Consider the following 144,179-nt stretch of genomic DNA (forward strand, 5'->3'; position numbering starts at 1 on the left):
ACAGGTACAGAATGCACATGAAACATTCACCAGATAGACCATGTGCTGGGCCATAAAATGGGCTTCATAAATTTAAAAGGATTGAAATTATAGACAATATATTCTCTGATCACAACGGCATTAAATTAGAAATCAATAATAATAAGAAGCCTAGAAAGTCCCCCAAATATTTGGAAATTAAAAATACACTACTGGGGATGGCCCAGTGGCACAGCAGTTAAGTTTGCATGTTCCACTTCGGCAGCCTGGGGTTTGCTGGTTCGGATCCCGGGTGCGGACATGGCACTGCTTGTCAAGCCATGCTGTGGTAGGCATCCCACATATAAAGTAGAGGAAGATGAGCATGGATGTGAGCTCAGGGCCAGTCTTCCTCAGTAAAAAGAGGAGGATTGGCAGCAGATGTTACCTCAGGGCTAATCTTCCTTAAAAAAAAAAAAACAACACTACTAAATGGCTCAAAGGAGGAAAAAAAAAAGAAACTAGAAAAAATTTGAAAATGAATGGCAATGAAAATACAACACATTAAAATGTGTGGTATAAACCAAAACCTCATCTTAGAGGGAAATTTGTAGCTTTAAGTGTCTACTGTTGTTAAGCTGTTGCTAAAAGAATAAAGGTATTAAATCAGTGTCTTCTGATTCTACTTTAAGGAACTAGAAAAAGAATGAATGAGATCAAGTGGTGGAGCAAAATGGCGGGGTGAGCTGACCCGGGATTCTCTCCCCTCCAAAATACAACAAAGGATTGGAAAAACTGAATTTCAGAGAATAAATCTAATGCCAACACATTAGAGACCTACAATACCAAGAAGGCGGAGATCATAAACCTTGCTGATGCTGGAACGGGTAGAAGAGAACGTCGCTCCCTCCCCTAGAGTCAGCCATCGCTGCTGCGTGGGTCCGGGAAGGAGCGGGGGAGGGGCCGCCCAACTGGGGGATCATCCAGGACTCCTGTGGCTGATTCAGTGGAGACCCACTGACAGGGGAAAGCTTCAGTGCACAGAGACCCCATAAACCCAGGGCCTCGGGAGACCAGAGAACAGAACTGATCTGAGTCCAGATCGGCATACGAAAATAGCAGCCCCTCCCTCCCGGCAAAGTCACTGGGTGCCGCCATCTTGCCCGAAGGCGGAGAGCTCAGAACACGCAGCTCTCAACCCCCATCTAGTGGCGACAGGCTGTAACTGCAACCGAATTCTACCACCATGCGAAAAAACCACTCCTCTACCATCCAGCAATTTATAAAAACCCCAGACAAGAAGGAAAACAATAAAAACATAGAATTAAGTCCTGAGGACGTGGAATTAGGTAAACTAAGTGATAATGAGTTCAGAGCAGCTATAATCAAAAAACTCAATGAGGTAGAGAGAAAGATAGAGAAACAAGACAGTGAGTTCTGGAGTTACTTCACAAAAGAAATTGAAATCATAAAGAAGAATCAAACAGAATTACTAGAGATGAAAAACACAATGGACCAGATAAAACAGAATACAGATTCCCTGAATGCACGTGTAGACACCATAGAAGAGCAAATTAACATAATTGAAGATAGACAGGCTGAATGGCTCCAGACAGAGGAAGAAAGAGAACTAAGAATTTAAAAAAATGAGAAAAATCTCCAAGAGATAGTGGATTCAATGAGGAGTAAGAACTTAAGGATCATAGGAATTCCCGAGAACATGGAAAAGGAAAATGGAGCAGAAAGTGTGCTTAACGAAATTATTGAAGAGAACTTCCCAAATCTAGGGATTGATGGAGAAATGTGTGTAGAGGAAGCTTTCAGATCTCCTAGATTTGTAAATGTAAAAAGACCTACTGCAAGGCACATAGTAGTACAATTGGCAAGAAGGAAAGATAAAGAAAGAATACTCAGGGAAGTAAGAAAAAAGAAGAGAATAAGCTATAAAGGAGCCCCTATCAGACTTTCAGTGGATTTCTCTACAGAAACCTTACAAGCTAGGAGAGAATGGAGTGACATATTCAAAGCTTTAAAAGATAAAAATCTTCAGCAAAGAATACTCTATCCAGCAAGAATTTCCTTCAGATATGAGGGAGAAATTAAATCTTTTCCAGACAAACAAAAGTTAAGGGAATTTGTAACTAAAAGCCCTCCACTACAAGAAATCCTCAAGAAGGCTCTCATACCTGAAAAAAGAAAAAAAGGGAGAAAGGGGTCACAATCCACAGACTAGGGAGACCGATGGATAGAACCAGAACAGGATAGCAAATATTCAACTATAGCATTGGGGTAAAGGTAAGGAAACTACCAAAGCAAGGACAATCTTATCACTCTAACTAAAAATTCATAACATGAGTTGGAATAAGAAATGAAAATAATTATTTAGGAGGGGAAGAGCAAAGGGTCTAAATCAGTATTGGCCAAGTAAGTAAGAGACCACCAGAGAATAGACTATATTATACACGAGATTCTAAATACAAACTTCAGGGTAGACACTAAAATAAAATACAGAACAGAGTCACAAATCATAAATAAGGAAAAATCTAAGAAACCAAGCATAAGAAATTGCAGTATTAAATGTGTAGGCTAAAGCACACAGGAAAAGAAACGCAGGAAAACAAGATAATGAGCGACAGATTGACAGCATTAAGTCCACATGCATCAATAATCACTCTCAATGTAAATGGATTGAACTCTCCAATAAAAAGACACAGAGTGGCAAAATGGATAAAAGAACAAGATCCAACAATTTGTTGCCTCCAAGAAACACACCTCAGCCCCAAGGATAAACACAGGCTTAGGGTGAAGGGGTGGAGGACAATACTTCAAGCTAATAGCAAGAAAAAAAAGGCAGGTGTTGCAATTCTTATATCAGACAAAGTGGATTTCAAAATAAGACAGGTAAAGAGAGACACAGAGGGACAATATATAATGATCAAAGGGACACTTTATCAAGAAGAAATAATGCTTATAAATATCTATGCACCCAACACAGGCACACCAAGATTCATAAAGCAACTATTAACAGAGCTAAAGGAAGATGTTAAAAACAACACAATAATAGTAGGGGACCTCAACACCCCACTCACATCAATTGATAGATCATCCAGACAGAAAATCAACAAGGAAATAGTGGAGCTAAATGAAAAACTAAAACAATTGGACTTAATAGATATATATAGATCACTTCACCCTAAAAGAGCTGAATACACATTCTTCTCAAGTGCACATGGAACATTCTCAAGGATAGACCATATGTTGGGAAACAAAGCAAGCCTCTACAAATTTAAAAAAATTGAAATAATAACAAGCATCTTCTCCAATCAAAGTGCTATAAGGCTAGAAATTGATTACAAGAAAGAAGCTGAGAAAGGCACAAAGATGTGGAGACTAAACAACACACTACTGAACAAGCAATGGATCATTGAAGAAATTAAAGAAGAAATCAAAAAATACCTGGAAACAAATGAAAATGATAGCATGCCATACCAACTCATATGGGATACAGCAAAAGCTATATTAAGAGGAAAATTCATCGCAATACAGGCACATCTTAACAAACAAGAAAAATCCCAAATAAGCAATCTTAAACTACGCCTAACTGAACTAGAGAAAAAAGAACAAATAAAGCCCAAAGTCAGCAGAAGGAGAGAAATAATAAAAATCAGAGCAGAAATAAATACTATTGAAACGAAAAAGGCAGTAGAAAGGATCAATGAAACAAAGAGCTGATTTTTTGAGAAGATAAATAAAATTGACAAACCCCTAGCCAGACTTACAAAGAAAAAAAGGGAGAAAGCTCAAATAAACAAAATCAGAAATGAAAGAGGAGAAATAACAACAGACTCTGCAGAAATACAACGGATTATAAGAGAATACTATGAAAAACTATATGCCAACAGAATGGATAACCTAGAGGAAAAGGATAAATTCTTGGACTCCTACAATCTCCCAAAGCTCACTCAAGAAGAGGAAGACAATTTGAACAGACCAATCACAAGGAAAGAGATTGAAACAGCAATCAAAAACATCCCAAAGAATAAAACCACAGGACCAGATCGCTTTCCTGGAGAATTCTACCAAACTTTCAGAGAGGATTTAATACCTATCCTTTTCAAGCTATTCCAAAAAATTAGGGAAGATGGAACACTTCCTAACACATTCTATGAGGCCAACATCACGCTGATGCCAAAACCTGACAAGGACACCACGAAAAAAGAAAACTACAGGTCAATATCACTGATGAACATAGATGCAAAAATTCTAAACAAAATTTTGGCAACCAGAATTCAGTAATTCATCAAAAGGATCATACATCATGATCAGATGGGATTCATACCAGGAACACAGGGATGGTTCAACATCCTCAAATCAATCAACGTGATACACCACATCAACAAACTGAGGAATAAAAACCACATAATCATCTCAATAGATGCAGAGAAGGCATTTGACAAGATCCAACAGCCATTTATGATAAAAACTCTGAACAAAATGGGCACAGAAGGATACTACCTCAACATAATAAAGGCCATATATGACAAACCCATAGCCAACATCATACTCAATGGGCAAAAACTGAACGCCATCCCCCTGAAAACAGGAACGAGACAAGGATGCCCTCTATCACCACTCTTATTCAACATAGTACTGGAGGTCCTGGACAGAGCAATCAGGCAAGAAAAAGGAATAAAAGGAATCCAAATAGGGATGGAAGAAGTGAAACTCTCGTTGTTTGCAGACGACATGATCTTATATATAGAAAACCCCAAAGAATCCATTGGAAAACTCTTAGAAGTAATCAACAACTACAGCAAAGTTGCAGGGTACAAAATCAATTTGCATAAATCAGTAGCATTTCTATACTCCAATAATGAACTAACAGAAAAAGAACTCTAGAACACAATACCATTCACAATCGCAACAAAAAGAATAAAATACCTTGGAGTAAATCTAACTAAGGAAGTGAAGGACCTATATAATGAAAATTACAAGGCCTTTCTGAGAGAATTGGATGACGACATAAGGAGATGGAAAGACATTCCATGTACATGGATTGGAAGAATAAACATAGTTAAAATGTCCGTTCTGCCTAAAGCAATCTACAGATTCAACGCCATCCCAATCATAATCCCAATGACATTCTTTACAGAATTAGAACAAAGAATCCTAAAATTCATATGGGGCAACAAAAGACCCCGAATTGCTAAAGCAATCCTGAGAAAAAAGAACAAAACGGGAGGCATCACAATCCCTGACTTCAAAACATACTACAAAGCTGCAGTAATCAAAACAGCATGGTACTGGTACAAGAACAGGTGCACAGATCAATGGAACAGAATTGAAAGCCCAGAAATAAAACCACACATCTATGGACAGCTTATCTTTGACAAAGGAGCTGAGGGCATACAATGGAGAAAAGAAAGTCTTTTCAACAAATGGTGCTGGGAAAACTGGAAAGTCACATGTAAAAGAATGAAAATTGACCATTCTTTTTCACCATTCACCAAAATAAACTCAAAATGGATCAAAGACCTAAAGGTGAGACCTGAAGCCATAAGGCTTCTGGAAGAAAATGTAGGCAGTACACTCTTTGACATCAGTATTAAAAGAATCTTTTCGGACACCATGCCTTCTCAGAGAAGGGAAACAATAGAAAGAATAAACAAATGGGACTTCATCAGACTAAAGAGCTTCTTCAAGGCAAATGAAAACAGGATTGAAACAAAAAAACAACCCACTAACTGGGAAAAAATATTTGCAAGTCATGTATCTGACAAAGGCTTAATATTCATAATATATAAAGAACTCTCATAACTCAACAACAAAAAATCAAACAACCCGATCAAAAAATGGGCTGGAGACATGAACAGACATTTCTCCAAAGAAGATATACTGATGGCCAATAGGCAGATGAAAAGATGCTCATCATTGCTGATCATCAGGGAAATGCAAATCAAAACTACACTAAGATATCACCTTACACCCATTAGAATGACAAAAATATCTAAAACTAATAGTAAATGTTGGAGAGGTTGTGGAGAAAAAGGAACCCTCATACAGTGCTGGTGGGAATGCAAACTGGTGCAGCCACTATGGAAAACTGTATGGAGATTCCTCAAAAAATTAAATATAGAACTACCATACGATCCAGCCATCCCACTACTGGGTATTTATCCAAAGAACTTGAAGTCAGTGATCCCAAAAGTCCTATGTACCCCAATGTTCATTGCAGCATTATTTACAATAGCCAAGACATGGTAGCAACCTAAGTGCCCATCAACAGACGAATGGATAAAGAAGATGTGGTACATATATACAATGGAATACTACTCCACTGCAAAACAGAACAAAATCATCCTATTTGCAATAACATGGATGGACCTTGAGGGAATTATGTTAAGTGAAATAAGCCAGCTAGAGAAGGATAATCTGTGTATGACTCCACTCATATGAGGAATTTAAAAATGTGGACTAAGAACAGTTTAGTGGATACCAGGGGAAAGGTGGGGTGGGGGGTGGGCACAAAGGGTGAAGTGGTGCACCTACAACACGAATGACAAACATTAATGTACAACTGAAATTTCACAAGATTGTAACCTATCATTAACTCAATTAAAAAAAATTTAAAAAAAATGAATGAGGCCCAAAGTAAGTAGAAGAAAGTAAATAGTGAAAATAAAGGTAGAAATAAGTAAAATATCAACAAGAGAAAGTCAACAAAGTCAGAAGTTGATTCTTTAAAAAAATTAAAAAAATTATAAACCCTTAGCAACACTGATCAAGAAAAAAAGAGAGAAAACACATAAGCAATTATCAAGAATGAAAGAAGTTACTTCTCTCTTCATCCTACAGACATAAGGAAAATAAACAGATATTATAAAAAACATACAATGAGTTCTACAACTTACTTAGATGAAATTGGCAAATTTCTTGAAAAATACTAATTACCAAAAGTAACAAAGAAATAGCATTATATCTATTAAAGAAATTGAATTCATAATTTAAAAACTTCTAACAAAGAAAACTCCAGGCTCAGATGGCTACCTGGTGAATTCTACAACATATAGAAGGGAGAAAGAATATCAATTCCATAAAACTCTTTCAGGAAATACAGGAGGAATGAACACTTCTGATTTCACTTTATGAGGCTGCTATACCCCTGATCCCAAAGGATACAATGACATTATAAGAAAAGAAAAATTTCAACCAATACCCTGCATGATCATGAATGCAAGAATGTTTTAAAAAATTATTAAATCCAATTCAGCACTGTATTAAACAAATACATGGTCAATTTGTGTTTTTCCTAGGAATGAAAGCTTGATTTAACATATCAAAATCAATCAATGTAATTCACTATCACTACATGAACGGATTAAGGAACAAAAATAATATAATCATTTCAGTAACTGCAGAAAAAAGCATTTGACAAATACAACATTAATTTATGATACAAACTTTCAGAAAACTGTGAATAGAAAAAAATATTCTCAGCTTCATAAAAGGCATCTATGTAAAACCTATAGATAACATTATACTTAACAGTGAAATAATCAATCCTTCTCTTTAACATTAATAACATGATGAGGATCTCTGCTCTCCCAACTTCTATTCAATATTGAACTAGATGTCCCAGTCAGTGCAATAAGACAAGAAAAAGAAACAGGCATAGAGATTATAAAGATATAAACTGTCTATATTTTCAGATGACATGATTGTAGTATGAAGAAAATCTTAAGAAATCTGTAAGAGTACTCCAAAAAGTAATAAGCAAATTTAGCAATGTGGTAGAAAATAAAGTCACTATCCAAAAATAAATAAATAAAATAAACTATTTGAAAATGAAATTTCAAATATTTTACAATAGCATCCAAAACATATGATCCAGCTATTCCACTGCTGGGTATTTATCCAAAGAACTTGAAAACACAAAGGCATAAAGATACTTGCACCCCTATGTTCACTGCGGCATTATACACAATAGCCAAGACATGGAAGCAACCTAGGTGCCCATCAAGGGACGAATGGATAAAGAAGATGTGGTATTTATACATGATGGACTACTACTCAGCCATAAGAAATGATGAACTCCTGCCATTTGTGACAACATGGATGGACCCTGAGGGTATTATGCTGAGTGAAATAAGTCAGAGGGAGAAAGTCAAATATCATATGATCTCACTCATAAGTAGAAGATAAAAACGACAAAAAACCCCACATAGCATTGGAGATTGGACTGGTGGTTACCTTTGGTGAAGCGGGGAGGGGGGAGGGGGGAGGGCAAAAGGGGTGATTAGGCTCATATGTGAGGGGATGGACTATAATTAGTGTTCGGATGATGAACATGATGTAATGTATACAGAATTTGAAATATGATGTACATGCGAAAAAAATAAAAATTAAAAAAAATTTTACAAATTTCTAAAATTAGAAATATTAACAAATGATGCACAAGATTTCTACATTGAAAATTATAAAACATTCCTGACAGAAATTTGAGAAAACTTAAATAACTGAATAAATACTATGTTCATGAATCAGAAGACACAATGTTGTTAACATATCGGTTCTCTCCAAATTTATCTATAGATTCAATGTAACAGCAATTCAAGTCCATAAAAGTCTTTTTCAATTGGCAAGACAATTTTAAATTTTACTTGAAAAGGCAAAGGACAAAAAACAGCTGAAACAGAATTTGACACCAAAAGCAAAGACAACAAAAGTGAAAAAAGATAAAAGAAATTACATCAAACTAAAAAGCTCTGTACAGCAAAGGAAATCATCAACAAAATGAAAAGGTAACCTATGGAAAGAGAAAAAAATATTTGCAAACCAGCTATCTAATAAGAGGTTATATCTAAAACATATAAAGAACTCACGCAACTCAATAGCAAAAAAACAAATAATCCAATTAAAAAGTGGGCAGGGGAACGAAATAGGCATTTTTTTAAAGAACATATACAGATGGCTAACAGATACATGAAAAGGTGCTTAACATCACTAAGCACTAGGGAAACACAAATCAAAACACAGTAAGATATCACCTCACACCTGTCATTACAAAAGATAATTCAGAAGGCTATTATCAAAAAGGCAAGAGATAACAAGCATTGGTGAGGATGTGGAGGAAAGGGAACACTTGTGCACTGTTCTTGGGAACGTAAACTGATGCGGCCACTTTGGAAAACAGTATGGAGGTGCCTCAAAAAATTAAAAATAGAACTACCATATGATCCAGCAATCCCATTTCTGGGTATATATCCAAAGGAAATGGAAATAGGATAGTGAAGAGATATATGTACTCCCTTGTTCATCATAGCATTATTTACAATAGTCAAGATATGGAAACAATCTTTGTCCACCCACAGATGAATGGATAAAGAAAATGTGGTATATGTAAACAGAATATATTTCAGCCATAAAAAAGTAAATCTTGCCAAGTGCTACAACATGAATGAGCCTGGAAGACATTATGCTTAGTGAAATAAACCAGAAAGACAAAGGCAAACAAAACATGATCTCACTTATATGTGGAATCTAAAAACAAAAAAGTCAAACTCATAGAAACCAAGAGTGGAAAAATGGTGGTCAGGGACTAGGAGATGGGGGAAATAGGGAAGTATTGGTAAAAGAGTACAAACTTTCAGCTGTAAGATGAATAAGGTCTGAGGATCTAATGTATAACATGGTAACTATAGTTGACAACACTGCTATTATAATTGACTGTTGTATAGCTGAAATTTGCTGAGAGTAGAACTTAAATATTCTCACCAAAAAAAAAAGAGACAAATATGTGAGGTATTAATTAACCAGATAGGAGGAATCCTTTCAGAAAGTATATGTATATCAAATCATCATGATACACACTTTAAATATCTTACAATTTTATTTGTTAATTATACCTCAATAAAGCTTAAAAAATGCAAAAAAAGGAAAATAGCTAAAAAAGACAAAAAAAAAGAGAAAGATGTAGGACTTATGCTGTCTGACTTTAAGATATTATAAAAATACAGTTACCAAAAGAGTATGGTCTTGACAAAAGGATAGACCAAGAGATCAATGGAACTGAATAGATAGTCTAGAGACGGATCCTTGATCTTTGACAAGAACACTAAAGCTAACAAAGGTAAATCTCTTCAATAAATGGTGTGGAAACAACTGAATATCCATTTGGGATAAAAGAACTTTGATATCTACCTTACACCATACTCCAAATCAAGACAGATACAGATGCACATATAAAATCAAAAATGATAAAGCTATTAGAAGAAAATATGTGAGAAAAATTTTGTAACCTTGGAATGGGCAACGATTTCTTGGCAAGAACACAGAAAGTACAAACCATAAAAGAGAAAGAATTCATTTTTGAAATTCATCACAACTATATGTAAAACCTAAAATTTTTGTCTTTAAAAAATTCTATCAAGAAATAAATTAAGACATCAGCATCATGGTAGAGTGAGCTCTCCCTGTAAACTCTCCCCTCTAAGATACAATGAAAAGGGCATTTATATTGCAACAGAGGACATCCCACACAACACAAAAGACATCTGAGAGACCCGCACAGCCATATGTTGGAAGGTGGAGGTGTTGGAGTCCCCCTTGAGGAAGTGGAATGAGGTAAGAGAAAGCTTCTCTTCCTCCCCAAAGAGCAGCGACACCGTTATTGCCTGAAGCTTCTGAGAGGAAAGAGGGGAGGGAACGGTGGTCCTCCATAGGAACACCATAGATCTCCACAGCCTGGGGGAAAGCCCCCCATAGAGGTGACTAGCCATCACGAGGGTATCTTCATCAAGCCAACACCCCAGGAGAGCAGATAGCAAGGGCAGAGTGAGAAGTCCCTGAGATTATGCAGGAGAAAGAAAGCGCCCCTCCCTGCAACCTGGCACCCCAGCCCATCATCTGAGAGCTGCTCTGTGGATTGCAGTGGCCTCAGAATATATAGTTCTTGACTCCCAACCAGTGGCAACAGGTAGAAGCAGCAATCAAATACCACCACAATGCAGAAGCACAAATCCACATCGTCTGGCAGTATGAAAAAATATATTAAATTTCCAGACTAGAAGGAAAATGACAAGTACCCAGAAATCAATCCTGAAGACACAGAAATCTATAACCTAAGTGAGAGAGAATTCAAAATAGTTATCATAAAAAAATGCAACAAGTTAAAAGAGAATGCAGATAGTTTAATGAATTCAGGAGCTACTTCACGAAAGGGATTGAAACTATAAAGAAGAACTAGTCAGAAATATTGGAGATGAAAAACACAATGGATGAGATCAAGCAGAATCTGGATTTCCTAAGCAATAGGTCTGATATGGAGGAATGAATCAGCAACACTGAGGACAGAAATATAGAAAGGCATCAGGTGGAGGAGGAGAGAGAACTAAGACTAAAAACAAATGAAGAAAGTCTTTGAGAAAAATCCGATTCAATTTGGAAATGCAACGTAAGGATTATAGGATTATAGGTATTCCAGAGGAAGAAGAGAAGGAGAATGGAGCAGAAAGTTTGTTCAAAGAAATAATAGGGGAGAACTTCCAAAACATAGGGAAGAAGATGAAAAGACATGTGAAAGAGACAAACAGATCTCCTAACTATATCAATGTAAAAAGACCTACTGAAAGGCATCTAGTAGTGAAGCTGGCAAAAATCAATGACAAAGAAAAAATACTAAGGACAGCAAGGCAGAAGAAAATAACTTACAAAGGAACCCCTATCAAGCTTTCAGTGGACTTCTCAGCAGAAACCCTACAGGCTGGGAGACAGTGGAATGATATATTCACATCTTTGAAAGACAAAAACTTTCAGCCAAGAGTACTCTATCCAGTGAAAATATCCTTCAGATATGATGGAGAAATAAAAGCTATCCCAGATAAACAAAAGCTAAGGGAGTTCATCACAAGACCCCCCTCCCCGCCCCAACAAGAAATCCTGAAGAAGGCTCTCATACCTTAAAAAAAAGAAGAAATGGTTACAAAACTCTGAGTAAGGAGATAAATAGGTAGACAAACATCAGAAGATTGAAGTTGCCCATCAGAACAGGTTAGAAAATACTCAAGTAAAACAATAGAGATAAAGGGAAGGAAAACACCAAAAACAAACATAATCTTGTCATTTTAACCACAAACTCACAACACAAGATGGAATAAGATGCAACAAAAACAACTTAGGAGGGGAAGAGAAAAGGGACTGAATTGGCTTAGTCTAAGGAAATACAAGTTCATCAGAAAATGGACTATCTTGGGGCTGGCCTGGTGGCAAATTGATTAACTTCACGTGCTCTGCTTTGGTGACCTGTGGTTTGCAGGTTCAGATACCAGGTATGGACCTATACACTGCTTATCAAGCCATCTGTGGCAGGCATCCCACATATAAAATAGAGGAAGATGGGCACAGATGTTAGCTCAGGGCAAATATTCCTAAAAAAAAAAAAAAGAAAATAGACTATCTCATCTAGGAGATTTTGCATACAAACCTCATGGTAACCACTAAATAAAACAGTAGAGCAGAGACACAAATGATAAATAAGGAGAAAACTAAGAAAACCAGCATAAAAAACTACCTAACCAAATTTGTAGTCTAAAATACATAGGATGAGAAACAAAGGAAATGCAGGAGAACCAGAAAACGAGCAAGAAAATGGCAGCATCAAGCTCTCATATATCAATCATCACTCCACATGTAAATGGATTGAATTCTCCAATAAAAAGACAGAGTGGAGGGATGGATTAAAGAAAAAGACCCAACAATATGGTGCCTCCAGGAAACACATCTCAGCTCCACTGACACACATGAGCTTAGAGTGAAGGGATGGAAGATGCTACTTCAAGCTAATGGCAAACAAAAGAAAGTAGGTATTGCAATACTTATATCAAAGTAGACTTCAAGATAAGACAGATAAAGAGAGACAAAGAAGGGCAGTATATAATGATCAAAGGTACACTCCAACAAGAAGACATAACACTTATAAATAGCTATGTGCCCAACAAAGGAGTACCAAAGTATGTAAAGCAACTACTAACAAACCTAAAAGGAGACATTAACAACAACACAATAATAGTAGGGGACCTCAACATTCAACTCACATCAATGGATAGATTATCCAGAAAGAAAGCCAACAAGGAAACAGTGGAATTTTATGAAAAACCAGACTGGATGGATTTAATAGATATTTATATAGAACACTCCATACAAAAACAGCAGAATACACATTCTTCTCAAGTGTGCTCAGAACATTCTCAAGGATAGACCATATGTTGTGAAACAAGGCAAATTTCAATAAATTTAAGAAGACTGAAATAATAACAAGCATTTTTTTCCCAAGCATAATGCTATGAAACTAAAAATTAACAAGAAAAATATGAGACAGAGACAAAGACGTGGAGACATGTTTGGTCAAACAATATGCTATTGAACAACCAATGGATCATTGAAGAAATTAAAGGAGAAATTAAAAAAAAAATGTGGAGACAAATGAAAATGAAAACATATGATATCCAACTCATATGAATCCAACTCATGTGAGATGCAGCAAAAACAATACTAAGAGGTAAATTTATTGTAATACAGGCTCACCTTAACAAACAAGAAAAATCCCAAATAAGTAATTTCAAACTACACCTAACTGAATTAGAAAAAGACGATCAAACGAAGCCCAAATTCAGCAAGAGGGAAATAATAAAAATCAGAGCAGAAGTAAATGAAATTGAAACAAAAAAGATAGTAGAAAGGATCAATGAAACAAAGAGCTTGTTCTTTGAGAAGATAAACAAAATTGACAAACCCTTAGCCAAACTTCCAAAGAAAAAAAGAAAGTTCAAATAAATAAAACTAGAAATGAAAGAGGAGAAATTACAAGGGATACCACAGAAATACAAAAGATTATTAGAGAATACTACAAAAAGCTATATGCCAAAAAACTTGGACAATCTAGAAGAAATGGATAAATTCTTAGACTCTTACAACCTCCCAAAGCTGATTCAAGAAGAAATAGATAATCTGAACAGACCAATCACAAGTGAAGAGATTGAAACAGTAATCAAAAACATCCCAAATAATAAAAGTCAAGGACCAAATGGCTTCCATGGAGAATTCTACCAAACATTCAAAGAGGATTTAATACCTATCCCTCTCAAACTATTCCAAGGAATTTGGGAAGACAGAACACTTCCTAACACGTTCTATGAGTCCAACATCACCCTGATACCAAAGCCTGAGAAAGACAACACAAAAAAGGAAAACTATAGGCCAATATCACTGATGAACATAGATGTAAAAATCCTCAACAAAATATTGGCAACTTGAATACAGCAATACATCAAAAAGATCATGTACCATGATCAAGGGGGATTTGTACCAGGGACACAGGGATGGTTCAACTTTCACAAATCAATCAATGTGATACACCACATTAACAAAATGAGGAAGAAAAAACACATGATCATCTCAATAGTCGCAAAGAAAGCATTTGCCAAGATCCAACAGCCATTTATGATAAAAACTCTTAACATAAAGGGGATAGAAGGAAAGTACCTCAGCATATGAATGGTCAGATATAACAAACCCACAGCTAACATCATAATCAATGGGGAAAAACTGAACATCATCTCTCTGAGAACAGGAACAAGACAAGGGTACCCACTCTCACCACTGTAATTCAGCATTGTACTGGAGGTTTTGGCTAGAGCAATTAGGCAAGAAAAAGGAATAACAGGAATCCAAATAGGAAATGAAGAAGAGAAACTCTCATTGCTTGCAGATGACATTACTTTATACATAGAAAACCCTAAAAAATCCATCAGAAAACTATTAGAAACAGTCAACAACTACAGTAAAGTTGCAGGGTACAAAATCAACTTACAAAAGTTAGTTGCATTTCTATACTCTAATCACGAACTAACAGAGAGAGAACTCAAGAATACAAACCCATTTACAATTGCAACAAAAAGAATAAAATATCTAGGAATAAATTTAACCAAGGAGGTGAAAGATCTATACAATGAAAACTATAAGACACTACTGAAAGAAATCAATGATGACGTAAAGAAATGGAAAGATATTCTTTGCACATGGATCAGAAGAATAAACATAGTTAAAATGTCCATACTACCTAAAGCAATCTACAGATTCGATGCAATCCCAATCAGAATCCCAATGAAATTCTTTGTGGAAATGGAACAAAGAATCCTAAAATTCATATGGGGCAACAAAAGATCCCAAATAGCTAAAGCAATCCTGAGAAAAAAGAACAAAGCTGGAGGCATCACAATCACTGACTTCAAGATGTACTACAAAGCTATAGTAATCAAAACAGCATGGTACAGTACAAAAACAGGCACACAGATCAATGGAACAGAATTGAAAGCCCAGAAATATAACCACACATCTACGGACAGCTAATCTTTGACAAAGGTGCTAAGAACATACAATGGAGAAAAGGTACTCTCTTCAATAAATAGTGGTGGGAAAACTGGACAGCTACATGCAAAACAATGAAAGTGACCATTATCTTATGCTATCCACAAAAACAAACTCAAAATGGATCAAAGACTTGAAAGTAAGACCTGAAACGATAAAACTCCTGGAAGAAAATATAGGTAGTATACTCTTTGACATCAATCTTAAAAGAATCTTTTTGAATACCATGTCTTCTTGGACTAGGGAAACAAAAGAAAAAATAAACAAGTGAGACTTCATCAGACTAAAGAGCTTCTGCAGGGCAAAGGAAACCAGGATCAAAACAAAAAGACGACCCACAAACTGGGAGAAAATATTTACAAATCATCTATCTGACAAGTGGTTAATCTCCATAACATATAAAGAACTCACACATCTGAACAACAAAAAAAGAAACAACCCGATCAAAAAATAGGCAGAGGATATGAACAGATGTTTCTCCAAAGATGGTATACAGAGGGCAAGTAAGTACATGAAAAGATGTTCACTATCACTAATCATCAGGGAAATGCAAATCAAAACTGCACTAAGATATCACCTTACACCCATTCAAATGGCTATAATCACCAAGCCAAAAATAACAAATTTTGGAGAGGTTGTGGAGAAAAGGAACCCACATACACTGCTGGTGGGAATGCAAATTGGTGCAGCCACTATGGAAAACAGTATGGAGATTTCTCAGAAAGCTAAAAATAGAACTACCATATGACCCAGCTATCCCACTACTGGGTATCTATCCAAAGAACTTGAAATGCACAATTCAAAGTGTCTTATGCACCCCTATGTTCACTGTAGTATTGTTCACAATAGCCAAGATGTGGAAGCAACCCAAATGCCCATCAACTGATGATTAGATGAAGATGTGATATATATACATGCAATGGAATACTGCTCGGCCATGAAAAAAGACAAAATAGACCCATTCACAACAACATGTATGGACCTGGATGTTATTATGTTAAGTGAAATAAGCCAGACAGAGAAAGACAAACACCATATGATTTCACTCATATGTGGAAGATAAACAAACACACAGACAGAGAGAACAGTTCAATGGGTACCAGGAGGAAGGGGGCTGGGGTTGGCACAAAGGGTGATGGGGAGCCCTTATATGGTGACAGACAAATAATAACGGACAACTGAAATTTCACAATGTTGTAAACTATTATGAACTCAATTTAAAAAAGAAAGAAATTAAAAAGCCACAGACTGGGAGTAAATATTCACAACACATAAAACTGACAAAGAGAATATATGCAGAATATATAAAGAACACCTGCATCACCTAATAAAAAGACAGACAACCCAATTTAAAAATCATCAAAATGCTTAAACACTTCACAAAAGAAGATATGTAAATGTCAAGTAGGCAATAATTTGTCTAAAAGGTGCTCAATATCATTAGTCATCAGGGAATGTGAATTAAAACCACAATGAGATACCACTGCATATCCACTAGAATGGCTCAGATGAAAAAGGTTGACAACACCGATGTTGAAAAGGATATGAAGCAACTGGAATTCTCATGCATTGAAGGTCAGAGTGTAAAATGCTACAATCACTTTAAAAAATCATTTGGCATTTTCTTAAAAAGTTAAACATACATTTATCCTCTGACCCAGCACTCCTAACTATTCCAATCCTAACTATTTACCCAAGAGAAATGAAAGCACGTATCCACAAAATAGCTTGTACATGAATGTTCATAGCAGCTTTATTAGTAATAGCCCCAAACTGGAACCAACTCGATGATCATCAATAAGAGAATGGATTTTTTTCAAGAACAACTATTGTATATTCATACAACAGAATAATTCTCAGCAATAAAAGGGAATGAATTACTGACACACAGAAGAACATAAATGAATTGTGAAAATATTATGCTAAATGAAATCAGCAGACATAAAAAGTGCATATGTATGATTCCAACTATATAAATTCTGGAATAAGCAAAACTAATGTATGGGGCTATAAATCAGATCAGTGGTTTCTCTAGAGGAAACTGACTAGGAAAGGGTCAGAGGGAGTTTCCAAGATGATGGAAATGTTCTGTTGATTGATAGGCATTCATCAAAATAGACTGAACAGTACACTTAAGATTCGAGCATTTCACTGTATGTAATCTTTGCCTCGATTTGCAAAGGGGGGGGGAACCCCATTGTATTTGCAATGCTAAATTAGCCCTGAACTCCAAGCCTTTTTTTTTACCATTCAATTTTTTTTTATGTGTAGCAATATATTTTATCCTCACTTTACTGGAGAGAATAAAGATACTATTCTGGTAGCACGTGGAAATACTAATATTATTATTAGAATTCTATAATATTATTAGTATTCTATAATAGTATATCTCTAATAAATACTATATATAGTACCTCTATAATAGTATTAGTATTAATGTCAGTATTATACACTTTCAGTATTAGCCCAGTCAATTTACTGAGCTAATACTCAGATGTGTTTCCAAAAGTAAGAACTATACCACTGTGGCTTTTTTTTCTTTTTTTTTTGCCATAAACATTTCCAAAAATTGATGGGAAAAAACACATTTCTTAGCTGACGTTGTCTCTTTCCAGTAATACTAAAATTATATCCCCTCACACAAAAAGAGGCTAACATAATGTGATAAATTGGGACCTTATTATAAAACAAACTATCTATAATGGAAAAAGTATTTCAGAAATAACATGTTAAATCCTCTAATGTAAACAATTCAGTTCAACCCAACAATTCTTGGTTTGATTCAATTTCAAAGAATTTCATGGCCACATCCAGGCAAATTAGTTGGGTGACATTTTATTGGCTGACATTTCAATGGTTCTGGTTGAGTACAAAATATGCACTCTTAGAACTATGCTTCAAGACCTACTGAAGTCAGGGAAAAATAAAATCAGTCCGTTGGCATGGCAGCATTAATTTGCTCAAGAGGTCCATTACTTCTTCAATTTTCATCTTAGCCTTGGCCTCATGTCTTTCTGTCCCTAGGTATTTTCAGGGCAAAGCTCTTAGAGAACTAAAGAGCTAGAATTGTTTCATTCTGCATCAGACGTGCTCAGAAATGCCACCAGCTGCTTAGATGGCTAATGATCAGTTTGCACACTTATCACAGCTTGGTCTATGACCAGGTGATGTAGAAACATGACCTGTGTAGAATACAACCCTGCTGTTTTGAGAAAAGTTATAAGAAATGGTTTGAAACAAAGGCAAACAAATATCCCGTTATTCATTTTCCTCATATCGGTTTCAGAAGAATATCAAGCCCCCAAAAGACAATATTCTTACATTATACTATCAGTGTTTCAGTATGTTTCAGGAATATAACCATATGTTAACTAAGATTCATTAGAAGATGCTAACAGTAACAGATAATTTTTATAAAAGACCTTTAGAAGATGTTGTCCAAATACTATATTCCCAAGGGGCATTTGGTAGAGAACATTAAACATTTAAGGAATTAATGTAATGTACGAGGTCCATTTTCCTTATTCATTTAGTACGAGTAGAGGTTTTGCTTCAGTGAAGGCATCATGTTTAAGAACAAGCACAGAAAATATTTGATCCCTTCAATTAACACAATCTCAGTCACTGTCATATTAAACGTGCCAAAAAATATCACTAATTTGACTCTAAACTGTCTATGAGACGTCATACAGACCATTTATATCTGCTTAAGACTTCTTGCTCCTACGATGTCCTGAATTGCACCATTTCTGGAAACTGAGCACCAAGGAAGTCTTTTAATTTGTTTTAACAGCTCAATTACTACTGCTAGATTTTATAAAAGGCCAAAAGTTTTAAGTGCCCAGAGCAAAGTTTTCAGAATATAAAGTTTTCATTCTGTGTAACAGTTGAGGAATTTACATATTTATGATAGTCCAAGTTGCCTTGGAAATACTTTTTGTTCCCCAAGCCCAAACTAACCTTAGATAGAAACAATCAAGGTCATGGAGTTGCAACAAGCAGAACTCTAGGACCCTAAGGAATTCAAGTCACATACTCTCATTGATTCATTCATTCACTTACCTGTCATTTTTTGAGCACTTGCAATGAGCTAGGCATTTTGTGCTTTTCATTCACACGCCTCACGTTCAATTGAATATATACACAGGGAATTCCCCCATGGTTATAAGCAGACTCTGTGCCCTTCTATATTTGTTTAAGAATTTTAATTCTTATAAGTGGAAACCTAGCATCAGTTCCAAAGTCTTCTCTGTTTCTACTAGGAAGACCAGTGAAATATAAGGCAAATATGAGGCTCATGTCTTATCTCAACGTCCAGACATTCTCTAGACAAGCATGCATATGGAGCAATCCTTTACCGCTAGTTATTCCACTGTAACCTTCTAACAGTAATGTGAGATATGTTAGAGATATCATTGTTCTTTGTTTTACCACAGTACATTTTGGAATGTTTATTTATTGACCAACAAGTTGATTGTTATGCTAGTGGAATTATAAAATAATTCTACTCAAAACTATTTTCAAGAAAGTGAAAAGTCAACACAGAAAGGTAGAAAACATTTGCAAATCATATATCTGATAATGGACTTGTATACAAAAAGTGTAAAGGACACTTAGAACTCAATAACAAAAGGACCAAAAAAACAATTTTAAAATGGTCAATTTGAATAGACATTTCTCACAAAAAGACACACTAGTGGCCAATAAACACATGAAAAGACGCTCAACATCATTTGTCATTAAGAAATGCAAATTAAAACTACAATGTTATACCACTTCATACCTGCTAAGATGGCAATAATCAAAATGACAGACTATAACAAGTGATAGCAAAGATATGGTGAAATTGTAACCCTCATAGATTGCTGGTGGGAATGTAAAATGGTGCAGCTGCTGTGGAAAACTGTTTATTTATGCCTCAAAAAGTTAAACATATCGTTATTATATGATCCAGAAATTCCATTCCTAGATATATAACAAAGAGAAATGAAAAAATATGTCCATGCAAAAACTTGTACATGAATGTTCACAGCATCATTATTCATAATAGCCAAAAAGTGAAAAACACATAAATGGCCATCAATGTATGGACAATTTGATATTATTTATCATAAAAAGTAATGAAGTACTAATACAAGCTAAACATGAATGAGACTTGAAAACATTATGCTAAGTGAAAAAAAGGTCACAAAAGACCACAAATTATATGGTTCCATTGATACGAAATGTTCAGAATAGGTACGTAGATGCAGACAAAAACTTGATTAGCGATTGCTTAGAGCTAAATGTAGGGGAGAATGGGGGGTAACAGCCAATGGTTTCTTTTAGCGGAGATAAAGATATTCTATAATCAGATTGTGATGATGATTGTACAACCTTGTGAATGTACACTGAATTGTGCATTTAACATGGTGAATTTCATGGTATGTGAATTGTATCTCAATAAAGCTATTTTTAAAACTATTCTTAAAAGTTAAAGTATTTATAAAAGAAAATATATCTGTGTATTTTGAAGCAAACAATTTTAGATTTAACACCAAAAGCAGAGGAAATAAAAGCAAAAATGAAAAAGTAGGAATACATCAAACTAAAAAGCTTCTGCACAGCAAAAGAAACCATCAACGAAATGAAAAGGCAACCTATGGAATGGGAGAAAATATCTGCAAATCATAGATCTGATAAGGGGTTAGTATCCAAAATATATAAAGAACTCATACAACTCAATAAGGAAAAACAGAACAGTCCATTTAAAAAATGGGCAGAAGATCTGAATAGACATTTTTCCAAAGAAAACATACAGATGGCCAACAGGTACATAAAAAGATGCTCAACATCATTAATCATCAGGGAAATACAAATCAAAACCACAATGAGATGTCACCTCACACCTGTTAGAATGGCTTATCAGAAAGACAACAAATAACAAGTGTTGGTGAGGATATGGAGAAAAGGGAACCCTTGCACACTGTTGTTGGGAATGTAAATTGGTGCAGCCAATATGGAAAACAGTATGGAGGCTCCTTAAAAAATTAAAAATAGAACTACCATATGATCCACCAATTTCACTTCTGGGTATTTATCTGAAGAAAACAAAAGCACTAACTCAAAAAGATATATGTACCCCCAGGTTCACTGCAGCATTATTTACAATAGCCTAGATATGGAAACAATCTAAGTGTCCATTAAAGGATGAATGGATAAAGAAAACATGGTATATATATGCAATGGAATATTATTCAACTGCAGAAAAGAAGGAAATCTTGCCATTTATGACAACATGGATAGACCTTAAGGGCATTTAGTTAAGTGAAATAAGTCAGATAGGGAAAGACAAATACCATATGATCTCATTTATATGTGGAATCCAAACAAAAACAAAAACCAAGCTCATAGATACAGTGAATAGATTGGATTGGTAGTTGCTAGAGGCAGGGGATGGGAGGGTGAATGAAAGGGGTGAAGGAAGTCAAAAGGCACAAACTTTCAGTTATAAAATAAATGTCATGGGGATGCAATGTACAGCATGGTGACTGTAGTTAATAATACTGTATTGCATATTTAAAAGTTGCTAAAAGAGCAGATCTCGAGTCCTCCCCACAGAAAAAGCAAATTTTTAAACTACATATAGCGATGGATATTAACTAGACTTATTGTGATGATCTCTTTGCAATATCTACAAATAGCAAATCATGATGTTATATACCTATAAATAACATAATGTGATATGTCAATTGTACCTCAATAATAAAAGAAAAAATAATAAAAGCTCCTGGATATCAGTAAAAATGTCATGTAAGGAACTCCAAAAGTCTTCCTCTCTATAAAAGCAATGAAAAAAACTGTCAAAAAATTTTCAGAACTTTGGAAACTAACCAACAGCTTGCAACAACCTGGGGAGTGCTTATTCCAAAAGCAAAAAAAGCTGAATCTCAACAGGAAACCTGAGCTTTGTGGAGTTTCAACTTGCCTTAGTATCATCCTCTGATGCCCATTTCAACAGTAGCCTTGAAATAACAGCCCACATTCCCAGTACCAGAGACAACAGAACAGATTTCATTTGCATAGAATTCTAATTTCTTTCTTTTAATCTGTCTGGTGGCTCCCCGGAAGACTAGCTCGATAGGCTTGTCTTCACCTTACCTAGTTTGGAACTCTCCCAGTGCTAAAGCCTCTACAGTGGGCATTTGTCAAAAAAACTTACAGGCAAATTATTTTGTCACTGCTACCTGAGTCAATGGATTACAGTTGGGACAAGCAATAGACTAATCCCAAAGCCCTCTTACCCATCTTTATAGTGTAAAATAGTTTATATATTCTCCATTTAAATAATCCAACAATAGGTAATCACTAAAATGTCACATAAACAAATGACGAAAGCAAATTTTTTCCTGTTCACTACATTAAAAGAAATGTACTGATATTATATGAATGAAAAATTGCTAAAAAATAAAATTAACCTTTTATTTGGAAAAGTCTGTGCTTATTGTCCAAGAGTGTGACTATGATTCTTTGTTATTGATGAGATCCTTTGGGGAGATCAACACAAATGAACAAAGTTAGACTAGAATGTATCCTTCAGACACTCCAACATTTACAAGTTAGTCTGAGGCAGAAGAACCAACAAAGACTAAGAAAGAGAAACTTACAGAAGGAAAATTGGGAGAAAGTAGTTTCTCAAAATCCCAGACACCCCAAAAACTGATTTAAAAGAGTGAGTGATCATCTGCATTGAATGCTGCTTATAAATTTAAATAAGATAAGGGTGGAAAAACGACCAATGTGATTTTAGCACAAGGGAGGACTTTGATAATCATGGAATAAAGAGAGTGACAATCCAGTTGAGATGGGTTGAGAAAAAAATGGGAGAGGAAGATTTGAAGAAAGTGACCATAGACTCTTCTTTGAAGAAATTTTGCAATGAAAAAGAGGCCAGAACAAACACCAAAGTGGTCCATAGCCAGAAGAAAGATGCTAGAACTAAATACTGAGAATGCTGTAATAAAGCAGAGAAACGCAAGATGCAGAGCTAGGAGGGACTATTGTGGAAATCAGTTTCTTGAGAATGGAATAGAAGGAAGGGTCTCAAACTACATGTGGTATGAATAACAAGTGAAGGGCAGAGAGTGTGGGGACAGATGCAGAAACGATGATAAATATCTTGGTCAGAAGATGAAGAAGCACCTATTTGATTCTTTTTATTTACTCTTAGACTATTAAAATGAAGTTATTAACTAGGTTGAGTTAAGAAGGGGGGTCTTAGAAGTTCGATGAGAAAGAATATGATGTTATTGGTTAATAGTGTTGAGTAATCATTTGTGGTCCTAAATCTACAGTGAAACCAGTTAGGTTTCTGTAATTTTCTCCACATTAATCACTAATCAGACACAGGAATGGAGAAAACAGATTGTTGGGTTAAATCAGAGGTGAGATGTTACAAGATAAGGAGAGTGGAGAGAGCTCCTTGTCACTCACTCTAAGGCTAACATGTTTGCAAAGATCCATTAAAATAATGGACTTTGAAATCTAGGCTAGTTCAGGAGAAAGGTCAGAACATAAAGACCTTATGAATAGTGAAAAAGTGACAGGATCAATGGAAGTCTTGATGAAAAAAAAGCTGATGCATTTGGGTTAGTTAAATAAGGGAGCTAGAAGGATAAGAAATAATAGAGAATGAGAGTGTTTGAAATAAGCATATACAGTTTTATAAAACATATAGTTGTTGATAAAACAGAGACAACCATGAATGTGAGTGGCTGAGGTGTGAGATAAACAGGAAAATATCACTGACTGAGAGGAAATTAAGGAAAAAGAGACCAGATGTTTGATGGGTCCTCCTTGTGAGTGTTCAAATTACCAAACAGACGGGATAGGGTAAAGAGAAAGAATAAGCCAGATACTGAAAGCATCACTGACTGAAGACGGTGAGCAGGTCAGTAGAGGACTGCAGTAAGTAGCATTAACTGGCGGCAAAGACTTTTGCAATAAGCTTTAACTGAATGATGTTTTCGAAGTGTGCATGAGGAGAAATGGTTTGAACGTGGCAAGTAGACCAAAGCATACAACTACCCTAACTTCACACTCTTAAAATTGTAAGGTATGAGGGAAAGCAGCCCCAACTTGAGAAAAATAATAGGGAAGTCATGTCCTCAGGGAACACTCTGGTTATAGTTTAGTGTAAGATAATCAATGTGCCATTAGGAGAGGAGATAACACAGAATTACCTGAGGATACGTTCTGAGTTGAAGAAAGACAGAGGAAGATTTGGGAAGATGGGAAGTTGGAGACTGGTTTGATGAAAGACGTGTAGAGTTGTACAGAGATGAAGGTTTGTCTGGGTACTGATGAATAACCTGGGATGTTTGCCTAGATGCCAATGGTTCTCCAAGTGATAGTTTAGCAGTAGGAAATGCACTATGGCAGGGCTAAAGTAGATATTATGGAAAATTATCTGGATAAAATGGAGGCATGAAAATCTAATCACAGGGAGAAAAATATAGTAAGCTGTCAGGTATATTGAGCACAGCATGAATTATACATTTATTTGGGATTGCAAATGGTAGTTTGCCCCACAGAGAACTACCATATTTATAAAATGCTGTATTTTAAAAAATATTTTTTCCTCTCTTTCATTCTCTTCCTGTATTTTTATGTACATATTCCCACGTGTAGTAAATTAGCCTCCTGGAGAATGCATAGAGATCAATGTACTTCGTTAGTGAGGATGTCTATGGCTTGAAATAGATCCGCCAGAAATCCCAAGGCTTATATACATATTGAGGAGAATCAATCAAGGAGAAATTGCTCTCCCAGTGCTTTTTTTTTTCTTAAAAAGCACAAGCTTATGGGAAACCCTAAAAACCAAGTATGAAAACTGATGTCTAGGTTAGGGAGTAGCAAATTTTTTAGCTGTGTGACAGGCACACTAGGAGAAATTGCCCCTCAATAAATCAGGCTTGCTTTTTACAGTTATATGTACTTCTGCAATAATTTATTGTAGAATTTAGGCCCATAACTCCTTTTAGGTATGCCATCTGTTTTACAGGAGCATGTTTATCCTTCAGAAACAAATCCAGAATTTGTAAACACAAGGTAGGAATGTGTATATTCACTTAGGATATTAGAAACTTGGAAAATACTAGGTTTACCTTATAAATGATTATATTATAAATTTATTAGGTAGAGTAACGGGAAAAGTCGATACCTCAGTTCACTTCTTTAAACATTCCTGTTAACTGAACCAAAGAATGTATGTTGAGTCCTACTAAGAGCTAACGGTGAAAATATACTGATTTATGGTGTTTTCTTTTCTCCATACTTCCCCCCATATTATTAAATAATGCAAAATATTAATCAGATTCCTGTTAATCCAGTGCACTGTGTTAGGCATTGAGAAATAGTAGTGTCTGCCTTAATGTGCTCAAATCTTATAGGGGAGAAGAAAAAAATCCAGCTAACAGTTATTGAATCTTTATGCCAGGCACTCATTGTCTCATTTAATCTTCAATCTATGAGGTAAATATTATTATATCATTCCTCTTGTTTTATAAAGCTGAAATATTTTGAAGTAGCCTATCAAAGTTTTAGAATGTATTTTTGTGCTTGATTTTATGAAAGTCAGGCAGATATCCTGAAGCCCCTCAGGAATTCCCGACTTATCCAACACAATCCAGTTGTATGATACATATAACTGTAAATTCTGAGGAATTCATAAGCTGTTCCCTCAATTTTTATTGAAGCAAGCATGATGATCACTAATTAGTGTCAGTAAAGGTATGGTCAGAAACATTCTGAATGGTTTCACAGTTGAATACAGGATCTATATCAACATTGTGAATACTTCCTTCAGAAATTGTGCCTTCTGCCCTATGCTATTCAGGTTATACTTAAAATAAATGATTTTCTGTGCCAACCATTTAGCAAGCTATTTCACATTCTCAAGAACACATTTCTCCTTCAGAGGAATTGAGGCAGCTACTCCAGGAGTGAGGAATATAGTTCTGTCAGTTGTGTATTGTAATGTAGAATTCAGGTCACATCACCAGTTTGACATTTGGCTTCCCAAGTGTCCACCATTGTGGTAAATGCATCCTTTGCTCATCAAGATACTCAAGAAGACTTAAAAAATTTATTTTTCCTATTGACATTTAACTTTTTTTTTGGATAGGTCATAACAACCAACAAACAAAATAAGTGTAATATTTTATAAATTTCTTTAATAAACCTTCCTAAAATTTACACATTAAAAATAAAGAAAAAAAACTATGGTGTTTTAGAGATAGCTGTAATTTTAAAAAAAGCTGACTGGATGATTGTTTAAAGAGAGGAAAAAAATATAATGTCCAATTCCAGTTGTCTTCTTCCTATGTTTTAAATATATTTAATTTAAGGTAAGATTCCTAAAGATTACAAAATATTTCCTTAAATTTCTAGTGCTACTTAAAGTGTTAAAATTATAAATTGTATTTTAGATAAAACAATGGATTTGAATTTCTTCCATCACTAAGAGAATCTTTAAAGCACTTAGAAAAGTTCCATCAATATTCTGGAAATCATTATAAAAAGCATTCTATGGACGTGGATGTGAAATAATTCTAATGTAAAGTATTTCTTTTTCAAAATTATGCCAAAATATGATTTTAGTTATACTTGGAAGGTGAAATATGGTTGACCCTTGCTTTGAAGTTTAAAATATGAGGTTTAAATTAATCAAGTGTTTTCTGGATTATTTAACCTGTGCATTAGTGTTAATTAAAAAAATCATATACCACCTTGAAATTTCAATAATCTTATGAATAATAAGTTAAATTAAATTTATTTTAAGAATTCTCACTCTATATCGATGCACTGAGCTTTGAGATAGGGAGTGTTATAGATTTTTTGCCCCCATAAAAGGGAAATACATCTCCAATTTGCTACTAATACTGATAGCAAAGCAAATTTCAGAAAATGAAATGTTTATTAATTTAAAAAGCAAACTTAAAAACTGCTTTAAATTAATTTTATAATTTCCAAAGAACAACATTCCACATTTTTGGTAAGCAATATGGTACATGCCAGGTACAGAGGACCTCTAGGATTTAAAAAAATTGTCACATTCAAAAATATTCAGGCATTGCTAATCATGATTTCATTTACAATGTACGATCTGTTGGCTATTTGTTAAATATTACGGTATGGTTCAGAGTGTTCCATGCTGCTCACATCTGAAAAATCCACTGACACATGTTTTACCTAGAGTACTAAGTCAGCATGTTAATAGTTCCTAGCTAATGTGAATGCCTGGAAGCAACACCTTGGGAAAGAGTAACATATGCACATACATTTTTAAAGAGAAAATTCAAGTCTGTGCAGTTCAGTCAGTGCTTCCTTCGTTTATTGCCAGGTCACATGTGTATCATTTTGAATTGGTGGAAAATAAAGCTTAGCTATTTAAAATTTAGAAAACCACCTTATGAACTTGTCTGTTAAAATCTCCTCCTTTCTTTTTTGGGATCCATTAAGAAGTCTCCAGAAAGCAGGTTAAGAAGAGCCATGTGCAGGGCCAGGTAAGTACTATAAATTTATTCCTTAAGAATTAGTTTGAATGATGTTTCTGCCTCAGAGTTCTCATGACATATAATCATACTTTTCTCTATTTTTCCATTATGTTATAATTGATTTTCTCATTATACCAGAAATACATGTTAAAACAGAAAATTTTGAAATTACAAATAATAAAAATAATTTATATTTTAACTCATATAATAATTAAATATGTTAATTAAAGGGAACTAAATGTAGTTAATATAACATAGGCCATCATCCTTCAACACAGAGATAGTATGAAATTTTTATTAAAAATCCTTCATACTTTATAAAAGTCACTGCTTTGTAGCTATAGCATTTTTCTTAGCTATGACAAGCTTATTCTCCCTATTTGTCTAGATATAATCCCAGGTAAACAGTAGAAACTCTCTGGGCAACAGAGAAGCCTAGGCCCACAGAAAACATGTTACCCAACATGCAAGTAGCTACAGATGGGAAGTTATAACATCAAGAGGAAAATTCCATGTTTCCTTCCCTGTCTGAGAATATATCCCAGCTAAACTGGAAAGATGTGCTTTCTCCAAATGGTTTTGAATTTCTTCATTCTTTCTCTAGTAAGAAGACTTGAATTGAATTCCATGGGCACTTCTTCCATGATCCCTTGGTCCATATACATTCTCTCATTTTTATGGATAAATACTGGGTACTCTGATTTTGTTACAATGAATTCCTTTGGATTTGAGATGATGCCTTATGTGACTCTCCAAAATTTGATGAGAAATCTGATATTTAGGAAAGTTACAGAAAAGTGAAGAGAAAGTTCAAGGATCACTTTAGAATACAGTGCTACTTTAAGGAATGAGTTTTCAGGGATTAAAGTTTCCTTTGGATGATGAGATTCAGTGTTAAAAAACCAAACTAGTAAATCAAGCGAAGCAGAGTTGTCTGAATATGGGATTGTGGCAACTTCTTTCTGATTTGGCCCGAATGAAAGGAAACTGGGAATAGCGGTGGAAAAGAAAATAAAGTTGAAATATTTGTTTTCTTATTACCTTTCTCCTTTTTTCTGTAGGATTCCCACTATCAACTTATCCTCCTCACTTTTTCTACCACAATGAATAGATTGTATCTAATAAATCCATTCATGCTTATTCATTTATCTATTGATTATGTTTCAGTGTGATTTTCCCCACTGATATATTAAATTAATCTGGAATTAACATGTTAGGCATTTCAACCCTACTTGTAGAATGAAATTTTTTATCCACCCAATAATAATTTCTGATTAGCAGATAGGAAGCTATTTGGGAGAGCTGGGGGACAGAAATTCTAAAATCATATATGACTTACTCATATGTGATTTCCTAAAGATAAAAACATTCTGGTTTTTCAAGGTGGCTCCATTTTCTGTGTGACTGAGAGGCCCAGGCTCAGGCTATGGTGCTAGAAGGCTATTTTTGGAATTGCCAGTGGCACAAGAAGCATGACCTCCTACCACATGCTTCTGTGAAGACTTGGATCTCCCACCACTGTGGTGCCTCTCTGAGGACTCCCCATGCCTCCAGACCACTTTATCCTGGCATCCCCAGAGCTTGGCATGTGGAAGCTCCTAATAACTCTTCTTAACCTCCTCTTGCTTCAAACATTCCCAATATGCATTTGATACCTTTCCAAACACTTGTGTCTAACAACCTCCTGCCCCCTGCCCCCATGTCTAAGCTTCTTTATGTATCTAATTGAAAGCATCCCCATGAATCCACTGTAGGTATTCCTACAGTTCGTGAGTTGTAATGCATCTCTCTTCTGTTTTTTTGTTGTTAAACAGGCCATGAAGTATGGTGTTTAAAATTATAGACTTTGGAGTCAGTCTGACCAGGCATGTAGTAAACATCCAATAAATGGTGCAAATTGTGTAGTCCTTTTATAGTATTTAACTTACCCTGTACCTTGGATATGCAGAGAAAATGTACTTATTTAGTTTGTCAGTAAACATTTGGTCATTTCTTCTGAGCCACTACTTTCTCGCTAGGTAAGAAAAAACCCCAATCTTTAACTAGTCTAAGCTTAGGCAGATCTAATAATGTTAAAAAAGACTTTAGATAGTAGTGTTTAGACTCTTTTAGATAAAAATTATTGGATTCTCTGAGAATTTCGTTCACCATCCCTGTAGGATGGTTTCAAAAAGGTAGAAAAGAATCTGAGTCCTGGTTATGATACCCTCAGTACTCTTTGGTTTTCTGGATGAGGGTCCACCTGGAAGTGCCTGCCTTACCAGATAATCATTGCTCAATCCTGATCTGGGCTCTCCTGTTTTAGTCAGTGCCTGGTAGTCATTACCCACCTGCCTCAGTCTCAGTTCCCACTGGAGCCACAGACACTTCTAAAGTCTGGCTGGGACTTCCAATGGCCCCAAATTGGTCTGTCCTATAAACCTCATTGCACTTTACTCCAATAATACAACACTCTGGTAAGTGCTTCACCAGACTCTCAGCTGCTTCTATGTCACATGGGAAACAAATATTAGGGGAAGTCCCTCACCTCTGTCTGACCTCTCTGTTCTGCTAAATTGCTGTGGCTGTGCCCCAGGTTGAGACAGCAGCAGCCTATGATAGGACCTTTTGTTTCTAGGGCCCTAAAGACAGCATATGTATGTGTGTGTGTACGTGTGTGTATGTGTTGGAAGTTTAAGAACTCCTCTACTCTTCGTGTTTCATTCACTTATCCAACATACTCTCCCTCTCTGCGCCCAAATCTGGATTACGGGAATTTGAGGGATGAGCCCATGTCTTTTGTTCTCTTTCCCTTTTCTTTTCCTTGCCACAACCAAAAGAGTGGTCTTCCCTCCCTTTCTTTGCTTCGCTTGCCTCCCATAACTTCTTTTGAAGTACCAAAACAAGAAATCAAGGATTTTTAAACAATTCTTTCACAATAAACTAGCTTATTTGTAAAATCTTGTTTTTGAACGTCGGAAGCCAAATAAATGGTACCTTAGTCTTTCATTTTGTATTCTTTCTCTAATAGATGCGAATCTCCATTCAGATGGATGGATGGATGGATGCTTCTTGTGGTCATGTGCTCACTAAGGCAAAAGAAAAAGTACATTGATGCTTTTCAAAATATTACTCCCTTTGCAACTATGATCCTGACCTTCAGGGCATACTAGTTTGTTACTACTGTGGGTTTCCTTTTCAGCATGAAATAGAACAGCTTCATCTTTAGCAGTAAAGCAATGTAGAAACAGAGTTGTTTTTAGGAAAAGCATTTGGCTAGGAGAATTGGAGACCAGATAAATATTCTTTAGGTCACCCTCCGTCTAAAATTCTGTTTCTGTGATTCCAAGAATCAGGAATTCCGCATCCTATTTCTACTCTTACTGATGCAACTGTGTAAAACTGTGCTCCCTTTTCAATTGCTTGCATTGTTGCTCCCATGTAACCTATTTTCCCCATACAGCCAAAATGAACCTTCTAAAATGTAAATCAGATCATGTCTATTCTGCCCAAAACTCTCAAAGGCTTCCCACCTCACTTATAAGAAGGCCAAAAATTTTACTGTGGCTCATAGAGCTCTGCAGATATTCTGGTACAAAAGTTCTGATGCATGCCCACCTCTCTCATTTCATTTCTACCCTCTCTCTCTCGGTCCCTGAGCACCAGGCTCAATGGTCTCCTTGCTGGTTCTCCAAGGTGTCAAACAAACAAACAAAAAATCAGCTTTCTTTTGTTCTGACACATAGAAAGAAATGTAGTTGACCTCATGACTCAGTACACACAAACCTGTATACACAGTGAAGGAAATTTGAAAAACTATGTTTACTTTATGCAATGAACTCTGATATCTTCCTTTCAAATCAATTTTATTCTCTTCTATGCTTTGTTTAAAAAATACTGCTCTTGATGGACTAAATTTATCATATTATCCACAGTTTGTATAGCAACCCACATTTCAAGAACAATATCTTAACGAAGACTTCCCTGACAACTCTAAAACAGCAGCTTCTCTTAGTCTCTAATTTCCCACTCCAATTTCTTTCCACAGCAGTTATTAATCCAACATTATATTTTACATATTTTTGTTTATTTGCTTAAGTTTTGTTCCTTACTTGTTCACGCTAGCATTAACTAGGAAATAAGTTCCAGGAAGGTAGGGGCTTGGAAAATTTTGTTCATTGATGTAGCCACAGTGCCTAAAATAGTGCTTGGCTTATAGAAGGTGAAAACTATAATGAATAATAATGAATAATATAATAATATTGTAATAATGAATCATATAAAATTCATGTAATAGTTAAGAGCTCACAATCTGGAACCAAAGCGCCTGGGTTCAATCTCGGCTCTGCAACTTCCCAGGTACTTTATCTTGGGCAAGTTACATAAACTTTCTGTACTTCAGTTTACCCATTATGGGGATAATAATAAGACATTACTCATAGGTTATTGTACGATTATGAACATTAAATTAATTAATTTGTGTAAAACATTTAGAACAGTGCCTGACATATAGTAAGTGGCAAATAGATATTTGCTATTATTATTGCTGTTATTTACAAAATAGGATTAAGACACAAAGTTACAGATCTGGAAGTCAATTTAGAGCTATCAATATCAATCATCTTAATTAATTAATAATACAAATATTTAAGTGACTAACATGGGCAAAAATTTTGTGGAGTGATTTGATGATAAAAGATGCACCTGAAAAAGACATACCTCAAATAATTAGTTCTAATACGTAAAGCGATAGGTAAGTAAAAATCTACAAGCTCTTTTAAAAAGAGCTATCTTACATTGAAAAAACACAGAAGAAATTAAGTTGTCCAGAAGAGAGAGAGGCCCCATAGGCTCTCAGTAGGTCCCTGCGGAGAAATAAAATTGCCCTCACTTTCTCAGCATTCTGGTAAAGCCCCAGCCTCCTGAGACTCTTCGCATACTGGGAGAATTAGATCTGTAGCCATTTGTCTAGTAAATTGCTCTGACTCAAAAGGATAATAAAACTCTTACCCTGACAAGAGGACTGATGGCTAGCACCTACACTAGGCTTCTATGTTAACCCTCAACATGCCAGGAAGACTGGAACTGCTATCTTTCTAGGTGTTTTTGTTTTAAGAATTAACAAGACCCAGGAACTTGGAGACATTCTCTGGCTTCTGGAAAGGTTTCATTTACAAACCAAAGGGCTGGAGTAAGAAGAAGACCCTTTCAGGACAGGAGTGGACATCTGTCTCCTACCACTTCATAAGCAAAGAAAAAGTTTTTTTTTTTCCTTCTTTGCCTATGGATGAGTCTGGCCATTTGTGTAAGACAATTGGTTTGGCTCGCATCTTGTCACTCTAGGGGTAGGGACTAGGGCAAAGGGAGAATGACTCATCTATTATTTACTGAGAGGTATTTAATAAGAAATCTATCTTTGATCCAGAACACCTCATGTATGCATTCAGGAAATGAATAAATATGAGTATTAAAAACTCAACAGTACCTAAATAATTTTTTTTAGATGAATGAAGGAGCTGGGTCCCTCTTTAAAACAAATTTAGAGGGACAAATTTTCTCTAACAAAAGAAATAATTGTTATAAATACTCAAAAATTCTTTTTTCCAATCACCAGGAGTTTTAACCATGGTGGTTAGAAACAGAGACAGTGGCATTAGACTTGGGTTGCATTCCTCATTGGGCCTCAGTCTCCTTATCTGTAATATGAGAACATTAATAGTATATATCTAATAAAGCTATTGGAAGATTAAATCAGATCCCCAGCTATGTGAGTGAGCCTGGAAGCAGATCCTCCAGCCTTCAAATGATTGCAGCCCTGACTGAGAGCTTTATTCCAACCACAAGAGAGATCCTGAGCCAGAACCACCCAGCTAAATGGCTCCCAGATCCCTGACCCTCAGAAACTATAAAGGATAATAAATGTTTATTGTTTTAAGCTGCTAAAATTTGGTGTATTGCTATACTTTAATAAATAAGTCATACAGATACTATATGTAAAATCATTTTCATAATACTTGACATATATTCCTATACATGTTGGCCAATAGCAGCAGCTGCGGCAGTGCCTGGAGGGAAAAAAATGTGATTACACAGAAGAGGACTCATGAATGCAAAGAAAAGAGCTGTTTGTATTTCAAAACAAAGTCGTTCTATCAACTACATACAAGCCAAAGCCAATCTTCATAGCATGATAATAATTCAGCTCCATAAGCACAGAGATGTTGCAGATGCAATCCCTCGCTCCAAAAGCAATGAGAGTGCACAAACTCTCAGCTGGCTCTCGCCCAAGGAATCCCTTCTTGCAAGTACTTGATACTTCTGACCCACTCCTGAAACACCAAAACAGAGAGAGAGAACCCTTTCTGGGGAAAAGAAGACAATTTCTCAGACCAAAGAGTAAAAACTGAGCTTCCTTCTTCTGTGACAGTAGTAAAAATAATAATGTATTACATATAGTCACATACATATGACATATACCAAATTTGTACAGCAGAGAATCTGTGTTCCAGTGTCATGATTTAACAAGTTCAAATTGCCTTTTATATGCTAATAAGTTTATATTTCCATCTATACACAGAGTAATAAGGGGAGAAGGGATAGAAGACAGAAACCAAACTGCAATTGGAAAATGATAATGCAAAGGCCCATGGTATTTCTTTACATGGCAAAGGCAAAAGGAATAGTCATCAATTATTATCTGGCTAGAACCCCAAGTTAGTAAAAGTGAACAATGCTTGTACATATGTCTCTTTATTTCATAGTGGACTACATCTTTGTGATAGATCATCGGTGTCAAGGAAGTTTGTAGTTTAATAATGAGTGGAATGTTTCCATGCCTGTCAGTAGGACCGTAAGTAATAAACATTTTTTTCCTGTTTACTCATTTTAGAAATTATTTAATCCACCACAGTCATCTCCAATATCCCAAAACAAGATTCAACAAATCATAGGCTTGAACTGCCTAAAATATTATAATGCCTGACATTTATTCATGTTTTAAAGGAATATTTGTGATATATCCTTCTTGGGGTGGTAATCAAGACCTTCTGAAACTGTTTCTAACCTGACTTTCTTACTACCATACCACCTCATGCATCCTATGTTCTAGGTTAATGGAACTGCTTGCCCTTGTTTGCTCTGACTTCATTTCAGCCCTGCATGTTTAAAGACAACCAATATTTCAAGAATGTCACATTCCACCTCTGAACTGCCACAGCATTTTCTTTGAACCAAGCAGACAACAGGATTGCTATGCAGAAAATCCATTAGAATTGACAAAAAAAGCTACTGGAACTAATGAGTGATTTGGTAAAGGTTGCAGGATACAAGATCAATATAGAAAAAGGCAATTGTATTTATATATTTTAACAAACAGAAGTGGAAACAAAAACATAATATCATTTACAAAAGATGTTTAAGAGCTATACACTAAAAACTACAAAACATTGATATACTATATTCTGGGTTCTGAAGACTCAATATTGCTAAATATAAATTCCTTCCAAATTTATTCAGGAATTTAATGTAATCTCAGTAAAAATCTCACCAAGATATTTTGTGGAATTTGACAAGCTGATTCTAAAATTCATCCAGAAATTCAAAGACCCTACAATTAGTCAAAACAATTTTCAAAAGAACAAAGTTGGAAGACTACCTTCACCTGACTTCAAGACAGATTATAAAACTCTGGTAATCCAGACAGTGCAGTATTTGTGTCAAGACAGAAAATATTTCAATAGATCTAAATAGCTTCTTTAGAAATAGACCCACACACAGATGGACAACTGATTTTCTTAAAAGGTACAACTGAAATTCAATAGAGAGAGGGTAGCCTTTAACATGTGGTGCTGGATCTACCGGCTATCTATATGCAATGAACTTCAATCCATACCTTGTATAACATACAAAAATCTACTCGGGGCAGGCTCCGTGGCTGAGTGGTTAAGTTTGCGCGCTCCGCTGCAGCGGCCCAGGGTTCAGATCCTGGGCGAGGACATGGCACCGTTCATCAGGCCACGTTGAGGCGGCATCCCACATCCCAAAACTAGAAGGACCTGCAACTAAGATATACAACTATGTACGGGGGGTTTGGGAAGATAAAGCAGAAAAAAAAAAAAAAAAGATTGGCAACAGTTGTTAGCTCAGGTGCCAATCTAAAAAAAAAAAAAATCTACTCAAAATCTATCTAAATGGAAAACCCAGAAGAAAACAGCAGAAAATCTTTGCGAACTGGTCTGGCAAAGATTTCTTAAATATGACCCCAAAAACATGATCCATGAAAGAAAAAAATGATAAATTGGTCTTCTTCAAAATTAAAAACATCTGGTTTTTGAAACAAACTGTAAGAGAATGCAAACACAAGGAGAGACTAAGGAGGAAATATTTTCAAGTCATATATCGGATAATTCTATCTAGAATACATAAAGAACACACAAAACTCAATAATAACAAAACCCAACAAAAATCTATTTTAAAATTTGAAAGCCATTTTTAAAATAGGCAAAATATTTGGACAGACAGTTCACCAAGAAGACGCATAAATTACAAATAAGTATGTGATAATATGCTCAATATCATTCATCATTAAGGAAATGTAAATTAACACCACAATAAGATACCATTAAAAACCTATTAAAATGTCTAGAATTTAAAAGCCTACCATTCCAAGTTTTGACAAGGATGTGGAGGAACTGATACTCATAACTTCTAGTCAGAAAGTAAAATGGCATGACCAATTTGGAACTAGGTTTGCCAATTTCTTAAGAAGTTAAACATACAACTATCACAGGACTCAGGCTTTCCACTCCTAGTTATTTTCCAAAGGGAAATGAAACCTGCGTACACAGAAAGATTTATGAATGAATATTCATAGCAGCTCTATTTGTTATAGCCTAAACAGGAAATAACTCAAATATTTCTCAATAGGTGAATGGACAAACCCATTGTGGTATATTCATACAATAGACTCAAAGGGACAATTCCACACAACAACTTTTATGAATCTCAAAATAATTATGCTGAATGAAGAAGCTAGACAAAAGAAAGTACATAATGTATGATTTCTTTATCATAGAATCCTAGGAAATTCAAGCTAATTTATAGTGACAGAAAACAGATCAACAGTTGCCTGAAGATCAGGCCAACAGAAGAATGGATTATGAAGGGACGCAAGGAAACTTTTGGGTGTGTTAGAAATGTTTATTATCTTGATTGTATTGTTTTCACAGATGGGTATGTATATGTCCAAATTCACAGGAATTTAAACTTGTGCACTATAGCATTAATCAGTTATATGTCAATAAGGTCATAAAAGCAAAAAAGACACAGACTCAGGATGTATTAAAAAATATTCCGGGGCTGGCCCCATGGCCAAGTGGTTAAGTTTGTGCACTACGCTCCAGCGGCCCAGGGTTTCACCTGTTTGGATCCTGGGCGCAGACAGGGCACTGCTCATCAGGCCATGCTGCGGTGGCATCCCACATGCCACACCCAGAGGCACTCGCAACTACAATATACAATTATGTACTGGGAGGGTGGGGAGAGGGTTGGGAGAAGAAGGAAAAAAAAAAGATTGGCAACAGTTGTTAGCTCAGGTGCCAATCTTTAAAAAAAACCAAAAAATAATCCAACTATATGCTGTTCACAAGAGACACATATAAACATAAAGATATGGGAAGTTTGAAGTAAGAAAGTATAGAAAAATATACCTTGCAAACAATAACCAGAAGAAAGTAATCTTGTGTAGCCATTTTACTATTAGGCAAATTGACTTTAAGGCAAAAAGGAAACAGGAACAGAGAAAACAGTTAAGCTTCAACAATAAAGTTATTTCTTTAACAAGACACAAAAAATGTTTGCATATGTCTGACGAGTCTAAAATTACACACCACAAGGAGAAATAGATTAATCAGTAATCATAGCAGGAGATCCTAACATTTTCAGTTATTGATAGAACAAGCAAATGTAAGTAAGGATGTAGAAAGTTTGAAATATGGCTTTAACTACTTGGAAGGCTGGTGCCAAATTAAGCTCTTCAAAAGCTTATCTTTTGCAATTTTATCCACTTAATCTCATCCACTAACCCATCCTGGAGCAATTAAGTAATAAACAATTGCACCTCCTGGATTAAAAAAAAAGTTTAGCTTATGTCTAACATTTTCTTTCTTATTCTTTTTCTTTTATGTTCTACCATATTTCCTTGTGAGTTTCCATTCCACACTCGTATTGATGTATTCTTAATTTTATTACTATGTTTTTAAAATGTCCAATAAATTCTTCTTATTTTTGTAAGGTGTTCCTTTTAAAAAGAATTCTGATCTTTTTATAGATGTAATATTTTCTTGAACTTCCTGAGTGTAATAATTAAATGTATTCAGTTATTGTCTATTCTCTGAAACATCTGCTTCCTCTATGGTCAACTTTTATTTGTGTTTATCACAGTCTTCTTTTTTAACTTTTGGCTTTCCTCAAATATGTTAATTACTAATTTTCCACTTGGAATTTTCCAAGTCGAAGTGAATTTTCCTGATTCGCTTTAAGAGCGGATCAGATGTTGACTGACTGGGTGTTTGAAAAGGGAAGGTTTTGCTCTGGGTTAACAACACGCACATTTATATATGACCGTCCTCAGACAGTTTATTTGATATCTGTAGAGAAGAATCTGTTGTTATGTTTTGCTTATTTGTTTGGTCAGTCAAGACCTAGATGGTAAACACTGTGCACGTGCTGGGGAGGCTGTCATATCTGTGGGGAGGGGTTTGGATGACTTTTATGTATATAGATTTAAATCAATAAGACCATTATTTTCAGCCACACTTCTTATATCCAACAGCCATCATACTTGCCTTCCCCTGCTGAACCCTCTTCAGCATTCTTCCAGATAGGCTGTCTCCTCCTAGTCTGAAACCCTTACCAGCAGCATTCTAGATGATGGCCTCTTCCAGTATGCTTTATACCTACCATCGTCCAGAAATGTTTTCATATCACTCATTTAGTGATGCTTCTCTCTTCCTTTGTTGTGTGGTTATTCTTTTTTTTTTTTAATTTATTTTTTTTAAGATTTTATTTTTTTTCCTTTTTCTCCCCAAAGCCCCCCAGTACATAGTTGTATGTTCTTTGTTGTGGGTCCTTCTAGCTGTGGTATGTGGGACGCTGCCCCAGCGTGGTTTGATGAGCAGTGCCATGTCCGCGCCCAGGATTCGAACCAACGAAACACTGGGCCGCCTGCAGCGGAGCGCGCGAACTTAACCACTCGGCCACGGGGCCAGCCCCAGTGTGGTTATTATTTTAATAAAAGTTATCTAGAAAAGAGTATATACAATATGTTCTTTGTATGTCCTTATTAAATGAAATCCGATTGACATTCTTGAAATTTAGGATGTCAGATTTTTAAAAAGTTAATTGAAAGATCGTGTTATGTTGGTCATTATAACATTGGTTCATTGCTAATTATTTCTATTTCTGCTCCCAAACTTCAACAGGAAAACTGAGTCCAGACGTGTATCTACCACTTATAATATAATTTCCTTCATATTGTGGGCAGGAAAAGTTCATCTATTTTAAATCACAATTTTCACAGATTAAAGTCACCTAGAGTCTTACATAGGTCCCTGATAACCTATAATCAGCATGTTATCAGAGAGCATATGTGTCATCCTAAAAATCACACATGCAAATGGCAAACTGAAATGAAAACCTTTGACAGAGAAGGGAGTGGCAGCAGACAAACACACAGAGATTGAGTCTACCAGAACAAGTGCTCATTATTAGGAAACAAGAAGTAATTACTTTAAAGTGAAGCAAAGAAAATATAGTTGAAATATTAAAAGTCTATTAAACTACAAGAATACTTCCTCAAGATGAGACTGACATGAGAGAGGCGACGGAATCTGTAACCTTAGAGTTATTCCAGGCAAAGAGGTGACACCTGTCTACTGGGGGAAATAATTAAAAAGTAATGATATTAACGCTGCCCATCCACCGTGTGAGACGAGGCTCCTGAGAAAACTTACACGCCTCAGATGATTCTATATTTATTCACAACTGTCACCTCTCTTCCTCTTTAGAGAATCTCAGGCATCATTGGCTGAGCCGTGTCAGATCGAATCGGCTCCTGATTGACAGATGCCTGTGACGCTGCTTTTGTTTCCATAGAAGGGGGAGAAGTGACTCAGGAGGAACTGCGAGTCCCTGAGTGTGCAAAGAGCTGAGTGAGGTGTCCTGCTTTGCCAAAGTAAAATCTATTGAGCAAGAGGTTTTTATTTCTTTTTTTTACCCTCTTTCCTTAACTACTAACAATGTAACTGTGCCTGGAAGACTCTGAGTGCCATTTTACAGGTGTCCATTTTAATTGAAATTCTCACCTGACTTTATTGGCTCATCCTGAAGTATAAAAATGGATTAGTAATTTTCAAATTCTATTCACCCCAGCAGTAAATGGTTCTGTATAAAATGATGATCTCACAGTAGTGAAAACAAACATCACCACCCTGTATTCAAAACAAGTATGTGAATTAAGAGTGAGCCAAAATTCCATGTGAAAAAAACTGTTAAAGTCTATTTAGAGGAGGGCCCCATGGTTGAGTGGTTAAGTTCGCGTGCTCTGCTTCAGTGGCCCAGGGTTGGGGTCCTGGGAGCGGACATGGCGATGCTCACTAGGCCATGTTGAGGCAGCGTCCCACATGCCACAACTAGAGGGACCCACAACAAAGATATGTAACTGTGTACGGGGGGATTTGGGGAGAAAAAAGCAGGAAAAGAAAGAAAAAAAGAAGATTGGCAACAGTTGTTAGCTCAGATGCTAATCTTTAATAAAAAAGAAAGTCTATTTAGGGGCCAGCCCCATGGCCAGAGAGCTTAAGTTTGTGTGCTCCACTTCAGCGGCCCAAGGTTCGCCGGTTTGGATCCTCAGTGCAGACCTACACACTGCTCATCAAGCCATGCTGTGGCAGCGTCACACATAGAGGAACTGGAATGACCTAGAACTAGGATACACAGCTATGCGCTGGAGCTTTGGGGAGGAAAAAAAAGAGGAAGATTGGCAACAGATGTTAGGTCAGGGCCAATATTCCTCATCAAAAATGGTAAAAAAAAAAAAAGGAAGTTTATTTACTAACTTATTTAAATGGCTTTAAAGTGAATGCTTAAATAGTATTTCAGATCCAGATGGTGATGATTTAGGGCCCAAGCCCAAATTTCCTAATATTCTAAGGGCCTGGAGTTTCAGATAGTACTTACAGAGCATGTCAACAATTTGGGGACAATATATAGAGTGATAATAAAATGTGTTGTAATTTCAGAGGTTGAGATCAAGAGAAGGGGTTTACAAAATGAGAAATACAAAACTGTTAAATAGTGCTTTGAAGGGAATGTTGAAAGCTTTATAAACTGTGATAGCCTAACTAACTTATAAGTAATTCAACTATATTTAGCTGGTTCCATGATATTTACTCATAATCCAGTAAAAACTCAGTATAAAGCATAAAGTGAAGGAATTCTCTTTCTGGAGGAATAAGAGAGAATATCTTGTGAAGCAAAGTTTGTGAAGTAAGAGAATACATCTTACTTTTACAAAATTAGTGGTAGTGACGGAAAGTTAATCCAGGGCAAATAAGAGGAAAGATCTTGTATGGAGGCTTCCCACAAGTGAAGTCACCGTGATGTCAGTGATGAAAATGCTGGGGTATCTGAAATTGATGATGATGATACGACTGGAAGAGAATGCTTAGATTCTTAATCATGAGACTTGGGAAATCTTCCCTGCTTACCTCACAAAATGTCAGCAGAGACGTCTCCAACATTGTTCTACAGGAGGTAAGGCTTTTCCTTCAAATTATGACAAATATTCCTAAATACAGATCTATGAAATTGACATTGTAGAAGTCTTGGGTACAGGCAGTCAGTAATCACCATTAGCTTCTAACACACAGATGCATGCGAGTGTGGTGGGTCTGTGTTTGCACTGGCATAGCTACCTCTAATTATTTTCAACAGGGTATGGCCCAATACAAATCCTGCACACAGATTGTATATACGTCTGTGTGCGCATCAGGCACCTGTGATTCAATTTCCTAATACTGGATCGCAAGTTTACATGCTCAGTAGTGCACACCAACTCAGAGAAGTTGTGTGTAACTCATTCAACAACACAATCAATGAAGATTGCTAAAGAGAAAAAGTAGTATTGGAAGTAAGTGATAATTGGAGCCTTCATTTTTACAGATTTTCTTCTCTCTTTGGTTCTAATAGACATCTAGACTTTATTTGGAAAAGATGGGGCACTCTGTCTACTTAGTAACAGACACCAAAAAATTTTGTTTTAAGGGTTATTAGTGTGACAGCTGCCATATGCACTAAATTCCTTTGGAATAGAATATATTACTGAGTAGCAGCAGCTAGTTATCCTCTGTAAGCTACAGAAATCTACAAATGCTGCCTCAACAGTGGCTCAGTCTACTGCAGGGGAAGGTCAGTCCTGTACAGACACACACACACATATATGCATATGTACAACACAAACATACACACGTATATACATACACACATGCACACACTCACTCACATACCCTCTGTGGTTCAAACTGACTTTGGGTTAAAATGCACAGGGAAATGAATTTCAAACTTGTTAGTTTCCTGGAAAATGCTAGGAGCCAGAAGAGTGCTTGTCCTTTTTCTAGGGTGCTGAGTTAATGCAGGCCTAAAATGGGAAGAAAATATAAGCAATAGTCAGCAGACAGCCTACCTGAAAAGAAATTACTTGGGGCTGTATGATAAATTTTATGTAGAGATATTGAACCCATTCTTCATTATTTTTTTCTTTTATAGCTTGTTCTGAACCAATTAGTAGCTCTAAAAATAACTCACAGAATTATGATATTTTCTTTCATACTTTGGAATGCCTGATATACAAAATAATTTGATGAATTTTTTGTGCGTGTGTGATGAAGATTGTTACTGAGCTTACATCTGTGCCAATCTTCCTCTACTTTTTATGTAGAATGCTGCCACAGCATGGCTTGATGAGCAGTGTGCAGGTCCGCATCTGGGAACTGAACTGGTGAACCCCGGGCCACCGAAGCAGAGCAAGCGAACCTAACCACAATGCCACCAGGCCAGCCCCTGATGAATTTTTTAAGAGGGAAAACTTTACTAGGCACTACTTTTTTTCTCATAATTTAATTTTTTTTAAAAAACAAAATGTTTTTACCACTCATCTGGAGAGAATTACCACTCATTGGACAAAATATTTTCTACCCTAATAATTTTGAAATTGTGTCTTCAAGAGGAATTGGTCATATACAATATTCCATGTCAACACCGTACAATGAGTTTATCAAATCCATTACCAAAAATAAGGAAGGAATATTAAATATTGTTAAAGAAGAATCAGTATTCTGAACTCTCTTGCCTCAAATCATCTTTAGTCCCCTACAGGCACTTTTAATCACCAAAGGACATTAGTGAGATTGTTGGCTGAAACTTCTAAGCAGTAAAACCAGAAATAAATGGCTAAAGGTCTGGCTTGCATTCTCATCATTGCTTGTGCTACCATTTATCACACCCATGTGGGGACCCAATAGTTCATCTTCTCTTGATGTTATCTATAAATATAAAGACGTTAATAGACTCTTAGGGAGCATGTTTATGAAGTAATATAAACTGTTTGCAAAAACATCCCATACACATTATTTCAATTGCACAGTTTTTTTCTCGAGTGAATTTATCCCACCTAGAAGATAGCCATGCCTCCAGGTTCATTTATACTGACAGGCACAAATTGGGGGGTGAAGCCAGGCTGCAAAAGCTGGCACTAGAATGCTGTCTTCAGGTTATCTACACTGTCGTGTTCAGTGGAAGAGCTAAACAGAATCTTATTTGCCTTTGCAGGTTGGGTGCTCACCTCTGAGGTCCAGAAAACTTCCTGAACCTGGGCTCATTAGTACTTATGTCAATCTCCAGGAGAAAATTCTGTGTTAAGTATTTCTGTCAGAATCAGAGTAGAAGTTACTTGACATGTTTTTAAACAGGATAAACTCCCACATCATAAATAATGTATTGCCTAGCCTCCTAAAAAGTTAAAGTTGGTCTTTAGTAAATATCTAAGTGTATTTTTGCACTTATTTTGATCAATTCTTTATAGAAAAACAAAATTATCAATATGGGATATTCTCCTGGATATTAATTTTCATAAACTGATTAGATATTGACAAAGTTTTATTAACTCATACTGGCAAATGACACATCAGCTAATATCAAGGGATAAGAAAATTCACTGACTTTTGGAACTGAATCCTGAAAGAGAAATGGCTCATAAAATTTTAGAATTGAAAGGACTTTAGAGACCACTGGGCCCAGGCTCTTTTTATATAGATGATGAAACTATGGACGTGACAGCCTGAGCACAGCACTGAGCAGCACTCAGGTTGCATGACCTCCAACCTAACACTGAACTCTAAAGTTTACTGACTCCAGGAAAGAAGCCAAGTGGTATCTGAATGCAAAACCTGATGGGCATCGGTTCTTAAACTGTGATCCCCAGACCAACAGCATTAGCATCACCTGGGAATTTGTTAGAAATGCAAATTCACAGGCTCCCTCCCAGAGCTACTGAATCAGAAACTCTGGAGTGGGGGCCCAGTGATTTGTGTTTTCATAAGCCCTCCAGGCGATTCTGATGCACTGAAGTTTGAGAACCACTGTGACAGGACGTTGTTAGTTCAAGAAAGGATATTTTAATTTTTCCTATTCACATTTATAAAGCATTAAAAATAAAAAGGTTAATTGAAATTCAAAAATATTAAGGTTATATTATTTAAAGGTTTATAATTATGTTGACCAGACTATTTTTGCATAAAAGCCGACTAGGGATACTGCTTAAAAGATATGCTAATTTATTTATTTTTTTTTAAGATATTCTAATTTAATTCACAATTTTTTGCTAGAATAATGCCCTAAAGGAAACAAAATTTAATATATCACAGTTGTAAAATAAAATGCCAGTCTTTAAAAACTTGTTTATTTTCTGATGAAGACTCAACTGGATGCTGCGGCTTATTTTGCTGAAGTACCTTGGTACTTTTTACTTTCCTAAGAAGTGTATACTGTGCCACCTTCTATTTTTACCAGCCAGGCAAAGGCACACGAGGTGTCATTTTCTGTTTTTGGCAACTAAAAGAACATATATAAAAACTCCAGATGTCTGAAATATTAAGCAACTTTAAATTTCATCATATTCATTATGCTCAAGGGTAAAATATATCAGAAAATCTATCGCAGTGTAAAAATTTCTAAGATTCATCCATATCGTGCATATAGATATAGTTAATTCATTTTTGCTGTTGCATAATATTCCGTTGTGTGAATATACTATCATTTATTTATTACTTCCTCTATTGCCAGGCATTGGGATTATTTCCAGGTTTTTGTTTTTGCACGCAGTGTTGCTCTGAACACTCTTCTCCATGTCTCCTGGAATACATATGTGAGTTTCTTTTGGGTATATAGATAAAAGTGAAATTGCTGTGTCATAGAATATATGAATATTGAATTTTATAAGAGAAGACCAAACTGCTTTCCAAAGAATTTTATCAATTTATACTCCAATAGCAATTAAAAAAAAGACTGTCAATCCACATATTTCCCAAACCTTATTATTGTTCATACTTCTCAATACTGTTTTAATGGATGCAAAATAGTATCACATTGCAGCTTTTGTTTGCATTTCCCTGACTGCTAATGAGAATGTACATCTTTTTCTATGCTTATTACACATACATTTCTTCTGTGAAATGGTTGATTATGTATTTTGCCCATTTTTAAAAGACTTTTTGTGTAGGAATTCTGTATATTTTTTCCCCAAACAAACACGGCTTTATCCATTTTCTCACTGGCACTGACCTATCACACCTCAAAATTTCCACCAGACTCAAACTTTCATTTCTTAAGAAAGAAAATATTGTAAATTCCCAGTTAGAATTTTTTGTGTTTTTCTATTGTTAAAATTTTTGTTCTATAATGGAATGTGTTTTTGGTTCACTCACTGAAAAAGCTTTAGCTACATATTCATATAGACTTGTCACTAATAAATCTAATAATACCAGAAAAGGAGCATAACTTTGGAGGTTTTAGTGTTCCTGAGCTTTGGTTTCTTCATATGTAAAATGCAAGTCAGCGAAGATTAAAATGAGGTAATATGGTGAAGCAGACAGCACATTAAGGGCACAGTAAAGGATGGTTATTATTTTAACATGAACGGAACTAAACTTCTAATTGAGTAATACCCATAACAATATATTCACCACATAGCTTAAAAAATTATTCACTGTCATCCCCCATCTACTCAGCAGGAATTAAAGCTAGCCTGTTAGGCTGCCTAAAACCACTGAATGTCTGAAGTGGAACTCAACTATATTCTATCCAATTTAACTCTCTCATTTAACAGATGCAAAAACAGAGGACCAGGGAGTTTTTGAAACTTGCCCACAGATAGACAACTACTTTGGGGTTGAGCCAAGTCTAGAAACAGGGCTCTTCTCACCACTATGTGCATCTCTTTCATCTGTGTGGACCATCACAGTTTACAAAGCACCTCCTCAGCTCCATGACCTTCTTTAATTACATCACTCAGCTTATAGTGATGGCTTCTTTTTCCCTTCTTGTCTTTGGAAGACAGTCTTGGGAGATGTTTTGCATTCTATAACTCCAGTGTTTTGGCAGCTGATTCAACATTGAAACTTAAAATGAAAAAATAGATATAAACATATATAAATACATATGTTATATGTTATAATAAATGTAAATATATAATATATACATATTTTCCTTTTAATTTAAGGTTCGATGTTGAATCAGGTGACAAAACACTGGAGTTTGAGAATGCAAAAATTCTCACAAGACTCTCTCCTAACACACACACACATATGTGTGTATGAACATAAATACTTATCAATATGGAAGAAGCCTCACCTGTCTCCTCTGTCATCCCTTGCTGGCCACACCTTGGCAGTCACAAAGAGCAAATGGGGGATGGATTTCAATTTGAGAATTGTGAGTTGCCTTTGATACTTCAGTAACAAAGGGCTCAGAAGTATACATGCTTTCAAAAAGGCATGATACCATTCATATGTTACCTTTTAATGAGTCTGGTTTTGAGAAAGATGATGAGGTTGGCCAGCTAGAATTCATGTAATTTTTGCAGTAAGGCCTTCAAGGAATGAAGAGTGAAGTCAATCTATTTCTCCTTCCAGAATTTTTCCTTCTTAATATTTTTCTTGTTGTAAGGTTCTGATGTTGAAGTACGAGTTTATGAACACTATAAAACATAAAAGAGATCATGTGAGGGATAATAGCCAGACAACAAATCCCCCAAAATTCACAGAAATTAAAAATCAGAACTTGAGAGCAGGGAGGGAGACAACACATTTCCCCCCCCCCACAGAGCTGTTATGCACAAGATGACTGTTCTCGAAAGCAAGACTAGAAAAGAACAGACAGCAACAACTGCAGAACGAAGATTTAGTCTTGGCTTTTTAGCTTTTAATATCTTTAAAAATGGGCTGGGCGTTAAGTGCTCTTTTCGAGAAAAGGCAAAGAAGGATAAATCCAATTTGGATTTTCAGTCAGCTCTGTGGACAGCACTTCATGGAGGGGTACGCTGTCGTGTGAATACACCGAGTTTTTCCCATTCGAATCGTAATGCCGGGGACCACTGGATGAAGAAGACAACCAGATTTGCTTATTTAGGGTCTGCTTGTTGGTCCTGTAAACTCCTATATCTCCACCCAGCTTAATTACTAAAATGCTACTCCCAAATGAGACATCTCAGTGATTAAATTTGTAATGTTTGTTTGCAAGGTTTTCAACAAAGAAACAAGCAACAAAACCACCTTGCTAATGTGTTTAGCATCTCCTCTGCCAATCTTTCATAGGTGGTATCCTCTAGAAAGCCTTGGTCACCCTAAGTTCCTCTTTTCCTCAAACACATCAAATGGACACACTTTTTTGACATTTAGGATCTAGTTAAGGCAGTGGAGGTAAATAAAATAGGCTTGGTCCAGCAAGCAGGCTGTGGTGATTGCAGAGCCAGGTGTCCTCCGGTAGCTGGGGAGTCCCAGTTCAGACTTGGACCAGGTTGGAGGCACCATCCAGAGCAGGAGGCTGGTGGTCGTACACTCCTCAGTGTCTTCTATATTCATTTTTGACATTAGTCTTTTGTTGGTTATATTTGTTGAACATATTATAGTATGAAGTATGAAGTTTGTTTTTACACATCCTTTATAGTATTTTTGCATAAACAGAATATTTTACCTTTAAGATGGTTAAATTGATCAAATTTTTCTTTTAGAATTGTTGCTTTTTAGTGTCCTGCTTAAAATATTATTTCCTACTTCAAAGAAAGAAAGATACTCAACTATATATTCTTACAAAAGGTTAAGTTTTATGTTTTACTTTTAATGTCATATTCCATCTAGATTTGATTTTGTGCATGATATGAAGTTCAGATCCAATTTCTTCTTTTTTTAATTAGAAAATCATTTTTCCACGCTTCATTTATTGAATATTTCCTCCATTCCCCACTGATAGGTCACGCCAACTCTGTCGAATGTCAGACATACTGTATCTTCATAATAAGTCATGATATGTAGCAGCACAATTTCCTGCTTCTCCTGCCCCATCTTCGTGTTCTTGTTCTTCTTGTTCCTCCTCCTCTGCCTGCCCTTCCTCCTCCTTCATGAGAAGTGTCTTGTCAATATTACCGGCTCTTTTACTCTTCCGTATAAGTGTTAGAATTGTCTTCTTGAGTTCCAAGAGAAAAAAGCTCATAAGCTTTTTAGTGGAATTACTTTGACCTTATAGACCAAATTAGGAAAAACTGATATCTTTAGAAGTCTTCCCATCCATGAACATATGATATCTCTCCATTTATTTAGTATTCTTTAATTTTTTTCTGAGAAATTTTATAATTTTATGCATACAGATCTTACACATAGTTGTTAGATTTAATCTTAGGTATTTTTTGACTTTGTTGCCATTAAAAGCTGCATTTTTGAATTTTTGCTGATTTATAGCAATGTAATATCCACCCAGATTTCTAAAATATAGTACTTTTCTGTATGTTATTTTTGATTTTCTATGTAGGCAATTACATCATCTCCTAATGATGGGAATTTTATATTCTTCTTTGAATTCTAATACTTTGAAATTTTAAGATGTCAGTTGGTCTCATTATTGGTTACCTTAACTTAGATCTCTTTGTTAAGGTATATCAACCAGATTTTTCCATTACAAAAGTACCTTAATAGTGAATAAGTGGACTTTGGGAGATACTTTGAGACTTTGTAAGTATCTCGTTGCTCCACAAACTTTCACCTAATTATTTAATAGTCACTGATGATTCTCGCCTGAATCAGTTATTACAACGATGGTTGCAAAATGATGATTGTAAAAAACTCTCTCGTTTGCTTTACCTAGTGATGTAAAGTATCCTCTTATCATTGTACTTTATGTATTTATTTGTTTACTTATATTTTAGTATCAGTATATATGCAGAGTTTTAATCAGTTGTTTATTTTCTTACTGTTGAGTTTTAAGAGTTTTTTGTATGTTTTGGATAACAGTCTTTTATCAGGTATGTCTTTGCAAATAGTTTCTCCCAGTCTATGGCTTGTCATCTCATTCCCTTGATATTGCCTATTGCAGAGCAGAAGTTTTTAACTTTAATAAATTCCAGCTTATCAATTATTCCTTTCATGGATTGTGCCTTTGGCGTCATATCTAAAAAGTCATTGCCATACCCAAGGTCATCTAGATTTTCTCCTATGTTATCTTCTAGGAGTTTTATGGTTTTATGTTTTACATTTAGGTCTGTGATGCATTTTGAGTTAATTTTGATGAAGGGTGTAAGGACTGTCTAGATCATTTTTTTGCATGTGGACGTCCAGTTGTTCAAGCAACACTTATTGAAAAGACTATCTTGACTCCATTGTGTTACCTTTACTCTTTTGTCAAATATCAGTTGATTATTTTTATGTGGGTCTATTTCTGGCTTCTCTATTCTGTTCCATTGATTTATTTGTCTGTATTTTCACTAATACCACACTGTCTTGATTACTGTAGCTTTATAGAATGTTTGAAGTTGGGTAGTGTCAGTCCTCCAACTTTTCCTTCAATATTTTGTTGGCTATTCTGGGTCTTTTGCCTCTCCAGATAAACTTTAGAATCAGTTTGTCAATATCCACAAAATAACTTGCTGAGATTTTGATTGGAATTTTGTTGAATCTATAGATCAAATTGGGAAGAACTGACATCTTGAAAATATTGAGTCTTCCTATCCATGAACATGGAATATCTCTCCATTTATTTAGTTCTTCTTTGATTTGATTCATCAGTTTCATAGTTTTCCTCACTTAGATCTTGTATATATTTTGTTAGATTTATACCTAAGTACTTCATTTTTGGGGGTGCTAATGTAAAGTGGTATTATGTTCTTAATTTCACATTCCACTTGTTTGTTGCTGGTACATAAGAAAGCAATTGACTTTTGTATATTAATCTTGTACCCTACAACCTTGCTATAATCACTTATTAGATCCAGGAGTTTTCTTGTCAATTCTTTTGATTTTCCAAATAGACAGTCATGTCATCTGTGAACAAAGACAGTTTTATTTCTTCCTTTCCAGTCTGTATATGTTTTATTTCCTTTTCTTGTCTTATTGCATTAGCTAAAACTTTCAGTACAATATTGAAAAGAAGTGGTGAGAGGGGACATCCTTGTCTTGTACCTGATCTTAGAGGGAAAGCTTTGAGTTTCTCACCATTAAGTATGATGTTCTCTGTAGGTTTTTTTGTAGATAGTCTTTAGCAAGTTGAGGAAGTTCCCCTCCATTCCCAGTTTACTGAGAGTTTTTATCATGAATGAGTGTTGGATTTTCTCAAATGTTTTTTTTTGCATCTGTTGATATGATCATGTGATTTTTCTTTATTAGCCTGTTGATGCGATGGATTATATTAATTGATTTTTCAAATGTTGAAGCCTATCATTTTTTGAGAACACATACAGATTATATACATACGCCTGTTACTAGTCAACTGAACTTACTAAGGCAAGTTCACGATGTGGTTATATTATCTTTTTGATATACACTTAGGATCATTTGCTTCTATTTTTATAAATATTTTGTATTTTTCCTCAGATCTGTTGATATAATTATACTTTAAAACATATAAAACATTAACACAGCTCCAAAGGTATTTAAAAAGAGGTACTCAGAAAGCTGTAACTCACTTCCCTTTCCCTTATTCCCTATTTCCCCCATTCTCTTTAATTGAGCTATTTTATTAATTTCTGGTTTACCCTTCCTATACAGCTATTTATTAAAAAATGAATCAGACCCTACCTAGCATCATATACATGAACAAATTTCAAATAGATAGCATGAAAAACAAAATCATACCAATATTAATTGTAAACAAAGCTGAATTACCATAACCTGGATGTAGGAAATCGCACTATTATTCTAAATCCAAATTCAGTAAAGTAAAAGTTAAATCTAGCATGATAAAAATTAAAAACTTTGCATGAGAAGAAAAAGCACTAAAGAAAGGTCAAAAGACAAATGACAAATTTGGAAAAACATTTGTTTATATGGCTATTGTCTCTACCATATGAAGAACTGCTAAAAATCAAGAGAAATGGACCAAAAATCCAATAGAAAAAAGGATAAAAAAAAAGTCCCAGCTAAAAATCCATTTTAAAAAATGGGAAAAATGACACAGACAATTCACAAAAAAATCAAAATACTCTCTAACTTATGAATATATTTTTTAATTGCAATTATTAAAATAGTTTGCAATTCTAAGAATAGAAAGAAAAATTAAAATAACTACATATCATTTCTCACCTATCAGATTGAAAAAAATTAAGGGTTTGATAGCACACTCTATGAGCAAATCTGTGGGGAAACAAATATTCTCATACATTGCTGGTGTCAATGTTAAATGTTTCAACTGCTATGGAGAAGAAATAGCAAACTCTAAAAAAACCTAAATGTACATTTATTTTTTGACCCTAGTTTTAGGAATTTATCTTTAAGTTATACCTCCAAAAATATGAAAATACGTATGCAAAATATTTGCATTGTAGGATTATTTGTAATTACAAGATATTAGATAGAAACAATCTAAATGCCCACATATAGGAATGAATTACAGTACATCTACAAAATAGGGTACTATGATGGTATAAAAAGGAATAAGAAAACTCTATCTACTAATATCGAGTGATTTCCAGGATATATTGCTAAGTGAGAAAAACAAAATGCAGAGAGTATAAATTAAACGCTACCTTTTGCGTAAAAATGATGGAAATAAGAACACACACATATTTTTGTAAAACAAAACTCAAAAAGGATAAACCAGAAACATATGAAATTGTTTAACTTATTTCTCCCTTTACAGGGAGTATTTCTAACATTGTCCCATTTAGGAGGATGTTTATCGCAACATTTTCTAAGTACATTTTTCAGAGTAAAGAATCTCACTTCAATGTTAATTTGTTAAACATTTCTACCAGGAATGAGGGTTGAATTTTATCAATTATTTTTCTACATTTGATGGAATTACTTTTCTGGTATGTCCTCATTCTCATACACTGTTGGATTAGGTTTGCGATTATTTCACTTTTGATTTTTGGATACGTTCAATTAATACAACTTGCTAAAATCCTTCTCCTTCATATTTTGAAATAGAGGCATCATTATCCCCATTTCTTTCTAGTTATTCTTTCCCCAATCTTTTGTAATTTCCTTAAATCTATGCACTAATACTCAGCCCAGTATTCTAGGAGGAACATTTTCAGACATTGAGAATTCTCTCTTTCCATTCACCCAAAGGAGATCTATTTTTCATTGTCTCTCTTTCTTGTCTTCTTTTGGATTGGTTGAATCATGTTGTTTATCATTCCTTCTCTGTCCCTCTGTGTGTTTGGAAATGTGCTTTGTTCCTATACTTTTAGTGAACATCCTAGGAAACAAAACATGTATATTTACTTACCAATTTCTGAGTCAATAAAACTTTCAAAATATGCAAGGTAATAATTGATTGTATCAGAATCTCAGGGAGTGAGGCACAGGAACACATATTTTGACAAATTCCCTAGGTGATTTTTATACATGATAAACTAGAGAATCAGATTAGAAAACATTTATATCAGAAAAATAGCCCAAATTAGGCTAAGGCAATTAAACTTAAATTTTATCTGTTTCTTGATAGTCAAAATGGAAGCAGACATTACTGAGTTTCTCATTATCTAGCAGAAGGGAATATACCAAATGACAAGGAGAGGCTTATTTTGTGTTAGCAATGAATTTGAAGTGTAATTTTCTCTTTCAGATTTTAAATACGCATTCAAATAAGTTTTTAAGTAAGGACATTGATCAACATAATGGACTATGTCATCAGGAGCTATTCTATAAAAGATAAAGAAATATTTTTCTAGCATCTATTGCTTAAAGCTAACCCTTTATATTTAAATCACATTTCTTCAAAGATTTTTTTGCACAGCTAAAGTAATTCTTTCGTGTGCCTTTTTGAACTTGGGCAAGAGTAGAAGACAGAAGAATTCGTGCTTATCATGTTACTAATTTAAGGAACAATTTTAGGATTTACTCTGTACTAAATATTATAATGCATTGAGCATACAGAAATGGCTAGATATGGCCTCTGTCCTCAAGGAATTACAATCTAGAGAAGGAGACAGTGCAGTATTCAAAATAGTGCAATATGCTGTGATAAATTCTAACTAAATATGTTTCATAGGCATCTCAGGACAAGTGACTGACTTGACATGCTTCAGTGGGCAAGGCTTCATATAGAGGATGATACTCCTTGCCTCTTGAAGGATGTTTGCATAGAGTAGAGAAATGTTTTGGCCGTTCAGCATCCATTTCCCCTTTTTCTAGAAAGAGAGTTCCTTTATTCCTTATGAGAATCACTCCTCTTCCATCTGGTTGGACTAATATTCACTGAGCCTCGTGTCTCCAACAAAGGAGTCATCATGAGACCACAGCTTCAACGACAGTAACCACAGCTTCAGTCCAGAGGTGGGCATTACCCACATAAGACTAATCAGGGTTTTTTTCAGAAAATATTTTGGATGCAGGGAAGAGTGAAGGCAGCTGGCTCTCCAAGAGTTCAAGAGTACTAAAAAGACGTTGTTTCCCTGGAGCTGTCCAGTGCTATCTTTGCCGCTATTTGGAGACAGCCTACTTGAGAACAGTGCAAATTTTCTGAACCTAAATTCCTAGGTTCACATCTTACAAAGATGAGAAGAAAGACTATTCCAGGAAAACGCAACATTCTGTTTACAACGTCAAAAAATAATTTTGTTTTAGCTAAGAATAGCTTTCAGAGATGAAACTGGAAAATTTCAATAGAAGATCTTGCTATGCCTCAATCGGGGGTGTAAACCTCGTCTTCCCTGTAACAGGAAACAATCTCGATGAGCAATGGTGACCACATCTTCCAGATTATCTCTACTGAAGACAAGTTGTCTCAAGGAGGTTTTATAGGAACAACATAAAGGCAATTGAATGCTGAGATCTTTGCCAAGTGGTGAAGTGTAGACATTCCACATTAATTATTGTGTTATATGCTTTAAGTAGAAAGTGTGTAGAGAGCAAAGACAAATTTCTTAAAAGTTAAAATGGAAAAGACTAATTTTTCTTACTGAGGTAAAAGGTCACTTCTTTGTGTGAATAGGCTACAGGAATACCTACAGACAAGGTCAAGACTTAAGTTCCTATATCCCCAACATGGGTTCAATTGAAAGCCCCAGAATCCCACGTTACAGACTATACAAAATGTCCATGCCTGAAAAAATTCAAGAACAGATATTACCATTTCTACCACAAAAGAGGTTTTCTATGACTCCTATAAATTGTTGAATTTTTCAGCAGGACTCTATCTTTAGGCCAAGCAAGATAACAGTACCAGCAAAGGCATCCACAAATAACTAGTTGGGGAAAGTAGTGGAACAGAGTTGTTTAGTATTACCCATCAAAGGATGAAAGCCACAAGCAATTGCTTGAGTTTGGTATAATCTATATAGCAGTGTTTCTAATGATAATTAGATATGTATACCATAAACCATGTTAATGTATGATACAAAGCTTATCCTCTGTTCACTAATGCAGGACAGCATGAGAAAGTTTATGTAAGTTGTTTCAAATATTTAGATGGAAACTAAAATATAAATATATTTGAGATGTATTTATGTCAGGTTATGATAGGCAATATAAGGATAACTTTAATGTAACAGAATATATTTGATTGTTAATTGGTAAAAAAAAATCCCAGGTTTTGAAATTCAGGTATGATTCTTTTTGTTATTTAAACTCTCTTTCCTCATGTCTAAAATGGATATATTTAAAGTTACCTCATATGTTTATTGTAAAGCTTGCAAAGAGATAATAATATTAAATCTTTTTGTAAACTATAGAGTATTACAAATAAAGCATTAGTATTTTTGTTAATGTATTACTGTACAATTCTACATATTTTAATAGAGAATTGACAATGCTGGATAAAAATTGACGTCTTCCCTTAAAGCTTAATTAACAGTTTTATGACATAGGAAATAGATATAGAAATATGACGAATATTTACTCCTACTTTGCTTTTCAAAAATTAGCACAGGAAGTTTTACTCTTTGCTGCTTTTTTTTTTTGTTCTTCTTTACCCTGCCAAACCACCAGAGCTTAACTGTGTTATGACGATAAATATTTACAATAAAACAGAATTAAAATTCAAAATTGTCAGTGTTTAAACATTTAGATTATCATAGAAATAATAAAAAGTCTGGAATCATATTTGCTATGGTATCCAGTAGCCACTGTGGATCTTAGTTTGGTAGAGACTGCTGGAGACCAATCAAAGGCCAGAACCATTAAAAAGCCTCACAAAGCCATTAAATATTAATTTTTCATAAGAAATTTTTAATGGACCATTATAAGTTTCAATAGAGACTCTGGTCAAAACATTTACATCAATAACTAATGCCAATTCTGGGACTCAATTTTTTTTACTGTGTAATTTCAGTGAGAATTGTTGAAGCACAAATTTCCATCAATAAACAGGTGATCTATTCCATATTATGTTATTCTGAATTCCATTTATTATGTGTGTGTGTGTTTTTAGATGTGAGATTAATTATTTATTATATGTATGCATGGGTGTGTTGAGATCCACCCCTGGATGGAATTTTAGAAACTTTATCATCATATCTCACCCAATTAACCAACTTTAAATGAAAAACTTCTGCCATCTGAACTGCCTATTTATTAAGTAGCACTGACTCATGATTCTAAAGGCACTTAACATGCCGATGTATGAGTGTTGTATTATTATGAGTAACAGTATCTCAAGGTCAACACAAAGACCTGGGTTTGGGATTTCGGCAGCACCAAGAGAAATGACACACAAATATCCTTAAGCAGGCACAACTTTCACCCATTTACTCCCTTTAACAAGCTAAGTGGCAAATGAGAAAAAGAATGGAGAGGGTACAGAAGATAGTAACTCCCTAGTCCAGGGGTTAGTCTGTCACCCCTGGTCCGGGTGTCTAGTGACCTTGTTTATGGATGACTTACCAAGGGATTGGAGTTGCCTTATGATCAATGTGTGGCAGTCTGCAACCAGCTCAACACACTGCTGGAACACATATGCTGGAAAGACATGCATGGCATGTCTTAAAAAATAAAAGTTAAAAACCTGCCTTGTCACCTCTATGTTGTACTGCTTATAATTCTTATTTGATTTATGATTCATTTTCTTAATGCTTTATATTTTCATATTATTCTTTGCATCAGAGTTCTGACTATATTTTGCTTTCACAGTGAACTAAAATCAATATATTTATATTATTTATTGCTTTAACCTCCAGTACACTGCACATAATACAAACACATGGAAGTTGGGGATTGGATTTAAAAATGCACAAATACTCGGTTCTTATATGACCCCCTTGAAAACACTTTATAGAAATACAAAAAAAAGAAAATTAACCTATAATAGCAAGGAGATTGGGAGGAAGTAATAATTGAAGCAGTTTTAATACACTTGTGGAAGAACAAAAGTGAGTTAAAGTTGGTTTACAGGCAAAACTGAGCAATGGAAGTCAGAGCCCATGGCAGAGGTGACAGACACTCTTTCATGCAGAATCCTCATTTTGAGCATGGTTGCAGGAGTAAGAAGAGGGACAAAAAGTGGTCATTAGAGGAAGGTCTTTCCAAATCACAGTTATATCAGTCAGTCTCCACACCTTCCCATGCCCTCTGTTTCCCCCTCTGTTGCTAGATTCTCTGGTAAACTGAGTTTATCCTCAGATGGAAGACCTGAGGATTCTCCGTTAATGGCTTCTAATGTGGGTATCGGTGCTCCCACAGAATATCCTTCCTCACTCTCAAATTCGGGAAGTACTCAGTCTCACATCGTGCTCCCGGCATATGCACCCTAGGGAGACCTTCCAGAGGAGAAGTCTGCCCAGGACCTAACTCTATCCACACAACATGAAGGGAGGAAGTCCATATCCATTTTCTAGAATAATAATGCTATGCTTTATTAATAATATGGACAATCAATCAACAGACAGGAGGAGAATAATCAATGAGAAATAAAAGACCAGGATAAAAATAAATAACTCCAAAGGGAAAACAGATTATTCAGGAGATAGGGGAATCTAGGATGTACTTCAGTCATAAAAATGAACAGGATAGGGGTCTGGCCCCGTGGCTGAGTGGTTAAATTCCCACACTCCGTTTAGGCAGCCCGGGGCTTCACCAGTTGGATCCTGGGCCCAGACCTAGCACTGCTCATTAGACCATGCTGAGGCGGCATCCCACATAGCAGAGCCAGAAGGACCTACGACTAGAATAAACAACTATGTACTGGGGGGCTTTGGGGAGAAGAGGAAGAAAAAAAAGAATATTGGCAACAGATGTTAGTTCAGGTGTCAATCTTGAAAGAAAGAAAGAAAGAACAAGAACAGGATGGAAGGAAAGAGAACATTAGGGAATAAGAAAAAGTTATCAGAAACTAGTGATTGACAAAATAAAATAAGTTTAACTCAATAGAAGATGAATTCATGGGAAGCTCTCAGAATACATAATATAGGAACATTAGAATGTCATTTTCAAAAGGATGGGGATTTTTATCTGTTTTGTTTATTGCCATGTTTGCAGTTTCTAAAAGAAGACCCAGATATTGTAGATAGTCAATACATATATGTTGAATAAATGAACAAATGAATGAATTGTGCAAAAACACGACTAGGTAAGAAAAAATAAAATAAACTGATATTCAATCCTGGAATCCAAACAACCACACATTCAAAAAGGGAGGACGAAAAGTCAGAAACGAGTAAAATATTAAAGAAACATGGAGTTACAATTTCTAAAAAGTGAAGAAAAACATAAATCTTCAGATTAAAAGAGTAAGGTTAATGAAAAAAAGACTCAACATATAGAGACATCCTCCAGATATTTACTAATACCAGAGGTAGATAGAGGAAGTTACATCCTTTAGAAAGAAATATCAGATTAATTACAACACATGTAAGTCATGCTGCAGGCTTAGACCTCTTGTTGCAGTCTGTACATGTTCCTTTCTCTGCAAAAGGGAAAAAAGGGGCTTCCAAACTTTTGACAATGAGAAATTAACATCAATACAATATTATTAACAAAACTACAAACTTAGTTCAGATTTCACCAGTCTTTCCTACTAGTGCCTTTTTCTCTTTCAAGATCTAGTCCAGGAACCTATGCTGCATGTACTTGTTATGTCTCCTTAGTCTCCTTCAATTTATGTTAGTTCCTGAGTCTTTCCTTATTTTTCATGATTTTGACACTATTAAAGAGTACTGGCAGTTATTTTGTACAATGTTCCTTAATTTTTGTCCGATGTTTTCTCATGATTAGGTTGAGTATATGCATATTTGACAAGAGTATGACAGAAGTGATGGTCCAGAAACAAACTAACACATATATAGTCACTTGATTTATTCTCAAGGCAACACTGGCACGCTGTAGGGAAAGCAGAATCTTTTCAATTAAACTTGTTCAGTTAATTCAATAAATATATGCAGGCAAATGAACCTTAGCCCTTTCTTTATACCATGCACACCAATCAATATCATATGGATTGTAGATTGAAATAAAAAGGTAAAATAATAACATATTTGGAAGGAAATAGAATAAATTTAGGTGCTACTTTTAAAGCACAGGACACAAAAAGAATTTAGCAAGCAGGAAAAATAAGTTGAACCACAATAAATTTAGGAACCTCCATTTTTAAAGAACTTAATGGCATCAAAAGACACTCCTAGGAGAGTGAAAAGGCAAGCCACAGGATGGAAAAAGATGTTTGAATTATTTATCATATCCAGAATATATGTATCATACTCAGAATATGTAAAAATTACTGCAAATCAATGTCAAACAACTCAATGGGCAAAAGTTTGGAGGAGGTATTTTACAAAAAGACATTTAAATAGCAATGCACACACGAAAAATGTTCGACCTCATTAGTTATTAGCCAAATGAAAATTTAAATCACAATATGATACAATACACACCCATCAGGATGGAAAAAGACATACAATACCAAGTTTAAGGGTATTTGGGGGAAGAAAAAAGCCTATGGACAGGAATTTTCTCATCTGTATCCTGCTTTCCTTCTATTAGTATTTAGCACAGTCATCCTGCAGATAACAATCAGACTAATTAGGCATTTGGAATTAAATTTTAGAAAATGGGTAACTCCTGCAAGTTAGAAAGGACAAAATTAGAAAGTATAATATATGGATATAAGTGATTGATGTCACACACTGGGGCTATTCTGATTTGACTAAGCAGAGTATGGGTTAGCCCTATTAACCCTAAATCCCTAGGGTGGTGGCGAAGATTGTTACTGCGTCTACAGTAAAGGATGTTAGAGATGATGCATCGGATTAAGTTATAAACTGAAGAGAACATGTTGAACCAGCTTAAGGATCTTGATTTCAGAACAGTGACCTAGGCATGTGGCAACAGATGGGAAGTAAGGGGGTCAAACACATAAAAGAAACATCCTTCTGCAGCATTTTGTGTGAGTGTGTGTGACCAGAAAATCTACAACTTAATATGGACATCAGAATCATGGAATCAGGTGGAAAAAAATCCTGTCTTTGCCACAAGCAAGTTGCTCCTCCATAGTTTTGTATCTTAGTTAAACGCAACTCTGTCACTTATAACCACTTGTGCAAACATGGACAAGTAAGTTAGTCTCTCTGTGCCTCAGTTTCCTCACTTAAAAGGGAAGAAATAATTATACTTACCTCATAAGATTGTTGGGAGTGTTAAATGAGAGAATAAGTTGATATTACATGTAAAGCACTTAGAAAAATGTTTGGAATATCATAAATGTCCAGTAAATATTTATAAGTCTAGAGATAATAGTTGAAACAGTAAGAGGAGAAAAGAGGGGTAGTATAGAGGGGAGAGGAGGAGAGGAAAAAAAAAAGAAGAGGAGCAGAGATTTCTTTTTTTATTGGGGGAGAGATATACAAATTATCAGATTCCCAGAAGAAGAGGGTGCAGTGAAGAAAACTAATACAGTGTGATGATAAGATAAAAGAATCAAGATAAGGCAGGGCCAAAAATTCAAGGGGAGAATGCTTTCTGCAGGAGCATATGGTTGACTGGTTTTGAATAGATGCACAATTGTATCAAGTGACTCATCGCGATTAGTCCCAATAAACTGGGAACTTCTGTCTCTATTCTCAGTTTTTAATGATGGACAATTTTCAAGAATAAAGAATGAAAAATACACGTCATATCTTCTAGTGAGTCACACTAGATTTGGCATAAAATAGCAGTATTTTTGTCTATTGTCCAACTCTATTTCTCAGGATTATGGAACTCCAGTGTGAAATAGGTAGAGCCTTAATGCTCATAGAACAGCAGTTTACCGTTGCCTCAAAATAGCTTCGGCAGCATCGCTGGTCATCACACCAGCGACCTCCAGCTGTGATTACACAGTTCATTACAGCTGGTTGAGTCACTGAGCAGGAGTCTCCCTTTCAGTGATAGGGTTTCTAAGCTTGTCCCACAGAGTACCAACACCCATTTCCTGCTCAGTGCAAACAGTTCTCAGATGAACTTTCATTATTGAAACTAATTATGTTTATAGTGAATGTGTCATATATTTTGTTGTTAATTTGGGGACATCATTTCCCAGATAAACATCTGAATCACATTTGATGAGTTTGAATCATACAAGTCTTCCACCCGAATATTATACTATAATTAGTTTAATGATTTTATGCAATTCAGAATAAAAGTAATGTTTAAAAATTAACAGTAATAATAAGACTTTATGTTGCACAGGCAGGGCTGATAATACAGCTTAAAATTTTTCTTTCAATACAGTAAAACACTCAAAGTACAAAAACTTATAAAGAGGCAGGGAGAGAAAAAGTATTCTTACTGCTATCAATTGCAGTAAAGCTAGTTAGCTCTTAGGCAGATTTGCTTTTTAATATTAATATTAATATTATTTTTGTAGACGATTATTTTAAATACTTATCATACTGTATTTGCTATTTTTTAGTTTTTTAATAAGTACGTTCCCTGTATTAAAAAAAAACTCGTCCTTAACCATTACATTTTTAATGACTATATAATAGTCAATGGCTTGGTATACATTTTTCAGTTATCTATTGAATGCACGTTGTACTTCATTGACTTTATTCTTGCCCCGTCGTTGAGCTGACATTTTAAGCATATTCATTTTCTCTTTTGTTAATTGTTCATATTCTTTGCCCTTTTATTTTTGTGATAGGTGTTTTTATTACCATAACCTCCCTCTAATACCTTGGTGCTATATTGCTTTTTACAGCTATCATTAATTTATCTTTTCTCCTTTTTTCTTGTAAGCTTAACAAAACTTTATTTGCATTTTTCTAAAAAGATGGTCTTGGCTTTATTTAATGATTTTATAGTTTGATTTTAAAAATAGTGAAGATACAGACTCTTTTATAATATGTTCCAGGGACTCACCACCCGTATTTAACAAAAATGGATATTTTGTCATATTTGCCACAGATATATTATTTATTTTTAAGGAAATAAATAGCTAAATGTCACTAATATTCTTTTACTCTCCCACCTTCCTCAGAATAAGCCACTACTAATGTCAATGTGTATCATTTCCATGAATGTTTTTAAAAAGTTACGACAAACATGTATGATTATAAATGATACATAGTATTGATTTGCTGGTTTTGGAAATTTATGTATAATAATAGTGTCTGTATTTTTGCCATTAGTCTCTTGTGCTTAATATTATGCTTTTGTGATATAGTCATGCTGACACATATAAATGTAGTTTATTCACTTGAACCAGAGTTTCTCAACCTTGGCATTATTGAAATTTTGAGAGGGATAATTCTTTTTTGTGGGCAGCTGTCCTATTCATTTTAGCATATTTAACAGCATCCCCGGATTTTATTCACTGAAGAGATGCTCATCCTTACTGGTAACCACAGCAATGGAACACCCTTCACTCCTCAGTTGTGAAAACCAAGTTCTCTAGACATTGCCAGCATCCCCTGGAGGGGAAAATCGTCCTCGGTTGAGAACCACCAATTTAAACTAATGTGTAGTAATACATTATCAGAAACGTTTATTCATTCCCATTTGATGGATAATTAGTCTGCTTACAATTTTCAGTATGGCAAAGGAAAGTGCAAAGAACAATGCAGTGCTTGTCCACTGTGCACTTATGCTAGAACTTTCTTAGGGCACATACCTAGTAGTGGATTTGCTAGGTTGTAAAGAATATGAGTCTTCAAATTTAAAAGATACACCAACAACTTGAAAATAATTAAACCAATCACCAGCAATGCATGTATTTCATGCTTCTCCACATCATTGCTATTGTTTTATTTTATGAGAATTTAAAAATTCTTACCAGTCTCTGATGTACAAATAATGACTCATGATCATTTTAATTACCATTACCATGGTTACCAGTGAGAGGAGCATATTTCAGCATTTTATTAGACACTTATGATGCCTGTTCTGTGAATTGCCTGCTCATATCCTGTGCCACTGTCAAATTAGGTTTCCTTTTTTTCTTTTGTGAGAGAGCTCTAATTCTTTTTTTTTAACTCTACTCCTAATTTTATTTATTTATTTTAATATGCATTCTTTTTTATGTTTATTTTTATCGGATGTACATCATATTTCGAATTCTGTATACATTACGTCATGTTCACCACCCGAACACTAATTATAGTCCATCCCCTCACGTGTGAGCCTAATCATCCCTTTTGCCCTCCCCCCTCCCCCCTTCTCCAAAGGTAACCACCAGTCCAATCTCCAATGCTATGTGGGGGTTTTTTTGTCGTTTTTATCTTCTACTTATGAGTGAGATCATATGGTGTTTGACTTTCTCCTTCTGACTTATTTCACTCAGCATAATACCCTCAGGGTCCATCCATGTTGTCACAAATGGCCGGATTTCATCATTTCTTATGGCTGAGTAGTAGTCCATCATGTATAAATACCACATCTTCTTTATCCATTCGTCCCTTGATGGGCACCTAGGTTGCTTCCATGTCTTGGCTATTGTGTATAATGCCGCAGTGAACATAGGGGTGCAAGTATCTTTATGCCTTTGTGTTTTCAAGTTCTTTGGATAAATACCCAGCAGTGGAATAGCTGGATCATATGGATCTATCCTTAATTTTCTGAGGATACTCCAAACTGTTTTCCATAGTGGCTGCACCAGTTGGCACTGCCACCAGCAGTGAACAAGGGTTCCCTTCTCTCCACATCCTCTCCAACATTTGTCATTGCCTGTCTTGTTAATTATAGCCATTCTGACCGGAGTGAGGTGATACCTCATTGTAGTTTTGATTTGCATTTCCCTGATAGCTAATGATGTTGAGCATCTTTTCATATGCCTGTTGGCCATCTGTATATCTTCTTTGGAGAAATCTCTGTTCAGATCCTTTGCCCATTTTCTAATTGGATTGTTGGTTTTTTTGTTGTTGAGCTGTATGAGTTCTTTGTATATTTTGGATATTAACCCCTTATCTGATATATGGTTTGCAAATATCTTCTCCCAATAGTTAGGTTGTCTTTTCGTTTTGTTGATGGTTTCCTTTGCTGTGCAGAAATTTTTAGTTTGATGTGGTCCCATTTGTTCATTTTTTCTTTTGTTTCCCTTGCCCGGTCAGACTTAGGACTTGAAAATATGCTGCTCAGACCAATGTCATAGAGCGTACTGCCTATGTTTTCTTCTAGAAGTCTCATGGTTTCGGTTCTTACATTCAAGTCTTTAATCCATTTTGAGTTGATTTTTGTGCATGGTGTAAGGGAACGGTCTACTTCCATTCTTTTGCATGTGGCTGTCCAGTTTTCCCAACACCATTTATCGAAGAGACTCTCCTTTCTCCATCGTATGCTCTTGGCTCCCTTGTTAAATATTAGCTGTCCATAAACGTGTGGGTTTACTTCTGGGCTCTCCATTTTGTTCCATTTATCTGTGTGTCTGTTTTTGTGCCAGTACCACGCTGTTTTGGTTACTATGGCTTTGTAGTACAATTTGAAATCAGGAAGTGTGATACCTCCAGCTTTGTTCTTTTTTCTCAAGAATCCTTTGGCTATTTGGGGTCTTTTCTTGTTCCATATAAATTTCAGGATTCTTTGTTCTACTTCTGTGAAAAATGTTGTTGGAACTTTGATAGGGATTGCGTTGAATCTATAGATTGCATTAGGAAGTATGGACATTTTAACGATGCTAATTCTTCCAATCCAAGAGCACGGAATACCTTTCTATTTCTTTGTGCCTTCTTCGATTTCTTTCAACAATGTTTTATAGTTTTCGGTGTACAGATCTTTCATCTCTTTCGTTAAGTTTATTCCTAGGTATTTTATTCTTTTTGTTGCAATTGTAAATGGGATTGTATTCTTAATATCTCTTTCGGCTACTTGATTGTTAGTGTATAGAAACACAACTGATTTTGTATGTTGATTTATTATCCTGCAAATTTACCGTACTCTCTTATTATTTCTCAAATGTTTTTGGTGGATTCTTTGGGGTTTTCTATATATGAAATCATGTCATCTGCAAATAGTGACAGTTTCCCTTCTCCCTTTACTATTTGGATCACTTTTATTTCTTTTTCTTGCCTGATTGCTCTGGCTAGGACTTCCAGTACTATGTTAAATAAGAGTGGTGAAAGTGGGCACCCTTGTCTGTTTCCTGTTCTTAGAGGGATAGCTTTCTGTTTTTCTCCATTGAGAATGATATTAGATGTAGACTTGTCATATATGGCCTTTATTATGTTGAGGTACTTTCCTTCTATACCCATTTTGTTCAGAGTTTTTTTTTTTTAAATCATAAATGGATGCTGTATCTTGTCAAATGCTTTCTCTGCATCTATTCAGATGATCATGTGATTTTTATCCTTCATTTTGTTAATGTGGTGTATCACATTCATTGATTTGTGGATGTTGAACCATCCCTGCATCCTTGGAATAAATCCCACTTGATCATGATGTATGATCTTTTTAATGTATTGTCGTATTTGATTTGCTAGTATTTTGTTGAGGATTTTTGCATCAATGTTCATCAGTGATATTGGCCTGGAATTTTCCTTTTTTGTCTTGTCCTTGTCTGGTTTTGGTATCAGGGTAATGTTGGCTTCATAGAATGAGTTAGGAAGCTTTCCCAACTCTTCAGCTTTTTGGAAGAGTTTGAGAAGGATAGGTATTAAGTCTTCTTTGAGTGTAGAATTCACCAGGGAATTCTTCTGGTCCTGGACTTTTATTTTTTGGGAGGTTTTGATTACTGTTTCAATCTCCTTACTGGTGATTGGTCTATTCAAATTCTCTATTTCTTCTTGCTTCAGTTTTGGAAGGTTGTATGATTCTAAGAATTTATCCATTTCTTCTAGATTATCTAATTTGTTGGCATATAGCTTTTTGTAGTATTCGTTTATAATCTCTTGTATCTGAGGTGTCCGTTGTAATTTCTCCTCTTTCATTTCTGATTTTATTTATTTGGGCCTTCTCTCTTTTTTTCTTAGTGAGTCTCACTAAAAGGTTTGCCAATTTTGTTTATCTTTTCCAAGAACCAGCTCTTAGTTTCATTGATTTTTTTCCATTTCTTTTTTAGTCACTATTTCATTTATTTCTGCTCTGATTTTTATTTCCTTCTATCTACTGACTTTGGGCTTTGTTTGTTCTTCTTTTTCTAGTTCCTTTAGATTGTTCGTTTGAGATTTTTCTTCTTTGTTGAGATAGGCCTGTATTGCTATAAACTTCCCTCTTAGAATCACTTTGGCTATATCCCATAAGTTTTGGCATGCCGTATTTTCATTTTCATTTGTCTCCAGGTATTTATTGATTCCTCCTTTGATTTCTTTGTGGACCCAATCATTGTTCAGTAGCATTTTGTTTAATCTCCATGTTTTTTGCCTTTTCCAATTTTCTTCCTGTAGTTGATTTCTAATTTCATACTGTTGTGGTCAGAAAACATGCTTGGTATTATTTCAGTCTTCTTAAATTTATTGAGACTTGTTTTGTGGCCTAATATATGATCTATCCTCAAGAATGTTCCATGTGCATTTGAAAAGAATGTGTATTCTGCGATTTTTGGATGGGATGTTCTGTATATATCTACTAAGTTCATCTAGTATAATTTGCCGTTTAAGGCCAATGTTTCCTTATTGATCTTTTGTTTGCATGATCTGTGCCTTGGTGTAACTCTAGTGTTAAAGTCCCCTACTATTATTGTGTTGCTGTCTATTTCTCCTTTTAAGTCTGTTAATAATTGCTTTGTATATTTAGGGGCTCCTATGTTGGGTGCATGGATATTAACAAGTGTTATATCCTACTGCTGGATTTTTCCCTTTATCATTATGTAGTGCCCTTCTTTGTCTCTTGCTACAGTTTTTGTTTTAAAGTCTACTTTGTATGATATAAATATTGCTACCTCCAGCTTTCTTTTCCTTGCCATTTGTATGGAGTGTATTTTTCCATCCTTTCACTCTCAGTTTGTGAGTGTCTTTAGGTCTGAAGTGTGTCTTTTGTATGCAGCATATATATGGCTCTTGTTTTTTTATACAATCAGTCACCCTATGCCTTTTGATTGGAGCATTTAGTCCTTTGACATTTAAAGTAGCTGTTAATAAGAATGTACTTATTGCCATTTTGTCTGAGTATTTTTGTAGTTCTTCTCTGTTCCTTTCTTCTTACCTTGCTCTCTTCCCTTGTGGTTTGATGCCTTTCTTTAGTATTACATTTGGGTTCCTTTCTCTTAATTTTTTGTGTATTTATTATAGGTTTCTCGTTTGTGATTACCATGAGGTTCATAAATAATAAGCTACATATATAGCAATCTATATTAAGTTGGTGGTCTCTTTAGTTTGACCTCTTGCTAAATGCTCTATTCTTTTACTCCCCTCCACCTACATTTTCTGGTTTTTTTTAAAAAATAGTTTTTGGCAAGGAATTTGGCTCTGAGCTAATATCTGTTTCCAATCTTCTTCTTTCCTTTTTTTTCTTTTTTCTCCCAAAGCCCCACTGCATACTTGTATATCCTAATTATCAGTCATTCTAGTTCTTCTACGTGGGATGCTGCCACATCATGGCTTGATGAGTGGTACACAGGTCTGTGCCCAGGATACAAACCAGCAAACCCCAGGCCACCAAAGTGGAGCATGTGAACTTAACCTCTCATTCATGGGGCCAGCCCTGCACATTTTATGTTTTTTGATACATCTAACTTCTTTTTGTGTGTGTGTGTATCCATTACCCTATTATCATGGAAACAGGTAATTTTAGTACTTTCATATTTTGAACTTCATATTAGCTTCATAGGTGGTTGATCTGCTACTTTTACGGTATATTTGCCTTTACCAGTGATTTTATTGTTTTGTTTTGATAATTTTCTTTTTCCTATTTGTGGTCTTCTTTTCCACTTAAGTAAATCTCTTTAGCATTTCTTGTAAGGCTGGTTTCTTGGTGATAAGCTCATTTAGTTTTTGCTTGTCTGGTAAACTCTTTTTTTTTTAAATTTTTTTTTTTTTGAGGAAGATTAGCCCTGAGCTAACTACTGCCAGTCCTCCTCTTTTTGCTGAGGAAGCCTGGCTCTGAGCTAACATCCGTGCCCATCTTCCTCTAGTTTATACGTGGGACGCCTACCACAGCATGGCTGCCAAGCAGTGCCATGTCCGCACCTGGGATCCGAACCAGCGAACCCCGGGCCGCCGAGAAGCGGAATGTGCGAACTTAACCGCTGCGCCACCGGACCGGCCCCTTGTCTGGTAAACTCTTTATCCCTCCTTGCATTCTCAATGATAACCTTGCCAGATAAAGTATTCTTGGCTGTAGCTTTTTTAGCACTTTAAATATATTATGCCACTCATTTTTAGTCTGTAAGATGTCTAATAAGAAGTCAGCTGATAGGCTTATGGGATTTCTTTTGTAAGCATCTTGTTGCCTTCCCTTGCAACTTTTAGGATTCCCTCTTTATTGTTAATTCTTGACATTTCAATTATAATGTGTCTTGGTGTGGGCCTCTTTGGATTTATCTTGTTTGGTTCTCTCTGTGCTTCCTGTAGCTGGATGTCTGTATCCTTTCTTAGGTTAGGAAAGTTTTCAGCTACTATTTCTTCAAGTAGATTATCCGCCGCTTTGCTTCTCTCTTCTCCTTCCGGGACACCTATAATATGTTAGTGCACTTGATGTTGTCCCAGAGGCCCGTAGGCTGTCCTTGCTTTTTCAAATTCTTTTTTCTTTTATCTGTTCAGCTTGGGTGATTGCCTCTAGTCTTTCATTCAGCTTGATGATCTGTTCTTCTGTATCATCTACTCTGCTATTGAGTGCCTCTGGTGAACTTTTCATTTCCAGTATTATATTCTTCATTTCTGATTGGTTCTTTTTTACATTTACCAATTCTTTGTTGAAGTTCTCACTGAATTCATCCATTCATCTCCCAAGATCAGTGAGCATTCTTATGACTATTAGCTTGTACTCTTTGTCAGGTAGATTGTTTATCTTTGTTTTGTTTAGTTCTTTTTTTCTGGGGTTTTGTCCTGCTCTCTTACTTGGAATGTATTCCTTTGTCTCCTCATTTATCCTCTTTCTCTGTGCTTACATTTATGTACTGGGTAGGTCAGCTACGTCTCCTGATCTTGGAGAGGTGGCCTTATGTAAGAGATGCCTTATCAGGCCCAGCAATGTGTTCCCCTCTCATCACCAGTTCCAAATATTCCACAGTGCCCTTCTGTTGTAGCAAAGTTGCTCTTGCTGCAGGTGCCCAGGGAGAGTAGGCTGTACCCTCAGGCAGCTGGTTGTAATGCTCAGCTGCCTGTGGCTACTATGGTCCCTTCAGTCACTTTGTTGGGTGTGGGGAGCCCCAGCACAGTTGGCTGCAAGGTCTAACAGCACATTCCTGTTGTAGTTTTTCTATTGAGTAGACCCCCAGTGTGGCTGGTTGCTAGGATCAGGGGCTTACAATTGTTCTATGCCTGTGGCCTCTAAGGCTCTTGTCAGCTCCCTCAGGATTGCAGCTGATGGGGGCAAGCCCCAGGCATGGGAGCACTTGTTCCAGGCTTTGGAAGTGAGGCTGATCCCCTATGTGGTTGTTCGAGAAACACAAGTCTATTGCAGGTGATGAGCCCCACCACCCACAGAACCGCATACCCTATCAACACAATCCTGTCCTGTGCATATGCTCCGACCCACTGAAGTGGACCCAGTCGCCCCACTGCAGAGGTCCCACACACTTCATCAATGTAAGCCCACCCCTCTCACACAGTGGAGTGTGTCCCAAAAGTGGACCCACTTGCCTAGCTGGAGAGGTTCCATGCACCCTGCCTTTGCAAGCCCACAAGTTATCTGAGGGCTTGATGTTGGGTAAGGCTGGTCCCAGGGCTGGCTGCCTGCCCTGGCTGCCTTGGATTAAATTGGTGCTCTAGTGGGTGGGGCAGATCCCTGCACTAACAGGCCAGGGGAAGAACTCCAATGGTGTTTCCTACTACATCTGTCTAGGTCACAATAATGGCTTCCGCCAATGTCTCAGTCCCTGGGAAGTTGGTCCCAGCCTGGGCGGGGGGAGGTCTCACTTCTTAATGAGACGTGACCAGAGCCTATCAAGTGAGTCTTTTTTCACCAAAGGACTAAGCACCTTCCTTTCTGGTGATTTTTGGTTGCTTTTCAAAATGGGTGAATTTATGTGTGGGCCCTTTAAGAGCAGGGGTTTTTTTTCTCCCTACTTTATATCCAACAGCTTTTCTGGGAGTATTCCCTTTTGTAGTTAATAGCCAGAAAAACCATATATTATGACACTTGTCTAGGTTGTGCTGAGTCCAAAAGCTGCTTATAGTAGCAACACTCCCCTGCTCAGATCCCCCACTCCTCCAGGAAAGACTTCATACCCTAAGATTGCTCCTGGCCAGCCATGAAGCACCACAGCTAGAAGATGGCTTTTTCTGTCCAAAAAGGAATTTCTGTTTCTTCCACCTCAGTCAGCACTGTCCCTTGTTGTGGGGGTTCTTTTAATCCAGTTTTCAGTTCTCTCTCAGGGGTAGTTGTTCCAAGGGTAGTTGTATATTTGTTGTATCCATGGGAGGAGGTGAGTTCAGAGTCTGCCTACACCAACATCTTGGCACATTTTTCCATTGAATGGATATATCAAAATTTGTTTATCCATTCACCTGGTGATGATGTTTGTCTTGTTTCTAAATCTCAAGAGTTAAAACTAATGTTCTTATAAACATTCATATACAAGTGTTTATATGGACATATTCTTTCATTTCTCTAGGTGTGGAATGGTTAGTCATGTGGTAGGTGTACATAACATTGCAAAAAACTACCAAATCATTTACCAAGTGATTGTGCCATTTACGTTCCCATGAGAGGTTCAGTTGCCCCACATTTTCATCAACCTTTGGTTTGGTCAGTGTTTTAAATTTAAGCTATTTATAAAGAGATCTTTATAAGGAGTCAGATATTTGTATTTTTCTAATTTTCTAACTTAACTAGTAAAAAATTAATTTTTATATTTGGGCATATGTGCCACATCCTCAGGATTAAAATAAATCCACATGCTATATTGATATGCATCTATTTAGCTTGTACAATCCTTTGAACTTTCCACAATGTTATAAGTAACAAAAAAGAACATATACACTGTAAAAAGTGGACAAATAAGCTGATAGATAAAAAACCAGACACAATTAGCAGAGATGAATGGAATATATATATAGTGAAATTAAAACCATAAAGCTCCTAGAAGGAAACAGGAGATTATTTTCTTTTTTGTTTGTTTTGTGACAGTATTTATTTATTATTTTTTTATTGCAGTAACATTGGATTATAACATTATATAACTTTCAGGTGTACATTGTAATATATTTCTAATTCTGTGTGGATTACATCATGTTCACCACCCAAAGACTAATTACACTCCATCACCAACACATGTGCTTAATCACCCCTTTCACCCTCTCCCCTCCCCTCTTCCCCTCTGGTAACCACTAATTGAATCTCTGTTGCTATATGCTCATTTGTTGTTGTTTTTATCTTCTACTTATGCGTGAGATCGTATGGTATTTTATTTTCTCCCTCTGACTTATTTCACTTAGTATAATACCTTCAAGTCCACCCATGTTGTCACAAATGGCCAGATTTCATCATTTCTTATAGCTGAATAGTAGTCCATTGTGTATATATACCACATCTTCTTTATCCATTCCTCCCCTGATGGGTACCTAGGTTGCTTCCAAGTCTTGGCTATTGTGAATAATGCTGCAATGAACATAGCGGTGCACGTATCTTTATGCATTTGGGTTTTCAGGTTCTTTGGATAAATACTCAGCAGTGGAATAGCTGGATCATATGGTAGATCTATTCTTAATTTTCTGAGGAAACTCCATACCGTTTTCCATAGTGATTGCAACAGTTTGCACTCCCACCAGCAGTATACAAGGGTTCCCTTCTCTTCATATCCTTTCCAAAACTTATTATTTCCTATTCTGTTAATTATAGCCATTCTGATGAGAGTGAGGTGATATCTCATTGTAGTTTTGATTTGCATTTCCCTTATAGTTAATGATGTTGAACATCTTTTTATGTGCCTGATGGCTATCTGTATATCTTCTTCAGAGAAATCTCTGTCCAGATATTTTGCCCATTTCTTAATTGGGTTGTTAGTTTTCTTGTTGTTAGGAGATTATTTTCATGAACTAAGGTTAGGCAAGAATTGCTTAGACGGTTCTAGCAAAAAGTACTAACTATAAAAGGAAAAAATTTGATAAATTGTACTTTATCAAAAGTAAAATATTTTGCCTTTCAAAGGACACCATTAATTAAATAGAAAAGCAAGTCACAGACTGGAAAAAATATTTGTAAAACTTATATCTCATCAAGGACTTGTATCTAAAACATGTAAAGAACTCCCTCCACTCAGCAATAAAAAGAAAAACAACTCCTCAAAATGGGCAAAATATTTGAATAGACGCTTCACAAAAGAAAATATATAAATTATCAATAAGCACTTGAAAAGGCACTCAGTGTCAGGAAACCACAAGTGAAAACCACAGTGGTCACTATCTCCTCCTCCCAAAACTTTATTCTTGCTTCAGCCCACTCTAGTCAGGATTCCATACCCCACCTCCCACCCACTGAAAACGCTCTGGCCAGGATAACCAGTATTTCCAAAGTGATTATTTCTTTGTGCCCAAGTTTCTCCTGTCAGCAGAATTTCAAGAAGTCGTTCACTCTCTCCAACTTGAAACATTTTCTTCTCTAAGCTCTTCTTTTTATAACACCGACTCAGACTTCTTGGCTGAAGTGAGAAATCATCTAGCCAACTGCTTACTTGACACCTCCACTTAGATGTCTCCTAGGCAGCCCACACTGAAAGGGCCCAAAGCAGAAATCCTGATCCTCTCCTCACTATCCAACTTTCCTCTCTCTGTTGATGAGCCAACTCTCCACCCAGTTGCTGAGGCAGAAAAGGAAGAATAATCCATGATTTCATCTTATTTATCATCCCCCATACTCAATTCATCAACAAATTCTACAGGTTTAGCCTTCAAGAAAAGAAAAAAAAAACATATTGAGTCTGACTGGTTTTCTCAGTTTTCACTGAACGCATCCCAGTGCTCTCCACAGTTATCTTTGCCTGGGCTATTAAAAGATATTCCCAACTGTCTTCTTGCTGCCCCTGCTGCTCCTCTACAGTCCACTCTCAAAGCAGCCACTGGGAGTGGTCATTGAAATCTGAATCATTTCTTGTCATTCTTTCCTTAGACCTCTCTCTTCTGTCTCCTACCAATGACTCTGCACTGCTCTTGGAATCAAGTTCAAGCTCCTTCATGTAACCTTTAAGTGCTAAAACAATTTGGTTCCTGAATACTCCTCTTCCTCAACTTCCATTCTGGCTGATCTCTTATCCTCTTATCCTCACATTGTTATCATGGTCTCTCTCTCTCTTTTTTTCTATTTCTAAAACACATAAATGTTGTTATAAACTTAGTAATGGCTTACTTGTTCTCTCTATCTGGATTTCTCCAGCCGTACCGTTTGATGCATGCCTAGTTCCTTCCAGCGTTTTAGGTCTCAGTCTTGATAACCAACCGATCCAGTGGTTCTCATCCTCTTTTCATCACAGATTCAAGTTTATTTTCTTCAGATTACTTATTTGTAATCTGTACTGTTCATTTAATTGTTTGCTTTTTATTGTTTACCCCCACACTCCTGAATGCATGAGAATGTAAGTAAAATGAGAATAAAGATTTCACTATCTTTATTTAGCAGTGTATCCCCAGTGCCAAAAATACGTGTTCAGTAAATGGTAAATAAATTTGTACATGGAAATTATCTTTGAAACTGTTGTTTGAAACATAAGATTTTTATTGTTTAGCTACTTTTCTGCAACCCAGCATGCATGAAGATATAAATAAAAAATAAAGATTGTAGAGCAAAAATATAAATTAAAACTGACCACAAGAAATTAAATTGGCTCAGATTTAACACAGGGAAGATGGAAATGAAAATAATGACAATTTAGTTTATTTGGGAGGCCTTGAAATACAAATGCAGTTTCACCTCTAATAGTTTTGGTCCTACAGCTCTGGTATGAATTTTGTCTAATTAGTTGTATTAGGAGACTAAATTTTGGATGCTAATTCTAGCAATTTGTTCTTAAGGGGGGTAAATTAAATTTGGGCAGTAATTCAAGCTGCTGAAGAAAAGCAATTTGTAAGCACATTATTTAGGCTTTCAAATTTAGAAGACAATGAATCTCAATCCATGGTCAGGATTCAGAGATGAACATTCAGAAAGGATATTTTTGAAAAAAAAAAAACCCCTCTTTCTATTTAGCTGCAAGTTTTGGAAATGAAAAATGTGACTGTTCTTTGTAATATCTATTGGGAGGTCTAATATTTAACAAGGAAGGCCACTCATTCAGGTAGGCTAAGGAACCATGGAATTATGGGTTATTCTATAGATTTAAAAGGAATCAGACGTAATTATTGATGTGTAATGATTGAGAAGATATTTTCTACTCATTGAAAATTCTGAATATTGTTTAACAAAAATTATTTAGTTGCTTATAATGTTAGTTTGAGATTTATGGGCAGGTCTTGAGAGGTTATGAATACTTGGAAAAGACCTATTTGTTTGCTATCATAATGAAAATATTATAGTCTCCACAGCCTCAAAGGAAAGAGACCTGTTTCTATTTAGTTTTAATTGTCTTACCATTTCAGCAGCAGCACCTGGTACCATGTTCCTGGCAACCTGAGGAAGATCATATCACCATTTGTTTTCTGATATCTCACCTAAAATATGAGTTGAAACAGGAAAAACTAATAAAATAATTTGAAGCACTTGACAGATTTAAAGGGCATTATAAAGATTAAATAGCCAGATGATATGACAATTAAAACAATCATTTCAGACGCATCAACAGCTGAAAAACAGTAAGAAGAACAGTGTGTATTACAAATGAAAGGTTAGTCTAAACACCATGATGGATCTTGTCTCTGCTTTATTCTGTCCATTTGGAAAAAAAAACCCTCTACTTTTCTTGCTTTTTATTGTACAAATACTTGGCATAATTAGCAGTAGCTTGATTGAATGATTAGTTCTCACCATTTTATTTTGAAATCCTGTTTTCATTCTTTTGTTTTTTCCTTGATTTTCTTTACTGAGAATTACTTGTTGCTGTTTATTTTCTGCTCACTCAATTGAGTGGTCAGTACAGATTTTGATCTTTCAGGCACAGTATTTTCTGCTGTAGTATAGCTTATCAGCACTCAGCTAGGGTGACCAACTTTTCTGGTTTGCTTGGGACTGAGTGGTTGCCCAGGATGCAGGACTTTCAGTGTTAAATTTTGAACAATCTGGGACAGCTGGTCACCCTACCACTGAGAAAGAGAGAGCATATGTACAGGTCTTTGAAAACATGAGATCAAACAGGAGAAATTAAGGTGCCCTTAAAAGTTTGTGCCTGTTTAACTGTACCTTCATCTGTCAGCCCATTTCTGATATAAGAATGCCATCCAAATTTTAGAATATTTCTAAGTGAAAATGCGGAGGTTTAAAATTGTGCCAACCTGAGAGTAATGAGCAATGTCACAATGGAAAAATGTTCTGGTAGAAGTGGAAACTGCCAGAACTGAACTGGTAGCCCAGTGCTCTATTAAATACAAATTGGTTTCAAACTTTAAATTCATGATATTCAAATTGTTTCAGAGGCTTACTGAATTCAGCCAAAATTAGCTTTGTAGTCAGTACTCCTCTACTTGCCATCCTCCCCATAGATTTTATTGCATTTATAATTTATTAGAGAGTTAATTTCACATTTTATAAGTTCTCAAGGATGGGTTCATATAGCCTGAGACTGAGGAACTTACCAATATAATCTTCCTCTTAATATTTTTGAAATTATCTCCTCTCTAGATTCCCTCTCACACTTTTCCACTTTCCTTTGAGTCTTCAAATCTATCCTCCTAAAACCCCTTCTCAGACACCTAGCATGCTGCTTCAATGTTGGGATTTCTTAATATTCTATCCTCCTCTCTTTCCTTCCTTTTCTTTTCTTCCCTTCTCTATCCTTCTTTGCTCTTCTTTTTCTGCTTTTCTTAGATCATACTTAGGAGGTTATCTCATCTATCCTCATAGTTACAATAGCCATCTAAATACTTGTGACTCTCAGATTTATATCACTAACCCAGATCTCTCTTCTGAGCTTCAGACTTATATATAGAATTGCTACTGGCCCTATGCAACCAACCTCATGTGTCCTCAATATCAACACATCATAAACTAAACTCATTATTATCCAACTACCCTTGTCCCAAATGGCTCTTTTTCCTGACTTGCCATTTCAGAGCATGGCACCACCTTTCCCCAAAGCCTAGAAATTGGAGTGTATCCTTTCTCTCATGCCTATCCAGTCAACTCTGATCAAACTTTATGTGTCTCTCCATCTCCTTTGCTACAGACTGTCATCTTTGCTCACCTGGATTACTGCAACAAACTGTACTTTGCCTTCCTCTTGATGAATGCTCTTGTTCTTTCTTCAATAAATTCTACATGCTATAGCAAATTGTTTTTCTAAACTATGAATCTTATCATGTCATCCTCAAGCTAAAAATCCTTCAAAGCCAAAGTCCAAATTGCTTAGCATAAATTACATAGACTTTCATGATCTATCACCTATTTGCCTGTCCAGTCCCTTTCCTGAATACTCACTAGCTCCCTTCCCTTCCATCCCACCCCCTCAAATTTCACGTGTCTGCTCCAGCCAGAGTAAGCTGCTTATAGTTCCTTCATAATGTATTTGGTTGTGCCATTCCTGTTCCAAGAGTGCCTTCTCTGCCCAGTTAATACTTTTCATGCTTCAAGATTCAGCTGAGGTATCACATTCTCAAGGGAGTGTGTCAGTTCCCGCTACTATGTAATAAAGGAACTGCCTATGCCTCCTACATAAGCATTTATCTCAGTATATTACAATTTTTGTTACCCATTTGTCTCCCTCAGTAAACTGGAAGCTCCTTGCAAACAGAACCCATGAATTATTTATCTTTGTGCTTTCAGATTTCACTACTGGAGGTGGCACATACTAGGTGCTTGGCAAATGTTAAATCAGTATCTGGAAAGTGGGCCATAAAAGCAAAGACTTGAGGGGCTGGCCCCGTGGCCGAGTGGTTAAGTTCGCGCGCTCCGCTGCAGGTGGCCCAGTGTTTCGTTGGTTTGAATCCTGGGCGTGGACATGGCACTGCTCATCAAACCACGCTGAGGCAGCGTCCCACATGCCACAACTAGAAGGACCCACAACGAAGAATATGCAACTATGTACCGGGGGTCTTTGGGGAGGAAAAGGAAAAAAATAAAATCTTAAAAAAAAAATATATATATATATATATAAAAAAAAAGCAAAGACTTGACATGACTTTCTAAACCTGGCTATTATATAATTGAGTAATGTCCATGAAATCTTGAGGAACAAAGGGGAAATTCTTGACCCTGCTTCTCTTCTCATTCTGGCAAGAATGAAGACAATATTCTACATATTCTAAAAGGTTAAATTTCATTTTTTTCTTTTTCTCTCTTGAATTTCCTCGAAATTAATGTGTTTTCTATTATACCTCAGTCTCACACTTGTGTTAGTGTATGTTTTATATATAGACTGCTTAGATCAGAGTCATGGTAGACTAAAAATGAAATTCTGCTCTCTTAAGTCGAATAGATCTGTGTTTGAATCCAGGCTCTGCAATTGTTAGTCTGTAATCCTTCACACATAATTTACCTTCTTCTATTCTTAGTATTCAGATTTAAAATGGTAACATGGGCATAATACATCTTTTCTTGCAGGATTGATACAAAAATTAGAAACAATTCATATCAAATAACACATAATAGGGGTTCAATATATTATTATAATTGTGATGGCAGCAACAGCAATTCAGTGTCCCAGCAACAGCTGTAATTCTACCACAAAACTGAATTCTTCTGTTTTTACACAGAATCTGTGAGGGAGTATAAGAAATATGAAACTCCTAGAGTGCAGGTGAGACCATATTTTTAAATTTGTATTTTAATAATAGCACCAAGTCTTAGTTCTATCGTAATAAAGGATTTGGGTTCTTATTTTGAATTTTTTCTATCCATAAATTTGTGAATTCAATACACTTATTGAAATTCATGTCAAGTGTTTTTCCAAGCATTATGGGAAGATGCAAAATAATGAAGGCATCACACTATAATAAAGGAGCTTAAAATTCATTAAGTAAGCCAAGACGTATAGAAGTAAAAGTGCTTGAATATAAAAAGTAATTTTACTGAGTATGTTATTAAAACCAATTATTAAATACTATTAACTTTGAATAAATATCCAGAGTATCACTTCATATGAAATAATAACCCAAATTTCTGATAAATAAACATCATAAATTTAGACATGAAAGCATATATTACCTTTACTCTCTTTATAACCTCATCTAATATCCTGCTTTTAAATGCCATTTTTGCTAATTACTTCTAAATTCATATTTCCAGTCTAGACTCCCCTTGAACTCCAGACTCACATATCCAAGTGCCTAGTTAACATCTCTACTTGGATGTATATAACACGTGACTTAAACTTAAAATGCCTAACATTTTGAGCACTGATATTTTCACCTCCAACATGGTCTCATGTTAGAAAATAGAACTCCTTTCAACTAGTTTCTCAGTCCCAAATTCTTAGTGTCATCCTTGATTCTTTTCTTTCTGTTATTTATCCCTAACACTGAATACATCAACAAATCTCATCGGCCCTGCCCTTAAAATACATCCAGAATCCAACCGCTTCTCACCACTTTGACTCTTAGCCTAGCAAATTGTAACTATAAATATGGCCATTCACACAATGACCCCTTCCCTGGTCTCTCTGCTTCCCTATAATTTATTCTCCACACAATAGTAGTCTGACAGCCTTTTAAAACATAATCCAGATTCTGTCAACCCTTTGCCCAAAGCCCTCTATTGGCTTCCCATCTAACTCAGAGAAAAATCCAAAGCTCCTGAAATGGTCTACAAGGATATGTAATCTGGCCGTGCTACCTGTTTAACTTCATGCCTACCATTGCTCCCTTATTTATTGTGTTCAGGCTACACTTGACTTCCTTGATGTTTCTTGAAGTCACCAAGGTCTCAGGGACTTGGTGTTTGCTGTTCTTTCTGCTTGGGACTTGGGACATACTTCCCTGATATTTGCATGGTTTACTTCTTTACCTACTTCAGGCCTCTGTTCAAATTTCACCTTATCAGAGAAGCTCACCTTGTCTGTCTTATGTAAAATGGCACCCGCTCCTGACACTCTGTCTCTCCTTCTTACTCCAAAGCATTATCTCCACCCATCATATTATGTATTGATATAAAAAATTTTCTGTCTCTTCTTGCTAGAATGTAAGCCACAAGAGTCAATGATTTTTCTCTCATGTTCGTTGCTTTACCCACAGTGCTGACCCCGAACAGTGCCTGGCACATGATAAGCACTTGATAAATGTAAGTTAAAGAAATCTTACTGTGCCTGCTATCAGTGGGAAACAGAAGTACACAGCAAGTATGACTATCTCAATCCATTTTAATAGGATGTTAACTCTGATAATTTACTTATCATCGATTTAATCATCTTGCCACTGATTTATAGATTCCTAATTTTCAATTGTTGAGCTTTACAAGAATGATGGGTTGTACTTGTAACATCTTGATGCTGTATTCAATTCAAATGACATTCTTGGGAAATAAAGTTTTCAATTTTACTTTGCAATATGCAAATAATCTTTGTAATATTCTTTTGAGTTTCTAAATAATAGCCTCTACTCTCAGCTTCAAAATAGTTTGAAGAAGTATTTACCTTCTTGTCATCTATAAAGCATTAATCTGTCATCATGCTTTTTAAAAGCAAGGCACATTTTTCTTTACTTTGCAGAAGGCAGGAAATGTTAAAGCAGTTACATAAATTTCCACATGCTTTTCTGAAAGTCTTCCTACACATTGGGATAAGCTACAGGGTCTTCTTATAAGGTTACTATTTAAAGAATTCTGAGTTTTAAATCATATCCTTATTGGAACATAATATATGTGTGTTTTGAGTGTGAGTAGGGGAATGATAGACAGACAAAGTAGGAATGTAAGAAGGATTGTTACAGATTTTATTAATTTAATATTTTAGATCTTGAGTGGTGAGATCCAGCTCACACTTTCATGCTTTACCCTATCTGCCAAGATGTGCATATCTTTCACTCCCAAGATTTGATGTTTACACTTTTTAACTACAGAATTATCACATTTTATAGAATGCTCCAAAAGAAAGGCACTTGAAATTGGTCAGACCTGGGTTTTTACTGCTTATTCTGTCTCTATCTAGCTCCGTGATAACTGGCAATTATTTAATCTTTTTGAGCTTTAATCGCAGCACCTATAAAATGGGAGTAATAATAGATATATCACAGACATACGTGAAGCTCAAATAAAAACATGTCTGCTAAGAACCCACTCAGCAGGAGGCTGAGGGAGACTTATCAGGTGAAAAATGAATGGTAGCCATCACTGGCTACCAATGTGGTGCCATGAGGTAGCACCACATCTGATGGAGAGGCCCTGGCACCCAGGCCTGAAGTCACATTCTTATCTGGAGCTCCAGGTGTTCTGAAATGCATAAGAGTAACACACAAGTGGCCCAGGAAATTGTGCTGGAATAGTAGGACTTCAAGTGACTTCTTCGAGGATTCCTTACCAATACTGCTGCTAACTTTTATCTCATTTTAATGGTAACGTTAAGAAGTCCTCCAGGTGTTGGCCCCGTGGCCGAGTGGTTCACTTTGTGCGCTCCGCTGCAGGCAGCCCAGTGTTTTGTTGGTTCGAATCCTGGAAGCGGACATGGCACTGCTCATCAAATCACGCTGAGGCAGCATCCCACATGCCACAACTAGAAGGACCCACAACAAAAAATATACAACTATGTACTGGGGGGCTTTGGGGAGAAAAAGGAAAAAAAATAAAATCTTCAAAAAAAAAAAAAGAAAAGAAGCCCTCCAAATTTCTCTGTGAATAGTTCTTTGCAGACCACAGCTAGACTTGATTATAAACAGATCCTCCCATGTAGGTTAACAGGTTCCCTTACTGACATTGAGCCAGGAAATGTCCTTACTTAATCCACAGTGTATGATTATTACATTCTTATAACCACTGCTAAACTATCTATGAAAATTGTCCACCTTTCATGACTTAGTAATTTCCTTAAATTTACGAACTAATTCCAAGTCTAGATAATATCCAAGAAAACATTTTGCAAAATTTGGAAATATTTGAATGGTAGAGTTCTCCTCTATAGGAGCTAAGCATTTCAATGGATGTCAATAACTTCCTGAATCAATAGACTATGAATCTATTTACGCATATATTCAGTATTATGCAACAAATATATTTTGGTATACTATGTACATTATACTAGTCATTATTCAGGTTTTCTCCTCCAGTCCACCCTTAAATCATCATCAGTTACATTCTCCAAATCCAAAACTGATTATTTAAGTCCTAACTTAAAAATCTCCATCAGTTCACTATTGCCATCAGGAAAAAGTTTCCAATGCATTATTATGACATCAAAGATCTATCCTTTACTCTTTGCAACTTTTCCACCTACATACTAAAGTCTTCACCAGTACCAGCAATTAACATGGCCTTTTGTTCATCTCTACCAGTGTACATGTTACTTTTGCCTAGAAATTTTCTACTCCTTTTTACTTTTCCTTTGAGATAGCTCACAGTTTACCTCCTCAAATCCTATGTCCAGAAATAATCTTCTTGTCCATGGTGCTCTAATGGCACATATCCATGCTTCTATTTAAGATCTTTGCATACTATGTTGTATTTTGTCTCGAAGTGATGAAAGTGAGAGAGAGTAATGGAGGAAGAAAAAGGAGATAAGGATAGAGTGATAGGCTGTGATAGGAAAGGAAAAGGAGAAAAATGGGAAAGAGAGATAAAGAGATAAAGAGAAAAGACCCACATATGAATCTGAGTGTCCAAAATGATTATCATCCTGTATTGTCCATCTCAAAGTGGAGCCTACATTCTTCCAGGACTACATTGATATGTGCAAAGAGAATAGGAATCCATAGTATTGATTTGTTACTGATCCCTGGAATGTCAATTTTCCTTGAAGACTAAATTAAAAATATTTTATAGGTAATCCTACCGTTACATATCATACAGGAGAATGTCAAATGTGAATGAATGGTTATGATATTCAAGTTAGTTTTACGCTTACCCAGGTTTTTTCAAGCTAAACTCACCAATCCTCTTTCTAAATCCTGGCCGATGTGTTTACCCTCTTCTTCCAATAGGGACAGTTGCCTTTAAGTGAGTGCAAACAGTGGTTTATTTTTCCCTAGTATTCAACATGACCTATTCAAAAATTTTAAAAGAAGCAAAATACCATGAAAAGAAAAATGAAAGGATATGAGACATCAGAGGGAAAAAGAGTTACTCTCAAATAGTTAACTGGAGAACTGATGATGAATTGCATTTGAATTTGATCTTGAAGGATGAGAAGAGGATCCTTCGAGAAGCAGACACCAATATGGGATTATTCATGCTAGAGATTTATTGCGGGAAATACTTATGAAGACTAAAGAGTATAGATGCAAGAGTACACGGGAAGAGCCTCAGACCACGTTGCAGTTCTGTCCCTTTTGAAAGGAGAGAGGGAAGGAAGGGGTAGGTAGGAAGAGCTTCAGATGAGGGCATAGTTCTGAGAAAGCCTCAGGCAGAAAGAGGGTTTCTGAATCAAAGTTGCCTGTTTGAGGAATACTATACAGGGCAGGAATGGGCCAGTACTCAGTCAGCTGCACTCACTCTCTGACTGCGAGTATCCCAGGGTAAGTGTGGCCGCAGCCTTCAGAGGGCTGGTGGCTGCAGGCTGTCAGTTAACTCTGCTCCCTGGAGCAGTTCCTCTTAAAGATCTCTGAATGCTACGTCTCCAGGGCTGCCCTAGGGAGTAAAGGTGATCAGGCATAGAGAGAAAAATTGCAAGATGTCTGTGACAAATGGCAAGATCAGATTATGTGGAATATAACATACGTAAAAGGTAGTAGTAGAAATAAATTTTAAAAGACAGCCTGAGAGCAAAACTTGAAAAATCTTGACTAATAAAATGAAGAGTTTAGATTTAATAACCTTTCATAATAATGATTCATTAAAAGTTTAATTTTTTAAAAGAAGGGTGATGCCATCAGATTGTCTTGTAGCAGAATATTGCAGAAATTCACAGCATTGATTTTAGGTGGGAGGGAGACTGCAGTTCAAGTTTTATGTCTAGAGCTCAGGCCCTGGAGACATTTAAATTACCTACTACAAAGGGAGAGTTACACTTGTGAAGATGAATGATATTGCCTAGAGAGAGCTCAGAGAAGAGAAAATAACAGAAAATATCCTTGAAGAATGTGTCTAATTATGAAAAATCATAATTAATGTGTTGAGGAATCTTATTTCCTATTCTATTTTTAAAAACTGTATATTGAATTATTTTTTTAAATCAAGAAAACATTTTCCTTCTAATATATAGGATCAAATTTTCATTTAGAATTTTTCCTAAAGTGAGACATATAAGGAAAATGATATTTTAGCACAGTTTCAAATCACTAAATGACAACTATACAAATACCTTTATTTCCATTTCATTCCTTCTCTTGAAGATAATAATGGCACAAATGACCAGGTCATCCAGTGAAACTTTATAACTGAATTGACAATATATGCATGATGGCTCATATTTGTAGGGTGCTTTTAATAAATAAATAAATTATTCTCAATGAACACTATTCAAGTGCACACCAGGTATACAGAATATCAAAAAAATGTTGGTGAAGAAATAAGAACAACTTACTCTTTGGTGCTTACTCTTTGATTTCCCTCAACACTCACCTATGCCACACATGTTTACACATTCAGCATGAGATGTTTTCTCCCTACTTCATCCCTGTCCCTTTGTGTTTATCACAATTCTTCCTCCTCTTTTTCTTCACATTTCCTTTAGCTTGTTCCTTCTATTCCCATCCTGCTTTCACATAGTCTCTCAGCAATCCAGATGCATAGAACCATATTTCTCTTCATCAAGGAAACCCTTATTGAGGCACCATTTTTTGGATAAATTAATTATGTTTGCAAGCCTTACTCTTACCTAATAAATATAAAATTTCTTTGCAGATCTTGGCCAAAATTATGAAATATGGCAAGTAAAACAAACAGCTAAAAGACTTGAGGCTTACAATGAGGTCAGTACACTTGAGAAGCTGATGACGAAGGCTGAACTGGCCAAACCCCAGACCAAACAGCTGGGGGGAGAGGGTGGTGCTAAGGTAAACAACTTTTGCCTGGTTGTGGAATACAGTTCTCACCAGCTGAAAGGGGTATTGAGACGCCATGTGAAGCCACAGCAACCTTGTTTGTTGCTATAGAGTTGAGCCACTTAGAAAAATCTATTTTACTTCCGAGAAAATCAAATCCAGCCCTTTCACCTACAGAGAGGAAGGGTTTTAGGAATAGTTGAAGTGAATTCTTGTTTGAATAACAGGAACTTAATTCCCTGGTTGACTTGAGATGAGCAGTAAAAACCCATTCAATACGCAGAGACCGTTGGCCATAGCTGTAATTGATTGCATTAATTTTGGAAGCATTGCTATGCTTTGAGATGATCGCTGAAATTGTTTTAAAGGTCTTCATGCTTAAACCAAAATGCTTTTTAGGTTCTCTCCTCTTAGTCCAGCTGAGCTGTATGATTAAAAACATCAAGCTCCAAGTTTCTGGCATAGAATAAATAGAACATTATAGATCTGAGGACAGTCTCAGGTTCCTGGTGCCACATGGTGTCATACTACATGACCTTTTCATTATAGGTGAATCACAAGTTTAGTTCCGAGATCAGAGCTGAAGCACTCACATGCCTTATTTTTTCCCTTCCTTTAGGAATTTCACTCTTCTAAACAATTAGAAACAATGCATTTTTCTCCACTTGAGCATTTTTTTTGAAGATCAAGATCTAAAAATCAAGATAACTCAAAATCTCACAATTTTTAACAAGCCATGCACAATATCCTTCTGAAAATTTGATTGGGCAAGGCACCCAGCTAGAGAAGAACAAGAAGTGAAATGCATTAAAGATTACTAAGATTGTTCACTTCAGCAAATGTTTTTAAAAATTACTTTAGCCAGAAGCAAAGAAACCAGATGGACCAGTGAAAATTAATTTCAGCAGATTCAATTGCCCAGAGATTCCTTCCCAAGCAAGCAGAATATATTGAAATTATCTAATGGAAAAAGGAGAAATCAATGGAAATCTTGTTGAAAACCTGTTTGGAAATTAAAACTTCATGGGATTGGAAACAGTATGATTGTTATCAATTACCTATATTTTCAATTCTGTAATAATTGTAGTCTGAATTTAAACTATTGTGCTGATCATTCAAGTTGTTCTTGCTGTTTCTTCCACACAGACTGAAAGAAGTAGATAGATTGTCCTTGATCTCATTTTCCTTCCACAGACATTCAATCCATCTGCAAATCCCTTTTTCTCCACTTTAAAGTATAGTCTGAATTTCTACTTCTCCTCACCTCCATTGCTAACACACTTGTGCAAACTACATCATCTCTAGCCTGGATGCCTGTGGTATTCTCCAGACTGCTCTGTCCACTCCCATTGTCCTCTACAGTTTTGTCTTTGCACAGCAGCCACGTTAAAAATTCAAACCGTGGTCCTGATTGAAACTCTTCAGTGATACACCTAGGATGAAACCCATATCTATACTGTGTCTCGTAAGTCCCCACCCATCTGGTCGCTGTCCATCTCTCTGACCGTATCACCTACGACTGATCTCCCTCCCTCACTTTTCTGCAGCTGAGCTGCCCTCTAAGCTGCTATAGACACGTTAGACTAACTCCCGCTTCAGAGCATTCACTTACACTTGTTTTTCTGCCCACCTGGAATGTCCTTACCCCAGGTCTGTATGTGCTCTACTCCTCATAATTTGGATTTCCATTTATTAAATGTCACTTTTTCAGAGCCCTCCCGCCAACATTCACTATCCCTTTATCCTGTTTTATTTCTTTTCTAGCACTTATCACTACACTATACTATATCATCTATCTACTTCTTTGCTATCTGCCTCTCCCACTGAAATGTAAACTCCATGATAACAGGCAACTTGTTCTTAGCTGTACTGACAATGCTTGGGGAAAGGCCAGAAACAGAGTGGCTGTTCAATACATATTAATTCAATGAATTAGAGAAGGAGTAAGTGGGGGCAACTAGATATCATTTTTCATATCTTTTTAACCAGTGATGTGTCATACTGTATGGATTTTCAAAGTTGTTATTTCAAAATCATCACCAGGAAAACAGTAATGTGTCAAGTGGTGTAATTTTTAATAAAAAGTACAGGAATATCAATATGATATATATGAAGGTAGAGGTAAACAAAATAACTTAGAATCTCTGTACCAATGGAAGCAATTTCTTAACTTATATGTCTTCTTGCCTGCTGTGGCCTGAAAAATCAGACTTCACTAGCAGCCCAGCAGTCTAGGCATGCGTATCTTTTTCTTTTCTCCTTTTCCTATGCAGTCACTAAGTATTTCTGATGCAGGATTTGGTTATTGCTGCTGTTGTTATTACTGTTTTATTACAGACTTTGATTTCATTGCACATATTAGCAATTAATCCAAAGGAAGGTTTCAGAAACTTTTAAGTCTTGGTAAATCTTTTAGTTGTTTGACTAGTTCTTATTGTCTTATTACATAAGCAGTGTAATATAGTGATGTACCATGCAAACCCAAGACAGACTGGCTGGGTGTGAACCCCTCATTCAAATTACTTGCTAAATAATCTCTTTATAAATTCTTATTTTATAAAATATGAATAATAATGATATATACATACATACATGCCACATAGCATTCTTGTGAGGGCTCAGTTAGTTAATAAATATAAAGCTCTTAGAACAACTCTCGGCACAATATGAGCATTTAAAAACATTAATTTTGAGTTTCTTGTTGCATAAACTCCTCTAGATAGAAATGATTACCAGGTTCCAAAGAAAGAAGACTCAGAATTAATGGCTACATCAGAGGATGTAGATTTGGAAAACTTGGCTTCTGCTGTCTATGAAAGATCACGTAGCCATTGTCTCAGTTTCCACAAATCTCATCAAGGCTGCAGAAGTGGCATGCCTTCAAACACACTCCCACTTTCCAGGGAGTTTATGGTTCTGGGGTGGAGAGTGACAATGCTTTCATTTTCTGTAGAATAGGGGTTGATTCTTTGTAGAGAGCCTCAACACTTTGACTCAGTGATCAATTTGACTGAATAGATTTGCTGTTTCAAACAACTTGTCAATTGGTAAAAATTGCAGCGAACTAGTTATGTTCACAGTTGAGACCTGTCACCTCATCCTTCGTTTCTTATGGCCTATGCATATAAATCTTGTGATAATCAATGTAAACAGGCAGGGCATATTTTGGAATGCATCCAAGGAAATAAATGACTGGCATAAGAATAAAGAGATGAAAACAAAAGAGAATAGACAGATATAGGATATATATTATTCTTAAGTTTTAAAATAATTCTCAAATGTTACACTGGCAATGTGTTTTAAGGGTTATGAGACATTAGTCCATCGATTTGGGAATCATCAGGGGCTAATAATAAAAATTTTATTCCAAAATAGCATGGTATTAGAGACAAAGTATGTGTGTATTACTGCACACATGCAGTTGTGTATGTGGTGAGGGTTTTTTATAAACAATGGAAAAAACTCTAGCTTACCAGACAACTAAGGTTAGGAATTCTGTGAGTTGGTTGAGTTATCTAACTTAGGTAGCGTTAATAATGAATATAGGTATTAAACTTTTACTTCACTAGCTTGAGTATGCAAGAAAGGTCACAGTCATTTTTCTTCTTTATCATTTATTTAAGTCTGATTTAATTTGACCTTATATTTGCCCAAGCTGATAGACAATTTTATCTTAGTCATTATTAGGACTCTTGCCCATGCTGCCCCTGCCTAAGTGTGTGCAAAGATCCCAAACACCCTTGCAGTAAATGATGTTTGAGAAATCATTCCAAGCTCTGGTCTTTACTTTCCAAGCCCACATGTTCTTTAAAGTCCAATGGCTCCTGAAATGAAATTCTACTCCTTGCTTGGATTTGAATAGATCAATTATCAGAGAAGATGCTGGAAAGGTAATTAAAATCTATCATCGGAAAAGGGATGAAGACCATGTCATTTCACCATTTTCAAATTTAATCCATAAGGAACAGATAACTCCAGTGTTATTTAAACTGATTTAGGCCATAGAAAATACCCCAATTATTTTATAAGGTTAGTGTAAAATAACAACAAAATGCAGCAAAGATAGTTAAAAAAAATCTATAGGCCAAAAGTAACCTACGAAAATAGATTAGAACTTCAGTAAAAAGAGTTCAGCAACATATGAAAAGAATGATAATCTATGACCTACCAGCATTTATTCCAGGAATGCAAGAATAGTTTAAATATCAGAAATATGTCATAATAATGAATTTCATTAACAAAATCAGAAAATTAATAGAACCCACTCAAAAAATGCTTTAAGGCATTTAATATAATTCAGCAATTATTTATAAGAAAATCTCTAAGGAACAGAAACAGAGTATAAAATTTGTTAGGAAATACTTATATTTTTAATTGGAAAACAACAACATAAATTTTAAATTATGAAACGCTAAAATATCTGAATAAAAAGCAGAAACAAAACAGACATGTCCATTACATTTCAACATTAAATTGCAGATTCCAGTGAATGCAGTAAGAGAAAAAGAAATAACAATATAAATGCAGGAAAAGAAGACCTAAAAGATTTCTTTTTACTATGATATACTTTTATACCTAGGAAAACCAAGAAACTTTAGAAATTCCCTTCTAAAATTAACAATATATTTTAATAATGTGGCTAAATTCAAGATAAGTGTAAAAAGGTAATACTTTTTCTCTATATAAACAATATTGTCTTAGACATGATAATGAGAAAAATTAATTTGTAAGAATGGCTTAGAATATAATAGAATTAGGAAAATATTATTAAATGTTATTATATTATGAAATCAAGTCACCAGAGCTATCTGAAGAAAATTATAAATTTTTAAAAAAATTATAAAACAATGTTTAAAAAGATACTCATATTATCAAATAAGAAGACTTAACATCACAAAAGCACTACTTCTCTCCTGATATTAGTAAAAAAAATTGATGTAATCTCAAATAGAATTCCCACAGGATATTTTGGGAGGAAGAGTATCAGATAAATATTTTTATACTCATTTGGGAGAACAAGCCAGCCCTGGTGGTGTGGTGGTTAAGATTTGGTGCTTTCACTGCTGCAGCCCAGATTTGTTTCTGGTCAGGGAGCCACACCACTCATCTGTCTATTAGTTGTCATACTCTGGCAGCTGTGTGTTGCTGTGATGCTGAAAGCTATGCCACCGGTAATTCAAATACCAGCAGGGTTGCCCATAGTAGACAGGTTTCAGTGGAACTTCCAGACTAAGACATACTAGGAAGAAGGACCTGGCTATCCACTTCTGAAAAAACTGACCATAAAAACCCTGTGAATAGCAGCAGAGCATTGTCTGATATAGTGCTGGAAGGTGAGAAGTTGGAGGAAAAAGGCCAGGCAGGGTTCTCCTCTGCTAGGGGTAGGAATCTATTCAACAGTACTAACAACAAATGGAATAAGGGATATATGGAAAAAAACAGCTATTTTATTAGGAGGATTGTTTTCTTAATAGATGTAAGAATACATTCTCTTCTTCATACTTTCACACTTATTACCTTAGTGCCAGCTGTCATTAGAACTTGATTATTTTAATAGAATTTAACAGTGTTACTCATTCAGACAGCTAACCACTCAATAATTCTTTCTACCCTTTTTATTGTAACTAAGCCCCCATATTGTTGAGTATAGCAGTGTATAACTGCTTTTGCCCCATTCTGGAGTAGTCAAGAAGATGAAGACAGGATGTTGGGTGAGGTTGCTGGAAAGCTCTTTAAAAGTGGCTGACTTAGCTGGGTCATCCTTTTCCCCCGCTTTCCCTTTATTTTTGATGCATGGAATGTAGATGTAACGTGAGTGTAATATGTTCAGTTGTTATCTTGAAGTGAACTTGGGGATTTTAGCCATGCAGTAAAAAGATGACAAACAGAAAGATGCCAGATCACTGATGATGGTGGAGACACCATGCCATCTTGTGTTTGCCAATCTTTGCGCTTAGCTGCCGCTATTTTGTGATTTCTGTTAAGTGCAGCCAAACTTAATCTAGCTGATATAGCGCATCTTCAACCCAATCTCCAACCTTGGAGGGACTTTCTAAGCGTACATGTAACTGTGTCTATCTCCTGCTTAAAGTATTTCATTGAATCCTTATTGCTTAGAGGATAAAATTGAAATTCTTTGTCACTTACTATCCTCTATTATATGACCACTTCTTAAGTCTTCAGGTTCATCTCTATCCTCTCTCCAATTAAGAACCCTTCCCAGAAGGAGTTTGGAAGATGGCAGCATAGGAGGACTCTTGGCTCACCTCCTCCCATAGATACCACAAATCTACAACTACCTGCAGAAAAATTTATTCTGAGAGAGATCTGCAAACTGGATGAAAAGAACGCCCACAACAAGGGATAACACTGACAAGTGTGGAAGAGGCAGAAATATACCTCTGCTGAGGGAAAAACCACATCCTAGCTGCTCCACTTCATGGCCAGGAGCAATCTCAAAGGTACAAAGCTTTTCCCGGAGGAGCGGGGGATCTGAGTGGGGGATCTATGCTACAATAGGTATCCCAGCCTTTAGATTCAGCACAACCAAGATGAGATCCCATAATACTTGGCTTTGAAAACCAATAGGGAATGCACCCAGAAAAACTATCAAACTTCAGAGAAAGAAAAACCTGCTCTTAAAGGGCCCACGCACAGATTCATCCATTCCGGAAACCAAAATAAAAACACTGGAAAGAAAAGTGCATAGTCCATTGGTAAAAGAGACTCATTAAGCTTGGAGAACATTCAGAGAGGCAGGAGGCGGCTGGACCCACCCCCACCCCAGGGACTGAGACACTGGCAGCAGCCGTTATTTTGACCTAATTCAGTCGTGCTGACACAAATGCTGGCAGATGGCATTGGATTGCTTCCTTTAGTCTGCTAGTACAGTGGTTTGTTCCACCCACTAGAGCACTGATTTAAACAAGCACGAGCAGGGCATGCAGCCAGCTGTGGACTGGCCCTACCTACCACTTAGCCCATGGCGAACATGTGGGCCTGTATAGGCAAGATGTGGGGGAACTCTGCAGCAGGGCGAGTGGATCTACCTTGGCGGGATATGCATGAGTATGGGCCCACATCTATGGACAGCTAATTTTCAACAAGAGAGCCAAGAGCACACAATGGAGAAAGGAAAGTCTCTTCAATAAATGGTGCTGGGAAAACTGGACGGCCACATGCAAAAGAATGAATGTAGACCATTATCTTACATTATATACAAAACTCAAAATGGATTAAAGACTTGAATGTAAGACCTGAAACTATAAAACTCCTACAAGAAAACGTAGGGAATATGGTCATTGGCATTGGTCTTAGAAGTGTTTTTTTGAACACCAGGCATGGGAAACAAAAGAAAAAAATAAACAAATGGTGCTACATCAAACTAAAAAGCTTCTGCACAGCAAAGGAAACCATCAACAAAATGAAAAGACAATCTACCAACTGTGAGAAGATATTCGCAAATCATATATCTGTCAAGGGGTAAATATCCAAAATATGTAAAGAATTCATTCAACTCAACAACAACAACAAAACAACCCAATTAAAAAATGAGCAAAGGATCTAAAGAGACATTTTCCAAAGAAGATATACGGATGGCCAACAGGCATGTGAAAAGATGTTCAACATCACTAATTGCTAGGGAAACACAAATAAAAACAATGAGATATCACCTCACGCCCGTCAGGATGGCTATAATTAACAAGACAAGAAATAAAGAGTGTTGGAGAGGATGTGGAGAAAAGGGAACCCTTATATACTGCTGGTGGGAATGTAAACTGGTGTAGTCACTATGGAAAACAGTGTGGAGACTCCTCAAAAAATTAAGGATGGAACTACTATATGATCCGGCTATTCCACTTCTGGGTATTTATCCAAAGAACATGAAAACACTAATGTGAAAAGATATTTGCACCCCTATGTTCATTGTAGCATTCAGAATAACCAAGACCTGGAATCAACCTAAGTGCCCATCAACAGATGAATGGATAAAGAAGATGGGGTACATATACGCAACATAATACTACTCAGCCACAAAAAAGATGAAATCTTGCCTTTTTCGATAACATGGATGGAACTTAAGGGTATTATGCTAAGCGAAGTAAGTCAAACAGAGAAAGAGAAATACCATATGATATCACTCACATGTGGAAGATAAAAACAACAAACAAACACATAGATAAAGAGAATAGATTGGCGGTTACCAGAGGGGAAGTGGGGAGCGGGAAGGGCGAAAGGAGTAATAGGGCACCTGTGTGTGGTGATGGGTGGTAATTAGTCTTTGGTGATGAACATGATGTATATTCTACACAGAAATTGAAACACAATAATGTACACCTGAAATTTATATAATTATACAAACCAAATTACCTCACTAAAAAAATTAATAAAATGCTCAACAAAAAAAAAGAGATCTCATCCCAGTATGTAAAATGACATGTAGAATTCTGACAAGTTGTGTATGATCTTGTAAGTTCCCCTTTGAAGACCTGTCTTGGCTGTTTTATGAATCTGTGAATTCCTTTATCAATAGCTTTTATTCTGAATTTTCTATTTATTATTTCCCTCTATTCCAACCAGACAGGGGTGGTCTACCTGAATACAGATGCAATGTCTTTCTTTTTTATATCTCCAGGTCCTTGTAAAATAATTGGAAAATAGACATTCCATAAATATATGTTGCATTATTGATTAAAATTTATGTTAACTAAATTCCCAAGGAAAAGCTTTCCATCTGTCTTCCTTTACTCTGTCCATTAATATCTCCTTAGACCCAGGAAATCCTCCTCCCTGCTAGCATGTCCGATCCTGTGCACATCAGGATAGATAATATTCATTGTGCACTTAGGATTTGCCGGATATGGTGCCGAGCACTTTGCACGTCTCTTCTCATACAGCTTTAAAACAATACAGTGAGATAAATTATACTATTATCTTCTACAATTTTCACTTGGAGAATCTCTAGAGTTGGGAAAATAAATGAAGTGCCCCAGACTACACAGGTAGCAAGTTGTGAAGCTTCAGGCAATGAGAGGCCGTGTACTGCACTGCCTCCCTGGTGTAGTTGCTAACTGTTTCACACTGGAACCAAATTAGCCCTGGGTTTTAATTGTACCTCTGCCACTTTTTACTTATGTGACCTCTGGGAAATCACTTAAATTCTATGCATTAATTTCTTCATTTGTAAAATGGAGAAAATAACTACTCTTTCAGTGATTTTTTGTGAGAATTAAATGAGTTGGTGTTCAGATTATTCTAAGTCATTTTTTCCTAGAATATGGAGTCTTTTTGTTTGTATTTTAAGACACTCATTTTGGGGAAATTGAGATAAAATGTGACATGTCTTTTCAATGAACATATTAGTTTTATTCAACTTTCAGCCTTGGATGATTGAAAAATGCCAGGAAGTAAAGTGACACTCTTAATGTTCTGTGATTCGATAGCAGGACTGTGGAGTTAACCACAATGAAATCGCATCCTCTTGAGCCCTTACAGGGATTAATCAAATCCTCTCATAATTAAATGGGTCAGTTAATGATGCGTGTTCAATGAAATGATAGAAATTCTCATGTCTCCAAGGGCCTCACTTAAGTTGATTCTGAGTGTTTGAACACACATTTCTTATTTTGTTAGTCAGAATTAACAAAAATAGATTTATTGCTTCACCTGAAATTTTTACCTCTGCATAAACCCTTTCAAAAATATTCATATTTTCTGAGAAAAATATTTAGAATCTTTCTTAGTCAAAATGACTTGCAGAAGGAAAATTCAACATCCAGGAGTCACTAAGAAAAATGATTTCTAGTAATAATGCATATGTTCAAGAAGGGTAGCATTATTCTATGTGTAAGGTTATGGAGAAAATCAAGAACTCAGCTATGCACAAATGAGACTTGACATCAGCACAAAGTCTTTTTGGGAAATGATGGAGCATCTTTTTTAAGGTACCACTAAGATTAACAGGATATAATCAGGTTGCAATCCAGCAACTCTCAAAATAGTATTAACTTAACACTCAAGTTTTCTAAAGGAAAGCCACAAGAAATGTTTGGTTATACTCGTAAAGCGGGACCATTGTTTAGGAATATAACTGGCAATTGTGTGTGGTAATTTGTGACAATTACTACTACTTTCCAACTCTAAGAATTCTCAGCTGCAGTCTTTTTTAGCTTCTCTGCCAGAAATTGAGTGATGGCACTTCAAAATCCACAAACACAGATCTGTATCCATGCAGGCATGCAGTCCCCTCCCTTTACAATTATGGCATTGTTCCTTTAGTAGAGAAACCAAGAAACTAACAAGGGTTAGTCTCCAGAGGGAGTAGGATTTGTTAAAATTCTGAACACAACACGCCTACTTTTTACCTTTAGAGCCCAAGACCTAGACCGATAGCTTTAGAAAATAACTGCCTTTATTGCCATAGTTGCAGACAAGGTGCTCATAATTCTTAGCCACACAGAACTTTTAAGAACTGTCTTATGACTCACATTTGTTCTATCTGGGAAATAGCATCTTTTTGGCCACTTCTTTTTACACCATCTCCAATCAGCAATGCCTCCGCCATCCTTCCTAGTGTCTGAGAATTGGCCATGCATTAGCCATGCGTGCATTCACTACTGTTCTTTTCTAGCCTTATGTTTCTTTCCATCAATGAAAACTCTGAAAGATCTGATTTTATTTGTCCTTTGGCTAAATAATTGCTTCCAATAGGTTATGTCCAACAGGCCCCTCTAATTTAAAATTACTTAGTTTTATTTAAAAAAGCATTTTATCTTGCTTATTTAATTGCATACTCAGCATGTCAGTAAGGAGCTTCTTTTAGAATGAAGGTGGAGGGTCAAGGTTGGGCTTCTCATGGTTCTATTTTATACTGTTCCTAAGGCTGGCTCTGGATGCCACCATTCTTTAGACATCTAGAGGCATAAACGTGTTATTAGAGTGGCAGAGCGTTTGGACTCTACTCTTCCTTTTTTCATTATTTTTCTTGATTGATAAAGTAAATACTACATAAATAGTGTGTTTTTAATATTTGCTACTCATGTACCATGGTTGATTGATAACTAAAAAAATGATCCTTTGTCCTTGTCTATAATATTTCCCATTTAGAGTTAAGCTAAATCTTAGGTGAACGTGATATTTGATACATTTGTCTGGTTTAAAGTATTAAATTATAACCCTACTGCTTTAGAGAGTGAAGCTTCCTCAGTCTTTCACAAGAAGATTAATGTCATCTGTCCTTTATAATTTTTCCCCCATTTTCCTGCAAGAGGCTGCTGAGTTAGGTGAGTTAAGAGTATACGATGTTACCGTATATAGACAAACATATTCAATAAATGACTATAGAAAGTAATATTTTTAATGAAAACAAAGTCCTAGCAAATCTTATTTCTACTAAGACAACTGTTACTTTTTTTTTTTATAATGGAAGAGTTTAAAAACACTGCACAAGATGTAATGTACACAGAATTCGAAATATGATGTACATCCAAAAGTAAATTAATTAAAAAAAACAGTAAACACACTGCAAAATAGTCACATAACAATTACTGATTCATCAATTCAACAAATATTTACTGAGTATTAACTTTAAGGTTGTTCAAAGTACTGAACATGATGGACAAAAATTTCTGACCTCATGGAACTTACCTTCTCATGGGGGAAACATACAAAACAAAAATATATGAGTACATTTTTAATAAAATAGATTAAAAATGATAATGACGAAAATATAAAGCAGGATAAGTGTAAGGATAAGGATGACATAAAGTAGGATAAGTCTCCATATAAGAATATGGAGAATCATACATGGTGGTCAGAGAACGCATCTTTGAGGAGGTGACATTTTCAAGCAGGAGCTGAATGAAATGAGTCCTTAAACTGAGAATATCTTTGGAGGAGTCTTCTAGAAAGAAGAATCTGCAAGAACAAAGATTTCAAGGCAAAAGCATTCATGACTTGTTTAGGAAACACCTGTGGAGCTGTTTGGAGAAGTAGCTAGAGGTCAGGTCATGTGACACCCAATAAACTATAGCAAGAATTAAGATTTTAAGAGTCATGGTACGCCAACGGATATTTCTGCATGAGAGTGATATATTATTTACATTACTCTGCATGCTGTGTGGAGAATGGGTGTAGAGGGAAGCAGTTTGTCTTACATATTTTAAATTTGCAGTGTAGAGTAGATCATTGCAATACGTGAATCAGGAGTTCTGGAGACATGTCAAGACTAGAGGATACATCTGGGACACATCTGGTAGTCATTACTAAATAGAGATAGCATTTAAAGTTGTGATATTAGACAGATCACTGAAGGATTATTACACATAGAGAAGACCAGACATCCTTCTGCTCCAGGGTTCCCCAACATCGTTGCCAGAAAGAGAGTCACCTCAAAGTTTATTGGGAATATAATAGACTCAAAGTCAAGTGTTTCAAGATTTAGCAAGTGGTCAACTGTGTCAAATGCTGCTGAGAGGTCAAGCAAGATGACTGCCAAGAAATCACTGGATTTTCAGTCAATAATTTATTATAGATTTTTTACAAGATTGTTTTTCATGCAGTAATAGGGAATAAAGCCTAATAGAATTGAGTTACCTCTCAAATTTTTTGATAAAGTTATCTTTCTGCCTTATCTGCTTCTAATCTGTTTTTAAAATAAGTAAAATTCCATACCGATACAGTTTGAAATCTTCCTGTCTCTTTTCTCTGCTTTCTTCCCTGAAGTATAATGACTATCTTGGATTGTTTATATTCATCCTATCTATGACTTTATGTTTGTAATGATAAAATATTTTTTGTGCTTTTAACAATTACACTGTGATTATCAAATTTCTACCTATCCTTTTGTGATTTTCCATTTTGATACGTATACACACGTATATGTATTAATAAATTTATTTTAATTATCATAATGTACCCATTATGTACTCTAAGTTATTTATGTATTTCCAAACTGATAGATGTTTACACTTATGACTTTTTTGCTATTATAAGTGATGCAATAAACATCTTTGTATTTCTCTTGTATACATTCTGGTGCAGATGTGAAAGAACTTTTAGTATATAAACCTAGAAGGATAATTGCTGGAATTTACATCTTTAATTTTATCTTACATTGTCAATTTCTTTTCCCCCCAAAAAACAAGGTGGGAATGTTTGTATATGTTAAATTACTCATTTTATCTTTCATGTCTCTTAAGTACATTTTGTTTCATCGCTGCTTGATTTCCTCATATCTAACTTCTACTTCCCTATTATCTCTTTAGCTGTGACTGGTTTCTCGGTTTTTGAATCTATCATTTTTAATTTCAATATTTTTAAATTCAAAAAGTTCTATTTGGTTATTTATTTATAAGTCTATTTGTTCCATTTTATACTGTCTTTTAAAAAATTATGTTTTCAGTTCCTTTATTTCTTTAATCATATGAGATATGTTCAGTCCACAGTCTCTTTCAGATTTTCCTACTATTTCCACTTCTTGGGGTGCTGATTTTTGTCTTCTTGCACCTGTTGATCCTTCCTCACTGTGTGTCATTTTCTTGTATTATGTACCATATTTATTATGAGTTCATCTACCACAAGAGATGTCAATTCTGTGAATCCCTTGCAAACTGTGTTTTGAAAATGTCGCCGTGAAGCAGTTTGAACCTACTCCTGCTCTTGATAGTCCTGGAAAAGTTTATGAACATTTCTCTCTTTGTGATACTTGAACCTGCATGATCGCACACTTATAAGTGTTAGAGGACTGAGGACTCAATTTCTACTTCTTTCAAAATGTGTTTTATCTATATATCCACGTGCCTGTAGAAGAATGGATGACATCTGCTCCAGCTCAGTCTGCTTTGTCACTAGGAGTAGCATTCTTTCTCACCATTGACTTTTGCATTTAAAGTCTTACCTACCACTCATTACATTGTCATGCCATTTTATATTTCCATGTCATTCTTTATTACTAAATTCACCTAACTTTTGTAGCATTTCCACATTTTTGGGTAAGCCTGCTGTGCTCATATCCTGGGACAAGTTGGAAAACAACCCTTTGCAGATTATATTCCCTGGGCATGTCTGAAAAGAATGTGGGTTGGAGCGTTTCTTAATTGATGGCATTTTAGACCTGTATCTGAACACTTGGCGAAATAATTCGTTGAGACTGTAGCTGAGTTTTTGGAAGAGTCCAATTTAGTACTTAAACCCCTGAGTAAGCAACTAACCTGTTCTAAAAACACACACTAAGTATCTGTTAACTTTTAAAACATAGTACTGAATTTATTATCTTTCCCTAGCAAGTCATGAAAGTTAGCAATGGGTTGCACGGCTGTACTGATTTCATCGCAAGCCATCATGTCATCTGGATCGTGGGGTTCCTGTGTATTACCAGGAATCGACTAACTGTCCACAGACACAGCAAATTATTTGTCCTCACCAGTCAGACTTCTCTCCGTGTCTGTTCCATTGTGAAAAGATGTCTTACTTATGGCAGAACTACAGGATTATACTTCAGTTTTGTACTACAGGAGACAAAAACATTATTTTCTTGGCTGATTAATAACAAAAAAGAAATCTCCAAGAACTATGTTTGCAGGAGAAAACAGCAACACCGGGCTGCTACTCTGCAGCTGCCACCTTGTCACCAATCACTGCTGAACACTATCAACCAGCTTGACAACTCAGATCTCCACTCTCCTGAATATGCTCTCTGCAGATTTCAGTTTGTCAGCTTAGCATAAGTGACAAAAAATCCTTTCAGTTTTCTGCTCGATAAGTGATGTCCTGGTACCCATTCTGTGGCACCTCAGCTTTGAATTTTGCACTTTAAAATAAATATTCTTTCAATGCCAAATAATACATTTCAATTTTATGCTTTCTGTTAATCAAGTCCAAGTAAATCTTTGAAAAATACACTGGAGTTTATATGGTTCCCTAAGGAGTTTTTCAAGGCCAATGAGAAGAGAAAATTGATACGACACTCCTGCACGACGTCCAAAAGTTACCCAGAGCCAGGACTTAATGGCTTCCTAAGCAGTCAGTATGAGTGATGCCATTGGTGAAGAAATTTTAGTGAAATAATTAATTGGGTACACAGAGCAATTCCTCTTCCATATGGCATCACTCCATCGTTCCTCAAGGAAAGATATAGTGAGAGTCACAAGTGCAGATAATTTACTAAACCAAAATAAACAGGTATAATTTCTTTCCAGAAATATAAGGTAGCTATTTTAGGAAGTAAAGTAGGTAAATATCAAGCAGTCTAATAGATCACCTTGTCAATTTTTTCTTTTTGCCATGTTTGCTGTTGATGTGGTGTTACTTTAGGTTTTACATCAGCTTTCAAGGCTACAGCTGAAATTCTGAGCTCAGCCAAAAAATAAAAAATAAAAATAAACTGGCAGAGCAAGCCCAGAGTAGTACTACTGGCTACATGATTGTGAGAAAAAGTTTTATAATTCCTCTCCTACCACTGTCTGATTGGAATCAATAAGTAAGAAGCACCCATCAAAGGCACAAGAGTAAATCCTACTTGTAATAAATCTCAAATTTGACAAATACAATAAACTGTCAGAAATGTGAATTTGTGAATTTTCACAATAATTAGGCTAACTCAATTTAGAACGTGCTTAGCTACTGCACAAACCTTGTGCGGTCACTCCCAGCCTGAAATTCCTGATCCTGGGGATCCTGAGTTAATACATGACAACAGACTAAACACTCCGGAAAGGCGGGAGAAGAAACATAGCAGATTCTGAATTCAGATCTTTTCAAAATATAAAAACAGATCAGCTAATTGGATGATGATATATGCCATGAAGCTCTTGCTGATCATAGTACATAGAATATCTAAAGTGTATGAAGGAATATAACAGTAATTTTCAAATGAGGTATATAGTAATTTGCTCATGACTTTTTTTAGTGGCAATTACAGAGGCTATGTCCAACAATCCATTAGAAAATGCCTCTCAGAATATGCTAAAGCATCACCTCATTATAACTCACCTAAAGTCCATATTCAATTTTCTATCAGGTTTTAGGTATAATAACATTATATTTGCATAATGATTTATGCTGTATAAAGAGCTTTCTCATCCATTATCTCTTAGGATCTATGCATAATTATATATTGCACACAACCAAGAGTTCAAAATAAATCCAGGGAACAAGAAAATTGACGCTATTATTTATTATTTTTATCTATATCTTGGATTTATGGACCAAAGTGTGTTAGTCACACTACCCTGGAAGGAATGAACTACACCTCAGAGGTAGGATTAAAACTAACAAGCTTCATGATGACTAGAAGATAGGTTAGTCGTAAATAAAAGAGGAACCAGAGGAAAAAGCGTCCAGGGTGAAATTATAAAGGCAGTGTCTTAGTCCATTCAGACTGCTATAAGAAAAGAAATATCATATACTGAGTGACTTACACAATAGACATTTATTTCTCATAGTTCTGCAGGATGGAAAGTCCAAGACTAAGGCACTGGCAGATTGGATGTCTGGTGAGAACTGGCTTCCAGGTTGCAGACTGCATCTTCTCTCTGTGACCTCACGTGCCAGAAGGGGCGAGAGAGATCTCTGAGTCTCTTTTAAAAGGGTACTGACCCCATTCATGAAGGTTCTGACAAAGAGCCCTATCTCCTAATACCATCGCATTGGGGGTTAAGATTTAAACATACAAAATTTGGGGGTACACAAACAGTCAGCCTATAACAGATGGCAAAGATTTTTTCCTGCAATCTGTACCCTCTTTTATCCTTCAAGAGTGTGAGCTCTGGGATCTCTGTCCATCTTCTCTATCAACAATTCTCCAAAATTTCTAATAAATACTTTGGTAGGCAGAATAATGGACACCCAAAGATGTCCTTGCCGTAATCCCCAGAGCCTGTGAATATGCTGCCTTACTTGGCAAAAGGGACTTTGCTGAGTTAAGGTTATGAACCTTGAGGTGGGGATATTAGCCTGGATTGCCCATGGGTCCCAATTTAATCATGAGTCCTTAAAAGCTAAAACTCTTTCCCAGCTGTGGTCAGAGACAGAGAGATGACAGAAGGATCAGAGAAATGTGCTATTGCTGGCTTTGAAGATGGAGAAGGGGGCCACAAACTGAGGAATGCATGTAGCCTCCAGAAGCTTGAAAAGGTAAGAAAATGGATTTCCTCCTAGAGCCTCGAGAAAGGATGGCTGCTCTGATTTTAGCCCAGTGAGATCTATGTCAAACTTGCGACTTACAGAACTATATGATAATAAATTTGTGTTGTTTTAAATGACTAAGTCTATGGTAATTTGATATGGCAGCAAAAGAAAGCTTATACAATACTAAGGGAAAAATAACAAAAACTCCTATCAATAAACATTTGAAATGACTCCATTTTATAACATTGCTTAAAACCTTTCTGTTTATAAATTGTGATTTACACTGTTCAGAGGGAAAAAGATTGGCCGTACACACAAAAATAAATTTCCTTATGACAGTTATCAACATTTCAGTGTTAGTAAATGAATGAATAAAATATTAATGGAACACTGATGAAGGAACTTCTTGATATAAACTTATTGTCAAGAAGTCATTTTTCTTCTACTTAAATGGGAGAAAACTAACTAAAGGCTTCTTCAAATAGAGTCTTATTTCTCTTCCATTTCTGAACTCTGAGAGATCAGAGAGGCGCTATAAGCAGGTACTGGAATTTTAGGTCTATTATTTTATTCCTTTATTCATTTATTCAATTGTTCAATCATTCAATTAACATTTTTTGACTGGTCTCTCTTTGCCAAGCACTGTGCAAGATGTGGAAGCATAAATAAAATATGTTATGGTAACTTCTCTCAAAGAGCCCTCAATTTTATTGAGAGATTTCTGAGGAATAACAGGCTGAAACGCCAGATTTGGGTCTTTGTTAAAACTGAGTTTGGAGCAAAGCAATTAACACCAGCTGAAGAATAATTGGATTGGCTGGAATAATTGATGGTGGAAGTTTCTTTTAGCTCTGCAATACAAGTATCTGCTCTGTAGGGCAAAGTGAGAACAACATACTAAACTTATGGAAGAACTTTTGGATATCCAAGTTTGCCAAAGGGGAGTTAAATTTTTCTCTTAGGCAGAAATTAGGCAGAATTTATATGAACGCTATAGTTAGCAGTTCAATTTAAGGAAGAATTAAGGCTGATAATTAGTCTTAGATGCATACATTTCTTTAAATCTTGTTTTACATTACATTTATTCATATTTTACTTATTTAATATACTTATATCTTATATATGTATAGTACTTTCAAATGTGCATTTTGTTATTCTAAAAAAGAGCTCCATTCTTGTAGAATAAACGGAATCATGAAGATTTTGTACTTCTTTCAAGATCTCACTTCTGAAGAGTCTCTCCACAGAGTCGTATGTCTATTAATAGGCTACCAGGGTTGCCAGCACCGAGTAAGCGAAGACGGGGTCAACCTCCAGGGATTTATACGAGGCAGCATTGGGAAATAATCAAAGCAATAGATACAGAAGCAGCATGTCTATATTTTAAAAACAGAAAAAGACTAATTCTAATTAATCCTATAGCAGAAATTTACAAAATAATTTTGATACTTTTGAGCCATAGGAAATGACATTTATATCATTAGAACGTGAAATAATATGGTTTTGTAGACTGGGAAAGCAGATAGGGAAGAGGAATCTTAAGAAATATGTCTACATCTAGGTAATCAAAGGCCTTGGGCAATAAAAATTTAACTTTGTTGGTTTCAAAAACTGCCCTGTTCTTCAAAATGCTTTTTTGCTATTCAGGGGAGAACTCATTTTACATCTATATTTTTACTTATATTTTAAAATAGACTAAGTAAAGTTATTAAATTCTAAGCCTCTCCTTCCATTTTTTTTTTAAGATTTTATTTTTCCTTTTTCTCCCAAAGCCCCCTGGTACATAGTTGCATATTTTTAGTTGTGGATCCTTCTAGTTGTGGCATGTGGGGTGCCGCCTCAGCATGGCTTGATGAGCGGTGTTACGTCGGCGCCCAGGATTCCAACCTGTGAAACCGTGGGCCGCCCAAGCCGATCGTGAGAACTTAAACACTCAGCCACAGGGCAGCCCCCCTCCTTCCATTTTTATTTTTTCCTTTTCTTGCCTTTTGCCAAGTTGGACAAATTTTAATTTTCTTAATCTTTCTTGTTAATTTGATAGCATTGTTAATACTAAGATTTTCTGTTCTACTGATGTTTATTTTCCCATGTTTGGCATTAAATTTTTTTTTTAATTTTGTATTTTCAAGTAATATATAGTCACTAATCAATAATATATAATCAAATATGAGAATAGCAATGCCCGTGAGATATTGTGTTATTCCTCCTGTGCATCTGACCCATTCCTTCACAATGAAAGCTTTTATTTCCCCTTCTCATGCTTCCCCCTCCACTTTTATTGAGAAATAAATGACACACATCACTGTTTAAGGTGTTTGAGGTGACCTGCATGATGGTTTGATTTACAAATGTTGTGAAATGATTACCACAATAGGTTCAGCTAACATCCAGCTTCTCATATGCATACAATTAAAAAAAGAAAGAAAAAAGGAGAAACCTTTTTTCCTTGTGATAGGAACTCTTAGGATTTACTCTCAACAACTTTCCTGTATATCACACAGTAGTGTTACCTATAGTCATCGTGTTGTACCTAACATCCCTAGTACTTATCTTATAATTGGAAGTTTGTACCTTTTTTGACCCCCTTCCTCCAATTCCTCCTTCCTCCACCTTCTGCCTCTGGTAACCATGAATCTGGTCTCTTTTTCTATGAGTCTGGGGGTTTTTGGTTTTTTAGATGCCACATTTAAGAAAGATCATACAATCTTTGTCTTTCTGTGTCTGACTTTATTTCACTTAGCATAATGCCTTCAAGGTCCTTCCACATTGTTGCAAATGATAGGATTTCCTCATTTTTCATGGCTGCATAATATTCGTGTGTGTGTGTATGTGTTTAAACAACACTTGGGTTGTTTCCATGTCTTGGCTGGTGTAAATACTGCTGCTCTGAACATGGGGGTGCAGATACTTTTTTGAGTTAGTGTTTTCATTTCCTTTGGACATATTCCCAGAAGTAGAATTGCTGGGTCATAGGGTAGTTCTATTTTTAATATTTTGAGGATCTTCCATACTATTTTCCACAGTGACTGTATCAACTTACAATCCAATCAACAGTGCACAAAGTTCCCCTTTTCTCCACATCCACACAAGCATTTTGTTATTTCTTGCCTTTTTGGGTGATAGCCATCCTAACAGGCATGAAGTGATATCTCATTGTGGCTTTAATTTGCATTTCCCTAAAGACTAGTGATGTTGAGCATCTTTTCATGTACCTGTTAGCCTTTTTTATACCTTCTTTGAAGAACTGTCTATTCAGGTCCTTTTCCCATTTTTAAATTGGGTTATTTGTTTTTTTGCTGTTGAGTTGTATGAGTTCTTTATATATTTTGGATATTAACCCCTTATCAAATACATGGTTTGTTAATATTTTTTCCCATTCCATAGGTTGTATTTTCACTCTGTTGATGGTTTCTTTGCTGTGCAGAAGTTTTTTAGTTTGATATAGTCTCACTTGTTTATTTTTTATTTTATTGCTTGTGCTTTAGGTGTTATATCCAAAAACCATTACCAAGACGCAAGTCAAGGAGCTTTATTCCTACGTTTTCCTCCAGGAATTTCATGGTTTCAATACATTTAAGTCTTTAATCCATTTTGAGTTAATTTTTATGAGTGGTGTAAGATATGGGTCCAGCTGCATTTTTTCACCTGTGAATATCCAATTATCACAGCACCATTTATTGAAAAGACAATGTCTTTTCTCCAGTATTCTTGGCTCCCTTGTCAAATATTAGTTGATCATATATGCTTGGGCTTATTTCTGGGCTCTCAGTTCTATTCCATTGGTCTATGTGTCTGTTTTTACACCAGTACCATACTGTTCTAATGGCTATAGCTTTATAGTATAGCTTGAAATCAGGAAGTGTCATGCCTCCTGCTTTGTTATTCCTTCTCAGGATTTCTTTGGCTATGGAGGGTCTTTCATGGCTCCATATAAATTTTAGGTTCCCTATAAATGTTTTTTCTACTGCTGTAAAAAATGCCATTGGAATCTTTGTAGGGACCACACTGAATCTATAGGTGGCTTTTGGTAGTAGTGACATTTTAACAATGTTAATTCTTTCAATCCATGAACACAGGATACCTTTCCATTTATTTGTTTCTTATCTGATTTCTTTCATTAATGTCTTCTAATTTTCAGAATAGAGATCTTTCACCTCCTTAGTTAAATATTTATCCTATGTATTTTGTTGTTTTTGATGCTATTGTAAATGGGATCGATCTCTTTATTTCTTTTTCAGAAAATTTGTTGTTAGTATGTAGAAACACTACTGATTTTTGTATGCCAATTTTGTATCCTGAAGCTTTACTGAATTCATTGATTAGATCTAACATTTTTTTGATTGAGTCTTCAGGAATTTTTATTTATAAAATCATGTCACACATAGAGACAACTTTACCTCTTCTTTTCCAATTCTGAGAACTTTTATTTCTTTTTCTTGACTGATTGCTTTAGCTAGGACTTCTAGTAATGTGTTGAATAGGAGTTGTGAGAGTAGGCACCCTTGTCTTATTCCTGATCTTAGAGGAAAGGCTTTCAGTCTTTTGCCATTGAGTATGGTGTTAGCTGTGGGCTTGTCTTATGTGGCCTTGATTATGTTGAGATACATTCCTTCTAAGCCTAATTTGTTTAATGTTTTTATCATGAATAGATGTTGAATTTTGTCAAATGCTTTTCCTGTGTCTATTGAGATGATCGTATGATTCTTTTCTTTCATTCTACTAATGTGATGTATCACATTGATTGATTTGCATATGTTGAACCATCCTTGCATCCCAGGGATAAATCTCACCTGAACGTAGTGAACGATCCTTTTCATGTGCTGCTGAATTTGGTTTGCTAGTATTTTGTTGAGAACTTTTGCATCTATATTCATCAGAGATAGTGGCCTGTAGTTTTCTTTTCTAGTAGTGTGCTTTTCTGGTTTGGGTATCAGGATAATGTTTGTCTCATAAAATGAGTTTGGGAGTATTCTTTCTTCATCTCCTCATCCTTATTCAAATCTTGTGATTTCCAGAGATAGTAAAGAAGTTTTGGTTCTATACTATATTGTTACTTTTATCTATTTTTCAATTTCACAAACAATTAGCACATGTATTAAAGAATCCTATTAACTTTATAATCCATTTAGAATTAAATCTCAAAAAAATTCTAATACTATTTCACATATTTTGTGTCTTCCTATTCTGAGATCTGTGTTTAACTTAATTTTTAATGGTTAAAATGTTTTTGAGAACATTTTCTTAGATAAATAATTTACCTGGCAGACCAGCTAAATTCTTTCATGCCCCAAATGTTCTTCTTTCATTTGAAAGATAATTTCATCTCAGCTGGATATAGTTTTCTTGAAACACAATCCTGCACTCTGAATAATCTATAGATAATTACCCAGTACCGTAGCATCCATTGTGGCAAATGAAAGTTGTGTATCTTAAATGGATTTTTTAAAAGTGTTTCTGTTTGGATGCTTCTAAAATTTTCTCCTTTTTCTTGAAATTCAGAAATTTAGCCACAGTATATCTAGTAATGAACTATAGAGATGATCCCTGAAAATATAGTCTTCATAGTATATCTAAAAGTATATCCTCCTCCTCCTGCTTCCTCTTGCTTGTCCTCCTTCCCCTCCTTCCCCACTGAAACACTTGGCAAACAGATAACTTTCTCTTTCTTTAAGCTCTCTGCTCTTTGATGCTACCTCTCTTGGTTGTCATAACTTTTTTCTTGCTATTTATTCTCAATCTGTATTCTCTAGGACTCCATCTTCCAAGATTCTCTTTGCATACATTCTTCTGGTCGATTTTGTTTAACTCTGGCTTCTACTCTCCCCAGGTAGTCAAGTACTCTTACATGTGTCTCTAATCCTAACATCTTATATGCAACTGCTTTCTAGTTTTTTTCACTTTATTGATTCATTGAACCAAAACTCATCATGTCTAAAACTAACTCCTACTCCCTCTTGAAAACTCAGCTTTACCCTACACTGGCTTCTTCTTTTTAAAAAAAAAAAACAACAAAACTTTGTTCCCCTGCATATCATTTTTTCCTTTTTATTTTGAAATAAGTTTTACAAAAATGTTGCAAAAATAATACGCAGAGTTCCAGTATATTCTTCACCCACATTTCCCCAATGATAGCATTTTATATAATGATATATAATCATATGTAACTTATCAACTCTAAAAAATCAAATTGATGTGGTGTGCTAAACAGTGATTTTTATATTTCCTTCAATATTTCTACATTTATTTATTGGAATTAGACTGTAAGGAAAAGTTGTCTCTCTTTTTCATTTACTTATGTCTCATCATTTTCATTATTTTGTCTTAAATTGTCCCAGATTTGGTCATTGGGCATACCTCCAAATTAGCGTCTATGTTCTTTTGACATACTCCAATCATGTTTTGAATACTTCCTTACTTTCTAGTCCTACAAGATATTCTGCTTTTATTTGGTACTTTCCCTGCCCCTGTCCTGGATTCAACACTCTAGGATACTTTGGTTCCTTTCATCAGAAAATGGTATTACAATAAGTATACACAATACCTATGTACTAAGTGTGCCTATTTCTGCTGAGATGTCACTGCTTTTAGGCTCTCACAGCAGAAAGAAAGAGGAAATATATTCACTGATCACAGAGGCACACAATATACAAACACACACATCTATATCTATATCTATCTATCTATATATCTGCAATATATACAATAGCAATATGTCTATTGTTTCAATTGCAATATAATAGCACAAGGTTTATTTTAGCCTTCTCCTTTTCCTTATTTGTAACTTCTTTCTGTGTTAGTGAGAAATCTGACTTTCATTATCTGCAAAATATTTACTCACTTGCTCAATCCTAGAATATGCATAAAGTTGATTCATAATTGTTAATACATAACCTTGTGAGAATCAAATTTACTAAATAGCATGCAATATTTGTGTACAGTATTTTTTTAATCAACAGTAGTTTTGTCATAACTGGAGAGTTTGGGTCAAAACGATGTTTTCCAAAATTACTGTGCTGTTTTCTTCCCAACTTCCTTTGGTGTGGGTCTATTATTCATTTGCAATAGAATTATGTTCATTTGTTGGTCTTTGTATTTTATCTGCCTCCACTATCCTCCCCAAATGCCACATACACATTAGGTTGATTAATTGATTGACAGATTTTTTTTAATGTATTAAGGGGAAAGCTTATAATTTTAATTAAGTAATTTACTTATTTATTTTTATTTTATTGAGGTCATATTGACTTTCAACATTGTGCAAATCTCAAGTGTACATTATTATATTTCAATTCCTGTATGGATTGCATCGTGTTCATCACCAACAGTTTAGTATCTGTCACCATACACATGTGCCCCTTTACCCCTTTCAGCTTCCCCCATCCCTTTTTCCTCTAGTAACCACTAATCAGTTCTCCTTATCTATGTGTTTGTTTATCTTCCACATATGTGTGAAATCATATGGGCTTTGTCTTTCTCTGTCTGACTGATTTCACTTAGTATAATACCCGCGAGGTCCACCCACGTTGTCACAAATGGCAAAATTTTGTCTTTTTTATGGCTAAGCAGTATTCCATTGTATATATGTACACCATATTTTCTTTATCTGTTCATTCATTGAAGGGCATTGGGTTCCTTCCATATCTTCACTATTGTGAATGATGTTGCAATGAACATAGGGGTGCATAAAACTCTTTGAATTGTTGATTTCATATTCTTTGAATAAATACGCAGTAGTGGAATAGCTGGATCATATGGTATCTCTATTTTTAGTTTTTTGAGAAGTTTCCATACTGTTTTTCCATAGTGGCCACACCAGTTTGCATTCCACTAGCAGTGTATGAGGGTTCCTTTCCTCTACATCCTCTCCAACACTTGTTATTTCTTGTCTTGTTAATTATAGCCATTCGGACAGGTTTGAGGTGATATCTCATGGTAGTTTTGATTTGCATTTCCCTAATAATTAGTATGGTGAACATGTTTTCATGTGTCTGTTGGCCATCTGTACTTCTTCTTTGGAAAAATGTCTGTTCAGATCCTCTGCCCATTTTTTAATCACATTCATTTTTTTGTTGTTGTATGAGTTCTTTATCTATTTGGGAAATTAACCCCTTTCAGATATATGATTTGCAAATATTTTCTCCCAGTTGATGTGTTGTCTTTTCATTTTGTTAATGGTTTCCTTTGCTTTGTAGAAGCTTTTTAATCTGATGTAGCCCCATTTTTTATTTTGTTTCTCTTGCCTGAGTAGACATTGTATTTGAAAAGATACTGCTAAGATCAATGTCAAAGAGTGTACTGCCTATATTGTCTTCTAAGAGTTTTATGGTTTCAGGTCTTACATTCAAGTCTTTAATTCAATTTTTAAATTTTTGTGTCTGGTGTAAGATAATGGTCTACTTTCATTCTTTTGCATGTGGCTGTCCAGTTTCCCAACACCATTTATTGAAGAGAGTTTCCTTTCTCCATTGTATGTTCTTGGCTCCTTTGTCAAAGATTAGCTGTCCATAGATGTTTTATTTCTGGGCTCTCAATTCTGTTCCATTGATGTGTCTGTCTGTTTTCTGTCAGTACTTGCTGTTTTGACTACTATACCTTTGTAGTACAATTTGAATTCAGGGAGTGTGATATCTCCAACTTTGTTCTTTATTCTCAGGGTCATTTTGGCTATTCAAGGTCTTTTGGTGTTCCAAACACATTTTAGGATTCTTTGTTCTATTTCTGTGAAGAATGTCTTTGGGATTCTGATTGGGATTGCATTGAATCTGTAGATTACTTTAGGTAATACGGACACTTTAACTATGTTTATTCTTCCAATCCATGGGTATGGACTATCTTTCCATTTATTTATGTCTTCTTTAATTTCTTTCAATAATCTCTTGTAGTTTTTAGTGTATAGGCCTTTCACCTTCTTGGTTAAATTTATTCCCAGGTATTTTATTCTTTTTGTTGTGATTATAAATGGGATTGAATTCTTGACTTCTCTTTCTACTAGTTCATTATCAGTGTACAGAAATGTGACTAATTTTTGTGTGTTGTTTTTGTATCCTGCAACTTTACTGTATTTGTTATTTCTAATAGTTTTTTGGTGGATTCTTTAGGGTTTTCTACATATAGAATCATGTCATCCACAAATAGTGAGAATTTTACTTCTTTCCAATTTGGATAACTTTTATTTCTTTTTCTTGCCTACTTTCTCTGGCTAAAACTTCCAGTACTATGTTAAATAAGGGTGACAAGAGTGACGATCCTTGTCTAGTTCCTGTTTTCAGAGGTATGGCTTTGAGTTTTTCTCTGTTGAGTATGATATTGGCTGTGGATTTGTCATCTATGGCCTTTATTATGTTGAGGTACTTTCCTTCTGTACTCATTTTGTGTAGGGTTTTTTATTAAAAATGGATGTTGAACCTTGTCAAATGCTTTCTCTGCATCTATTGAGATGATCATTTGATTTTTATTAATTTTGTTAAGGTGGTGTATCATGTTATTGGTTTGCAGATGTTGAACCATCCCTGAATTCCTAGAATAAATCCCACTTGATTGTAGTGAATGACCCTTTTAATGTATTGTTGTATTCGATTTGCTAACATTTTGTTGAGGATTTTTGCATCTATGTTCATCAGTGATATTAGCCTGTAATTTTCCTTTTTAGTGTTGTCCTTGTCTGGTTTTGATATCAGGGTAATGTTTCCCTTGTAAAATGAGTTATGAAGTGTCCCATCCTTTTCAATTTTTGGAATAATTTGAGAAGGATAGGAGTTAAATCTTTAAATGTTTGGTAGAATTCACCAGAGAAGCCATCTGGTCCTGGACTTTTTTTGGGGGGAGGTTTTTGATTACTCTTTCAATCTCTTTCTTGTAATTGGTCTATTCTGATTCTCTATTTCTTCTTGATTCAGTTTTTGGAAGTTGTATGATGCTAAGAATTTATTCATTTCTTCTAGGTTATCCAATTTGTTGGCATATATAGCTTTTCATGTATTATCTTATAACCTTTTACATTTCTGTAGTGTCGCTTGTAATTTCTCCTCTTTCATTTCTGATTTTATTTGTTTGAGTCTTCTTTCTTTTTTCCTTAGTGAATCTGGCTAAGGGTTTGTCAATTTTTGTTTATCTTCTCAAAAACCAGCTCTTACCCTCATTGATCCTTTCTATTGTCTTTTTAGTCTCTATTTCATTTATTTCTGCTTTGATTTTTACTATTTCCCTCCTTCTATTGACTTTGGGATTTGTTTGTTCTTCTTTTTCTATTTCTTTTAGATATAGTGTTAGATTGTTTATTTGAGAATTTCTTGTTTGTTGAGGTAGGCCTATATTTCTATAAACTTCCCTCTTAGTACCACTTTTGCTGCATTCCATAATTTTTGCTATGTTGTGTTTTCTTTTTCATTTGTCTCCAGGTATTTTTTTATTTCTCCCTTGATTTCTTCATTGATCCAATAGTTGTTCAGTAGCATGTTACTTAGTCTTCTCATATTTGTGACTTTCTCAGCATTTTTCTTGTAGTGTTTTTCTAGTTTCATAGCACTGTGTTTGGAAAAGATGTTTGATGTGACTTCAATCCTAAATTTATTGAACTTGCTTTGTTTCCCAACATATGGTGTATCATTGAGAAAGTTCCACATACATTTGAGAAGAATGTGTATCCTGCTGTTTTTGAATGGAATGTTCTCTATATAATCTAAGTCCATTTGTTCCAAGGTTTCATTTAAGGCCACTGTTTCCTTGTTGACATTCTGTCTGGATGATCTATCCATTGATGTAAGCAGGTGTTAAGATCCCCTACTACAATTGTGTTGCTGTTGATTTCTCCTTTTAGGTCTGTTAATATTTGCTTTATATATTTTGGTGCACCTGTGTTAGGTGCATACATATTAACAAGTTTTATGTCTTATTGGTGGAATGTCCCTTTTATCATAATATACTGCCCATCTTTGTCTCTAGTTATCTTTTTTATCTTGAAGTCTCCTTTGTCTGATATAAGTATGGCTACACCTGCTTTCTTTTGCTTGCCATTAGCTTGAAGCATTATATTCTACTCCTTCACTCTGAGCTTATGTTTGTTTTAGAGCTGAGATGGGTCTCCTGGAGGCAGGATGTTGTTGGGTCTTGTTTTTTAATCTATCCAGCAACTCTATGTCTTTTGACTGGTGAATTCAATCCATTTACATTTATTTATTTATTTTTTTCTTTAAGATTGGCACCTGGGCTAACAACTGTTGCCGATCTTTTTTTTTTTCTGCTTTATCTCCCCAAACCCCCCCCGTACACAGTTGTATATCTTAGTTGCAGGTCCTTCTAGTTGTGGGATGTGGGATGCTGCCTCAACGTGGCCTCAGAAGCAGTGCCACGTCCACGCCCAGGATCTGAACCCTGGGCCACCACAGCAGAGCATGCGAACTTAACCACTCAGCCATGGAGCCGGCCCCCTCCATTTACATTTAAAATGACTATTGATATATGAGAGCTTAATGCTGCAATTTTATCTCTTGTTTTCTGGTTGTTCTGTATTTCCATTATTTCTTTTCCCTTGTATTTCTGGCTACCATTTAAATTTAGTGGTGTTTTGTGATAGTTTTCTCTTTATCATTTTGACTCTGCTCTGATTTTTTGTTTTGTAGTTATCATAAGCTTTGTATAAAAGATCATAGATGAGATAGTCCATTTTCTGATAACCTCTTATTTCCATTAACCTGCGCATGTTTCAGCCCTTTCGTCTTTCTCTTCTATGTCTTTGTTGTCACAAATTATTCTTTTTTCTGTTGTGAGTTTGTAACCAAATTGAAGTGGTTATAGTTATTTTTGATGCTCTTTCCCTTTATCCTTTATTTTATAATTAAGTGTTTGCTAACCTCTTTTGATATAGAGTTGCAAGTTTCTGATTTTGTCCATTTATCTCCTTGCTTCAAGCTTTGTAAACCTTTGCCTCTTTGTTTCAGGTAGGAGAGCTGACTTCATCATTTCTTATAAGGCAGCTTTAGCGGCAATGAACTCCGTCAGCTTTTCTTTGTCTGGGAAAGCTTTTATTTCTCCATCATATTTGGATAGAGTATTTTTGGCTGATAGTTTTTGTCTTTGAGTATTTAGAATATATCATCCCGCTCTCTCCTAGCCTGTAAGGTTTCTGAGAAATCTGCTGAAAGCCTGATGGGGGTTCCTTTGTAGGCTATTTTCTTCTTTCTTGCTGCTCTTAATTTTTTTCTTTGTCATTTACTTGACAGTTTTAATATTATATGCCTTGCAGAAGGTCTTTTTGCATTGATGTAATTAGAAGTTCTATTAGCTTCATGTACTTGTATGTACAGTTTGTTTCCCAGGTTTTGGGAGTTCTTAGCTATTATTTCTTTGAATAATCTCCCTGCTCCTTTCTCCCACTCTTCCCCCTCTGGGATACCTATAATCCTTAAGTTACTTTTCCTAATTGAGTTGGTTATTTCTCAAAGAATTTCTTCATTTTTAAAAAATCTTGGTTCTCTCTCCTCCTCCACTGGTATCATTTCTAGGTTTCTATCTTCAAGCTCACTGATTCTCCCCTGCATAAAGTCTGCTCTATGTTTTATGCTTTCTACATATTTTTATCTCATCAATTGTGTTCTTCCTAACCAGAATTTCTGTTTGGTTTTTTTTAGAGCTTCAATCTCTTTGGTGAAGTATTCCTTCTGTTCATTAATTTTATTCCTAAGCTCAATGAACTGTCTTTCTGAGTTTTCTTGTAACTTGTTGAGCTTCTTTATGACAGCTATTTTGAATTCCCTTCTGTCAGATTGTAATCTTCTGTGACTTCAAGTTTGATATCTGGAGAGTTGTCATTCTCCTTCTGTTCTGCTATGTTAATGTAGTTTTTCATGGTGTTTGATGAATTGATCCTCTGCCTGTGCATTTGTGGTAGTAAACACCTTTGTTATTTGGGTATGGATTTTGTTACCTTAGTTCTGAGCTGCTTCTGGTTATATTTGAGAGCCTGCACTTTTCATCCTCCACTGCCTCTGCTAGAGGCATTGTCAGTGCCCTCCTTGTGCTGCTTATTTCTCTGAGGTTGCTGATGCCTTGCTGATTTCAATGTTGCTGCAGTCTCAAGTGTAGCCACTGGGGTCACCAGTCTGTGAGCACTTCTGCTGCTTCCAGGGTCACCTGGTTCTTGTGTTCCCCCACTTGCTCTCTGTGGACTCTTCATGGACTTGGCTGCTGCTGCGCCATGCACCACCTGCCCTGCTGCTCCTGGGTTATCTTGGGGTGCTGGCAGCACTGCTGCCAGGGGCACTGGGTTCACAGGTGTTGCTGTTGCTATTGAGGGCCCAAGTTCTTGTATGTAACCCCTACTGCTGGTAGAGCCAGCTTTGGGGGTACCATCACTGGGGGCTGGGTCTCAGGTTCTGCTGTGGTTCCTGAAGCCTCAGGTTGCAGATACCACCTACTGGAGAAGGAGTAGGGGCTAAGCCACAAGTGTTGTTGTTGGCCCTGCAGTCTCTGGTCACTAGTACCTGCCAGTGTCCTTTTTTGAGAGCTCAGATCAGGGCACCCTGCTCCTGCCAGTGAAATCTTCATTTTGGTTGCCATCCCCATTGCTGGAGAGACCAGGGGAGAAGGAGGGGGCCAGGTCATTGGCACTGCTCTATGTCCTGAAGCTTCAGGAGGTGAGTGCCACCTGCCACCACTAAGTGGGGCAGGGGCTGCAGCCTGTAGTTTTTTGTGCTGGTGTGCATGCTGATAGCCTGCTCTGAAGCCTCAGATCAGGGTACTCCACCCCTGCAGAGGAAATTTATGCCTTGGATGTAATCCCCACTGTTGGAAAGACTAGTGCTACTGCAGGGTGGGGTAGAGGGCAACGTCACCAGCTCTGCTCTGTGTCCTAAAGCCTCAGGACATGTGTGCTACCTGCCACCGTGGGGAGGGGCAGGGGCCATAGCCTCTGGTTGTTATGGGCATGCATGTGCTGATGACCTGCTCTGTAACCTTGGATTGGGAAACCCCACCCCTGCTGGGGAGTTCAAGCCTTGGGGGTAGTCCCCAAGGCTGGAAAGGCCGGTACCACAGCCAGGGGAGGGGATGGGACCAGGTTACTGGCTCCACTCTGTCCTGGAGCCTCAGGATGTGAGTGCCACCCACCACCACTGGTGGGGCAGAGGCAAAGCCATGAGAGCCTATGGCCGCTGGTGTGTGTGCTGGTGTGAGGATCCACGTTTTGGATTGCCAGTGCTCGGGGAGAATGAGGGGAGTGCCACCCTAGTTCTACTGCCTCCTGGAGGTCCAGTCCATCCACCTTCCGATGTATAGATGCACGGATCACTCAGGTGTTCTGGTGTGCTGTGCAGGGAGTCCTTTGTTGGTCACAGGATGTCTGACTGGTTGTTACTTAGAGGGGAGAGACAAAGGGAATGACTCACTCCACTATGATGCTGATGTCACCCTGGATTTATTGATTAATATGTAATTGTTACCATGGTACTAAGAGTCAGAATAATGCAAAAAAGTATATTCAAGAAATATTGCCCCTCCCTTTACTACTTTTACCCCATTCCCATTTTCCCACTTTTTCTACTCCGTCCTTACTAGGTATGAATATTTTAGAACTTCTTATATGTTGTCAAGATGTTGGCCATAAAGGTTACAAAAATTTGGCTCGGTGACCATAAATTTGTGTGAAAAATTCCTAATTCAAAGAATTGTTATAAAATGTGTATATTAGTATATTTCTATTTTTCTAACGTATTAGTTGAAAAAATTTATCTTAATTATATTCCTTTAGTTATTTGCTTTATTTAAGATTGACATTGGTCTCCTCCTGCCTTTGAACTTAGACTTGAACTGGAACTTATACGACTGGCTCTCCTGCTTCTCAGGCCTTTGGTCTCAGATTGGAACTACATCATCAGCTCTCCGGGGTCTCCAGCTTGCCAACTATATTTCTTGGGACTTTGCAGCCTCCAAAACTGCATGAGCTAATTCTTTATAATAAATCTCTTTATATATAAATATATATATACATATATATACCTCCTAGTGGTTTTGTTTCTCTGGCGAACCCTGAGTAATACAGAGGTTCTTTCCTATTTGCATTATTTACCGGTCCATTTAAAAAAATGTTACACTAATATTTATTAAATATTTACAATATAATGTGCTAAGTATTTTACATATATTTTGATGTTTAATTCTCACAATTATCTTTGATAGTAGGTACTATTATGCCAATTTTACAGAGGGGGAAATCAAGTCTAAAAGAAGTCAGTAACTTGTCTAAGATAGGTAACAACACTAATTAGTGGTAGTTTCAGGAGTCAGTTAGCTGATGCCAAAATCTGCAATCTTCATTTGTTTTCAAGTAGCAATAATCCTATATCAACAAGTCTGTCATTTTATAAAGCTGCTTTTTAACATACAAAGATCAAACATACATGATTTTCTCTTAAACCACCAGTATTTAACTACATTTTATTCATAACTTTGAATTTCATTGTAATAGTTAAACAAGTATTACTAAAACTTAAAACTCTGTCTTGAGTGCTAAAAATCCAGTAGATTTAGGATCGAAGTAGCTGATTTTGGTGACCCATATTTTTGTACTTGGTGTTTTTCCCGTGGATAGAATTACTCAGAACTTGATAAATTGTATAGACTCAGAATTCATGAAATACAAAAGAGGCAGCTCACTTGTCCCTTACAATATGTATTAAGAAGATAATAGAACTAATAAAAAAATTGTTATACCTTTAACATAGCATACATCCCTGAATTACTTTTCTAAATATGTTTTTATCTTGGCAGCTGGCCAGACAATTGCTGCTTTATATTCCTAGTCAATATTAGCTCAAATGTAAAGTAAATGGCATATTCTATTTTAGAAATGTGAAATGATAAAATGGCATCATAGGAAATGCATAAAAATTTCCATTTTAATAAGCTAAATCATCCATTGAATGTTAAATAGAAGAAAGGTGAACTATTTATGACTTAAAGACATTTTCAATTTAAATGGATATGACATGTTGTAGGAATTAACCTCCTTCATTGCAGTTTTATCCTGCTTTTAGGAAAACTTGATTTAAATCAAAAATCACACACACACACACACACACACACGTATATCAAACATTGGCTGTTCCCTCACACACTTCTGCATGGCTTGCTGTTTGGTCTCTTGTAAGTCTTTGCTCCAATGTCACCTTCTCAGTGATATTTTCTCTCATCATTCCATTTAAAATTGAAGCCTTTTCTTCCCCGCTTTCTCTCCCAGCACACCCTCTCCACCTGCCATGCTCTATTTTTCTCCTTAACACTTACACCTTCTGGGCATCCGCCCTTTCCCACCAGGAATGTAAACTTACACGAGAACAGGGAACTTAGGTATTTGTTCACCTGTCCTAGAACGTTGTCTGACACATAATAGGTGCTCAGTACAATGCTGACATTCTCATATATTTTAAATTTCTTTTGAAATTTAATGTCTTTTATGATTTTTCTTTGACATGGGATTTACTTGACATTTTATCTTTCAAAATATATGAAGGGCAATTATCATTTTGCTCTCACTTTCCATCTTAGTTTACTGTTGCAAAACAATGTGATCAATGATACTGCTTTTTTGAAATTGTTTTTCACTCTGTTTATGTCCTAATATTTAGTTAATTTTTGTAAACGTTCCACATATACTTGAAAAATAACCTTTATTTTCCAATTACTCTGTACACAGTTCTACACGCTCATTTAGGCAGATTTCTTCAAATCTGTACACTTACTAATTATTTTGTCTGCTTATCTATCAACTACCAAGAGAAGTGTGTTTAAGATTTCCCAGAAAATATCAAATGGTGGCTTTATCCACTTCCCTTTGTATTTGTATTTCTTTGTTTTATATGTCTTGATGAATTTAGCATTATTGTATCTTCTGTTGAATCTTTTGAAATGTTATGGTGATCTTTATTTTCAAGTCAAAATTTTTGCCTTAAAATAAGCTTTCCTTATGTTAATATGGCTAGATCAGTTTTATATTTGCCTAGTGTTCTTTTCCATATTTTAACTTTTAATCTCCCTTTGTCCTGTAGGAACAACATGGGAAACTTAGATTTGCAAATCTGGATGTCCTTCACTGGCCAGAAAGAATTAATGTCACTACCAGATTCCTAGATGATAAAATTTAAACCTAGAGGAAAATAGTGACCTAATATGATGACATAGTACATCTTTTTTATTTATATTATGTATCTTCTTGCTATAGTGAGTCCTAGACTTTACGGTAAAGACTAAATATTGGCTGAAATGATGCATTTGAGTCTTACAACAACTTTGTGAGACAGTTAAACTGTTATCTCTATATTGCAGGTGGGTAAATATAGACTTAGACAGTTTTTAATTATATTTTTAAGCTTACTCAGGTGGCAGAAGAAGAACTGGAATCTATATCTTTGGACTCCCAGTCTAGGTTTCTGTTCCTCCATGACAATGTCTCTCTCTGGCATTGATATTTGTAAAATAAGCCCATATGGGATGTGGAAGATAGTTCCAGATAATACATAGGGGATGTTAAGATGCTATATGTCTGCTACTCACCACAGACTCATTGATGGAGTCACCAGGGACTACACCCAATCACTAAACTCCTTTGCACAGGAGCTTAATGGAAATAATTAAACTAAGACAGTCATGCTAATAAAGGCAAGAAGGAGAAAATAATAACTTAGAAAAATATATTAGCCTTGATAAGTCTCTGAATCATCCCCTTGTCTGTTATTAGTTTTTATGTAATCTACTACCAATGCATGCATATGTATCACTTAAGTAACCAATGTGAAATATAGGGCCACCGAAAAACCATAGTTTTAATAATAAAGTCACTGTCTTTGTGTTTAACGTGTGCTCTTTTTATTTTATAAACTACAGGTATGTAAATATTCTCTCTTCCCAGTAATAGAAACATTTCTATGAAGTAAGCTTATTTTACGCAGCAAAGTACAGAAATTCCCGTGCAGAGCTGAGTATTTAAAGTAATCAATTGCATATCTAGTTAAGGAAATATGCTATAATCATTAAACACATGAATGGTAACAAGCCATTTCCTTAATGAATCCCTATTAAGGTATATTAAAGCCAGCTTTAAAAATAGCCTTAAAAATCCTTTGGACTAACAAAATTTATATAGCCTGCCAGATTAACAGAGTCCTCAACTATGTTCTAGCTTCTTCTATGTTCTGAGAAACTTATCCTCCCTCCTCAGCATCCCTTTTCTTATTGCTGCAGCTGACAACCTCTCTCTACGAAACCCTCAATTTTGCTCTCAAGCTCTGTCCATTGCTCATTCTCTCTGTGACCACTGTGGGGAGTGTATGGTGATGAGGGTGCCCCTCTTAATACTCCTTTGTACTTAGTGGACATTATCTAGGCCTATAACATTTGTGACTCTTTGCAACTGCACCCACAAGCTCTGTAGAAGCTCTCTAGACTGACACCATATTCTGGTATCTCCATTCATTGAAACATACTTCCCCATAAACATAACCTTTTATCATTGTCACTCTTGATTTTCACTCTTAATTTTCCCTAGATGGTATTTTAGCTACCTCCAAAGTGATGTCGTGCTTCAAACAATGCTGAGGCTGTCAAGGAAGAGGGGGAGTGCATAACATCAATAGATATTTATTGAGATTCTTCTTTGGGCCTAAGACAACTAGGCTGAAATATACATGATTTGTCACATCTCAGTTGCACCAAGACATCCAAGGGGAAATCTAAACAACTGAAAAATATGAGTAGAATTCTAGACAGTCTGGGTTTTAGACTTTAATTCAACTGCATAGCAGTGATAGTAGAGACCCTGGAAATATATGTGGTCTTTAAAGAAAAAATTACAGAGAATACAACCATACCTGAACCATGTGAAACATCTACCTGTGGAAATAGGAAAGAAGTTATAATGCAAGAGATTAAGAATAGACGCACGATCAAAAGGTACAAACTTCCAGTTATGAAATAGATAAGTCCTGGGGATGTAATACACAGCTTGGTGACTGTAGTTAATAACACCGTATTGTATAGTTGCTAAGAGAGTAGATCTTAAAAGTTTTCATCACAAGAAAAACAATTTGTAACATGTATGGTGATGGATGTTAACTAGACTTATTGTCGTGATCATGTCGCAATATATACAAATACAGAATCATTACGTTGTACACCTGAAACATAACATTATATGTCAATTATACCTCAATAAAAAAAGAACAGATGCATGATAAATTTGCAATAAATAGTACAGCAGAGCCTAGGCCTTCCTAGTGCTCTAAGAAAGAGAAGGGAGTTTTGAAGAAAGACTTTCTCTGTACTTTCATTAAAAGCAAATTGAATCAGTGAAGTTGTGGGAAGTTGTATAACTGTTCCTATTTTACCTGTGTGGAAAACAAGGTCCATAGAGATTAGAGGATATTCACCAAGAGAAGGACAATTTATGATAGAATTGGAATTATATTCGAGGTGCCCTGTTTTCTCACTGTCATTACCTTCTATCCAAGTGCACTCAAAATAAGGCTGGGGGAAAATGAAAGGACACTGCTGCTCACTTAATTAGGAATAGTGGAAGCCACTTGGTTTATCAAAAAAGTAGCTGTTGTGAGAGGTCAGAGCATCTTGGATGACTGGACAATACCCTTAGATGAATGGGTTAAATTTTCATTGAAAATGTTTTACTTTTCATTCATCTGGTCTATAAATAGCATGTTAAGAATAGGACAGAAAAGGGGCCAGCCCAGTGACAGCAGCACTTAAGCAATGACTATGCTTCACCTGTTGGGTGGGCTAATTCTGAGATGCATGCTAGGCACTACATCCCAGAGTTTTCCTATAGAATTAAGCTCCAGTTGCTCTACTTCCGCTTCCCTATTTCTCATCCTCATTTTGCTACCAATGTCCTCTAAACCTCCCAGATAAATTGCTTGCATCTGAATCTTTACCTCATTGTTGGCTTCTGGAGGAAACGAAGGCAATCAGTTTTAGTGAGAAAAGACAAAGACAAATGTGCAACAGTATAATTAAATTATGTGTGTGCGTGTGAGAGAGAGATCTAATGAAAGCAGTTTAAAAAAGCATTTGGAGGCTAGTTATTGAGAGTTCTTTCTTAACAGTGTTAGAAAACTATCACCTACTTCAGTATTTGCGGTCTTCTTAGGGTCATCAGGATAATATAGAAAGAATGCAGACACCATTCTCACTTTCAGATTCTTAGGAGAATTTATCAACCTTGTATTGTCACCTAACATTCTAGATGTAGGTGATTTGATATGACAAGTTTAGCTCAAAGATGTAAACTCTTCTTTGCAATGTATTTTCAATAATCTTTTCACTGCATAAAAAAAAAAAAATCCTGCATTCCATAATAGGAATTAGGAGTGTTTTCAGGAAAACAGAAGATTTTGAATTCAAAAGGCGTCCCTAATCAAAGGCTCTAGTACTCAAGGAACCCATACAGTGATTTTGTCTCACTGTGAGCTCTCATTATCAGGTAATAAAGTGTGACCTTTTAGAGTAGGACAGCCATGGATTTCAGTCCCACTTCTGCCATTAATCCTATATAACCTTGGGAAATTATGGATTATGAACTACTGTCATGCAAAAATTCCACTGGATTTAAATATCTAGCAAATAAGAAGCATTATGAAACTCCAAGGAATCATACTACCTCTGCAAATATACTCCAGTAACAGACAACAAAATAATCTAGGACAGAAGTGACTCCAGGATGTCAGTAGATAGGAAATAACCCACTTCAGAGGAAAACAGAAGGAGGCAAGTAGGCTCAGACTGCTATGAGATGCTTATTGATGGTTTGACGTTGTTCTTAAGGTAGTTGCTCATATAAAACACAACAGTTCCATTTGGACTTTCTCCTTTTAAGTTTCACCACAACCAAAATAACAATCTTTAAAATAAATTACATTTATGTAGCAAGCTTTATAAATATAAATATTCTGCACTAAAGAGGTATTATAAACCACAAAATACATTATGAGATTTTATCTTTCTGGACCTAACTTTATTTGAAATAAATAGTAAAATACAATGCAATTGATATAGAATTATGGATTATTTGAGCACCATTGATTCCTAATAGTTTTCCATTTTGAAAAATTTCCCAACCTTTTTAATTTGTCAAATTAAACGTTCAAAGAATATAATACAGGAAAGGACAACCTTTAAATTAGAAATAATTGATATCATCTCATTGACATTTCATATCCTTTCCTAAGTCTGTAAAATATTCTCACTTTCTCCCTCCACAGCAATCACTGGGAGTGGTCTGTTACCTGGGAAGACAAGAGACAGTATACCAAAGCAGACGACAAGGTAACCTTTAGAGGACAGCCATGGATTTCATCCTCGGCTTTGTCATTCATCCTGATGACTTTGGAAAATTATTTGAACTCTCTACACCTTGATTTCTTTAATTTCAAAAGGTAAAGGCCTGTTTCTTTGGCTCTCATGATGAATAAGTGATGTAATACACATAAAGCAGTGAGTATATATGTTCATTGAGAAAAATTACACAGAGAATCATTCATGATTTTTAGATTGTGACATACCCTGTATTGTGAACTAGAGTAGATGTTTGGCTCAAACTTTAAAAGCATATTTCAGGGAGGGCTGGTTTCTTTCTCTCCCTCTCTCTCTCTTTTCCCTTATCTCTTTTTCCGCCTTCATTTCACCTCTGTCTCTATTTTGATAAGTGCTCTACATGGTGAACACTGAAATTTCTTTTTCAGCTATTAACAGATAAATGGATAGATATAGATTTAGCATAGTTTTAAATTAGAAATTATCTTTTCGTTATCAGGTAACTTTGAATGCCTTTAATTTGGTTTTAAGTTGTGTGGAAGACTTAGTCATATTAAGATTTTTTTTCTGGCCATGCACATAAAATGATTCAACACAATATTTATTCACCCTTTTGTCAGTAACACTTCTATCTATTCAAAAAAGATAGATAATTCCAACTTATTTTCCATAGAAATATTGAATATAAACCATATAGTGTTTAGAAAAATGACAAAATTCAATATTAAAGCAAAGTAGGATATTAAGGAACAGCTAGTACAACTCTCTCATTGTACTCATAAGGAAAAGACTTCCAAATGGGTGGCTCTTCACATTCTTTTTGACTCTTTTCTTGTGCTTTTAAGATAATCCCAAGAGGAATGAGAGATAGCTATGTGTGTTCTGTGTATCAGTTTGAACTGGATGCCTCCATATGATCTTCTACTCATAATTTCATTGGAAGGACAGTGCACCAACTAAAATAGCTTGAAAATCATTAGACTACGTGCCTATTTCTGCTTCCCAATGTTATGTTATAGGTTATTCCTCATGAGTCTGGCATCTCTATCCCTGTGGCTACTGTGAGTCTCCTTCTTTATAGGGGACCCTGAGAATAATAATTCCAGACATTACTAAAGCTGTTCATTAATAAATGCATGTTTATCAAAATAGAAATGCAGCCAGAAGCTTCCTTCTGCCTTCTATTCCCAGCTGTTCAAATTAAAAATGATTGCAGACATGGCTGATTTAGTGTTTTCATTTTCATAGTCAACTTTCTAGCGATTGGGTAGGAGCCCTGGGGTGCTTGTAATATTCTATTTATTTATAGGAATGGTGGTTTTCATGACTATGTTCACATTTTAAAAATTCACTTCACTGAACACTTACAATTTATGTACTTTCGCATCTATATTTTACTTTGATAAAAAGCTTATTTAAAAAAGAAATGAAAAATATAAAATTAAAGTTTTTACATGCACCTTCCAAGAAGTCATCTGGCTTAGAAGAATCATAAGAGATAACTGAAAAGATAAATGTGATTACATACAAATGAGAAATGTTTTACTGAATAATTTTCAGAACATTGATTCTAATTTGGTTTGTGAAACTATAGCAAGTGAAATACACTGTGGGTTTTAAATGAAGAGAAATAAGTTGTCTCTAATCTTTTATATAAATATTAAATAAACGTTAAAATAATTATGCAGATCTATAGGGAGAAATATGGAAAAAATCCAAGAGTTATTAAGCGAAAAATGTAAGTTGCAAAGAGGTATAGATTGTGTGACCTGTTTGGGGAATTCATTTTTAGTTTTTATAAGTAAGCTAGTTTTTGCCTGTGTTTGAACTTGTATAAATGGAACTATAAAGCATACATTCTTGTATGTGAATAAATATAGAAGCGTTACCAAATGCAGGGAAAAATAAGGTCAAGAGGAATATTCCCAAAATTGCCAATGGAATTTATATCTGATGACTGAGATACTGAGAGAGTCTCAATTATTATATTATATAGTTTCATGATATTTTCTTATGACTGTGCATTGATTTGGTAATCAGGAGAAAGAAGACCAATTCTTTCTTGCCAGCAGTTTCCTCCTTTATTCTGGCACTTGGGGATTTCTTTTTCTTTTATTGAGCTGAGCTATGAACATATATAATTCTTTAGAAATATTTTAACGATCATTTCTATGTGTTTTTCATGATAAGGGGTCCACATTAGCTTAGTCAGCCATGTTGCCAGAACTGAGTGTTCTATTAATTTGCTATTTTTCCCGTTGCTAGGGGGAAATTTTCTGTTGCTCTGATGACACTTTATTTTTTTCCAATAATGTTAGATTTTTGTTTCTTTTCTTATATCTTCTCTGTTCCTTTGCAAAAAGGAATTTGTGACAGGAGAAGTAGAAATATATGTTCAGTTTATCACTTTGATTTAATGACCCATAATATTTATTATACTCACCATGTTCAAAATCCTGGGGTGAGTCCTAGAGAAACATGATAAGCCAGGTTGTATGATTGTAAAGATATGTAAAAATAAGAGCAGAAGAACCACAGTCATTGACCACAGCTTCATGTGTAGGTCACAGTGCAAAGCACTATACATCACTATTTTGTCCCTACAAAAATCTTATGAGATAGATTTTACTCTCTTTATTAGTTTTGTATGGCTGCTGTAACAAATTACCACAAACTTGGTATCTTAAAACAACAAAAATTTACTCTCTCACAGATCTGGAGAAGTCCACAAGCAGTATCATTGAGCCAAAACCAAAGTGTCAGGAAGGTCACATTTTTCTTTAGAGGTTCCAGAGGAAAATACGTTCCTTGCATATTCCAGCTTCTGGTGGCGGCCAGCACCCCTCAGCCTGTGGCCACATCACTCCAATCTTTAAGGTCAGTATCTTCAAATCTCTTTATGATCCATCTCCACATTGCATCTCTCTTTGTGTTTCAAATTTCCCTCTGCCTCTTTCTTATAAGGATACTAGTAATCGCCTTTAGGGCCCATCCTTTTCTTCTTTCTAATTTCTCCCTTTTGTAATAGTAATGTCTACACTATGCCTGTGTCTGACCATTGTATTCTGGCAGCAGATAACTTGTCTGGTTTCACAGATTGACAGGTGGAGAGGAATTTTGCCTCAAGATGAATCATACCTCAAGTCTCACCCGTATCTGATTTAGATGATATTTTGATGGAATTTTGGACTTAGAGTTGGTGCGGGAATTGGTTAAGATTTTGGGGACTGTGGGGATGAGGTGAATGTATTTTAGATGTGAGAAGGACATGAATTTTGAGGGGCTAGAGGTTGGAGTGTTATGAGCTGAATTGTGCCCCCCTCCAAATTCATATATTAAAGTCCTAACCTCCAGTACCTCAGAATGTGACTATATTTGGAAATAGGTTCTTTAAAGAAGTAATAAGTAAAATTGAAGTCGTTAGTTTACACCCTAATCTAGTATACTTGTGCTGTTATAAAAAGAGGAAATTAGGACACAGACACACGTAGAGTGAAGACCTGATGAAGACACAGGGAGAAAATGGCCATCCACTAACCAAGGGGAGAGGCCTCAGAAGAAACCGACTCTGCTGATACCTTGATCTTGGACATAAACTTCCAGAATTGTGAGAAAATAAATTTCTGTTTTTTAAGCCACCCAATTTGTTGTTCTTTGTTATGGCAGCCCTAGCAACCTAATACACCTCATCTTCAAGATCCTTAACTTAATCATATCTGCGAAGTCTTTGCCATATAAGATAATGTTCACAGGTTCTATCGATTAGGACTTGATATTTTTGGTGGGCCATTTTTCAGCTGATCACACTGTCATTTTAGAAATGAAAAAAACAGTTTGAGAGCTTTAAAGAAAACTGGCTTAGTATCATCTTTTTATAGTTTGAGGTAGGATTTAACCAAAATGTAAGTAACATGAATACAAGTAGATGAAATCAAAATGGTGCTTTCACAGTATCATTTCTCCATTTCCACTCCCATCAAGAATGGAAAACTAAAATCATAGCAGATATTGATGGAGAAGGGCAGTGGAATAAGGAGTGAGAGAATATTTTATTTTTCTTGTATCTTATCTGAGGTATATAGATCATTTTGAAGGAACAATTAATAGTTAATTAATAGTTTTTGCTGACAAAGGATCAAACTGCAAACATTGATAACAGGCATGGACCCCACAACTATGAATAGTATATGTATGTAGAGCATTGCACACAAGGGAAAAAGTAAGACTCCTCAAAGGAAATTTCAGTGCCAGAATCCTGTGAGCATGTTTATTCCTAACCCTTTTCTACAGTTTTTCAAATATACATTTCAAAATATCTATATGGCTCATGTGACACATTGGGTAGTTTATTCTTTTCCAATACATTAAAAACAACAAAAAAAATTTGTCCACACATCTATCCTGTACCATTTAAAAAAATAATAAAAAAACCCTTCCAATTAAAAAAAAAGACAAAACCAGTCCTATGAAAATGACAGATAATTTGGCAGCAAGCATCAGTAGCCAAAGGATTGTTATACTTTGTGAACTGTATTTCCAATTATTATTGAAAGCTGTTCAGGCTTGCAATTTGATTTCTTTCATACCTGACCTAAAGTTTTCTTGTTTTGAGCCTGCAAGGACTATGCTAATTTATGAGGTGTGAAGAATTTATTGGAAATGCATTTCAATTGTTAGAAGCAGCAACCTCAGAGCCCTTTGAGTTCCTCCTATCTACAACTAGTATCAATAATCAGTGATATCTGGCCATTGCCAGTCTCCATGGACTACTTATGAGCACATGGGATTTTTAATTCATTTGGAGGAGAAATTCTTTCTTGGCTTTAACTTGTTAATCTTCTACATACTTTGGTTTTCTGATTTTCTCCCTCCATAAACTCCACTTTCCTTTCTGTCCTCTTCTTTTTCGTTAGTTGAGACAACCTCCTGTTGGACTATTCACTGTCTTCCTCCTTCCCTAACACCTTAACTTCATATGTCTTATCAAGCCATAAGTTATTATATCAAACATAACTTAAATGCAGCACAAGTTGAAATGTCAGGCATAGCTAGTAATACCAAAAGTAACAACATAAAGAAAGCACATGTTTTTCCTTCATTCAGCTGATTATCAATCTTTGCTCAGCTCTAGGAACTAGCTCTGTTTCCTTGGACAAGACACTGAAATTTTCTGGAAATCATTGTCAATGTTTACAAAATCATTAAGTTAATCAAAAATCATTAAGTTAATAAAATCATATAATCTATATGCTTATGTAGTTTTCAATTCTGTAACTCTTATCTAATCATCTAAGAATTATTTGATAAATATTGCGTATTTCCCCTGTGTATAATACTGTTTGAATCACTTTAAAGATGGAAATATTTTTACTTACATTTATCCTAGAGGAATTAGTGCAAAAAGAAGAGTTGAGGCAATATAATAAAATAAAATATGCTTCAAGATATTATGTGATTAAGAACACAGATAGTACATATTATCTGTTCAAAGTACTAGAGATGAAAATATACTGGCAAGGTCAGGAAGGTTTCCAGAAAAAAATAATTTGAACTGAATGATTCATTTACACATTCATCTATTCATTCATGAATTAAACAAATATTTTACTGAGCCCTGTGATGGTGCTGGGGACACAGAAATTAATCAGACTTGATCCCTGTCCTTAAGAATCTTAGCAGAATTTCCCTAGGGATAGAGAAACACGGAAAAAGAAAATACAACTCTTTTACAGGTACAATAGTCATTTGTACAAAAACACAGTGGTCATAGACTGTAGTTCATTATATTTGAAAAATAGAGTAGTTACGGTTATTTGGTTTTAAATAAGAGATATCAACCTTAGCTAGCTTATGCTAAAAAAGAAGGATTGATGATAAGGATCTAGAATGTCTCCAGTGTCTATGAATGAAAATGCAGCTTGGATTCCAGAAGGAATGGGAACCAGAAGCTAAAGAGTGGTGTCAGGATTATCTCTAGTTCTCATGCCAGTTTCTGTCTAAACATATGAAAATATTCAGTAATAAAGAGAAGTAATAGTGAAGACTTAAACCATTAGAATGATAGTATTGGATCAAGAGGGTGAGAAGACTACAGGTTCAATCCCAAGTTTCTGGTTTGCAGTTATTTGAATTATGTTTTTATGCACCAATATTAAGATTATAGGATGTGGGCAGGGCTAAGGGTAAATATACTAAGTTCATTCTGGCATTTATTGAGCCTAAATTCATTGTGAAACTTCTAGGTAGAGATGACGGATAAGCATGTGGCCATATGGAAATGAAACTCAGCAAACAGGATGCCTGTAAGTGGATTCACTGAACTCAATATTTCAGAGATGATGGTAGGGTATACTTTGGAAATTAAAATGAGAGGCATTTTGTACAAGTGTAGAGGTAAGAATGATTACCATATGCCTCCATGGCTGCGTGTAAAGTCTGAATAATAATAACAGAGAGACCAATGTGAAGTGACTTAATCAAAGAAATGATGGGTTTTTTTCATATATATAAAGTTCATGTATGTGAATTTTATCTTCTCAGCCAAACTATAGGGCAGCAACCATGTTTTCATTATATGACATATTGCTTGGATTGGTGTAAGTGCTCAATAAATATTTATTGAATATATGAATGAAATAATAACACTTCAAGATCAGGGACTACCAATATGTTAAGGAAAGTGTTGCATTTGAAACAAAGCTGCTTTGTCTGAGTGGCTTTGTCTGTGTTTATCATTTCAATGGATGACAAAGTTGATAAGAGGCCCTGTGCTAATAATATTGCTTATGGTGGTAGCGAAATGGAGGCCATAATTCCTGAGCAAAAGCTTTGTATAATCAGATAACAGATTACCTAAGAGTCATGTTTGCTTTTTATAGATAAACATTTTGAGCTATACAAATACCTTTAACATTTGAAATTTATGAAGGGAAAATGACTGTGTTATTGCAAGTCTGAAACTCTCTAGCCTGTAACCCATTAAAATGACAGATTTTGTAACTTGATGTTTGCTCTTTTAAGTTTGCTTAAGAACACAATAATGTTGAACAGAAAAGGCTGAAAATGTTTAGTCTTAGTATCCCATATTTTCAATCCTGACCTGGAGGACCAACGTCATTGATAAGAGAATTTTTAGTACTTAGCTGAAAGGAGGGTGATTGCCCAGAAAATTAGCAAAGGTGACATTTTTGACCTTTACCTGACAGACTATCTTGTTCACAGAACGAAAGGTTCAAGATTGCAAAATTCCTCAAAATTGATCTCTAGATTTAATGTAATCACATTCAAAATATTAGCAGATCTTTTGTGGAAACTAACATGACGATATTTCTAAAATTTTATGGAAATACCAAGAGCTAAGGATACAAAGACATTATTGAAGGAGAACAAAATTAGAGATGTATGCTACTGAAGAGCAAGTCTTATAATAAAGCCACATTATTTTAAAATGTGTTGATATAGCTAAAGGATGATCAAATTGTCTAAAGGAACAGAATATATTCTGGTGATTAACTAACATATTTATGGACATTTGATTTATGATGAAGGCAGAGCAGTGGAGCAAGTAAATTTAAAAAAAAACAAAAGCCTGGGTCAATTGGATACCCAAATAGGAAGAAAAATTAAAGATTACCCATTCCTCACACTTAATTGCAGGGGAATTATAAATCTAAATATGAAAGATAAAACAATAATGCATCTAGGAAAGAACATATACAAAAATTTTCTTGATTTTTTTTCCTGCTTTTTCTCCTGGAATCTCCCCAGTACATAGTTGTATATTTTAGTTGTGGGTTCTTCTAGTTGTGGCATGTGGGACACCACCTCACCGTGGCCTGATGAGCAGTGCCATGTCCGCACCCAGGATCCGAACCAGCGAAACCCTGGGCTGCCAAAGCAGAGCGCGCAAACTTAACCACTAGACCACAGGGCCGGCCCCTCTTGATTTTTAGATAACTAAAAATTTCTTAAATAGGTCATACAAAGCAGAAAACAGATGACAATTATGATTGATAAACTGAACTACATTAAAATTACCGAAATCTGTTCATCAAAAGCCATCCTTAAGAAAGTGAAGTCAAGATGCATAATGGGAGAATACATTTGCAAAACATACAATCCACGATAATCTTTCACCAGACTATATAAAGAATTCTTACAGATCAATATGAAAAAAAGATAGACAACCCACTAGAAGAACAAGAAAATATTTGAACAGGTACTTTACCAAAGAACATGAAAAACTGGCCAATAAACATATGAAAGGGTGCTCAACCCTGTTAGTCATCAAGAATGATAATTAAAATCCAAACGAAATACCACTTCACATCTACCATAATGGATAAAATTTTTAAATACTGACAAAAATATTAGTAAACATGCCAAACAACTGAAACTTTCCTACACTGCTGTTGGAAGGGCAAATTAGTACAATTAATTAAACCGTTAATTCTGTTCGGCAGAATCTAAATTTGAGTATATAACATAACTTATAATCCAACAACTCGACTCATAAGTAAATAGCCAAAAGAAATGGGTGCAGGTGTGGGTGAAAAGACATAACCAGAATATTCACAGCAGTATTGTTCATACTGAAATAAATTGTGGCATATTCATTTGTACAATGGAATACAATCCAGTGATGAAAATGAATAGACTACTGCCACTTGAAGCAATCTGAATGAAACTCATACATATAATATGAGCAAAAGAAGACAAAAAAACACATACTGAATGACTTTGCTGATGTAAAGTTTAGAACTAATCTTTGGTGTCAGATGTTAGAAAACTATAATAAGATTGAAGAATGGAGAAGGGTTATTAGTGACTGGGGAGGGACATGAGAAGGATTGTGGGATGCAGATGATGTTCTATTTTCAAACCTAGTTTATAATTGCATGGATGTGTTCATTTTCTCATAATTCTGATAACTCATCAAGCTTTCTGACATTTGAGCAAATTGGATGAATGTTCATAAAGCAATTTGGCCAGCAGAGCACAAATTATGCTTATTGGGTATTTTGCCTTCTGGGTCAAAAAACTTTTTATGTACTCAGTGAGCAATGAAGGGCCCCATACTGACTATTATATTACAAAGGAATGCATTTATTATTTATAAGATAAACATACTATTAAATTATATTTCATGCCTGGTGGAACAGCGAATGATGTTACCATCATCACTATCATCACTCTGATGGATTTGAAGTGTTAAAGATTTAGATCAATTAGTTTCAGAAAGGTTTCCTAAAGTTATTAAATCAAATATGACTAGAGAATAAGTTGAGTGCATGGACTTTTGATTGGCTCCTATTTCTAGGAAGTTTCTGAAGAGTAATTCTTAAATATTTTTTCAGTAAATGTTGTCAAAATTATGTAGTTTTACAAAATGTTTTAGGTTCTATTATTGACCATTAAACATCATTTTTTTACTTGCATTTAAATGTTTTTTTTAAAATCTTTTTACATGGAAGAGACATTTTAGTAAAAGGAGAGAGAATAAGAAGAAAGAAAAAACACACTTTAAGGTAAAAATTCTAAATTATATTTCAAAAAATCGAAAAAGACTATACATCAAAATGATATCTCTGGTTGGTAATATTATGAGCATTTTAATTTTTTTCATTTTACTTACAGTATATTTTATAATTTTCTTAATGGACATGTATCGCTAATTAGTTATATAATAATAAACCATTACAAAGATTATAGAGCTTAACGTGCACAGGTAATAGTCTACCGGTATTTGGTTCAATACTGAGAAAACTGTCAGTAGTCAAGAAGAAACCTCAAATTTCTGTGTACCTACTGGCCCAGTGCTTTTGTGCTTTTTGACTCACCGGAACCATGTTCTTTCTGGTAGGACTTAGCTGAATAAAGCACAGCTACTCTAAAATGGGAGAATGTGAAGAGATAAGAGCATTAAAATAAATAATAATTTTCTCCAGGCATATATTTGCCTGTCATAATGCCTGATTTTCTGAAAAGATAGGAAAGCTCTAGGCAAAAGTAATTAACTAATTAACTTTCAAAATACAAATTTAATGTAATAATTAAATTCATTTTTTCTTTCATAGTGGGAAACATTAAATTTTCTAACTTTCTATTACTAATCTGTCAAGAGTAGATAACCTACTTTATTATTTCACTGAAGGTTGTATTTATGATTAAAATTCCCTACAAATAGACTAGAAACATAACCTGAGAAAATAATATACATCATAGCAAAAATATAACATAGCTATCAAGATTTTATGCCAAATCTTTAAAGCCATAAAAGGATAAAATTCCCTGGTGCTTATTGTAGGGGAGAAATGATCATCTTAGGATCTACAGAATTTCATTTTTCTACTGCTGACATATCATAAAAGAGTTTAATTTTGAAAGAATTCTCTATAATATTGATAAATTGGGAAAAAATCACCATGCTTTGGGTTTGATATGCACAGTTCCCATGACACATCAATCTCCAGGATTATTTAACAAATATACTGTAAGAAATACAAAATATAAAGGAACTGACATCTTGAGAAAAATAATTAAGGCCTTTAATTTATAATTATTTTAATTTCTCACACTCACACAGTGACATCATAATTTGTTGAACCATAATTTTAGAACTTTCATCAGATGCTCAAGTTTATTCTTTTAATTATTACACATTGTTTCCTTGTTTGCCTTGAACTTTTTCCATGTTGCACAAAATTTATAAAGTTTGGAAAACACCCATTGTACTTAAATCAATTTGTCTACAAGCTAATGCATAAGAACCCAAAGTGGATTTGGGGGATCTCAAACATCATGGTTTCAGTACACACTCTTCTAAACTGGAAAATTATCAAATCTCTGCTTCATTCCATTGTTTGTTGGTAAAAGCACTCAACTTAGAATTGGAAGACCCATTTTAGTCCTGGTTCAATCACTTGACTGGTTGTTCTCTGGAGGGTTGGAATGCACAGAAGCATAGGTATAGATGTTCCTTTGTGAGTCTCCCATACTAGATTGAGATGAGAATCACTACCTACCTGTGAATATCATTAGTGATCTTGAGGAACACCTATCTTATCCTTTGCTTTTTAACAAGAATGAAGAGTTTTACTAGACAAGATGGAAAGGATTTTACAAAAATAAAAAATCTAATGAAATAGAAGTAAGCCAAAACCAGTGTCAAAAGGCTGACGAATGAAATAACATAATGGAGAGAAAAAGAGGAGGAAAAACACTCTATCTGAACAATTTTTACCCATTGAACAGAACAGGAAGTCTGGATGTTCTGAAGAAACAACAGCAACAAGTATCCAATTAACCTTAAGATGAACAAATAGTTACATGTAAAAATGGCTGGATCCTTTTAACAGCCCCATGGGGAAAAGATGGGTGTTCATTGTTAGTGAGTCTCTAATGTGGATATGGAAATAGATGTAGATACAACAATGGTTGTTGTCTTCATTATTAGTGTATGTAAGAACCCTCCTAAAGTTTTTCAAACCCATTGACTTCAGCTGACTCACATGAGAACAAATGTATTCCTAGTCTCTTTAAAATCACTGAAAGAAACAGAGTAGGACAAGAACACTAATTTTGTTTTTATCTTTTCTTCTACTTGAGATCCATTCTGGCAGTCGCATCCCCCTCTACGATAGTCTCCCCTTTTGTAGTTACCCCCTCTTACATGACCTTTCATATTTCCTTTAGAGCCCTGGTCACTTTCTGTAACTGCTTTATGTGTTTAGTCATTTGCTTCTGTCTCCCTCACAGGAATATGAGTTCTATGAGGGAAGAAAAACTGTTAGTCTTGACACCACTTCATTCCCAGAACCTATTACATGTTTGTTGACCTAATAATTTAAAAAATATATACTTGACATTGTAGAAAAGATTATTTCACAGATGATGGCTAGAATATTAAATGGCAGTCTATAGCCAAGAGGCAAGGTGCTCCTTAGGAAGTTAGTATGAACATTTTTGGTAAGCAATAGAGTGAATTTATCAAAGGATTAAAGTGAAATTTGAAACCAAGAGAAGAACACAATACTAAATTATGCTGGACAAGCATCATATACTATATAGCATAAAGTTATATTATAAAAGGAAGAAAAAAATTATGGAAAAGATTTCAGTAATTATCAGGAGGAAACTACAGATGATGGTCAGGAACAATAATTATGTATGTTCATATGTCATTCATGTGCCATAGATATATATACATGCAATATATATGTCATAGATACACGACTTTCCATATCTATGTCTCATTGCATACAGTGTAGATGATGAAATAAGCTTGGTTTAAAAAAAACAAAATTTATATGTTCTCATTAGTATACAAGACTTCTTTAGCATTAATTAAGGCTTGAATATGAGAATTGGAAATAAACTGGCATTAGAGGTTAAAAATAATTACACTTATATGTACAAAACTTCAAGACTTGTAGAGTTGAGTAGGGTTGGGGGCTGACAGCCTACAGGCAAGTTAACACTGAGGAGGAAAGAAGCAATATTTTGGAGGAAATAAATATGCTACAGACATATAGAGAATATGGATAATTTCAACAGAATAACAGTGATTTTAAACAAATCAACTATCTGGACATATAGTGGTAATCTTCTGCCAAAATTGGTCTCAGAAGTTAGAAGAAGGAGCAAGGTTTTTGTTAATCTGGACTTGTTTCTAGAGTTAAAGAAGAAATGGTTAATGATTCAGAAGTAATAGAAAGTTTGGCAGAAAATTAAGACAGGATTTTGATGATTCTAATAATAAAAGAATTGAGTAATTAACACTTTCAGATAGGTATGTGTATGCCAGGCTTTAAGAAATCAGGCTAATTTTTAATATGAGAAAAGCTATGTTTTATCTCATAATAGGAAACTCTATACTGTGACTGAAGATGGGAAATTCTTCAAATAAAGTTTTATAAAATATATATGAGGACAAGAAGCAGCAAATTAATATAAAATTTGTCCAAATAAGAAAACTGCTGATAAACTAAGATTTAAAGAATTAAGAAATAGAGGGCACATGATCAAAGAGCATCACCAACATTAAAGGCTGAAATTCACTAGATAAACGGCCACAATGTATTGAAGTTTTGGAAAAAAAACTAAGACTAAAAACAATTTTAGAGACAGACCTGATGGCCAAGTGGTTAAAGTTCAGTGCACTCCACTTCAGCGGCCTGGGTTCAGTTCTGGACACGGAACCACACCAATCATCTGTCAGTAGCCATGCTGTGGTGTTGGCTCACATAGAAGAACTAGAAGGACTTGCAACTAGAATACAACAGCTATGTACTGGGGCTTTGGGGATAAAAAAGAAAAAACAAAAAAACCCCCACAATTTTATAAACATATGAGTAAATATAAAACAAAAGTAGAAGAGATCAACTAAATTTTTCATAGACAGTGATGACATAACAGAAAAAGGAACAATATTACACAAGCTGTGTCTGCTTTTATCTTCTTCAACTAGCAGAATTATCTTCAAATTGGAAGAGGTGGAACAGATATTATAAATATTATAGATTGATAAAAACATGAGATACCAAGTAAGACAGTGACGTAGTACACCCTTCTAAATGAAGTCAAAGCACATGTATTCAGGATAATTAAGTTATAGGGTACCAAGAAAATATATTCATCAGATGTGAACAAACATAAAGGCTTTTCAGCAAGTTTTGGGAATCCACTGAGTATGGGAGATCTGCCAGATAGCTAAACACTAGCACATGTTGTTCCAGATTTTCAGACATGGAAAAGGGGGATTTCGTATGCTACTGTTAAATACATTTAAAGAACACTTTGGCAGAATTCTAGAAAAGATTTTTGTACAGATGGCTTATGAACATTTAAATAAAGATACATTTTCTAGGAATGAGAATGAATTAACAGAGAATATCATGGAAAATTAAAATTGTTTTTTGAGGGTAGTTTACAGATTGGCAGATCAGATGAGCACCATATATTTAATAAATCAAAACTTTTGTCTGGCATTTAATAAAGCTTATCAATTTTGAAAGGATGGAAAATATTTTCACATAGTAACAGAGTTTGGAAAAACATAATGGGTTGAATAAATGAACTGAAATAATGTTTATCAATAGGTTGGTATCAGGGTGTGGTGCTAAAAAGATATATGAAAAACTTCCTCAGTAACTTGAACAAAACAATGGAAGGCAGATTTTTCAATTTTCCTGTTGGGACATCTTAAGAAGAATAGTCAAAGCAAAATAGAAACATCCTGACAGGCCCAAATTATGGACAGAAATTACTAAGGTACAATTTAACAGGAATAAATATAAAAGTCTGATTTTAGACTAAATATTCAGTTGTACAATTGCAATTTGAATATTGGAATCCTTAGTTAAAAGCAATTAATGTAGAAAGCCCTTGAGGGTTTTGAAGGACCTCAAGCTCATTGTGAGTCGACCTGGATTTGGTACACAAAACTAAGTGAAGGTGGGCCAGCCTGGTGGTGTAGTGGTTAAGCTCACATGCTCTGCTTTGGTGGCTTGGGGTTTGCAGGTTCAGATCCTGGGCGTGGACCTACACACCACTCATCAAGCCATGCTGTGGCAGCATCCCACATACAAAACAGAGGAAGATTGGTATAGATGTTAGCTCAGCGACAATCTTCCTCAAGCCAAAAGAGGAAGACTGGCAACAGGTGTTAGCTCAGGACCAATCTTCCACACCAAAAAAAGAAGGAAAAATGAAAAAACAAAAAAACAAAAACCTAAATGAAGGTTTAAACTATTAGCAGCGTGGTAGCTAGAACAATGGGATGAAATGAGATGTGTGCTTTCTTCAGTACTTAGAGCTACATTTTAAAGATAGTAAATGGAAAATTGAAGTGACAAAAGAAATGGTCAGAATGGTGAATAGCTGTAAAACCACATCATAAAGGTAAGGCTTGAGGGAAATTATAAGGTAGGAAAGACTTGATGGTATAGGATATATATCTTCTAAGGGCTGTGATAGGAATAAGGGAGGGAAAGAAAGAGAGAAGAAGGCAGGGAGGAATGAGTAGAAGGATATACGTTTAAAAGAAGAAGAAAGTTAAAGAAGGGGAACCAACATTTTAAATGCTTATTTTTTCCCCAAGAAGCTCTGCTAGGTGCTTCTAAAATACTTGATTCATTTACTTGTAGAGGAATTGGTATGCTTCCATTTTGACAGAAAGATGGAGTAGGCAAATTACTTAGGTGGCAGAACAAAATAAAATGCATAAGTTAGAGGGAGAGTTGTTTTTGATACAATATGAAGTAGAACTTCATAAAAATTATAGCTATCCAGGAACAACAGGGTGAGCTGCCTGAAAATCAGAGTTATTCCCATTTCTTGAAAGGTTGTGACAAATTCGAGGCTTAGTGAGAAATTGTCAGGGATGTTCTGAAAGCAATCACTACATTTGGAAGTCCCATAATAAAATAAACACCAATAGCACCTCGAATACCCAAATATGTTGCCTCTTTATGTTAGTGACCAAGGAAAAGTCTAAAAAAATGCAAGGCAGTTTCCAAGTTAACTTTCGGTGTGTTTATTTTGGGGAAGAGAAGCCATGAATAATAAAATCTAGAGATAAACCAAAAACTTTAAGTTAGTTTATATTCTTCCTTTCCTTTTAAATCTTAAGGATTAAAAAATTATGTTTTTGGGGTTTAAATGCTCTCCTTTGTAATAATAATATTATATATTTACATAGCTCTTACTATGTGCCAGGCACATTTCTGAACACAACCATATTAACCCATTTAATCCTTAGAATAACCCTATGGCTTAGATATCATTATTATTCTCTTCTTCTTACAAATGAGGAAAATGAGGCATATAAAAATTAACTTCTCAAGGTCTCATAACTTGTAAGCAGAAAAACCAAGACTCTAGTGTCTGGGCTGGTAACTGCTACTCTTTGCTGCCTTTTTGTTCCCCCTTATATTTGGATGGAGTTGATTAAGAGGAGTGAATATCCAAAACACTGATAACAATAAAATTGAGTTTGAGATACAAAATCAAAGACAGGTCTAACATACATGAGTAGTCAAGCCGCATGCAATTGTATTTACGTAAAAGATTACCTATACAGGGTCACATATTTTGTATTTCAGATCAATCTTGTAGATATGCCCTCTATCTCAAAGACTCAAACAATGAAACAACTTTCTTTCTCCAAGCTAAGATGTCATTACGGATGCTTGTCCAATAGTATGCCAGCATATTCTCCGGACAGACTTAACCACTGTACGCAAGTAAAAATGTGAAATAAAATACATTTACTTTATAATCACCTTAAATGTATCCAAGAACTGTCAAAAAAGCAAGCAATAATCAGATGCTGATAAAGGTAAACGGGACATGAAAGCTAATTTTTTTCCCCTGAAGGACATTTACCAAAATACATTAATTTGAGCTTTACTTTTGAAGCATTTCAGAAGTCGGAGGTTAGAAGACCAAGACCAGGGCCCACCCAAACTGAAGCGTCTAATAGAAGAGCCTCATGTAAAATGACACACCTAAGGGATACACACACAGTCTAGTAGTAACTTTATCCTTAAAGAAAATAGCCTGTTTCAAACTCTGGCATTGAGTGTAGGGAGGAAAAAAAGATCTCTTTTCAGAATTAAAAATCATAGGCTGCTCCTCACATCTATTGCTGCCAAAATTCACACTACATAGATGATGTTAGAGAAAAAATTATTGTGACACATAAAAATGCCAAGGCATATTTTATTCAGGACTATTGCAATATGTATAAGAATTACTATGATCAGGTTTTTTGCAGTAGGGGAGAGAGACTGTGCTCAACTCTGAAGACAAGGAAAAATGGGAATTTATGGCCAAGGAGCAGAATGTCTGTGGGGTGGTTGATGGGTGAAAAATTACTAAGAAACATCAGGGGTAAGAGAGGATTCTGGCTAAACTGATCCAACAGGATTGTAGCTGAAGACTGGCCAGGATCATCAGATCTCACCTGGGAGATGGTGGGGGACAAGGAATTTGGTCAGATATTGAGGGTGATCAGACACCAAGAGTGGGGGCTTCTACCTAAACTGACTTAGTAGGATTCTTACTAAAATTGGGCTCTTGAAGACATGCCCGAAGATGGAACCTACTTGAAAAAGCTCAGAGGAATAGAGTTTGGTCAAGGAGAGAATGTTTGTCAGTGGTTATAAACTAGAATTAGATCCAGAAGGAGAAGAGAAAGAAAACAGAGCAGAGGTAATATTTGAAGAGACAATGGCTGAAGACTTTTCTGAATCTACAGAATTAAGAAGCCCAGTTACATAAAAATGGAAAAATAAGCCTATACCCTACGTAGGTCATAATAAAATTACAAAATCTCTACAATAAAGATATAAAATAAACTAAAGATAAATGAGAAAAAACTTTTAAAGTATCAGTTGGAAGCTAAATATCAGTGGAACGGCATCCCTCAATGTGCTGAAAAAAGTATTTGTCAACTTCAAAGTCTATATCCAACAAAGATATCTTTCCATATTCCATGTAGGGAAAAAAGAAATTTTCAGACGATCCCCATTAAAAGGCAATTTAAATATATACTTCTGTCAGAAGAAACAAGATTCCCAGAAGGAAAGTCTGAGACACAAGAAGAAAGGAGAGTTGAGAAAGTGGTACATAAGTGTCTTAGCTCAGGCTGCTATAACAAATTACAACAGCACAGATGGCTTAAATAACAAACACTTATTTCTTAGTTCTGGAGGCTGAGAAGTCCAAGAGCAAGGTGTCAGCAGATCTGCTGTCTGATGAGGGTCCGCCTCGTGGTTTGCAGATGGCCATCTTCTCGTTGTATCTTCACATAATGAAGAGCAGTGAGAGGACGGAAGCTCTCTTTTGTCTCTTCTTTTAAGGTCACTAATCCCATTCATAGGGGCTCCACTCTCATGACCAAATTACCTTCCAAAGGCATCACCTCCTAATACTATCACATTGGGGGTTAGGATTTCAACATACTAATTTTGGGGAAACAGAAACATTCAGTCCTTAACTTACATAGAAAAACACATACATTGATGTCTATATATAAAATAAAATGTAAAATGCTTTAAAAGATAAAAACAAAGTTGGAGGTAACATAAATGACAACAATATAGCATGTAAATAGGCAAAGGGTTCTGGAATAAAAGATTCTAATAACTCTGCAGTCTTTAGGAGGAAGATAAAGTTATTATTAATTTTAGATATTGAAACCTTAAGCATCTCCTTTAAAATTCTTAGGGCAACCATTAAAGAATAAGAAAAGAATGCACAACATGAGGATAGTAAAGGAAAATGGAATTGATGCAAAAGAAGACCAGGAAAGAGAGTAGAGAAGAAACATAGTACACAAAAGGAGAAAACACAAAATAAGTTGGGAGAAATTAAGTCAACTATACCTATAATTATAACAGATTAAAATATAAAATCAATATACAAAAATCATTTGAATGTCAAACTTCATCAATAAACACTGAGAAATCATAATGAAAAGATTACTATTTATAATAGAAACATGACTATAAAAGTTCTTTGGAACATATGCATAAAATATGCACAAGAACTGTATAGACACAACTGTAATCTTTCATGCAAAACATTGAAGAAGTCCTAAATAAGTGAGGAGTTGTACCATCTTATGTTTAATGATTTGGGGTATTCAACCAGAGATGTCATTTCTCCCCAAATTGATCTATATAGATTCTGCAATTTCAACCAAAACCCAAACAGAATATTTGTATTGAGTTTGGGGCTGTGGTGGGAACCTAACAAGGTGATTTTAATATTCATAAGGAAGAACTTATGAATATTATGAAGGAAAAGTTAAGTGCAGTCAAGACATTCTTCAAGGTGAATAATAAGGTAGGAGTGAGTGGGAGACTTGCTCTACCAGATATAAAAAATCTCTATAAAGTTATATTAACTAAGAGAATGTGGCATTGGTACAGGGAGAAAAACACTGACTAATGATATATGAATATGAAATGATTTACAGCACAACTGGTAATGCAGATCAGTGGGAAAATGGAATTTTCAGTAAATACTACTGAAACAATGATTAGTCAGTAGGGAAAAAAAAGTCATGTCCCACACTATCTAGAATACATAAAATCTATTTTGAGAAGATTAAAGAGCAAAATGTGAAAGAGTATTTATAAAAACTTTAAAGTTAATACAGGAGATTATTCTTATGAACTTGGGGAAGGGAAGACTATTTTAAACAATACACAAAAAATTCAAAACATACTAGAAAAAATATTAAAACTGATTACATGAAAATTAAAAACTTCTGTTCATCAAAGCCACAATTGAGTTGTGACAATCTAAAAGCTGAAATATAATATTTATAGCACAAAGTGATAAAAATTGTATCTTAAATATAATAAAAATTCCACGAGATCAATAAAAAAGGAAAAGAGTGAAATATTTTAATAGACATTTCACAGAAGAGGAAATCAAAATAGTGAATAACCAAGAAAAGTCACTCAAATACATTAATAATCAGGGACACACTGATTGCAACCAAAATGAAAAAACCATTTCACATGTAGCAAGTCAGCAAAATGAAAAAGTTTCAGATAATATCATGTGTTAGAGGGCATGTAGAGCAGAGAGATCTTTTGTACATTGCTGGTGGGAGAATACTTTGGTGTAATCACTATGAAAATAATTTGGCATTAAATTGTAAAGTTGAAGAAGCAATTTGACTCCTAAATAAGTTTACCAACTAAAGAAACTCTTGTACCTAACCATCAGGAAATATTCATAAGAATGTTTATACTAACTGTTTGCAAGGAGAATAACCTCCAAACCACCCAACTTTACCTAGTAGAGTGACTCTACTAAGAATTTGTGACTCTCTAACATTCAGAAGTGAAAATATGAGATGATATGACTGAATTGCAGGAACATAAAGTTCACTAAAAAGCAAGTCACAGAAGAATATGTACTGTATTTTTGTTCTTATATACAGTACATGGATGTTCAAAGTGAAATAATGTATGTTTTAGAGATGGTTAATCTATACAGTAAAACAAATAAAGTGATAAACACAAAATTTAGCTTACTCATTATATCCGAACAGGTAGAGGAAGGATAGGATTGGGAGGGATGCAGGAACCCTAAAGATTGTTGGCAATGTTCTTATAGAATAACTGGGTGTGGGAACACGGACGTTCTTTACATCGTGTTTCTTTATACTTGACATATTTTTTAAATGCTTTTTTTTTTAAGATTGGCACCTGAGCTAAATCTGTTGCCAACTTTTTGTTTGTTTGTTTCTCTTCTTCTTCTCCCCAAAGTACCCCCAAGTACCTAGTTGTATAATTTGTCACAGCAGCCATGAGAAACTAATGAGTCCCAAGAGAATATGAGAGCAGTGTTTAAGGTAGAAAACAAGAGGTAATGAGCTTGATTGGAGAATATGGATCTTGAAGAAAGGAAGATCACCACAGATAAATGAAATGAAAGGACTAATTTGAAAATAAAACTGATTTATGTTCATATTATAGTACCAAAATGAAATTGTTTCTGGATTTTTTTTCTTCTCTAGGAGAACTACCTGCTCTAATGGAGTGGTCCCAATCTCAGGAAACTACGGAAACTTTGGAAGTAATTAAAAGTCGAATTTGGGAACAGATCATCAGATGCATTGGATAAAGCAGTAGATGAGGCCTATTGATTGAGTCCAAGAATGGTGAGCCTGGAATAAGGATGCACAGATATCTTGGTTGTAGTGTTTTACCAGGACTGAATCCATGAAGCTCTATTCCAGGGATTCAGTCTGTGAACAGGTGGGTTATTTTTGTGAGAAACCAGATCTCAATTCCATGAAGTAGAAGGTTTTGGTTTAGGAGAAGTTAGTCATTTTCACTAACACTCCATCTTGGGAATATGGTCTTCCATGAACTGGCAGAAGTCTGCCTTGCTTCCAGGGAAGCCTCATATGCAGTCTTTTTGTAGAGTGTTTGAGTATTTGCTTCTTCTCAGTTGAGCAATCTCAGTGTCTACTACAGAGCTAACTGCCATGTTTCATTTATTGACTATCTACTCACAATGAAACTATTATTCTTGCAAAGTTATGATGTGCGTATATCTGTGTATGTGCAAGTGTGTAAATGTGTGTGTTTAAGACCTCACTTGCCTATCTTGTTATAAATGGCAACATATAATGTGACTTGTTTGCACATTTGGATATAATTACAAAAAAGGAATCACTGACTCAGATACTTAAATTACAGCCTTATATCGGGGACAATTCTGCACACCGATATCTGCAGAGGTGTGTGTTTGCTCTTCCTCAACTTTATCTTTTACTCCTTTTGGCAAAAATATTTCATAGATTATGGTTTGGAAGTGTGGCTGTCTTTTATTTTCACAGATAATGGAGTTTTCTT

This window comes from Equus asinus, chromosome 9 (assembly GCF_041296235.1).
Source record: "Equus asinus isolate D_3611 breed Donkey chromosome 9, EquAss-T2T_v2, whole genome shotgun sequence".
NCBI lineage: Eukaryota > Metazoa > Chordata > Mammalia > Perissodactyla > Equidae > Equus > Equus asinus.